Source organism: Neolamprologus brichardi, chromosome 1, assembly GCF_056152115.1.
Source record: "Neolamprologus brichardi isolate AB-2024 chromosome 1, ASM5615211v1, whole genome shotgun sequence".
Taxonomy (NCBI): domain Eukaryota; kingdom Metazoa; phylum Chordata; class Actinopteri; order Cichliformes; family Cichlidae; genus Neolamprologus; species Neolamprologus brichardi.
The window spans coordinates 1,198,123-1,340,000 of record NC_142104.1 but is presented as its reverse complement, the minus strand read 5'-3'; the positions used below and the strand labels follow the sequence as shown (position 1 = coordinate 1,340,000).

Genomic DNA, 141,878 nt, shown 5'->3' with positions numbered 1-141,878 from the left:
AAACATTTTTTTATTTTACCCCAACATGCCTCATGTTCTGCATCATTATTCACAAAATCTGTGCATGACAAAAAATGTCTACAAATGGCAGTTTTTACAATCTGAAGAATTATTTTTAACCCAAACAACAAACAGAAAGAAAGAAATGCAGGTAAAAGCACATTTGAACATTTGAGCCTGTTAGGACTGATCAACATAACCATCATCAGGTGTTAGTTGTTCATATGTGGCTATTTGTGGTTCTTTAACTTTTCAAAAGAAATAAATTTGGGGAAAAAATGTAAAAACTTTAAAGTTTTTAATCATTTTATTACCAACAAAATAAAACATCACTGCTCACAATGAAACAGCTAATAAGGTGCTCGTAAAGCTTTGCAGTCACTTTCAATCCTGTGATCATGCAAACAAATAAAACCAAAAGCACTTTGATTATTTCGTGAAACTCATAGTTGAGTAAAGCTTTAAAAATATTTTTTTAAAAACAAAAAACAAAAAAACACATGGGTCAGTCTGAGTGGACTGAAGTCCAACCAAACATGAAGAACACAGTGATCCAGCTGTGCTGCCAATGAAACCAGAAGCTTTTGAATTCTCTGTTTTCTCTTGACTCTTGTTTTATTCAGGGTTAGCATTAAAGATCGAGTTAGGATAAGGTTAAGGTTAGGGGTGAGGGGTGAGGGAGGACAAAATGAGCCACTTAAGTGTGTGACCACCTGCTATTAAGGGTCAGCTAAATTAAGAGGCTAAGACACCAGGTGATGGATTTTAGTGCACAGACTCCACAGTTTTAGAACGACTGAACGTAAAGAATCATTTAAATAAAATCCTCGCAGCAGCAGAGCTGCACACTGCTCCACAGCTGCATGTTTGAACCAGCTTCCCGCCTGTGTCCTTCCCGCCTGTGTCCTTCCCACCGGTGTCCTTCCCGCCTGCGTCCTTCCCACCTGTGTCCTTCCCACCTGTGTCCTTCCCGCCTGTGTCTTTCCCGCCTGTGTCCTTCCCACCGGTGTCCTTCCCACCGGTGTCCTTCCCGCCTGCGTCCTTCTGTTTTCAGATATTTAAGCACAGTTAACCCAAAGCTTCTGTGAGGATTCTAAATTGGCCAGCTTGCATTTAAAGACTCTGTGGGAGTATCACACAGACACAGATACCTGCTAATCAGCACTCAGTAACATGCAAATTAAATCCTAGAATTTCACTCACCAAAACTGGAGCTCAGACTTCCTGGTTAGTGCAGTACCATCACAGCAGCCATATTATTGGTCAGTCGTGATTGAAAACTATACAGTGATTTGGTGCTGTATGAATAAAATGTAATGGTTTCGAAAAGCTCCAACAGCACAAACACGGTCCAGAGGTCCAGTTCAGGGACTCCTAACATTCATTTGATGCTTCAGCCGCAGCTTAGTGAAGGAAAGTGACTTCTTCTGAGATGCTGCCGTCCCTACAGATACATCAGACATGTGACTGTGACATTAAAACAGGGTTAGATTTGAATTAGTTGCTCAAAAATAACAGTAGAAAATACAAACGACTGTCCTGGTGCTGAGTGATACAAATGTAGTGTGAGTCCGGTTTGTTGGTTCAACCCTTGAAACTTTTACTGATCCAGAGATTTTATTTCATCTTCAAACAGAATCAAACCTCAGTTTTAAAGCCTGCTCTTCTTTGACTATTACCTACTAATGACGTGTTTACTGGTAATGGTTCTGTAAAACAATTCGATCTGACTGATGAAACATAAGAATTAATATGCAGCTAGTAGTAGACAGGGTGTAACACAACACACAGCAGCAGAGGGGAGTGCCAGTCAAACATTATTGGGTTATGGGCCTGCAGTTGTGGAGACATGCACTCTATACGTCAATTAAATATTATCAGATATACGTCTGCCAGACACCTCAGGGGTGACATTTATCACCCAGACATGTGATACTTCCTGTGTGTGTGTGTGTGTGTGTGTGTGTGCAAGCAGAGCAAAGAAAGAAAACAAGAACAATCTGGGAGATAATTCCCAACCAAGGTCCATGCATTTTTTTGCAGATTTAAGCAAAATAACATCTTCTTCCTTGTTTCATGCTCCACCTGATCACCACATGCAGTGTGTCTAAAATGAACACCTCTAAGGACGTGTATAATGAAGTAAAGGTTTCCGAGCCTCGAGGCCTTCCCATGCTTTGACAAATTAAAGTACCTCGTGGGAGTTTTAGGACAGGAGTGTCCAACGTGTGTCCTGGGGACTACGTCTGGCTCGCTAAAGGTTCTAATTAAGCCCAGTTAACTGGAGTGAAATGATTCCTATATTATATGTAAATTAAAAGAATTTCTAAACACTGACAACTTTTTCACAGTGAAGTACCCTGTAAGGTCCAAACCTGGGGTACTTATTTAATCTTCTGCTGAGCGTTTAGCACATTAGCGCTGCCTGTCAAGACACTCACAATCACACCTCTATCTTAAATAAAGTTAAATATATAGGAAATCAAAACTTTTACATTAAAATGATTATTTTATTTAATGTATTTCCTTATTGTCTGAGTACAGATAATGGCCATTAGAAGAACTGGTGAAAGTATGAACCTTTGTGCGGCTCTGAAGCACATTTTTGGACATAAAGGTTACTTTGAGGTTCAATAATTACCTTTATAAGGCTTTAATTTGTGCACCTGCAGGGGCAGAAGTTTACTTTCACTGTATCCACATGTCTGAGTGTGCAGTGGAGGTACAGTGGGGCAAAAAAGTATTTAGTCAGCCACTGATTGTGCAAGTTCCCCCACTTAAAATGATGACAGAGGTCAGTAATTTGCACCAGAGGTACACTTCAACTGTGAGAGACAGAATGTGAAAAAAAAATCCATGAATTCACATGGTAGGATTTGTAAAGAATTTATTCGTAAATTAGGGTGGAAAATAAGTATTTGGTCACCTCAAACAAGGAAAATCCCTGGCTCTCACAGACCTGTAACGTCTTCTGTAAGAAGCTTTTCTGTCCCCCACTCGTTACCTGTATGAATGGCACCTGTTTGACCTCATCATCTGTATAAAAGACACCTGTCCACAGCCTCAACCAGTCAGACTCCAAACTCCGCCATGGCCAAGACCAAAGAGCTTTCGAAGGACACCAGGAAAAGAATTGTAGACCTGCACCAGACTGGGAAGAGTGAATCTACAATAGGCAAGCAGCTTGGTGTGAAAAAATCAACTGTGGGAGCAATCATCAGAAAATGGAAGACATACAAGACCACTGATAATCTCCCTCGATCTGGGGCTCCACGCAAGATCTCATCCCGTGGGGTCAAAATGATCATGAGAACGGTGAGCAAAGATCCCAGAACCACACGGGGGGACCTGGTGAATGACCTGCAGAGAGCTGGGACCAAAGTAACAAAGGTCACCATCAGTAACACACTACAACGGCAGGGAATCAAATCCCGCAGTGCCAGACGTGTTCCGCTGCTGAAGCCAGTGCATGTCCAGGCCCGTCTGAAGTTTGCCAGAGAGCACATGGATGATACAGCAGAGGATTGGGAGAATGTCATGTGGTCAGATGAAACCAAAGTAGAACTTTTTGGTATAAACTCAACTCGTCGTGTTTGGAGGAAGAAGAATACTGAGTTGCATCCCAAGAACACCATACCTACTGTGAAGCATGGGGGTGGAAACATCATGCTATGGGGCTGTTTTTCTGCCAAGGGGACAGGACGACTGATCCATGTTAAGGACAGAATGAATGGGGCCAAGTATCGTGAGATTTTGAGCCAAAACCTCCTTCCATCAGTGAGAACTTTGAAGATGAAATGAGGCTGGGTCTTCCAACATGACAATGATCCAAAACACACCGCCCGGGCAACAAAGGAGTGGCTCCGTAAGAAGCATTTGAAAGTCCTGGAGTGGCCTAGCCAGTCTCCAGACCTCAACCCCACAGAAAATCTGTGGCGGGAGTTGAAAGTCCGTGTTGCTCGGCGACAGCCCCAAAACATCACTGCTCTTGAGAAGATCTGCATGGAGGAATGGGCCAAAATACCAGCTACTGTGTGTGCAAACCTGGTAAAGACCTATGGTAAACGTTTGACCTCTGTTATTGCCAACAAAGGTTATGTTACAAAGTATTGAGTTGTATTTTTGTTATTGACCAAATACTTATTTTCCACCCTGATTTACGAATAAATTCTTTACAAATCCTACCATGTGAATTCATGGATCTTTTTTTCACATTCTGTCTCTCACAGTTGAAGTGTACCTCTGGTGCAAATTACTGACCTCTGTCATCATTTTAAGTGGGGGAACTTGCACAATCGGTGGCTGACTAAATACTTTTTTGCCCCACTGTACATGCAGGTTAAAGAAAGTGAAAATACAAAGTGAGTTATTGTGTTTTTACCCAGAAACCCAGCTGCTTATCAACATGTGGCAGCAGCGGTGGCTGTGACATACGGCTCACAAAGGCAATTTAAGTAGTTTAAAACCCCAAGAGGAAGATCTTCGCTCAGGGTTTTAAAGCTCTTCTGAGTCTTAACACACAGACACACACTTCCCAGTGATATAAAGATCTCTGAGAGAACGCTGGAAGAATATCTTAATGAATCTGTTTAGAGACTCGGCTCTTTGTGAGTGGGCAGTCTTTTACAGAATAGAAGTAGGATTACAAAGTGAAAATAGTAATCAGACCATCAACAGAAAAAATTATGATCATAACAAAACATAGAGAGCTCCACACCCTTAATCCTAACCCTGGATCTCGAGCTGCAGTTCTGCAGATTAAGAAGGTTGGAGACTGTTTGACAAACAGCCAAAGTGCTCGACAAATCATCAAATCATCAAAGATGGACGGGGGGCTAAAAGCAGTGAAGACATACAATGCAGAAGCACATTTAAAACTGCAATCGGTGTAAGGACCACCGGGGGGCGACTCCTCTGGGGTCTAGGAAAAATGAACCTCCCGCTCATTGTCCTGATGAGTTTATGGTCTCAGTCATTAGTGAGCAGTGTTGGTCAAGTTACTTGAAAAAAGTAGTCAGTAACTAATTACCGATTACTTCCCCAAAAAAGTAATCCCGTTACTTTACTGATTACTTATTTTCAAAAGTAATTAATTACTTAGTTACTTTTTAAAAACACGATTTACAACCTGAATAGGTGATAAAGTGATAGATCTTTCAGCCCAATTCTACTTTTTCTGCATAATCATCATACAAAATGTAATCAAATGGAAAAGTCTCTTTTTAAAACTTGTTTTATTAGTTTTAATCTTTTAACTTTATGCATCAAGCAAAAAGTTAATTATCTGCAACATTCTCTGACTGGAAGAAATTAGTTTAACATTTAAACCTATTTTCTGAACATTCCAGCACATAAAATAAAATATTTTGTGTGTTTACACTCAGTCTTTCAAATAGATGCAAGTAAAACACAGCAGAAAATAAATAAAGTCAAAGACTAGCGGTCCTGTTGCTCTATTTTCACCTGTAAAGCAGGAGTGGGGTAGGCGGAGGGTTACCCTGGTGCAGGTGTGCCGCGGTCAGTGGAAGAATCCGCGAGTTTCTCTGTGAGTTTCCCATTACGTCGTAGCTACTCGGTGCTTGTTTGGAAGTTTAGGGGTTTTTTCGGTGTAAAAAGAAGTTTTCTTCCCACGCACAACGGACACTAATGTTTTTGTCACTTTTTATGGAATCAAACTCAAAGTAAGGTCAGTACTTCCACGCTTTAAACGCTGCACGCTCATACTCTCTCTGCACTCGATATATGATCCATTGTTGATCTGCACACAGCTGTTGTCACGAACGTCGCACTCGCTTACGTCACTGTCATGAGACATTCTCGCAAAAAAATCACGGTTTTAGTAACGCAGTAACGCAGCGTTCCTACGGGAAAGTAACGGTAATCTAATTACCGTTTTTGCAATAGTAATCCCTTACTTTACTCGTTACCTGAAAAAAGTAATCAGATTACAGTAACTGCCCATCTCTGTTAGTGAGTTTAGACTCAGTGCTCAAGCACCTCCAAATTTCATCAGATCACCTCTAAAAATAACTTTTTTTATAGTATTAACAATAATATGTTTTGGAATTATCTTCAAATGTTATGTTTTCCTAACTTTTCTATTGATGACAGTACAGACAGAATAAAAACAGGCTTCATGTCCAGTGCTGATGATGTCACGATGTTACATTCGCTCAGACTGGTTTGTCATTAAAAGCCTGACAACTTTATGAAGATGCTCATTTTAGCGAGAGAGGGCAAACAGGAACGGGTGAGCGAGGAGGCGTGGTCTGATGAAGCTGTAGCTTCTGTTTCACATTCACTGAAGATGATTTCACATAACTGAACACGTGCTCAGATGTTTTACTGTGGAAGAAATGACCGAGTCTTTGCCTCGGGTTTGATAACTACAGGCTCCGCCCTAAAACGGTGGATTAGATTGAAATCTCTGATTATTCTTGGACACTACAAGAGGTCATCCAACACATTAGGTTCCTTTTGAAGGTAACACTGTGATGTTTATCCAGAGATTTGCAAATGTGAAATGGGTTGATTACATTTGCAAACAGCAGATTTTATTAATATTAATTACAAGGCGCTGCATGCCTGACATTATGATTGGGAGCGAGCCCCCCGAGGTTGAACTTAGCGCCGCCCCTGGTCTCAGTCGCTGCTTTCAGCTATGATTGAATAAAACATTAAGTCCATTTTGGAGATGATGGTCCTGTTAGTCACAGAGAAACAGGAAGCAGAGGGAGGATTTAGGGCGGGGCTTCAGCCAAATGTTACAGGTGAGGGGAGGGTCTAAAGCAGAGGACGGCAATCTGTTTATGAAGGAGCTGCAAAAACATATCAGTTATAATAAAGACGACTATAAATCAGTAAAAACCATCAAAAATCTGTTAGCTGTGAAAAATCATCATCAGCTTGTTTCATTACAATAAAACCAGATTTTTTTAAAAATATTAGAATGAAAATGATGAAACTTTATTCTTTAACAATTATTTAATTATATTTGGAATTATTTTATGAGCACATTTTGCCAACCTTGAAACAGAGCAGCCACTCTGACCTGTGTTCGCACAAATCAGTGAGCTAAAAGTTCTCAGCTTGATAATTAATGAAACCAACAGCTTCAAAAATATAATAAAAGTAAGAAGTGAACTGTTTCCTTTGGCCTGAACGTTAAACAGCTGCAGGTCACTGAAACTGATCTGTTTGAGCTGCGTGATCTGATCTGATCACCTAAACAAACCTAAACCTTTCTTTTTTATTTAGATACTTGAATATTCATCTAGTCTTATTGTCAAAAAGGAAGCTGCAGGAGATGACCCAGCGTGTCCAGACCCGTCCTAAACTCTCCCTCTTTCCTTCCTGTCATAAAAGCCCATCGTTGTGTGTTTTTGAGGCAGCAGCTTTCAGCCACCTCAGGACTGGGAACACACAGTAGATTGGTTTAATTGAATTTCCAGTGTCCTCCAGTCCAAGTCACCAGAGGAGAGATAATTCCCTTATCCACATCAATGCGGGCCCTCTGCTGGGTGCAGCGAGAGGGGCTGTGGACCTGCTGTTTGCTGGCAGGATCTGCCACAATCAATTACACAAGCTTTGTTAAATAGCCCTGCGATTTCCTGACTCTGCTCACCCCACACCGGCGGAGTTAAAGGAGCCAAACAACAGCCGCTGAGACAAATAACCCAGATCGCTGTCCGGCTGCACTGCAATTTGGTGTCTTAAGCTGGCTGAAGTAATGCCACGCGATGCTGGAGTGGGGCCCGCTGATGTGTAGGGGCTGATGAGGAGGGCAGGACCCCCTCCCCTCCAAAAAACACTAACCACCACATAGCTGCGATGTCCCACCAGCAGGGGGGCTCCTTTTATCCTGTGCGGTCACCCAAGTGTCAGTTCTGGGCCTCACACGGGCGAGACGTAATTCGGCAGACGGTTGGAGAGGAAAAGAACAGTTTGAGGCAAAACCAGTGTCAGTATGTTCGGCTGTTATCTGATCAGATATGCTGCGTTTTTACATTTAAGCTATGAAAGCAATAAACCTGTACGCTTCCTGTCATTTCATTCACTTTCCTTTGGGTTTCATTTTCATATTTCTTAGCATTTCTTAGCTCCGCTTGCCCGTTTCTTTTCAGTCATAGGTTACTTTCACCGACTCACATGTTGTCTTTTTTAATTTAATATCGTTTATGTTTTCTTCTCTTATTACTGCCTGCTTTAGCCTCCAGGGCTGAAAAACGTCATCATCAAAAACTGCAGTTCCTTTGATGTCCAGCAGAGGCAGCAGCGAGTCAGTCCCCTCAGTCCTCCCATGTTAAAACTTTGCAGCAGACATAAACATGTTTACTGATTGTAGTGGCGGCACTCCGTCTCTATTTCACTCTTCTGTACCACCTTTAGGAGTCAGTCCGGCAACATGCATTTGAAACGCGAGCAAGTCCAGGTACTTTTCTTGCAAAAAAAATGTTTATCGAAACTTTTAATTTACATGGGAAGACTCGGTCAAAAAACTGTGTTGCTTCCAGCTTATCCGACTCCCCAACTACGTAATTACAGTGTGCCGGAAGCCCAAAATACTAAAAAGCGCATTAGAATGTCGCACTTCTATATTCTATACCTTTAACAAAACAGTATTTTGAAATTAACTAGAAATTATATTCTTAACATCAAACATGTATATTTCTCCTCTAATCATGTTACCAGTACCAATAAAATTAACCTTTAATTGGCTCTTACACTGATACAGTTAACCTGTTTAAATTAAATTCAAGATTAAAGTTTGCATTTTTAGGGGCGTGGCCTGTTTGACTGATTGGTGGATGGTGACACAGGTGGCTGTAGCTGCTCTAGCTCCACCTGAACTGGACCTCTGGACCTGTTTGTGCTGCTGGAGCCTTTTGGAGCATTTTTATTGACATCATGTAGCCAGTAATATGGCGGCTGTGAGGTTAATTACATGCCATCACAGTGGGCGGTTCTTCTTCTCAAAGATCTCAAAGGACGACTGTTTGTATTAAACGTGTCCAAGGGTTCAAATAATGAGGTCAGTGTCCGACAGATTACTCTGAACACTCAGTTTATCTCAGTCGCTTCTACTCTTGGACCTGAATGATGTCACAGAGCGAGGATATCGTCATGTGGAGAACCGCCCACCTGCTGTGAGCGGCAGCCAATCAGAATAAACCTGTGTCAGTAGGGGATTTTGCAGGCCTGACTGATCTCGATGGTAAGAAGCAGCCATGAAAACTTCCTTTAACAGTTTTTGAGATGGTTATCAGACAGAAGACGGGCTGAGGAGGTTCAGAGCCCCAGGAAGACTTAAAGACGCATTATTTTGAACTGTGACTCATGCAAAGTTGCTCTGCTTGAGTCTAAAAATAAAACCAGGGAGCTGAAGGCAGGTTTCTTTACGCACTGTTTTTTTCTTTGTATCATTCAAGACTTCCTGCTATTTTTAATCATCACAAATCCTCCTTCTCCTCCAGGCTGTTGGGTGCTTCCTCGTGTTGGTTTTTATAATAATCATCTGATAGCAGGATCAGTTTATTTGATCGATTTGAATCTGCCACGGCTTTCTGTTAATAATGACACAGGCTGTGGACAACGAGTCTCTTCCATCAAACCAAGTCTGGCTTTCAAAAACGTATTTTCAGTGTCTTTGTTAAGCTTTCCTTTGATTGTTGGAAACATATAGAAGACATAAAGAAATCTTGGTGTGTGGCTGATAATCCAGTTTGTGGTTTTGTGCACTTTCTCCGCAGCCGCCTTTGCTTTTAACTTCTCCATAAATGGTCCTTTCAGACTAAAACCTGCCTAACAAAGCGAAGTGGCAGTCATCACATCTGTATGAAATTATAAATGAAAGTTTTTGAAGTTTTCTCAGAGTTCACTCTTGAAAGCTAACTGTTCTGCGCCTATTTTACTGTATGTCACACTTCTTTTCATGCTGACAAATGGAGGCTCTTTGTGTGTCCGCCGTCTCTGTGCAGCAGCGTCTCTCATTGGATATGCCATCGTTTCTGATGTGTACGATGATTCCTCGCCTTTGTTGCCGGCTGTATAGAGACAGGTTTAAGTGCCTCGGTGGAACTCCTATTCACCCCCCCGTGTTCAGCACTCTCCCATGGCCTCTTCTCCATTTCCAGCGCCCGGGAAAAAAAACATGTCATTGTGAACCATGACCCCACCCTGATCCACATCCACTCTCCATCAGGAAGCCAAACACATGCCTGAACAATTAACTCCTGCACTGCCATCAATTTAGCCTAGAGGGAAGAAAAGAGTGAGTCACGCAGGTTCAGGCCAAGAAGAAATGGGTAAAAACAGAAGGATAAAAAGGTTTTCTGAAGAAAGAGCCAGAAAAACATGTTTTTCAGTCCCTGCAAAGTAACTGTCACTGGAGTGACAAGGAGACACTATTGAGTGCCTCCGTTCATTCAGCCGGTTTGTCTGAACTGCTCAACAAACAATTACCGGGAGTCATGCGGGTTATGTTTATCTTGAGTCCAGGCCTGCGAGCAGCTGCCTTAAAAGCCACGGCGAAGGAGGCAAGTGCATCTTCTTCATAAACTCGTGGTTATTGGGTCTCAGTATTGATTCCTGTTCAGCACAGCGGTTGCTGGTCAGCAGGCGGCTGATGGCGGCGTGACCCCGCTGTCTGTTCATCTCAGCTCCTCATCTCTGCTTCGCTTAACCTCGTACGGCTCCCGAGTTAAAAATATGACTCGTAATCAGCCTCTTTTACAGAGTACCTGCATTTCACCTCATTTCACTGCGAGATTCATCGTTTCCAAACATTTAATCTCGTGATTCAGTTCACTTTTATTTATAAAGTCTCCTCAAGGTGCTTTACACTGAGGTAAAGACCCTACGATAACACAGAGGAACGCCAACAATGAGACGACCCCCTATCAGCAGCACTTGGCGACAGTGGGAAGGAAAAACTCCCTTTTCACAGGAAGAAACCGCTGGCAGAGCTCAGGGAGGAGCTTGAGTTTTTATTTATATGAAAAACGCAGACGGTTCTCGACTTCCTGGTCCACGTGTTCATGACTATTTCATATTTCATATTTCATAATCATCGCACGGAGCCGGAAAAGCATGCATAAGAGCATGTACGCGGGAAACAAACAGCAGCTTGTCTGTGGTGTTGGAAACCCATCCGTCCACCCCAACCTCCTCCAGCTGTAGATTCCAGATCCTTCTACAGGTAAAAAAAACAGCAGCAGGGAGAGTTTGATGGCAAAAAAATGTGTCGTCTCTTTAGCGTTGACAGGTTTTGACGGTTGGGGTTAAAAGGTGAAGCCGTCGCAAAAGCACCCGAAACATGCACGTTTAATGACAACCACCAGGGGGCGATAGGACTTCCTGGTCCACGTGTTTGTGACTATTTCATATTTTGCTGCTCCACACGGTGGCAGGGTGGGGAACTCCAGGCTTCAGGGGCCGTGTCCTGCAGGTTTTAGATCTCAGCCTGGGTCAACACACCTTAATCTAACGATTAGTTCATTACGAGGCCTCTGGAGAACTTCAAGAAGTCTTGAGGAGTTAATTTAGCCATTTAAATCAGCTGTGTGGGCTGAAGGACACATCTAAAACCTGCAGGACTCCGGCCCTCGAGGCCTGGGTTAAGGCAAAGTCTTTAACAGAGCGGAAACTAACAAAGAACACGCCGAGTCTCTTGGCCGGCGTGGGAACTTCTCAGGAGGACGTGGCCAAGCTTAGGATAAGCGGACGAAAATAAATGGAAATATTCATCTTTTCAGTAGAATATAACTTTTATTTAGATGGTTGTCAGGAATTGTAATGGCTGTGCATTGTTCATATTTGTCGTGTGTTTTTATATCATATCTAACATCTGTTGTTTCTTCTTCGTTGTGTGTTTGGAGTGTAGCACGATGCAGACGCTCTGGGTCTAACCTGAGTCACTAGTTTCTCAGAGATGAAAGCTTCTTCTTCGTCAGACTAACTGTGAGGCTGATTTCAGGTGAATCTTTTGCACCGATTGTGAAACAGAAACGTTATCGCAGGTTTGACAGGTGAGGTTTTCTCTGTTCCACAGCTCCTCTCCCTCCCCCCATCCTCTGTTCCCCTTTGACCCCCCCTCCTCCACTACCTGCCAATTAACGCCAATCAGGGCAGCGGTGGGCTGATGTGGCGATGGTGGGGGCTGGGACTGGGACCACCTGGCTACTGCTTACAGCTGGCCTCTCCTCCGTACCTGTCAGGACCGGCCTCTCTGCGGCACGGAGGAGCTGGAGATCTGCAGCACCAAACGTGTGTCCACCATGGTTTATTAATACCAGGACACACTTGTTCACTCTGTGTGTGTGTTCACTGCTTCACTCTGCAGCGCCGTCTCGTTGCACTTGTTGTGCAACAGAGATTTTCTTCTCCAGAACATATTTGTGAATGCAGAAGGATTTCAGCAAAGAACTGAGAACGAGACAGCCGGCCGACGGCGAAGCAGCAGGTATCTCGGTCCGCTCCCACAGAGTCTGTGGACGCCGTCTGGTAACCAAAGACGGTCACCTCTGGCTCCAAAATCGCCACGGTCCTCATGAAGTGACGACCCTGTGGCATGTTTAATCAAATATCACAGAATTCACATAATATTCATTCAGTAAAAATAAGTAAAAGCTGCACGAACGATGTAACGCTGCAGGCTTCTGTTTATGTAACAAATCTGATGTGAAATCCTTAATTTTTCTATGACTTATGTTTTTTAAAGCGAGTATGTGTGAGCACGCTGCTGTCAGTGCAGAATGCACGGGTGCACCGCGTTCATACAGAAGACGAGCTCGGCTCTGCTTCCTTTGTTTTCACCTGAAGTGCTTTGAAAATTGGTGCATATTAAAATTAATGTCTGTGAGTGAATTAGCCTTTGAATTCATGAACTGTCAGTGTTGCACGGCAGCGTCCCTGACATCCACTGGAAGTTTATTATTACGCTACAGAAAATAGTTCCCAGACAAAGACACTATTGTAAAGAGTTACATCTACGACACAGTCACAGTTAAGGTTAGCAGCACATTCAAAGCGTTACTTAAGTGTGTGTGTGTGTGTGTGTGTGCGTGAGAGAGAAGCTGAAGCAGTCCTGTCACACAGCCGCCTCGCCATCACCCAGGAGTCTTGGCTGCAAGCGTCCGTTTTAGAACTCAGGATCTTCGCAGAAATTGCGCCTGATCTCTGTGTTAAATAATGCATCCACATTTTTTTGTAATGTAAAAAAGCCGGCTTTTAGCTGCGTTCGTGGGACAGTAATGCCACCTGACAATCGTTCCCTGCAGTCTTGACTGTGGCCTGCAGGAAAGGAGTCAGACTCCTCGTGATTGACAAGGACAGAAAGTGGAGTAGTCCCACTCCTGTTTTTGAATTGTCAACCGCAGCCGTGGGATTTAGGAGTGAAGGATGAAAACCGTGACTTTGACTTCAAGAAGGAAAGGACTTAAGCATGACAAGTGTGATTACAGTATCCGGGAAAGTCATTTAGGGCGCCAAGGTAAGAGCCGGTCTCAACAGGACATTCAATTATTTATAACACGGGGGAGCGTGGGTTCTTTCAAGGCCAAACAGCTTACAGCCATTTCGAGGAAGGTGTATTCTCACATACTTTGGCGATACCAGCCACACAACATTTACTTAAACTACTTTAACTCCAGCACAAGTGGCCTTTCGATGACACAGATTTTGTCGCAGATACAAATGAGCGTGTGATTCAGGACTAATCGGTGACCTCGGAGCTCTGATCAATAACTTCTTGTATGGATCCATCACATCACGTGGGTTACATTCAGTAGCCGACGGGGAGGCGAACGCAGACCCCGCCGCTTCCTTTCTCGGCTGAGTCAGTCACAGAGTCAGAAACACAGAAAAATCTCCTGTGGAAGGTGAAAGTGTGAAAACATGGAAGCACTCACCCACACGTTATCATCACACGGAGGCGGAAAAGCATGCATAAGAGCATGTACGCGGGAAACAAACAGCAGCTTGTCTGTGGTGCTGGAAACCCATCCATCCACCCCAACCTCCTCCAGCTGTAGATTCCAGATCCTTCTACAGGTAAAAAACAGCAGCAGGGAGAGTTTGATGGCAAAAAAAGTGTCGTCTCTTTAGCGTTGAAAGGTTTTGATGGTTGGGGTTAAAAGGTGAAGCCGTCGCAAAAGCACCCGAAACATGCACGTTTAATGACCAACCACCAGGGGGCGATAGCTGCAAAGGGCCTTTCACATAGAAGTCTGTGGGCGCAGTCACTGATTTCATGTCATATTGAATAAAATGTTAGTAATTTTGTAAATCGTGGTCATTCTAAGAGCCAGGCAGGACGATTACGCAGCGCCAAGTTCACTCGTAACACCACGGCTCATCGCCGCGTGGTGGTGTCTGCGGTTAAACCACACATGGACAAAATACAGCCCAACATCCTCAAGGATAAATAACATCAACCTCGTACTAAAATATAATAAAGGCATCTTTATGTTAAAGGATGTTTCTCACAGGATAGTGTTGCTATTTCATTCCACTCCATTCTGATTCTGCAATCCCTGATGTCATTTTAATGGCACATGTAATAAATAGAGATGGCACGATACCACTTTTTTATGTCCGATACCGATATCATAAATTTGGATATCTGCCGATACCGATATGAATCCAATATAGTGCTTTTTAATCAATAAAACTGTTTTTTAATATCTAGCTGCTTTTTGTATAAGTTCATACTCAAGTTTAAAAAAAACCCCAAAAACCACTAAATCTATTCTGTTAGCTTTAGTGGTTTTTGTATGCAAAAAACACACTGCACCCAAAATATTTCATAGTTCAGCAAAACTGATCAATCTAATAAACTTAAACCTGCACCATCCTCCCTATTCTGGTGTTTTAAAGAGTAAGCAACCTAACCAATAGGGTTGCAAACTCCCAGCAAAAAAAAAGAAGAAAATAGGGAACCACCCCCCACCCTCCACCTCATGATGCTTAATCAACTTTAATTTGATGCAGGGTGAAAAACAAATGCACAGAAATAAATTATTTTTCAAGAATAATTAAATAGATTCAACATCTTTCTTCAACAGAACTGCAGACTGCACAGATGGTTCCCAAAGGAAACAGTACTATAGCTTACTAGGGTATATTAGACTTAACTTTGGGTGTAATTTTCAGATAATTATTAAATAATTAAAAGCTCGACATTTTAAATGAGAATAAGAAAGAAAAGCATGTCTTTGTGCCCCCTTTTCCCTGTTCATGCCCTATCGGCCCCCCTGGCTACACTTTGCTAGCTCCGCCCCTGCACAGTTACGTCAGCTGTAGAAAAGGATCCTGGTGTAGAAATAATATTAAATAAATTCTAACAACAGCTGATCAAGCTTAAACGTGCTGCTGTTGTTCAGCCGCTGGTTTCCTCTTTCTGGTGCAAAGTGAGACAAAAACTAAGAAGAGAGACGATCAGCTGATCATTGATCAGTTTCATGATTGAAGTAGCAGCAGGAGAGAGAGAGAGAGAGAGAGAGAGAGAGGCAGTCGCTCCATATATCTGTTGTTAAACTTAACGTGAAAATGCTTTACAAACATTCAGAGATGAACTTACACACTTGCTTTACTTCTCTCTGGGAAAACTTCCTCGGAGATGAAATGCTGGTTTGGTAGCGAGGCTACAAATACACACAGCCGCTCTATCACGTGATGCATACTGCTCTCACGTGCTACGTTATGAGGCGAGTTACGCAGTGTCGCAAGTTTTGTGAGCTGCTTTTTTGATATTTAATGGATTGGATTACATTTTTTATTTCTCTCCGATATCCGATTCAGTAATTTACGTCATTATCATCTCTAATAATAAATCTATTTATTATATTCATTTTAATGCGCTGATATAATAGATATTAAAAAATACAAGCAGACTGTTTTACATTAGCCGTCTTTCATACTGCTAATGTGGTTTTTCAAACAATGACTGTAGTTCATTCAGCTGTTGAGAGCGTGGCCCAGTCAGAGGATCAGTAATGAGAATTTATTAAAAACACTGTATAACAACCTTTAGGACATTACTAGTAAAACTTCGGTCTGTTTGCAGGTTTTTATCACTTCCTGTTTTATTTTGGTGTGTCTCTGTTGCTCTGCTTCGTACCTCACCTGTGCTGTCTCACCTGCGTTCAGTCAGCCAGTTTCCCTTCACGGTGCAAACACACTTCCTGTTTTTCCCTCCCGCCAGCTGGATCAGCTTTCTGCTTGTACTCAAGTCTGTTTTCCTTCACTCGATGTATTTCTTTATTCCAGTTTGATTCCATGTTATGCCGAATGATGACATGTGGTGGAGTTTGATGATTATTCCACATATTGTGACTTTCATTCCACATGAATCCTGATTTTGATGCCAAATATTCAAATATTAAAATGTGCTGATCAAAGAGAAAGCCTGTTAGACTAACTGCAAAACTAACACATTAACTGGGGGGGGTTGTGTGTCTTTCTCTCTCTCACACACACACACACACACACACACACACACACACACACACGTATTTATCCTAACTCATGTCCCCTTTGTGCGAGAGATCTGATGCACCATGTTGAGCCTCTTTGTAGACACACGACTCTTCTGTCCCTCACACACACACACACACACGCACACACACACACACACACACACACACACACACACACACACACACTCACACACACACACACACACACACACACACGTATTTATCCTAACTCATGTCCCCTTTGTGCGAGAGATCTGATGCACCATGTTGAGCCTCTTTGTAGACACACGACTCTTCTGTCCCTCACACACACACACACACACGCACACACACACACACACACACACACACACACACACACACACACTCTGAAGCTCAGTGGGCTGCGAATGCGATGTGAGCGGATGTGAAAAGTATCGCTGGTGCAGTCGCACACTTGCAGCGAGCAGCTCGGCGGACAGACACCCGTACCAGATGCTGAGCGTGCCCTGGGCTCAGAGGCATCACTGCGAGGGGGAAAGCCAGTGCGGGGAAATAAGCACCTGTCATGTGCCAACTGAAGTGTTAAGTGCACAAATTGTGGAGGCGAGGGTGATGTTTCCGCAGGGGTGACAGCTCTGGGTCTGGGTGCCATGTCAGGGCCTGGCATATCATGCAGAGCCCCCACCACCACCCTCGCACCCCCTTGCCTCCTCGCCTCCCCTCCAGCCCATCCCCAGCCCCCCTGCTCGCCGAGGGGCACAATGGCAACTATTATTTACTGGATGTCTGCCTCATTTCCACATATTCATCCTGGCCGGCCTTCGCGGGGCCACGGGGTTGCGTCGGCCCCCTCTCCCGCCCCTCGTGTCGTTGCTGAGGGGCGGCAGTGGCAAAACAATCTCTGGCGAGCATTTAGATCATTTATTTAGAGCGCCGGGTGTCAGCCGCAAACCAAATTGCCCACATTTGTGCGGCGGGGTCTTCGGCTCACGCCTCTCCCTTCAGGTTGTGAGCCGTGGAAGGTGCATCAGGCGGGGTGTCAGAGGGCTTCTTCACAAACTAACATTAATGCCACATGAAGGTCTTTCTGTGAACAGTGTGAAAGTGCAAAATGTATGATAAATTGAGCGTGCCGGGGGGGCTGCATGGCTGTGAAGTGCTGTGGCCGGTCGCAGGCATTGTTATGACTGTGGCTATTTAGGATCATGGGAGTTGACAGTGCGCTACTGGCAGCCATAGAAGCCAGATTTATCCGGGTGTTTGTGCACCGACGAGCAGCAGAGAGAAAGTTTCGCAGCATTTCTGAATTAAACACAACTTCAAGGACGCTGTAAAAAGCTGTGACCCCGGCCGCCGAATGCTATTAGTTTTAAAAGCCTAACCCAACAACGTGACAGCACCTTGGAAAGGCTTTTCGTACCACCACCTGTTGTCAAGGTGTCGGCAGTGGGGGCGTGTGCAGAGCAAGTAAGGAGTAAGTGAGTGTGCTTGGAGAACAATAGCTGCAGAGAGGGGGAGAAGGCAGGTAACCACTGCGGCCTAATGGCTTCCTGATGGGGAAACAGCGCTACATGACATCGGCTCAGCACTCCACAAATATCTGCAGGAGACAGATGCGAACCATGTGATGCAAAGCAGGACCGCCGGGTCCGTCGCTTGTCTTTGCCTTTGCTGCCACCTGCAGGTCAGGCTGCAGTCAGAGCGGATACAGAGACGTGATCGACCCCGCCAGGCTTCAGCATCTGTCATCGCTCACATGCAAATACACCATGCACATTTATTATTTTTAACTGTCTCCACACAAAACATGTTACACAAATGAAACCTCAGCTCTTCCTTCTGAAGCAGCTGCTTGCTTCTTGTCGCCATCTGCTGGAAAACTCTGTGAAACACAGGATTTACTGTAACAGTGGCTCACGGACCTCAGAAAATGAAAGTACCAATATGATCAAATGAATTAAAAATGTTCTCTCTGATGTCTCCGGCTGAGCTTCAGGCTGACAGTTACTGCAGAGTAGTTTACAGTCAGGGAGAAAAAGTTATCCCAAATCAGTTTGGAAGAAGGAATTAGGAGCAAAAAGTAAAAACAGGATCCTTGTTCTCACCCTGCAGCTGAGGCGAGTTTTTAGTGAAGATTTGAAGACTGTTGGTGAGGCAGAAGTCCTGATCCAGAGAGCGAGGATCTCCAGAGTCTGCAGCTGTGAAAGCTGTGACAGTCAGTAATCAGCAGCAACCCCATGCAATGAATCACAGGTAGCCTATGCAAAGAAGCCAGCAGGTCAAATGTGTTTGTGTTTCCAGTCACAATAATTGTGTCTTTGCTGCTAAAGTGTTTAAAAAAGTCTGAGTCAGGAGAAGCTGATGCTAGATTTTATCTACAAATTCAGTTTGAAAGACGAATCAAACAACACAGGAGCGAATGAGGTTGAAGCCTGAGCCTGACTATAAACTGGATTTCATCTTTATTTACTCTTGCTGAAGGTGAGAAAAACTGGGGTTATTTTGAGTACTCAGCTACAGTCCTGGCAAGACTTCTATGAGCCAGATGTGGCCTTGAAGTTCCAGCATACCTGACATCTGGCCCCGTGGGCGAGTTTACCAGACTGAGTTAGCGCTGCGAGTTGAAGCCAAACGTGGCCTAACGAAAGCTGCAGATGTGCCACATGCCCATCAGCCTTCACAAATATCCACCAGTCAGATACAACATCTTCAAAAATACTCACATCTCATCACAACACATGAGAGAACGATGCGCACACGCACCACGCATGGTGATTCAATTCAGTTTTATTTAAACGGCACAATTACACAACAACAGTTACCTCAGTGTTAGAGAGGACACCCCAACAATCAAACAACCCCCTATGAGCAGCACTTGGTGACAGTGGAGAGGAAAAACTCCCTTTAACAGGAAGAAACCTCCAATGGAGCCAAGATCAGGGAGGGCCAGTGAGAGATAAGGACAAAACATAAAGTACAGTAGAGACGGACAGCCAAGTGAGACGCTGGGTGAGCTGTAACTGAACACTTTAAGCAGAGAACTGGCCATCAAGGCAGCAGGAGGTACAATAAATACGGCAGATAACAATAAAGAAACATCGTTAATCACACGTCAAACAAAACAGCAGGTCGATTTTCTGCAATCATAAACAAATATCCTTCATGTTTCCGATGCACGTAACTCACGAGCCGATCCAGCTGCACAGATCTGTCTGATATGTTTTGAATGTTGGCTAACACTTAATAATAACCATGAGTAACAAATGGTAAATGCTTATTAACCATCAGTTAACAACAAATAACTCTTAACAGCAAAATATTAATTAAAACTGTTTCCTAACTAGTAGCTGGTGTGTAGCTACCTGCAGCTTTACAATTACCAGTACTCTGATCATCTGAACATATATTGTAACAGGATGATATGTAGAGTTTAGTTTTTCATTGTTAACAGTGAAACCGCTGTTATATCTAGGGATGGGTATCGTTTAGGTTTTATCCGATACCGGTGCCAAACCGGTACTTTTGAAACGGTGCCGGTGCTTAAACGGTGCTCAAACCGGTGCTTAAAGAATGGAGAACACAAAATTGGTCCAAAAACCTCTCATGTTCAGCTGTTTTTTGTAAAAAGATAACAATGTTAGCCTTTTCTGCAGCTATGGGGCATATATGGTATCACTCTTGGCTGGAAGCAGCTTAAACAATGGAAAAAACACAAACTTTGTCCAAAAACCTCTCATGTTTAACTGTTTTCCACTTTTTCTTTGGTCATTTTAGCCTTTTTGTCCAGGGTGAAGGGAGTATCTGCCATCAAACAAGAAGACAGCCACATGTAGCTATGATGATGTTTGCTAGTTCACCTTACATGCATTAATGTAATAACGTGGTTAGCCTACTCAACGTAAATTACACACGAACAACATTAAGCTACTCACGCAGAGAAGAACGGCTGCTGCTGCATCATCATCCTCATCATTTCTGCTACACTGGCAGGGCTAGGGGCCAGGACTCTCCTCTTCGGGTTTTTGGGGGATGTTGCTAACTCCGGGTCAATAACAGGCACCACACCCGCAGTAGATGTGCTCGGTGTGAGGTCTCGCAGCAAGCTATCAAATACGGCGCATTTCTCAGCTTTTAAAAAAACGCTATGCGTCGCCAGGTGTTTCATCAGATTTGAGGTGTTACCTCCTTTGACAGTATCACAGTATCAGCTTAAAGCACTTGTTGCAGCTGCTGAGTTTGCATCTTTTGCTGTGAAGTACAGCCAGACTTTTGACCGCTTCACCTTGGGCATTTTTAATCTGTAGCTCTGCTCTAAAAGAACGTACGTACCTGGACCCGCCTACTATCCTCGGAAACGTAAAATGATTGGCTAGAATCTAAAGTGTATCACAGCTCAGGGAAATAAAGTACCGAAATGTGCGCTGCTTTTCGGTCTGGTTACTACGTTTATGTCAGAACCGGTGCCATCATGGCACCGGATACCGGTACCCATCCCTGGTTATATCATAGCTCTATAAATACAGTGACATGAACGATAACGTTTTCACACTCTGCCGTCACACCGACTGCTTCCATAGGATTAAGAGTCTAAGTAAGGGGCAGGTGCTGCTCATCAGATGGTTGGTTTAGTTTGAGCTATAAAAAAAAGTCATCAGTGGGCATCACATCTAATTCACCCCAAGGTCAAACAGACCCTCCGATACTCAAACACAACCTGTTATAATTAAGTTTTATTTCTTCTCTTGGTTCCTCTGTCATGTGACTGGAAAGTTCTAAGAATCAGGTGTTCTAGAAAGTGATGTCATAAAGGCAGTTCACTGAAAACTGAACCGGCATCATAGAGTAACAGCTGACTGCAGCCACAGCCACCATGGACAAACGCTTCATGGAGAGTCGTGGTTACCAGTATAAGGGCAGACTGGGACAAGGCATGTTTGGTGAAGTTGTGAAAGCATACTCCACCCAGATGAAGAAAATGGTCGCCATAAAAGTTACTGACATAAGTAAATGCACCACTATTTACATTGAAAAGTTCCTGCCTCATGAAAAAGGCGTCCTGGAAACGTTGGATCATCCCAACATCGTTAAGACTCACGAGATCTTTGAGTCGCCCAAAGGAACGGTAAGACATTCGTGCTCTTTGCTGTTTTAGCGTCACGCTGAGCTCTGCTGTCACAAAGACAGCACAAACAAGTAAAGGTCGTGGTTTATTCTACTGACCAGCAGGGGGCGACTCCTCTGGTCAGTAAACACTTAACTTCTTGGGTTTGGGAGCAAGAAATGACCAGATGTGGACGAGTGGGGGGAGTGCTGAGTGTTCAGCTAATTAGAGCTCAGTAAGATCCAAATAAAATCCTCAAATTTCACTCAAACTGGAGCGCAGACTTGCTGGACAGTCTGTTAGTACAATAACCTCACAGAGCCTGCCAGTGTCTGCTCACGGTCACATTCACAGATGCTTTGCATGGATCCGACACGTCTGACTGCTTATTAGTTTGTATTTACTGCAAAAGACACAGGAGTTTAAATATAATCAATCCAAGTCGTGTCTTTAATCCAAAACTATTTTAAGATAATTAACCGTAGCTAACCTAAAGCTTCTCTTACTGCCATTATTTGCTGATTCTTGATTCGCTTGCTGCTAATCAGTGCTCAGCAACATTCAAATAAAATTCTGGATTTTCACAGCAGCCACATTATTGTCAGATGATGTCATTAAAAATCCTCCAATAGCACAAAAGCTGTCCAGAGGGACAGCTAGCAGCTACAGCCTCCTGTGTCGCCATCCACCTGTCTGTCAAAGAGGCCACGCCCCTAAAATGGCAGACAATTTTAAAACAGGAGTTATATAAACCTTCTGCCTGTAGTTGTTATGAAGGTGACGTTATCTACAGAGATCAGAACAGTTTGTGTATCAGGCTGTAAACATGTTTACTTCTGCTGTAAAGTTTTAACATGGGAGTCTATGGGGACTGACTCACTGCTGCCTCTGCTGGACGTTGGAGGAACTGCAGGGATTCCTGCTTGGTTTATCATCTCAGGCATTAGTTTTAATTCTTATTGGATTGCGCATACTTTTGATTATTAAAGCTGGCCACCACTGTTCTATATTTATGATATGGTTACACGAGCTCACTCGATGCATCTGCTACTCGTCTAATAACAAGTAATTTCTAGAAATCCAACACAAACAACACCGATCAACATTTAGACCAACTACTGATGGACAGGTTTCATCAGCTCACCTCGGTTAGTGTTGATGTTACGACCACGAGTGTGGAAGTGGGTCAGGAGCAAAATGTCACTAACTGTGATCTTTGCTGATTAGTTGGGACAAGTGATTCATTAGGAAGCCATTTGTGTTATCTACGTCCATGCCGACCTTCACGCTCTCCATCTAATAACGAATTGTCAGTATAATGGAGGCCTGATGAGGGCGTCTGTCTGTGGAGCGCCGGAGCACGCGTGCACCTCTGACGCATCAGGCTTGTTTGATGATAGCGAGCTGAAATAATACGATTAGGGTCATAAATGAGCGCGCTGGGTCACCTGATAGTCAGCGCTCGTGTTGTTAGGCGAGAATTTTTGGATATATTTCTCTGTATGCTTCCATGTCGCAGGTCTACATGGTGATGGAGCTCTGTGTCAAAGGAGACCTCCTAAATTACATCAACAGCAAACTGGCCTTACCAGAGCGCTTCAGCCACAAGCTCTTCTCCCAGCTGTGCAGGGCAGTGGAGTATCTTCACAGCAGGAACGTGGCCCACAGAGACCTGAAATGTGAAAACCTGTTCCTGGACGCAAAGTACAACCTCAAAGTGGGCGACTTTGGTTTAAGCAAGACGCTGACGTACGTGGACGGTCGGGTCGTGCTGAGCAAAACCTTCTGCGGGACGTCGTTGTACGCAGCCCCAGAGATTCTGCACAGTATTCCTTATGACCCCAAAGTGTCCGATGTGTGGAGCATGGGCGTTGTGCTCTACATGATGCTGTACGGCTCGGTGCCCTTTAACTGCTCCAACGTTAAAAAGCAGGCGCAGCTTCAGAGGAAACGCCGCTTTAACTTTCCGAAGGTTCCTCCAGTTTCCCCAGAGGCTAAAGACCTGATCCGAAGAATTCTGCACCCCATCGTGGAGCAGCGGCTGAAGGTCAGCGACATATTAGAGAGTGCCTGGGTATCAAAGGAACCGGTGGAGGAGTGTGACGGGGCCTCCACGTCTGCTGCAGCGACGCCACCTGTAGGAAGCAGCTGGGATGCAGAGGAAGGACCGTCAGCTCCACGCACAGACAGATAACCTCACAAGAACATCTGGAGTCTGTGAAACACTGAATAAATAAACCTTCTCTAACCAGGTGCAGCTTTTTCTTTCGTTTTGTTTTAAATTTATTGTACATATATACTTCTGTCTCTTAAAAGTTTTCTTTTCATGTGTACTGAACACATTTGCATACAGTTTTCATTGTTCGAAAGCACAATAAAGATTCTGATTCTTCTGAGTTTCCACACATCAGGAAGACCTGCCAGCAAGTATTACATTAAAAAGGACACATTAAAGACATTTATATGAAAGATGGATTTAGCCGGTATTATTTTTAGTGTTTTGGCTGATCAGGACTATCTCGGCTGGTTAACACACAGGCACGGATGCCTGCTAACAGAAGGGTGGACTTCCTGTCAGTTAAGGTAGTTGAAATAAGTCACAGACTGTATATAGAAGATGGACGTAATCACCATTACGCCAGCAGAGCTGAAATTAAATACCAAAACTGCAGTTCCTCTAACGTCCACCTGAGTCTGATCACTCTGAGGGAATGAAAGACATCATCAATAAAGCAGAGTGGAGCCTGCATTTGAATCCAGAGAAGCAGAGCATCAGATTTATCTTAAACTAGCAAGAAGCGAACATCTCGTCTTCACCGAAGCTCCTGAGCTAATGCACCAAAACCATGTCAAACAGGAAGTTACAGTGTGGAGCTGTGAGAGTTTGCAACACTCCTCAAAACTGCACAAAAGCCAAAAGATTAAACCTGAAGCAAAAAGCTGCAGAGGTTAAAGCTAGAATGTTAGATTGCACTTTCATGAGGAACTTTCGTTTATGTATGTGTGCCACTGCAAAGCCAGATCTTCGTCTTTACATGGAAAGAAGAATCCAGTTGCAGTGTTTGGAGGAAAGCTGGATGATGATTCTCCCACTGAAAACATCCAGATGAACAGAATCAACTTTTGGGAATTTACTTACCTGGATTATTGAGCATGAATCAAGACATTTTAAAAAAAAAATAATTTACTTATCTTTTTTATATTCACAAACATAAGGTTCTTAACACAAAACTACATTTCCTCAATTTCTTGATGGAGTTCGACAATTATACTGACACTATCAAACATTCTTCTAATCACAAAGCAATTACGACGTTATTAGTCTGCTTAAATTAAATATTCAGAGCCGTAATTGATGCGAGGCTCTGTTTTTTGTCTGTTTTTGTCTGTTTTTGTTCGCTCTCCCTGCAACATCCATATTTTTTCTTCTGTGTTAAGCTTCTGAAATTATTTTGTAGAGTACATATTTTATTTAATCTTTGTGGTACTGAGGTAGCTACTGCTCTTGTACTTTGTTCCTTTATCAAATAAAGTTGATTTAAAAAACAATAAAAACATTTCCAGCCACCGGTCAGATGACGGATATTTAACCGGAAGTGTTTGCTGGGGACGTTCGAGCAGCAGTGCCGATTTTATTCTGAAGGCCGGAAGTCGAGTCTTTCCCCCGCTGTGGCTCTCCGCGCTTCTTACGCTTCCTACGCTTCTTACGTAGGCCATTCCCGCCGCGTTTACGGCCGCCTCCGAGGGTAGCGGCAGCCCCGTCAGTCAGGCCCGTTTTCCGCCTTTCTTTAATTATTTCTGTCGGTGTGACTGCGGCGGGTAAACACTCCGATGGTCGTCGAGCCCGCGCGGCACTGAAGGACTGCACAGGCTCGGAGCTCCACCGCAGACATGGCTCGCCCTCGGCCGCGGGACTACAAGGCAGGAGATTTGGTTTTCGCGAAGATGAAGGGATACCCGCACTGGCCGGCCAGGGTGAGTCTGGGATGGGAGCGCGGGAGGCGGGGTCGGTGCGCGCGGTCCTGCCGCTGCTGCGGGAGCGGAGCCGCATTCTCTGCGCATTTGCGGCCCCGGGCAACGTCCGTGTGCGGGCATCTTACACCGAGTTCAGGGCCCTTAGCAGGGCTCCATTTTCTGCGAAACTGCGCTTCTGTCCGCTCCCAGCTTCGCACTGCATGCGTGCGTGCGTGTGTGTGTTTTTATGTGGTTGTGATGTTAAACATGCACATGACCTCAGGTAACCCCGCTCACGCGCCGTGTTTCTGTCGGCTTCTCGCTGCTGTCCCACATCACTAAAACGAGCCCGTGCTTCAAACAGCTCGGCTCGTGTATACCTGTATACCTGCCACTCACGCAGCACGAGTGACCCACGGCTCCTGCAAGTCCTCACATGACTGCATTCACATAATGCATGAATGCACATTTATTTTCCTGCAGTCAGGAGTGACTGTGCACACCTGTGCTCACCTGGTGATGCTCAGGGACCGTGTGCAGGATGCTGATCCAAGTCTAAGAGAGAAAGTTTGGACCCTGTCAGGATGGTTTTGCTGTTTGAGGTTTTATCAAAGGTTCTTTTATAAAATGTGAGATAAAATCCTGACAGCAGGTTCAGGATGTTACCGAGTGATGGGCTCCTACAGTGCTTCAGCTTCCACCCTGCAGAAGCTGCAGCGAAGCACAGCGATATTTGTTATGTCCTCTAAAGTTTAGGAATATTTGACTGTAAAAGTGGATGAACGGGACACGCTCCACCCAAACTCCTGTCATTTCACAACAGAAGCTCTGATTCATGTCAGACTCGGGGCGTCAGTGGGCAGGAAGTTCCTCCATGCACAAGCAAAGTTTAAACACAAATGATTCATATATGAGAGCGTGTATGGATTCATCTACTCTTAGAGAGGTTTGACTAGGATTGCCAGAGGAACACCGACCCATTGGGAAGCTCTGACTGTACTGAAGGGTGGCTGTGGCTCAGGTGATGCAGCAGGGCAATACTAATCAGAAGGCTGCTGGTTCAGTCCCAGTCTGCTCAGGTTGACATGCTTCCCTCTGGTGCATCCATCAGAGTATGGATGCTAGAGCATGGAAAATGTGCTTTAAGTGCTCTGAGTGCAGAAGTACTCGCTATACAAGAATCAGACCACATAGAACATGTGGCTGTATCAGGTGGTTGAGTAGTGATCAGCTGATGGATAATGGCACAGAGAAAAACATTTCACTGTAACTTCTATTGGGCTGTTTCTCTAAAGCACGGGTGTCAAACATACGGCCCGGGGGCCTGTGAAAGTGTCGGCCTCATACCTTTGAATGGTTCTAGTTGGATCAGTTCTTGGTCCTGGGTGGAGGACTTCTCCATCAGTGTACTTTACTCACAGCATGTTTTCAGGAAGCTCATCTGTTTCTAATCTGACAGCACTCACATATAATTTATTGTATTTTTTTTATCCTCCCTACTTGTCTCCTGCTGTTTGTCTGAGTCGTTGCAGTCTAAGCAGCAGCGCTTCAAGCTCCCCGCCCACCTCCTCCACCTCACTGAGGCATTCCCCACCCGGCAGATTTTATTTACACAGCACCAAATCACAACAACAGTCTCCTCGCTTTATACTGTAAGGTAGATCCTACAATAATAGATACAGAGAAAAATCCAACAATCATATGACCCCCTATGAGCAGCACTTTGGTGACAGTGGGAAGGAAAAACTCCCTTTTAACAGGAAGAAACCTCCAGCAGAACCAGGCTCAGGGAGGGGCGGGGCCATCTGCTGTGATTGGTTGGGGTGAGAGAAGGAAGACAGGATAAAGACATGCTGTGGAAGAGAGACAGAGATTAATAACAAGCATGAATCAGTGCAGAGAGGTCCACACTCTGAATCACCTCCCCGTCGTGGTGGAAGAGTTTGTGTGCCTTAGTCCCAGGTGAAGAGTTCACCTTCGGGTGGCTGTAGCTCAGGAGGTAGAGCTGGTCACCCACTGATTGGAAGGTTGGTGGTTCGATCCCTGGCTCCTCCAGCCTGCAAGTATCCTTGGGCAAGATACTAACCCGAACTTGCTCTCCGATGCATCCACAACAGAAGCTCTGATGTGTGGATGTGTATGGATGTTGTTAGAAAGCACTAAGTGTAGATGAAGTGAATGAGGCATGTTGTATGCCTGTGAAGCATCAACATCATGACTACTCTGCTCGGGGAGGGTATGGCACTCTGTGGGGACAGCCTAAAGAAGCATCATCACCGCCCACAGGAGGCGCTGTGGGGACCGGGGGTTGGATCTACATGTATTTAATTATTTAATTTTAGCTGCTGAAAATTGTTTAAAACTATCATTTAAAGTAGTATGAAACTCCTCTAATGAAACATGAGTAGTTTCAGCGCCTTGCTTCATTCGTCCAACCAAATGTTCGTTTTGTTTTTATCTCTGTTTCGTGTCTGTTGTGTTTCCTGAAAGAGAAATTTCTTCATTGAAACTCATGAATGTGTTAAAAATCCTCAAAGATAGAAACGATGCTTCTGTAACTGTTACGCTGCTTTATAAATAAAGTTTGTTGTTTTCATCCTACCTCCTCCAACACGCTGACCTCGCTCCAGGCTTCTGTGACCTCGGTTGGTTATCGCTCTGATAAATATTCACTTTCTCTCTCTGCTTCAGATTGATGAGCTTCCTGAAGGAGCCGTCAAGCCACCTGCCAACAAATACCCCATCTTCTTCTTCGGGACCCATGAAACGTACGCACCTTTTTATTTTTCAACTTGTGTTTACGAGGCGAGCAGCAGCTGCAGCGCTCGGGTCCACGGGCCGGGAATCACGATATTTGATCCGAAATAAATCCAGAGCATAAACTCAAACTCGCGTTTGGTCATATCCATGATATTAGCAGATTTATCGATTCATTGGCGTTTGTCTCGCTTTAACGTTCCAGTTGTAGATGATTTGAATTATTTACATGCTGGGGGGTTTTCTGCATACAGGAATTTTGACCTTTCCTCAAAACAAAACCACCAGAACTTTAATAAAACTCCAGCTGAGAAAGTTTTTAAAGTCTGTGTTTATTTACTGCAGCATACAATAAAAATAATACCAGAATATAATTATATAGAGCATGAAAACATATGAACATGATGCACAGACCTTACAGGTAACACAGACTGGATTTATAGCTTCATCTGTAAACACATATACAGATGTTTTTGTTTATTTTCAATATTTTGTTGTTCTTGTTACAAGGGCAATAAAAATATTCTGATTTGTGGATCCGTTGTGTTCACCTGAAAGATTCCTGGTTTCAACCAGATTCCTGGGATTTAGAACCTCTGGAAGAGCCGTTCCATCCCTGATGAGTCATCTTTGTATATCAGGAGATTTATGCTTAATAGCCACACAGTGAAGGAACTGAAAGAGTTAAAAGATCAACATTTAAACACAGAAACAAAAAGTACTCAAGTACATGTACTTAGTTACTTTCAGTCTGGTGCTATCCATGCTCTCATCCAGTAAGATCAGCCCTGCTCATCACACATGATCACACACACTGTATATAAAAGATGGACATAGCATTGTCTCTGGTGTCCAGCAGGGGGCGCCTCCTCAGAAGTCTGAGAAATAAAGAATGAATCTTGATGTTTGTTTTGTAAATAACGGTCCGGCTGGAGTCGGGAAGGAGACGAGGATCAAAAGAGGGAGCAGGCTCCACCGTGTGGTCATATTCCTCCGTCACACTTTACAAGTCAAATATTGAGCTTTGTTTTCACTAAATTATCAAAAATATCACCAACCGGCGATGGAGCCGTCCAGATCGTCTCCTCAGAGCCTCGTGAAAACGCCGCATGTTCATCAATGAACTTCAGATGATTCAGTAAAGCCGCTCTGGGTGTTTTTTAATTATGATAACTGAAGTAAACCTGTCCGCTTCTTCTTCTGCGTCTTTTTCAGTGCATTCTTGGGTCCAAAGGATCTTCTTCCCTACAAGGAGTACAAAGACAAATTTGGCAAATCCAACAAGAGGAAAGGATTCAACGAGGGCCTGTGGGAGATTGAGAACAACCCCGGAGTGAAGTTCACCGGCTATCAGGTCAGTGGGCGCATCGTCACATCAGAGAGAAGGAAGCTTAAAGAAAAGCCTTTCACAATAAACATCCTCCTTTCAGCTTTTCTAATCAAACGCCGCGTTGTCTGCTCGCAGGCCATCCAGCAGCAGAGCTCGTCGGAGATGGAGGAGGGCGGGAACGCCGCCGATGGCAGCAGCGAGGGCGAAGAGGGCGACTCCGTCGAGGAGGAAGACGACAAGGAGAAACTGAAAGGAGACAAGACTGGGTCCAAACGGAAAAAGACGGCCAGCTCCAAGGTACCGTCCTGCAGACAGAGGTCATCAGCTGTGCCGCAGTAATCTGACCTGCTGGGGTCAAATGTTCCCACGGGCTCCGACAGCAGGCTGGAAACACGTTTTTAAATGAGAGTGACTCATTGTGGAGCCTCTGCTGGACATTAGTGGAACTGCAGGTTTCAGCTAAAAATCTGAGATGAATCGTCCAGATTTAAAGTCTGAGGCATTATTCTCGCGTTCTCCTGCTCTCCACAAACCCAACAATAAAGCTTTGGTCAGATATTTAAATGGATTTTAAAAGAACATCGGGGGGCTCGGTCTCCCTTCATCGCCGTGAACACACACGCGGTGATGTGGCGAGAGTGTTGACTCACATTACTCACTCGGGACCTAACAGATGATCGGTTTTGTGCTGTTTGAGGAACATTTCATGAAGCAGGGCGACGTGAATGTTTGATTTGTTGATGGTAACAAACGTCTGAAATAAAATCAGCTGATATCTGATGGATGCTGCAGAGAAATGTGAAAGCTGCGTCGCAGACATCGTTTGAATCTCACGGCTAAATATTTTTTTAATTGCTCAATATGAGTCTAAACCTTCATCTTTTGCCCGTCATTCACCCAGATGTTTGCCGCCCTCGCGGCAGCGTCTTCTCCCGACGACCTTCCCCGTGTTTTTCACGTCCTCCGTCTTTTGTTTGACCTTTATTCTGGAGGAAAGCTCTCCCTCCCTCTCTCTGTGTTACTGTAGTCATGTTTAAGCTGCTGTAAATGGAGGCAGGTTGAAAAAGTCACTCGCATCCTGCTCCTCACTTAGCAACCACAGTTGCCTAGCAACTGGTCTCCATTACACACGGCACATGTGGTGCATCCGAAGGAATGTGCTGCACTCCTGGGAGCAGCGTGTGTGTGTGGTGTACATGTTTAGACATCTATGTGAGGACAACACATTGGAATGCTAGTCCAGGTCCCCACAAGTGTCAGGGTTACAGTTAAGTTTAGGGTAAAGGTTTGGATTAGGCGTTCATCTTTGATGGTTCGGGTAAGGAGCTCGAGAAGGCATTATGTCAATGAGATGTCCTCATTCAGATATGAAAACGAGTGTGTGTGTGTGTGTTAATCAGATGGGGACAAAGAAACAGAAACAAGCTCATATTAAAGCTAAAATCATGTTTTCAGGTCTGGACTTTGACTCATATGTAACTTTATCTATTTTATATAACGCAGTTACATAGTTGCAGAATTAGAGATGATTCCCTGTGAGCAGCACTTGGTGACAGTGGGAAAGAAGACGAACAGGAAGTGACCTCTATCAGAACCAGGGAGGGGCTGTCACTGAGTTTTGTATTTGCTTTGCTGCCTGTTGTATCTGTTATGTCACACATAAGATTTCATTCATTTCTCGTCATAACCTGATTCATCACTTCTGTTAAAATGAGTTATTTGAGCAGACCTGCTGCAGGCTGCAGGAAGTCTTTGTGCAGCATACAGCCTAAGTGTTGGATGCTCCACAACACAACCAACAAAGATGTCCCTCAAGTCTTTCCACTTCTTTGAGCATTTCCTCACATTCATTCTTCCTCCAGAAATTGGCCTTTGTGGAATTTGTCTTTACATATTGCATGTCCGTTTCTGGCGTAGGGTTTCAAAGGGGTTTGCAGTGAGTTGGGTTTTTTTAACCTTCCTGATCCGAGGCTTTTAAAGATATTTGCACTGATGTTTGGTTGTCTGGTTGAACTATGAGCTAAATGTCTGTAACTATGTGTAGTTTGTCTGCTGATGCTCGTTTTCACGCCTCAGAAATCCTCAAAGCTGTCGAGGATCTCGTCTGGAGAGGACGACCTGGGGAAAGACGGGAAGGATGATGACCAGAAGAGCGGCTCGGAGGGAGGGGACCCTGACAACGACCTCATGCAGAACACCACCGACAGTAAGGTGGGAATAAAAGATGTTAGCACTCAGAGGCGAGAAAGGGGTTCGAGTTCATCCAAACTGATAAACAGGGTTTCAGTTGGAAGTGTGCGTTTCAACCCAAACCAAGTTGTTTTTAACCCCTGATTTAAGTTACTGGGAAACTGTACACGAATAGAAAAGAACAACAAAGATTTGTTCATCCTTGGTACAAATTCAAGAAACCTTCAAATATAAATGCAGACGATGCATTGACCTCTGCTGCTGTGTTTAATGACCGTTCCTCCCTGCTCCACATCAAACAGCTTTTTGATGACTGGGTCAGTTATAAGAGAACTTCTCTGCCACCGTTTGTGGCACATGAATATTTTTTACTATTCGTGGACCGTACCTCAGGGAATCCTAAGAAGATATTGAGGAAAAAGGCTGTAGGGCTCATTCAGGAGCAGACGAGCCTGGACGAGCCTCCAGGTCGGAGATCCACCAATTGGACTGGAGCCGTCCCTGGTTTTTGTTGCCAGTTACTCTTCAGTTTGTGGTTGGAAATGCGCCCTCGCAGCCACTGCAGCGTCAGTTTTTCTCACTGGATGCTCTGGATTCTTACCGCTGTGCCCTCGCCGCTTGCATCGCCAAACCAGTGGCTGATCCCACGGTGCAACCAGCTCGCGCTGACATGTTTTTGTTGGATTGGCCTTCTGAACATTCGCTCCTTTGCCCATAAATCTCGCCCTTAATGAACTTTTAGCCTGAGGTCATCGAATCCAAACCTTTCAGTGGTCCCTCACACTTGTTTCAGTGTTGCACCCGGACTGTGGAGTGCTCTGCAGAGTTTGGACTCTGTGGAGACTTTTAAGAAGCAGCTAAAGCTTTATTTCAGAAGCTTTTAATTAGACCAAGGCTTAAATGCTTTTATGAGACATTTATGACTGTGTTGTGTTTTGCAACCAACAATCCAATGTGGTAGCCAACATAGCTGTTCAGCTTTCTTTGTACACTCCATGTGTAGCTGGCTATTGGTCTGACTGCACTGTGCCAAGTGTAAAGTTTGGTGTAGGGTCAGAGTTCAGGAGCTGCGCTCGGCCTTCTACTTCTAATGAAAGGAAGTCTTCATGCTTCAGCAATCAGAGACACTTTGGACAATTTCATGCTCCCAACTATGTGTAGACGGTTTGGGGATGGCCACTTCCTGTTCCAGCACCAGTGCAAAAAGCAGGTCCATAAAGACTTGGACTGGTGTGGTTGACTGGCCTGCACAGAGTCCTCACAAATGGTCAAAAAGCCGATGGATTACACATGAAATGTGCTGAATGTGCCTGAGACGAGTCTGCTTCAGCTTTTCTGAACACGCTGTCTTTTCCTCCCTCAGAACCAGCTGCTCTTAGAGGAACACTAGAGGGGAAATCGTCGTGTGTAGCTGCGACGTTGGGACGGTGACCCCACGACATGATTTCTCATCAGCACCACCTGCTGGCTGCCATCGACACCTCCACTTCCTGTTCTTCAGTGTGTGTTTGTATGAAAGATGCACCCTTACTGATGCTGGTATCAGCCTCCACGTTGGTACCAGGCTTGAGACTGGGCATTACGTCACACGGGTTATTTCTCAGCACTCTCACTTAATCCCAGGAGAAGCCTCGAAAATCAACGGCTGAAGGTTGTAATTAGTTTCACGCGATGATTTGAAGGATATTTTAAGTGGCATTAAGTACATGTAAACCTTTAGGAGCTTCGATACCATAACGTGTGTTTTTAATGGAGCTTTATTTTTGATTTGATTTGTTTCTACTCGGCCTGAGGCGACAGCGATGTGTTTTAATCTACTGTGTTTAAGCTTCGCGTCTCATAAAGTTTTAGCTTTAGTCCGAACCGTGAATCTCAGACGGACACGCAGATCTGAGCAACAGCTGCGTTAGCCAATCGGTGTTTGTGATGTCATCACAGAGCGCTCTCCTGCCAACATCGACAACATTTAAAAACCACCGAATATAAATAAATATTTTTTGTGATTCAGCGTGTTAATAATAAAAACTTGGATTAGTTACAAAGTAACAAATTATTCTTTCGACTATGCAAAAATTAAAAAGTCAAACTAAGCACATTTTTTTCAGCATGTTTAAAGATATTTATCAATCAAACCTATGAAGTTAAAGATTTCCTCTATAAATGTGTCTGTTTGAGGGGAAACAGCAGATAAACAGCTGCTTTAGACAAACAAGAACAAATATGCCGTATTAACAGAAGACGTAGGTATCAGGTAACAGCAGCAAGAAAAATATTACTTTTAAACTGTGACAGGAAGTGTGAGCGTGTTTGCACACGTGTACAGATCAGGCAGTGACCGTGTGCACAGTAAGCTGCCTGTAGTTGCTCAGGTGAGCTGGCCAGCTGCTGTGAATGCTTATTGGTTGTGTTAGCATTTTTTCAGTGTTGCCGTCCGACTCGTCGAACCGCTCACGTTGATCTCCGCACGTCTTTTTTCCCCTCGTTTTGATGACATCAGCAGCAGGGCTCTCTAAATCCTAAATGCTGATTGGCTGAAGCAGATGTTGTTCCAGAGGTGTGATCCAGATGTTGACCACAGTTAAAGGTGTTATTGTTGAGGTAGCTAACAGCCCAGCAGAATGAACCTGCTGAAAATTCACAAAAGCACAGAAAAACTCAAAGATTTCGCCCAGCTCGCTTCGATCCGACTGCACCTTCCGAACAATCAGCAAACAGAGTCAGCTGTTCGTACTGACCCGACCGTCCGAGCTCGCTTTATTCAAAGGAAACCCCGGTGCAGTCTGACGACAGAGCTGAAGCCGTCTGGATTTATTTATAGCTCTGCTGTAGCTAACCAGCTGTAACCGCAGCGTGTTTTTAGTGGAATTGAATCCATTTTAAAGGATGAATGTAAACAATGGTTAATGAAAGCTAGGCTGACTAAAGCAAACCCAGTATAAGCATTTCTGTCGCGCTGTGCCGGTAACGGTAACTGTTTCGGCACATTCAGCGTTAGTTCATGTTTTTCTTATATCAACAAAAAGCTGCAGGCGTCACTGAAACGTCTGTGACTGAAATCAGTGAGAGCTCAGAGGAAACACAACAACATGAGTGTGTGTTTCTGTGGGTGTCATTCAGGCTCCAGAGTGAACAAACACAATGTGAAACGCCCAGTTTTATCTCCTCACACGCTGACGCAGTGCTGTTTATGTTTGTACGCTCAGGCCTGTAAGTTATTGGATCATTGTGCTTCTGCACATCACAGACTGAGCAGTCTGGAATAAGCTCCTCCCTTTTTAACAACAGCTTTTGTCTGATTGGCTGCAGACTGTATGAGTGAGGGACTCATGAGACCACAATCTCCAAATTAAACGATAAGACCCGAGACGCCGACTGACACCATAAGTGTTACTGACCTCCCATTTTCTCATAGACGTCTATCAGATTGGAGAGATGTCGCCCCCTGGTGATCGTTGGAGAGAATGCAAGTTTAATTTAAGCTGGCGTCCACTGTGGTGTGTGTGAAACTGCAGAGCTTGTGTCCACAAACTTACGGTCCTGACCTGCCTCCTCACTAACTGCTGAAAAACGACTTTTTACATGTACTACTTCCTGTAGTTTGTCGCACACAGTAGAAATACAGTAGAAATACAGTAGAAATACAGTATTGGTGCATCTGTGCTTGCTCTGCGACTTGGATGTGATCACAAGGTTCTGAGAACTCGTCCAGAAACGTCACCCGATATAAATTCGGTGATATCCTGATACCTGCTCAGTTTAAACCAGGTGAACTTTTTTGTCGTATCGACCTGTTTCTGGTCCACGCGTCTCCTGCGATGCACGAGGCTCTGTTTAACGTGCTGCAGACCTTTGACCTTTGACACGCTGTCCCGGACACCAAATATCTGAACGCTCGGCGCTTGTTCGCAGCGAGTAGTCCAAACCACAGAGGAGCAGATTAACGACTGGCCTCGTGCTGTGGGCGTTTTGTCCATCGTCAGCGTCTTCTTCCAGCCACGTGATGGCGTTTGCTTCCGCCCAGCAGGGACACAACCTTTTACAGAGACCTGGACATTCTAGCTCATGAGGTATCCAACCAATCTTACCTCCATCTCTGAAACTGCAGCCTGCCACTTAAAGAACATCTCCAGACTCGAGCCAGACTCTCAGACTTTCAGCCTCTGCAGCTGAAACCTCTATTCACGCCTTTCATCGCCTCCCACCCCGACTACTGTAACGATGCCTCGTTCGGTCGGCCAATCACAGCCCTAGATGAGTTCTGCAGTACGTTCAAAACTTCTCAGCCCCACCCATATGAGCCTCCACTGGCTCACAGTCAGTTCTGCATCTCCTTTAAACCCCTCCCCTCGCCGACACCCCAGCCTGGACACCGCGGCGTGTCTGCGAGAACAGCCACGCTGATCCCTCGACTGAGTTGGACCTTCTTCACCGTCTTCCTCAGAGTTTGGACCTGGAAACGTTGATGACTAAGCAGACAGGTGGACCCGCTCTCAGAACCTTTGAGTCACACCTTGTGCGACAGGTCAGGTGTGTTCCTCCAGGTGTACGTCATACTCACACAGTGTAGATAACCATCAGACAGTACTTATACTGACTGCACAGACCTGCCTGTACACATCACTCATGATCACCTGTCACTGTGTACAAATGCATTTGATGAGACCCATATATATCTATATATATATATATATCTATCTATATATATATATATATATTTATATATAAATGTATATATTTATATATAAATGTATATATTTATATATAAATGTATATATTTATATATAAATATATATATTTATATATATATAAATATATATATATATATATATATATATAAATATATTTATATAAATATATATATTTATATATATTTATATAAATATATATATTTATATAAATATAAATATATATATATATATTATATAAATATATATATATATATATATATATTATATAAATATATATATATATATATATATATATATATTATATAAATATATATATATATATATATATATATATATATATATTATATAAATATATATATATATATATATATATTATATAAATATATATATATATATATATATATATATATATATATATATATATATATATATATATATATATATATATATATATATTATACACTCTCCTAGCGTCTATGATGTATGTGGGGTTTTGCGGTGTACTGATCACTCTAGTTGTAGCTTGAAATAGGTTTCTGTTTTTTCACCTGGATAATTATGGGAGTGGTTTATGAAATATTCAGTGTCAAACATTATCCATCCACACTATATGTTACTCTTTTATGTAACCAGAAAAAGATGAATGGAAATACATAGATAAATGTATGGAGTGTTGTGCACAACCGGGTTACACATTGTAACTCCGTATTAACTCTTATCTGTATATTTGACTTTGGTTGTAGAGTGTAGGAGCGCTATTCTACTCAGACCGCTCTAGAAAACATCTTTTTATGGAGAAGTGACACATCCGTTCCTCTGTGTACCTGTGAAATAGATCACTGTATAATTCAAAGCTTTTTATAGTGGCATGCTCTGCTGTTGTACTCGCCATCCATCCAAGTGTCGGCTGGTTCTTCTGTTTAACCTCTGAGCATCCATCAGACCGGCAGAGGTGACCCTCGCGTCACATCCACCTAACGCGGTGTGGAAACTGGGAAACCCGACAACAGACGACGTCTGGGAGACCCGAGCTGGTTTCTTCATTCTGACGAGCCGTTCGAACGTTTTCCCTTTCAGATTGTTTTGTTTCTTCACAAGCTGTGAAATGTGTTCTGAGTAGGTGAAGATTCTTTAAAAACCCCATCCCTGCAAACCCACCTCTGAAAACTACCACACAAAGAAAGTAACTGGGATTATCCTCTCCACACCAGTAGACTTTGTTCTTCTTCCAGTCCTCTCCACCTCCTCCTGTCCCAGCTTCCTCCTCTGCATGTCCTCCTTCACTACATCCATGAATCTCCTCTGAGGTCTTCCTCTTCTCCTGCCTGGCAGCTCCAACTTCATCCTCCACCCTCCCTTCTCTGCACACGCTCAGACCATCTCAGCCTCTCTGACTCTGAGCTGTCCCTCTGATGGACTCATTTCTGATTTAGGACTTCCACCTCTCCAGACTACTTCCTGTTTAAAAAAAAAGGTGGAGGAAGATCAGGCTGACAAACTCATTAAGTTAAGCCCGTGTTACCCCTAACAACTCGGCCATCCTCCCTGCTGTGAGTTTGAGGCCAAGCGGCGCCGGTTGGCGTCGGGACTTTGACCCTGCTTTAAAAAATATGGGAGTGTTTTTGTCTCTGCCAATCAGGAGGCTAAAATGAATCATTCTGACATCAAAAACTTTTTCTTGTTTTCGCTTTTTTTCAAAACACATTAGATGATGATGATGATGACCTCATGGGTTAACTCACAGAGACTGAGGTAACTCTGCAGATGACCTGGTGGATGCTCAGAGGTCAGCGTCGTGTTGCTGTTAGCGAGTGAACCTGAAGGAAACGGACGCCTCTGTTTCTGTTGGCTTGTCTGTATTCCCGAAGGTGACCTGGACCGCGTCCACCCTCAGAGGAGACGGGCGATGTCATCTTTTATTTTGAAGTTGCCAAATCCTCCTTCGACCGAATCATAGACGACGCCTGACCGCTCGGTCTTTTAACTCCCGTTGCCTTTGCTTTTCTCCCACTCCTGTTGTCATCAGATACAGACTGTTTATTTCCCACGGCGGGTCGAGACGTCCTCTCTCTTCCTCTGTCGGTGTTTCTTTCCGATCTTTGTTAATGCTCGTATTTGGAACATGTTTTGCATTTTAAAGGTTTGTAATTTACTGTAAACTGTTTTTGCTGTTTATGGACAAAACTTTTACAAAATAAACTCATTGGAATGCAGAGCCCGTCTGTTTCCTGTTCACACTCACCAAAATAAAAGCACCTTTCTGACCTCCTTGGCTTACTGAGGTCTCACACTTCTGCCTCTGATTTCAGTCTTTTCTTTTTTCAGTTTGCTTCCAGTGTACGTTTACTTGCTTCAGTTTAGTTTTTTGGTTTCAGCCAATCTGTATGAGACATCCAATCAAAATTACAATAAATCCTAAAATTACACAAATTAAAAGAAAATAAAAATATTTAAGCTCTGTTTAAACCGGCATTTTTAAATTCATTTTTGTGTGTATGGAATGATCTTTTAATAGCAGGATCTGTAAGTCTGCTGTAGTTTGTTCACAGGTGTGTTAAATGTGCATCAGTCACACCTCAGAGCTGCTTCTCTGTGAAGTTTAACTTGGCTTCAAGGTTCAAATTTATATTGTCACATTCATCAGAGCTGCAGAGAGCTCAGCTGCTTCTTCCTCTGGATCATAAAACCTTTTACTGATGAACATCACAGCGTCTTACTGCTGTTTTTTCGTCCTTCATCTGTTGGATTAAAGAACATGAAAAGCAGCCACAGGTGTGATCTCAACCTGTATTCAGGTTTACTTAAACTACACCTTTATTATCTGAATATCTAATAACGGTTCACCTTTTGGAGCAAAATTTGGTTGATTTTAGGCGAGATGCTGAGTACTTATACTGTGAGACATTAAGACCTCCAGTCAGAGGCAAACTGCTCACTCTGTTTTGTAGGGCACAGAATTGGGGCCACATTAAGAAAATAAAAAAGTACATTTTTCCTTGTACATTTTCTGTTCCTTCCTGTTAAAAAATACTGTTTTTTTTAATGAATTTGCCAAACAGTTTCTTGTAAATCTTAAAGTGTAAATTTGATATTCGACCCCGCCCCCACGTGACCCCGCCCACTGTACTGTTGCCTTTGGTCTTGTGCCCATCAATGTGGTCCTGGTACTCCGCTGTTTCTGTTTTCTTTGTTTTCGATGCGCATGCCCTGTCTGCGCAGTCTGTGCACAGCCCTGATCCCCTGTAGTATGCGCGCGCTCACGCATGCGCAGCGCTCCTCCGTAATCCGGCGCTGAGAGGGAAGGACCCTGGGTTTAGCAGCGGCTCCCCCGAGCAGCAGTTTTAACAGAACTCCCGCCTTCCTGGATCCTCTGCCGTCCGGCTCCGAGTCGCGGGCAGAGTTTGGACAATGGCCGATAAAGAGGGTACGTTTAACGGCCGCTGCTCGGCGCCGAAAAACTGCTTTGGCCTGTTTTCCGAGCGCGCCGCTTTGTGCGCGCAGACTCTGTTAGGGTCTCATGTTAGCATCACATGCTAATATCAGAGCTGTCAGCGCGAGCTTTCCCGGGTTTAAAGCCTCCGTTTTTAAACACGAGCGCGTTTGAACGCCCAGTCTTTTAGTTCGGTATGACGTCAGATCTCCAAAGTGACCCGGTTTGACGTTAATGAGCTGTTGCCTCACCACGAACAGCAGCTCTGTTAGTCAGCACGCACACAGCTGGAGTCTGTTTGCTGCACGTGAGGCTGGTCAGGACTCCTTGAGCAAGGCACTTTGACTGAACCCCAAACTGCTCCAGTCCAGGTCCACTCTGGTTCCCCGGTGACGTTTCATACATGAAAGTGCTGTGAAGGCGGCATCACGTGATTATTAATCAGATAATCAATCAATCAGATTTTATTGTCAGCACCTTTCAATCCGGACAATAAATCAGAGTAAAATAATTATGCAGTAATAAGCGATTTATAATAACTTAAAAGAACACAAAAGCAACACTTTCAATGTTTAAATAGTTTATGAGCAGATTAAGACTACATTTAGAAACTAATTCAGTAAAAACTAATGTGTTAATAAACGAGGCAGATGCATAATAAAAATAGAGTAAAATATACAGTAATTTGACTACTGTAATGAGTAAATAATGGGTGGCTGTAGCTCAGGAGGTGGAGCAGGTCACCTACTGATCGGAAGGTTGGAGGTTCTGCATGCCAAGTATCCTTGGGCAAGATACTAACCCCAAGTTGCTCTCCGATGCGTCTATCGGAGTATGAATGTGTGTGAGTGTAGTTAGAAAGCACTCAGTATAGAGGTAGTGCTTGTGAGAATAGGTGTGACGTGTTGTATAGAGCGCTTTGAGTACTCCGGGAGAGTAGAAAAGCGCTATATAAGAATCAGTCCATTTACCATTTAAATAATAATAAAATAACTGAGGTAAAAATGGAAACTGCTTATTGAATCAAAATTTAAAATACAGTAAAAGTAAACAGTAATCCACAGGCTGACTGAAGCCTGAAGATGTTTAAGCTCAAAGATTTCAGGTATCAAAGTCTCCCAAGGTGTTAGCCGTGCAGGTCGGAGCTTCGTACCTCTCCTCCTGGTCACAATGACGAGTCGGGCAGCAGAGTTTCGGTCAGCTGGTGCAAAGCCTCATTACGTTGAGCCAACAGCGGTCAGTGAAAGCATCAGTTCCTCAGAGCGTGTCCCAGTCCTGCCGGCTCTTCTCCCAGATCACGAAACACCTCACCACATCTCTAAAGCTGGGACGCCGTTCAGAGGAAGCTCATTTCTGTTGTTTGCGTCCTCGTTGGTGTTGTTTCAGTTGCTGCCTGCAGCTCGTGGTCACAGGTGATCAGGTGATGGTAGAAACCTTCACAGATCTCTCCTCCTCACAGCAGGCTGATCCATCACTGGGCAGTAACGCTCGGGAGCGATGCACCATTTTCTTGTCGCCGAAGTGCTTGCTCATAGGGAGTCATATGATTGTTGGCTTTTTCTCTGTATCTATGAAGCGCCTTGAGGCGACTGTTGTTGTGATTTGGCGCTATATAAATAAAATTGAATTGAATTCACCTTTTCTGCGGGAAATTCTGCAGAAAAAGGGGAAAACTCCAAAACATCAGCAGGATGGCATCATGACATAGACACAGACTTTATTTCATCCCACACTGGGGAAATTCATTTTTCACATCAGCAGAAGGGAAGAAAAGGTGAATTAAAGAAGTGTTTGAAACATTAATAAGAACAATACTATACAATGTACAGATGATTACTGCACACAGTAAAATACATATAAGAAAAATCGTAAGCAAAGTGGGAGTGATGATAATACTAATGTGAGATTTAACAGAAATTCTGAACAGCTGATTTATGTAAACATTGTGTGTTGGACGATCTGATTGGACCAAAACATCCTCATCTTCTCTTTACATACCGTTATTTCTTTTTAAAGAGTTTCTCTTATTAATGTCTTTTTAAGGCAGTTGTAAAAATATGGTCAAAGACGGAGCAGATGTCTGCAGCTCACAGACAGTCAGGATGAGACGTACCTGTGTCTCACCTTGTTGTCTCTCTGAAGTGTACGACGATGCGGTGGAGGAGCGGGTCATCAACGAGGAGTACAAGATCTGGAAGAAGAACACGCCCTTCCTGTACGACCTGGTGATGACGCACGCGCTGGAGTGGCCCAGCCTGACGGTGCAGTGGCTCCCGGATGTCAACAGGTAAAAGAAGGCTGCTCAGGTGTGTGCGAAGCTGCTGCTTTATTGGCTGGTTATGGTGACGGTTCAACTCTGCGCCTTCCACAGGCCGGAGGGAAAGGACTACGCGGTCCACAGGCTGGTTTTAGGGACGCACACGTCAGACGAGCAGAACCACCTCGTTATTGCGAGCGTCCAGGTTCCAAACGACGACGCCCAGTTTGACGCGTCGCACTACGACAGCGAAAAAGGAGGTAAGCAAGGGCGTGTTTATGTGCTGGTTACAGTTACTTCCTGTCTGAAAGGGAGGGGGAGGGGTTTAGCAGATCTGTGCACTCACACTGTGTTGTTGTGTCTCCCAGCAGGTACGTTGATGCTGTGTTCAGGTGTGCTGAAGGTGCGCCACGCCCACAGGTAGCATTAGTGTTTTAGCGTGCCGCTGAGCAGCTTTCGGGTACAGTAGGTCAGGACACGGCGGTCATGCCGCCGTCGCCTGTTCCTCTCCATCTGAGCGTTGTTGATCTTTCAGAGTTCGGCGGCTTCGGTTCCGTCAGCGGGAAGATCGAGATCGAGATAAAGATCAACCACGAAGGCGAAGTGAACCGAGCACGCTACATGCCCCAGAACCCCTGCATCATCGCCACCAAGACTCCCACCTCTGACGTGCTGGTCTTCGACTACACTAAACACCCGTCCAAGCCAGGTGAGGGCGCCGCCCGGCTGCTTGCTACATGCTCAAACGCCCTCACGCATCATGACGAGGCATGTATGTGTTTCAGATCCCAGCGGGGAGTGTAATCCCGACCTAAGACTGAAAGGTCACCAGAAAGAAGGATATGGCCTTTCCTGGAATCCAAACCTCAGCGGCAACCTGCTCAGCGCCTCCGACGACCACGTACGTGACATCATCGTTTAGCTTCAGTACACGAACTGAAGAAGGGTCCCTGTGAGGGTCAAGTTTAAGGGTTTAGAAGTCACACAGGCCGACAGCAGGACATTATCAGGATGCTCAATGTCAGATTTCAAACTAAAATACCTTAAAAAAATTTTTTTAAAAGGCCAGCTTTTCAAAATAAAAGCTTCCAGTTTCTTATTAGATGCTGTCAAGACTTTTGGGACTTTCAGAATAAAGGCCCTTTTAATTTTAAAAAGTTGATAAGATCAAAAATATTTCTGTCTTTTATCAATTTTCCAAGGAAAAGTAGAAAGTAGCAGGTGCTTCTTCCGGTGAGCCAAACATTTTGGTCACGCGGTGACGTACAGAAGTCGTCTCGTTATTGCTGCTCAGTCCCGTTAACGAGTGGATTTTCCCTGATGGTCACAGTTGACACTAAACTCTACATGTGGTCATTCAGAGGAATAAGATCGTCTTTGCTTTTATCTTCTGAAGACGAACGCAGTTACGGAACAATTAAATATTTCATGTTTGTTTGCTCGTAAAACTTCCTCACGCCCCGCCTCCTCTTCCTCTCAGACCATCTGCCTGTGGGACATCGGGGGCGGTCCAAAAGAAGGGAAGATCTTGGACGCAAAGACCATCTTCACGGGCCACACGGCGGTCGTGGAGGACGTCTCCTGGCATCTCCTCCACGAGTCACTTTTTGGCTCCGTCGCCGACGACCAGAAGCTGATGATGTAAGTGATCGTTAAAGGCGGTGGTCGTTTTTAACTGTGCGATCAAACCTGCTGGCTCTGACCCGCCTCCATCCATCCTCAGATGGGACACGCGCTCTAACAACACGTCCAAAGCGAGCCACTCGGTGGACGCTCACACCGCCGAGGTCAACTGTCTGAGCTTTAATCCCTACAGCGAGTTCATCCTGGCCACCGGCTCTGCCGATAAGGTAGAGGACACACCCACCTGCTGCTGTCATCGTACGAATAAAGTTTTTTCTGTTACTCGTATATGTTAAGGTGTGTGTGCTTTTCTTCCTGTCAGACTGTTGCATTGTGGGATCTGAGAAACCTCAAACTGAAGCTTCACTCCTTTGAGTCACACAAAGATGAAATTTTCCAGGTGAGACCTGAAAGTGTTTGTGAGGCGTCGTCTGTGACTCGCACGTGATCGGAAAAATGATGGCGAGGCCTTTTGTCCTTTTTATTAGGTACAGTGGTCTCCTCACAACGAGACGATCCTGGCGTCCAGCGGCACCGACCGGCGTCTCAATGTCTGGGATCTCAGGTAACGCCTCGCTGTCAGGCGGAGCTTCAGATCAGGGCGGGGCTTGAGACAATGACACTAATGTATTTTTATTAAAAATACTGATATCGATTTGTGTCGTTTTAGCAAAATCGGGGAGGAGCAGTCTGCAGAGGACGCTGAAGACGGCCCGCCAGAGCTCCTGGTAGGTGATGATGTCAGCGTCACGTCTTTAAGTGACACTCACATGTCTTTATTCTGATCACATGATCATGGCTGACCTAAAAAACATGTTTTAGTTAATTTGACCTTTCGATGACACAAGTGCGCTTACTCAGATACCGTGACGTGAGCAGAGAGTGTTCGAGTGTTTCAGGCGTGATCAGCAGGTGCATCATTTTCCTGTCAGAACAAAGCCCCGCCTCTCTAACCTGCCATTGCTGATCTCCATCAGTTCATCCACGGCGGCCACACGGCAAAGATCTCAGACTTCTCCTGGAACCCCAACGAGCCCTGGATCATCTGCTCGGTGTCTGAGGACAACATCATGCAAGTGTGGCAGATGGTGAGCGCGCACGCACACAGACGCACACAGACACACAGTACGTGACAGTAACAGATCAGATGAAGTGGTGGGTGGTGCGACAGCAGCAGCTCTGAGTTCTGACATGGAAATGTCATGTGACTTGTGAAAGCCGACTTCAGGAAAACAGAATATCGTTTCACTCGCGCCGAAGACCAAACCATCTGGAAGCTCATTTGGAGATGTTTCAGAAACAGTGTCACGAGCTCGTTTTGATTTCAAGAACATCGGCCGTCTGATCCTCCAAACAAAGATTTATTTATTTAAACGTGCTCGAGGTGCGGTGATGGTTTCCGAGGCTGAGCGTGATGCAGGATCCGTGCTGAAAACTAACAGAGAACTGGGAATGTTGTCTCACTGGAGCCGTCTCGGTTGTAGCGTTCAAGGCCTCGATCGGCTCATCAGCTCCGTGGTCACGGCGCTGTAGCTACTGTGCATTCTGGGCTGAGCTGTGCAGCGTCACAAAGCTTTGCCTCAGTCGCAGCTTGTGGGTCCTCCAACAGGACAAAGACCCAGGAATGGCTGACAACACAGCAGTGGACCGCTCTGAGGCGGCCGTACGAGCCCTGATCCAAATTCCGATTTTATTTGTCGCATACACAGTACGACAGACCAGGTACATGAATAAAACTAAAATTAAAGTTAAAAATCCAAAATAAAAAGGTGCAAATCAGCAGACAGTGATATGAGATATGCAGAGTCTCCAGTCCTACACCTGGAGTAGCCTGGAGGAAGCTCCTCCTCTTTCTCTCTGTGTTGGCCTTATTGGAGCGGAAGCGCTTCTCTGACCTCAACAGTGAGAGAGTCCATTGGTCGGGTGGGAGGAGTCTTTCAGCATCTTCCTGGCTTTGGTGCTGCGTCACTTGGTGTAAATAGACCCTGTGCACAAGAAAATACTAACTTCCTGTTTTAAGAGCGAATGTAAAGTTGTACATTTCCAGTAACTTTATTTTGCGGTCAATCGCTACTGCGAAGATGGACTCCCAAACCATGTCCAAAACACAAAAACGCAAAGATCGCGTTAAGTTACAAAGAGCAGAAGGTGGGAACGTCATAAAAAAATCGAATGATAAATTTTGACGTTTGAAGAGTGTAGATCGATCGATTGTTTACGTCACTCAACACAAGCAGAACTGCATTACAAAATCAGAAGCACATCTCTGCGTAGTGACAGTTCTTATGATTCAAACAGGCAAACGTGGAGCATTCAATCTACAACAACAACAGTGAAAGCCAGATGTTTCCCCGTTATGTCGATGTCAGTACACGCCTACACAGCATGTCAACAAACCGTGAAAAAAGCCACAGTAAAAAATGATCAGGGTTTCTATACGTTAGTATTTACGAAGGGTATGTTGTGACGTACCTTCAAAATTACAGCGGTCCCTCGCTATAACGCAGCTGTGCTGTTTCACTCATTTTTTTAGTGCAATTTTGCATGCCTTTTTTTTTTTTTTATACAGCGCATTGTTTCTGCGTTCTGATCGTTTGCAGACCATTGTCGATCTCCTCCGTGCCGTCTCTCCTGTACAGTACAGTGTGCCTCTAAAGATGCTAACCATCGCACAAAGTTGGACTTCTGATTCATAAATGTTGAATCCTCTGGCAGCGGCTCTACTCCATGTTCTGGACCTGAAAACAGGGTTTGATCTGTGGTTTCTATAATACTGGACTTATTTTTCTACAAAGGTTTGAACTTTGAGAGTTTAAATAAGAGAGAAAAGTGTGAAAATGTTCGTGCCTGCCTGAGAAAAGTGTACAAAGTGTACAGTGAGGGGTTTTTACAACCTTAAAACATCTGTAATAATTGTAAAAAATAAAGTTGGCTACTTTGTTGAACAAGGAGTGAATAGTAGCAAATGCTAAGGCGCACAGAGTCAGGTGAGGGAGCTCTGAGTGAATGATGCGTTCGGCAGAGCGCACTGCTGCTCGGCGAGCTCGTCTGTCCTGCTTGGTGCAGATATTACCCATCAGGATGCTCTGGATGGTGCATGAGCAGCACAAATCCCACCTTTACCTGTGGAAAGAGCTGAAATATCCAGTCTGGAGAAACAACCCTTCAAACCCGAGAGTGTTTGCACATGGAAAAGAACATCTGTGGACAGCTGGAGAAAGCGCTGGATTGCAGCGAGAGCCTCAAAATGTTAATATGCATGTAAACATGAATGATGAAGGTAGAAGAAGGTCCATCATTGTGTCAGAGTACAATCTTTTTAATATCGGGGGGGAGAGGACTGTTCGTCTGACGTTCATCAGATTCCTGATCTCTCACGCCGCCCGTGTTGAGGTAGGAACTGCAGCGCTGCTTCTAACGGTTCCTTCCTTTCTTGCAGGCGGAGAACATCTACAATGACGAGGAGCCCGACAACACACCTGCGTCAGAGCTGGAGGCTCAGGGATCATAACCCCGCACAGGCTCCACCCCCCCAACCTCTGACCCCCACCCGTCCTCTCCCTCCCTCTGATTCATCTCAGTGCGAAAAAGAGCAGCGCGGAGCGTTGGAGGCGTCTCGCACTCCGGCGCCGTCTCGCTTTGCTTCACCACTGCCCGGTACCCAAAAGCACCGACGCACCTGGAAAAGAACTGAAGTCCCTCTCGGGTGGGCGGAGCTCGATGGATTGGCTCTGTGTGCACGCTGTCGCTGTGAATTCATTTTAAAAGGGCTGACGGAAGGACACGCAGCGTTACAGCATAGCTTGCTCCGTTCCTCCACCTGCAGCTCCTGTTAGATGTTCCCGAGTTGACGACGCGTCCTCCAAACAAACATTCCCGCTGCGTTCGCCTCCCGCTCCTTCGGTACTTCCTCACCCCTGCATTTGGCTAAATTCCTACACCCGAGGGAAACAGACGTTTGTTCTGTTACATGATGTGAAACTTTAGTTTTTGGTTCCTGCACCTCTGATCGCAATAAAGCTTTTGTAACTTTTCCAAAAATGCGTCTCAGCACTTCTTTAAGATTCCTCATGGAAGAGTCTCCAGCTTTTAAACGTTCCTAAAGTAAATCCTACTTGTATTTCCCTGAATCCGGCCTCTAACCATCAGCTCCTGTATCATTTGTGCCGTTATGATCAACATGAGGAACAAACAGAGGAATCAAAGAACAGAAGCCAGCAGCGCTGCAAATTCTACAAAACGTTTATTGAAAAGCGAGACAGACTGTAGGAACACGGTAACGAGGGGTCGTGGGCTCGTTAGTCAAACAGGAAGCTCTCCAAAGCTGTGACGCCTCGTTGTTCACAGTCTCACCTGCAGAGGTAGATTCCGACATTACCTGAGAGTCAGAAAGAAGAAACGAGCCGCAACCTTTGTCCAGCGTCACCACCTCCATCCTCCATGTACAGTCTTTTAAAGAAGTCACAGGTGAAATCATGTCGAACACAATCCGTTACCTGACAGGTCCAAACACTGATCATGTGACTTCCTCTGGTCCCTTCATTATGTGTGTGTGTGCGGGGAACAAGTTCAATAATCTGACGAGTCCAAACGCTCCTTCAAACTTTCAGCGTTGCTGTTCTCGCAGCTGTTTCAATAAAGTTTAACGTTCTCGATAAAAGGTCGTGCTGAGGTTTTGTGGTGGGCGGAGACAGACACCATCACCTGACATGAAAAAGATGAAAACGGATCAAACTGCCTCAGCCATTCGGGCGCCGCTGCTGTGTGGTTTGAATTACAGATGTGCGGCAGGAGAACGGCGCTGAAAGCAGCTGGAGCGTTTTTTAAATGGCAGCACATCAAAAAGCCGAGAGCCTCATCCGACGCCGGAGACACTCTGAAACACGGTCGACACGTCGGCGGGACCATCGAGGGTGACCCCGAGTTAAAGTGGACCTATCCTGCTTCTGCTCACTTCCTGTTGTGTGTTTCCTGTTCCTGCGTTGTGTCTATCATGTTAATGCTCAGCTGCTCTAAACACAGTTTCAGTTTTTTCTACTCTTGAATCTGGATGATGTCACAGAGAGGTGGTGCCCTGTTTTTCAAGAAGCAGCCAATCAGAATGCTGTCTTAAAGTGGGAGGAGCTAAACCAGCCTATTTCAGCAGCAGTGAGGCCAGCTGTGATATACAGAAGGATTATTTTGAATCATGCAAAGCTGGTCTGGTAGAGTCCAAGAATAGAAACAAAATAGATCCACTTTAACGACCTGGTCAAAGAAAACTGATATATGATGAAGAGAGAGGAATGTTTGAGACAATTTCCTGCCTTTGATGACTTCGTCCCCACAGAATGACCCGGAGCGGGATTTGACCCGGAGCGGGATTTGACCCCTGCTCAGGACACAGACCCAGGTGTTCCTAATAATATGCATCATTGACAGAAACCAACATTTTTTTTTATTCAGATTCATTAAAAAAAGAAAAATCACATTCAGCTTCTTCCAGTATAAAGATCACAGAGCCCATCATCATTTCCAAACATAATTTACATGAAATCACTTTTCAGAGGACGAAGGCCTTCGACTCTTCCTCACACGCTCCTCAACACAAAACACATGCATGATCCCCAGAAACGTGTTGAACGGCTTCAAAGGAGAGGAAATGACACTGGTTGACCACAGGGGGGCAGCAAACAACGCCCCAAACTCATGGTTTGTATTTGTTTTTTTAAAAACTTGACAGAGGCTGTCGCCATGCCGACTCAGCGCCTATCAGCAAGTTCAAAAGCGATCCCGCTGCGTCCCGATGGCAGCCGCGTGACATTAACGACGTGACGTTAAACTACAGTCACTTCCTGTTATTGCCAGTTGTTAATGAAAACCAAAAAACATTTATGTGACCAGACTGAAGCTGCTACATTTCACTAAAGTTCAAATTGAATCATTTTGATTATTTTTCTAAACATTCGTTTAAACGTGATGAAAGTTTCCTCTCACCTGAACGTGCAGCAGGTGGAGGAAACATCCACAGACTTATTCATCATTAATAAAATCAATCAAGACTCAATCTGCTGGAAACACTTCGAACCAACTACACTGCGAGGTTCTGCCATTTCCCGCCCCTGTGGTCGGTCAGATGACCTCTGACCCCAGTCCCGTTTTCTCAGACACTCGACAGCGTGTCCGACTCAAATCAAAGTCATACTCGGGCGTGTGAGGAGAGAAATCGAAGGCCCGCCTGGAGGTTCCCTATGAAAATAAAGATCGAGTAGAAACGGGGAGTATGAAGAAGTGCGCTCGTTACCGTGGGCCACGATTTAGAGAATCTGATACAATCATTTATCACACAAAGAGACACGGCTTCAGCTTCTGTGTAGAAATCTGAGGTCTATGTTAAAAAAAAGAGCTCTATCTCCACTGAAGATGGTTTTCTGGCTAGTTGTGGAACTAGGCTGGAGCTGCGTGAAGCCCCTCCCACCACGCCCCCTCACCTCCACGCAGGCTGCGAGGTGAGCTCAGTCCTGCGGCGTGATCGCCGTCTCTGCAGGCTCACTGTCACCAGGAGACGCCGTCGGGTCCGTTTCAGGTGGTCTGGGAGCTTCCTGAACGTCCGCCGTCTCCGGCCCGTCACCCTGCGCCGAATCCTCCGAATCCTCTCCATCCTCGGCCGAAGGCTCTCGCGGCTCGGCCTGAGGAGATGCGGCGCTCCCTTTGTCTCCCTGCTCCTGGAGGAGGCTGAGTCGGTTATTCAGGTCGTTCCTCTCCTTCTGCAGAGCTCTGCACAGCCTCTCCAGCAGCTCCAGCTTCCCCTGCAGAGCCTTGAAGTGACCGTCACGCAGCGTTTTCTGCAAAACAACGACATTCAGTCAGGTCCAGTTTCATGTAGGAGGAAGAATCAGATGGACGAAGCTCCTGTGACATCACTGCCACCATCATGCTGGTTTTCAGAGGCCAGAGATCAGAGCCTGGTCAGAATCAGGGTGTTCAACTAAAGGATGTCCAATTACAGAAAACTCCCCTAAACAAGAGAGCCAATAAAATTCACTACGAGTAGCCAAACAGTTAGCAGAGTGTGTGGGATCAACAACTGGCCACGCCCCTAATAAAACAAACTTTAATCCAGGCGTGTTTTAGGAACATCCTCCACCGCACAGGTGTAATAAAGGAGGAAATGATTTACAGAGACCAAACAGTTTGTGTATCAGGATGTAAACGTGTTTATTTCTGCTGGAAAGTTCTAACATGGGAGTCTATGGGGACTGACTCACTGCTGCCTCTGCTGGACGTCAGAGGAACTGCAGCTTCTGGCACTTCAGCATGGCTGCTTCTTTCAGCCCCCGAGCGTTGGACCTTTACGTTTTAAAGGCTGTGACGGTGCTGAACACTCGATTTGCGAGACACTAATCAGTCTGGCTCCTACGTCTGCTCCTGCATTTCTAAAGTGTGTCTGAAACATCTGAGGCCAAAAACGTGCCTCTATCTTCATTTTACATCGACATCGGTCACTTTAAACGTTTCGAGGAAAACAAAACAGCCCATGAAGAAGAATCACCTCCTCTGCCATCTGCAGCAGCGCCTGGTTGTTACTCTCCCATTTGGTCCTCCACTGGGTCGTTTCCTTCTCCAGCTTCTTGATCTTCTTGGTCATCTGCAGGCACACAGAGAGTTTAGAAACACAGACAGGTGAGCAGGTAACCGCACGCTGACACGCAGGTGACTCACCTTCTCCATCTCTTGTCTGAAGGTGGTGAAGACCTCGTTGCTTTTAGCCAGAGTGCTCTGGAACTCCTCGAACTTGTCCATGTACAGAGAGAGCTGAGAGACGAGAGCAGTGAGTAATGGAGACGATCCAGCCGACCTGTGTGTGTGTGTGTGTGTGTGTGTGTGTGTGTGCGTACCTGCTGCTTCAGCTGGGTTTCCTGCTCCTTCATCAGCTCACACTTGCGTCTGGACTCGGTGGCGTCCTTCAGCAGCTGCAGCGGCACAGACACAGTCTCTCAGACACTTGAGCTCATTTACAGCTGCGATAAAAACCAGAACAAACTGAGATCCTCACAAAGTCTCTCTCACGCTGCTGCTTCTCCTCCACTTCCTTCATCATCTCGGTGATTCTCTGCAGCTTGGCGTCCATCAGCTGCTGCTGCAGCTCCTTGTGCTTGAACACTTTGTCGATGTGCTGCAGAGAAACAACAGAAATCACGTTTTCAGACCTGAGTGACTCTAAAGATTTGTTTCTCCTCGGTGTGCAGGACGCTGTCACAGCGAGGGATCTGAATGTGCCGAGGCGATGAACTCTTCAGTCACTGCGACATGACTAGAAGAGTAGATTTAAGACTGTAATTGGCTGTAAGACCTTTAAATGTGTATCTAAGACGTCTTAGGACCTTCGTGGAGGCAACGTATTTTCTATCTTTGGGAGATGAAGCGACTGCCTTGTTTTTAAGTTTAAAACATCTTCCACAATCAATTTATTTGACCATGTGTGTTGTGGCCAGAGTCTGGAGCTGGCAATGAGGGTCCTGGAGGGTTACTCCAACCAGAACCTGCTGCAGACGTCAGTGTGTCACAACCAGGCCGAGTCTGTGTCGTGACACCCAGAATGCATTTCTGCCTTTTTAACGGCAGCATTAATCCTCTTCATAACAACCAGCGCTGACTTCATGAGCAGGAACAGACTGCTCTGATTGGACGGCAGGCTAAACTCACCTCCTCTCGGAGCTCGTACTGCTCGATGAGCTTCTTGAGCTTCTCGGCCAGCTCCATGTTCTCCTGCCTCAGCTTGGTGTTGTGGGCGCTGTGCTGCTCCATCTGCACCTCGATGTCGCTCAGGGTCATCTGGAAGTGCAGCATGGCCTCCTTCCGCTGCTCGTCGTACTCCCTGGACCGCTGGGCGTTCTCCTCCTGCGGGGTTAAGGGGAGGAGTGACACCTGCACAGATGTAAAACGGTCCTCGTCGGGTGTTTGTGGCGGCTGAACTACCTTCAGGGTCTTGTTGTGTCTCTGCAGCTCCCGGCAGAGACTCTCCAGCTTGCTGCGGGCCAGGATGGCCTTGCTGTGCTCCCCCTGCAGGTGCACCTTCTCCTTCACGATTTGAGACTGCTTCTTCTGCAGGGCCTTCAGCTGCTTCTGCATGCAGCGGCTCTCCTCCAGCTGAAAGACAGCAACAACACAACAAACTGGGTCATTTTTATGTTTATGGACACAAACAGGAAGCTGACAGCGGCGTGGTGTGTGTGTGGAGGCTGATCTGAAAGGGGACGTCTCTAAGTTCAAGTATCACTCAGAAACGTCTCACCAGTCGTATCCAAGTCACAGTCAAACTTCCTCGTGCTTTCTTCTTCTTTACGTCCAAATCTGTGAGAGCTTCCTGAGGTCAAAGGTCACCTTTGTGTGAGATGGTGACGTGAAATCTGGAGTGCGAAACAACAAGTGCCCAGCTTGTTGGATTCATTTACTTCTGTGGCTCCAAAAATACAAACTGAAGCTTCTGCTGATCATTACTCTGTGGGTGGATCAGTGGACGCCCACAGAGCTCTGTGGGCGTCCACTGATCCACCCACAGAGCTCTGTGGGCGTCCACTGATCCACAGAGCTCTGTGGGCGTCCACTGATCCACCCACAGAGCTCTGCTGAAATCCAACCAAACGACCACGATCACTGCTGTCAGAGCGGGAAATGATCGACCACGACTCACGGAGGAGCTGAGAGCGTGTTCACCGTGTCGCTAAATCTGAATCTATCTGCTGCTCGTGATGTCTCTGAAGCGGAGCGACTGAGCACGTGCTCCAGATCACACTGAGAAGCCCAGACCAACACCACACCAGTGCTTCCTGTCACCTGCTCCCAGGTGGCGGGAGTATCTGCTCAGTGTCGGTGTGTCGGATTTGCGGCTCACCAGGTCGGCGTATTTCTTGCACAGAGCGGCCAGCTTCTCCTCAGGAGTGGCGAGAGCGTTCAGCGCCTGCATCAGAAGAACCACCTCCTTCCCTGAAACCACACGGAAGATCAAAACTGAACAAAGCAACGAGGAAGAAACTGACATCAGGTGACATAAGAATAGAAAAGCTTCAACACAGAAATGTCCTGTTTGGTAAAACTTCCATTTCTCTGGTCTAAACAAAGAGCAGCTGAATGATTCTTATTCAAGTCTAAATATGTGTAACAGTATCTGTGTGAGTCTGTCAGACACGTGAAGCTTCACACACGACGTGTTTTCATTTTTGTATATAAATATTTAAATGTGATTCCTGAGGTGAGAAATGCATCCCGGCTGTTCAGTGCTTCTAAAGTTCTGCTCGTACCAAAAGCTTTGTCCTCTCTGTTCTTTGCATCTCCGCCGGCATCGAGCTCCGCCTCCACCAGGTCGCTGGGACTGTCCTCTCGGCCTGGAGTCTCCCCCCTCTCCTCATCGGTGCAGGAGAGCCCCAAACCAAACTCAGACACCTCCTCCTAACAAAAGTCACATCCATCTATTAGACAGTTATCCTTTAAACAGGTTCTCTCACAGAGATCTCGCTCTGTGCAGACTCCGCCCCTCTGTGCTGGACTGCAGCTGGTGGTAATCTTTGTTCTGGTCTGAACTCAGAATCTGCAGCAGGAGAACAAGGACTACCAGCTGCAGGACAACGTGGAGGAGATGAATTTCGTCCACTGAGTGTAGAATCAGCTGATTATACTGTCACCAAGAACACGTGGGATTATTTATCTGACAGTCCAACTCTGAGGGAAACACAGAAACCTCCCACAGGTCACTGAACAGACATGAACAAGCAGCAGCACAAACGACGAGCCGTCCACGCTCACCTGAGACGGGCTGTCCAGGTCGGGCGGGGAATCGTTGCCACCTACGATTCGTCTCGTCCCCACATCGAGCTCGCAAACTCCCGAAGTCTCCATCAGTGTCGGTCACGAGCTGAAGGTCAGAGAAACACGAGATTACCACATGATGGAAGTCAAAGCACGGAGACATAAAACCAATGATCTGACCCTCAAATCTGCAGTTGGGTTTACTGAAGAGGTCAGAGTGGTGGGTGGACACAGTGGAGTTGTTCTCATGTAATTCTGGCCAAGTCTGACATGTATTTCCGTTCAGGTCTGCTTCAGATTAGCAAATATAGCTTCATCTTATTCACAATATCAAACAGATGAGAAAGATTTAACACTGACGAAGAATAAACACTAAATCCACGTCGACATCACTCTGGGCGGTGAGCGTCGCCTTCCTGCTGACAATGACTGACAGTGACCTCAAACCCCTCAGTTCACCTGCCTCAGGTGGACAACAGCAGGTTGTGATTTATTCTCAGACAGGGCTGATCCTCTCTGACTGTGTGATTAAACCCACTGCTGTTGTTCCACGCGGGTAAACACACATCACTTACCACACACTCACACACTCTGTTTGAGCATCAACTGGTGTTCCAGGTGTTTATAGACCTCTGTTGGTGCTCTGTCCTAAACCCTTCTCCTCATTTAAAGTGTTTTTATAACAGAGATCAGCCACAGCTGCTGTCAATGTCAACAATACAACTTTTACAGTAAGTCTTTCTCGTGGAATAAACCCTAACTGCGTGAAATAAGCTCAGACTTTCAGCTCGGCTGCAGCCTGATAGCTTGAACGGGATGAAGAGGATGAGGAGCTCGTGCTTCTCCACAAAGACACCAGGACTGTGTTCACAGTGAAACACGCGTGTCCAGCAGCAGCAGGCTGACCCTGTGCGCACGATGGTAACAGTCTGAGTTCAGTGCACACACGCGCTGAATAAAACGTACACTCAGGCCTACAAACAGACCAGTTCGTTAGCATCTTTCCACTAATAGTAGCAGCTGATAGTTTAGACGCCCTGAAAACGTTCGGTGGAATACTTTAAGAAGCTTAAAAATCTCTCAAATGGACTTTATAACGTGTTTCAGCTGCGCAGCGACGCAAACTCACGGAAGTTTACCCCAGGCTAGCAGGCTAGCCTAACCAGCTAACTGCGTTACAGCAGAAATGAGCAGTTAGCTTCCGACTGCCCGAGTCACAGAGTGCGAGCTGACCGCGTGAATGTGCAGGTGAACCTGTGAGCCTGTGTGTGACACCTTCAGCCTCTCTCCTACCATCGGAGCGGACTTTCCTGCGCAAACATGCTGCAGCCGCTCAGCTAGAGCTGAAACACTGGCAGCTACAGCGTTAGCTGTTCTGCTAAAGCCGACGATAAGAAACTTTGAGAGTCCCGCTAAAGAACCACAGAGCATCACCTCACCAGCCTACCCGCCGGGTTTGATGTCCGGTGTGTAGGGATAGCTCCCGTTTCTCTCCGCTCGGCTAACGTGTTTACAGTAAACACTGTAAGCTAACCAACTTCACCAAAGTCTAGAAAACAAGACATTAACGGGTTAATTCAAGTATAACACTACAGCCGGATTAAAGGAGGCACCCTTGGGCATTAAGAACCACCTAAAAAGATTTATTATCAGCTGCATGTCGGTCCGGATCAGGACGGTAACCGTAACCCGGACCGAATTTAAGGCGAGTCTTGTGTGACGTCCATCGGCGCGGACGGCATCCTGCTCAGGCTAGCTGCTCTGCTAAACTAGCATCTGATTCTGTCTTCCTGTGAATAAGTGTATCCCTCACGTGTCAGGTGTCACCTTTTGGATTAAAGAGCGCAAGTGACAAACTAACACCGCGCGGAAATGTAACGCGCCTTTGGAAATTAAAGCCAACATTAGTTTACTTCTGTTAGCACGGCTAACCTGAGCTAGCAGCCAGACTGTAGCTAACCCTGCCTGCTAACAGCACTGTACAAACTTTACTTCGCCAAATACTATTGTTTTCCCGGTTCTCGTCAAAGCTTCGCATTCAAGCTAATAACCATACCCCACCTAATCAGTTTGAATCCACCCGGAGCGTTAACAGTGGGGTAGCCGTCGCTTAAACACCTGGAGCGGTTACCTGTGTGTCCTCACCGGAGATGAAAGCAGGAGTCAAGCTGCCATCAACCGACGATAGCAACATCCGGTTACGTATTTTTCAAAATAAAATCTCTTCAAGCTTAAAAAAGAAGCCATTGCCTCTGTGGGGAAACTCGGCATACTTTCGAGTTACATACTGACCGTGGAGTGGGAAAACTTGATTTAGAGTTACTTCAGGGTCCTTGTGCTTGTGAGACTGGTGACAGCGCACATCTCTCAAGTTTTCTGTTACGCCCCTAGTCTAGGCGTGTAGAGACACACATAAGGTTGGAGGAGAGAGAGGCAGGTACCCGCCCTGGTTCCCAAGCCAAACATCCGAAACCAGTTTTGAGTAAAAATGTGATTTTATTGAAGGTCAGGAAGCATAGCTCCAGGGTGAACCCAGGCCAAAATAATAAACAAAACCAACTAAGTCCAGTCAGAGGAAACTAACTAAACCCTAAGAAAGAAACATCGCAAATTTTGTAATTTTTAAATTATAAATAACAATATTTCCAAGTAATCATCATCTGCCAGTCTATACGTTTTTTCTGGGGGTATTGTTCTCATGTAGTTTTACAGTTTTTGAATTATGTGCATAAAAGGCAACTCTCTCATTTGAATGTGGTGTCCACCGCTCCTATTTCCGGTGTTAATCTGAGCAGCTTGATGAATCTAAAGTCGAAACGAAAAGCAAAAAAGCCCCGAGAGATTTTCGTTTTTCAGGGAGGGAGGAAGATGAAACTTAGCTTCTTTACAAAGATCCGTACATCCAAATAACATAACGGACCTCTCTTCTTGTTTATTAAAAAAACAATCTTTATGTTGGAGTTTTTCCCTGATGTTAACTTATTTTTTCCTGAACATCCTGAATAAATCTTTAATTATAAAAAATATTGGCATTTACATTTATAACAACATCAACAATACTAATGCTAACAATAATACTAATAACGATGATAATATATAAAAATGTCCCAAATGTGGGATAAAGTGCATTTTCCCTTCTGTGTTTGTATAATAGTTTTTGGTCTTCCTCCTCTGCCTCTGAGACTGTGACCCTGCCGGTGTGGAGTGAGTGGGAACATTTAGGAGCTGCTGTGTTAAAAGGAGTTAGTGGCATGAGAACCCTGACTGAGCATGCGCAGAGGAAGTTTCACGTGTGTAGTTTGTTTCTGATTGACCTTATCACTGTTTCATTGAGTTGGAGGAATGCTGGGGGGCTGGGGGGCGCTATTAGTCCCCCCACCCAAAGGTTAAACCAGCTGTTTACGTAGAGGACTCTGAAACAGTTGATGTGCTCGCCACCAGAGGGCGCAAACCGCGGTCTCTGTTTACTCCTCATAGTTCACACAGTCTCATGACACTTGTTTAGGCTGATTAAGTAAAACATCCTTTTAGTCCAGGAGATAAGTTCCTGTTTTATTCAGGAGATAAGTTCCTGTTTTGTGCCCTTTATCTGCGGCTCTGTCAGTGAAACAAACTCAATGAGTGAAAATGTGAAAGGACGTGCAGACACCACTAAATGCTGCCCTCTGAATCCTCACCCTCAGCGTCCTCAGACAGTTTACAGACAGTTAGTCAGGCAGTGATTTCAGGTTAGATTCCAGCAGTAGTGACACTCTGTGTTTAGCTCCAACAGACCTCCTCCCAGCTGAAGGAGGAGGTCTGTTGTGGTGACACGTCCTCCTCCTTCGTCTCCATGGTTATATCTGATGCCTGAATTCACAGAGCAGAGGAGACACTGACCATCAGATCAGTCAGAGCTGATCACATAATTCATGATCATAATGTGGACATACACCAAAACACACCATAACTGTCAGCTTCTAAAGGTTTATTTTTTCTACTCTTTGCTCTATGTCATGTCACAGAGAGATGATATCCTGATACGGTGATGTGACACACTCAGATGCTCTGCATGGAGTGGAAGCAGTAAAGGTGAATCAGCAGGTGATGACTCCTGCTGTCCAGTTAGAATGAGACCATGAGGCAGACCCGGGAAAGGCTGGAGGGAAGATGTGCTTCAGCCGGAGGCGGTGCTGTCCACATGACCGCAGTGGACTGAGTAGATGCTAGAAAATGGATGAGATTTTAAAAAAGCGAGAGTAATATTAGTATGCATTTGTATTGTTTCAGTCGTTTTAGTGCAAAGACAAATGCATTTGACTCTAAATAAAATCTACATAAAATCACACAGTTGGTCTCAGTTACATATTAACTGAGATCAACAAAAATCAGTAGCGACCCTCAGATACAGCATCCTGCTGTGTTTGTGTTCCTCCTGATTACATCTCATAATTCCACTAATTATAATCTTTTCTGTGTGTTTGCCGAGCTCTCTGATCTTCCTCTGCTTTGTTGTGCAGATCTCAGTGAACTGAGCTCCTCTGCTTTCAACCAGGGGAGCGTTCAGCTCAGACAGCCAATGAGCTAACGGCTCGAAGCTGGGCGCCTGACCCGATTGGCTCAGCGCTGTGCATTGTTGTCATCCCGACGGGCGATTGGCCGGCCGGTGAAGCCCCGCCCCTTCTCTCCCCTCGCTGCTTTCCATCCAGAGCGGAGAAGAAAAACGGGAGAAGAGACGGAAAGCTGCTCGGGGCTTCGGCTGGAGTCAAAGCGGCACCGCGGAGCTGCTTCAGCGGGATTTCGAGACTGGTTCCGCGGGAATAACGGCGACGCTCACCGGCCCACCTTCACGGTACGTCCTCCCGCTCCGCTGCTCTTCCTCGGGCTGAGTTTGAGTGCCAGCCGCTGCTGGTGTCAGATATCAGGGAAGCTGCTCCTCCCGTCTGCTTCCACCGTGGAGCCACTTTCAGGGTGTTGATGTGCAGATACGAGCGCTGTGCACACACTTTGTTCTCTGCGAGACCCTCACGTCTCCAGGCTGTCTCCTCTGGGTGTGAGTCCTGCACGGCACGGGCTGCAGGGTGGTGACCCCTGAACCCCGCAGGGCACAGCTGGGTTTTCTGGAGGTTCACTGTGACCCTGACCGAGCTCTGCAGAAATTTAAAAGGGTATCCACGAGTGAGGGCTTTACTCCGAGCTGCAGGGGTGGTCTTAGCGGAAAACCCCAGGAGCTGGGACACGAGTGTAAACCCGAGGATCAGTGCACCACCTGTGAGCTTCAATATGTTTATGAAAAGACTGTTCAGGTGTAGTTTGAATCAGCTTCAGGTCAGACACATGCCTGCACATTCATGTCACAGAGTTATTTCCGGTCATGTGTCTGCTGCTGCTTCATTTTCATGTTAAACAGTAATGTAAAAATCCCTGAGCCCAGAGCTCAGGCTGCTCCAAACACTCTGTCTGTCCCACGTTTTTCTACTCCTGGATCTGCGTGATGTCACAGAGAGTGAATAGAAGCTCCACCCACCTGCTGTTTAGTGAAGGTTGTGTTAAAGTGGGAGGAGCTAAATCATACTAGCTGTATTATTGAATCATAACACCTGAGAGCCAGAAACCTGTAAAATTATACCTGCGATTAATCAAACTTCAGTGTCTGTTAGCATAAAACCGTTACAGTTACGTTCAATGTTACTACAGTTTAATTGTGTTTTAAATGTAGCCTTTGCAGTGGTGCGTTTACAGCCCTCTGGTAAAACCCAGACTCGCTCACTGCTTAGTTCAGTTCAAGCCAAGATGGCAGAAGGATGGACTTTTGTTTACAGGGTCTATGTGAAGAATTAAAACTCAAAGTTTCAGTAGGTGTAGGTGTATCTGTGTGTCACCTGGTCCACCTGTGGCTTCAGCTCTCCATCCTCAGGATGATTGGTGGTCTCCCTTTTGAGACGAGCTGTACTGAACATTCGAGCAGCTTTTATTTATCTTTGGGTCTCTCTTTAGAAATCCTTTATTCAGACCAGCGTACTGTTGCTGTCCTCGTCTGTCTGTGACGGCGTTCAGGTATCGAGGGTTGTCATTGAGGCGGAACCTCGCCGGTGACCGATCCCTGCTCGTGCTTGTGATGTGATGACAGCTGATTGTAGCTGTTAACAGGTTCTCTGGATGTTCACAGTTCTTCTTGGAAGTAATGAGTCAGTGCAAAGCTGTAAAGCTGTGGGAGGTGTAAAAGCTGCCGTCGGCTGTGTTACTATGTGTGACCGAGTTGGACTGCTGGGGTGACTTTTTTAGAAAAAATGAGCCTCACCCAGACAGGAAGCCAACACGCTCAGATGCCTCAGGAGGGGGTTATTGTTATTAGTTTGTACTGTCTGATGACGTGTGCAGCACTTGATCTGACTGGATTCTGCTCTGAAGGAGGATCACAGATGCAGATTCAGGTTATTTGAAAGAGAATATTAGATCTGAGGGTGTGAAGCATCATGGGATGTCCCTGCCATTCTCCCCCCGAGTGTCATCAGGAGGCGTTTGGAGGTTTCACACAGCAGACGGCGCCATCTGTTCGGCTGCTTCCACCCTCTGCGTTTCTACCTCAGGTGTCGCCTCAGAAGCACTCCTGCGTCTCCGACCTTCCATCCTCCCTTTCAGGCGCTTCGGCTCGTCTCCGGCTCCGAACATGGACTCTGATCCATCCGTCTGTCTCTCCCGTAAACACCGTCTCAGAGATCAGACACAGTGTCTGAACCAGCGGCACATGGCCCTTGTTCTTCCCTTTTGCCTTTTTGTTTCCATGACAACCACACACAGAAATCACCCTCAGATTGCTCTGGCAGTGTGTGTGTGTGTGTGTGTGTGTGTGTGTGTGTGTGTGTGTGTGTGTTTTAGCTCTTGATGGCTGGCTCTCTGTCGTGCCTTACGGGGACACTTAGCTGTAATAGAGCCATGATTACAGTTGTTAGAAACATCTGCGTGTTTCCTCGGGAGAAGAAAAAGTCCGACTGACACAAAATAGTTTTTTTCAGAGATCAGATATCCCCCAAATAATATTTTTTATGCTTGATGACCAAAAGCATAAAGCATAAAACACCCTGGGCTGGAAGGCCCAGATACCTGCAGTTCCTCTGATGCCCAGCAGAGGCAGCGGTGAGTCAGTCCCCATAGACTCCCACGTTAAAACAGCAGAAGTAAACATGTTTACAGCCTGATACAGCAAATCACCTCTTTAAAGTTTGCATTATTAGGGGCGTGGCCTCTCTGACTGACAGGTGGATGGTGACACAGCTGTAGCTGCTAGCTGTCTGCTAGCTAGAGCAGGGCAATATGACCAAAAATATTTATCACAATATATATTTGAAAATTTGCGATAACGATATAACTGATGATAAAATTGACGCGAGACATAATACTTTACAACTCCACAACTTTATTAGTGCAAAAAAAAAAAATCATTGTATTTTCACTTAAACAAGCAGCTGTTTTATCTGCATTAAAGTTATATAAAAATGTAACAGTGCAAATGCAAATTCCTCGCTGACAGTTTAACCAAAAGGCATTTCCAGTGGAAACTGGCCGACATATCCTCAGCATAACCATGTATCCACAAAACTTAAAAAGAGGTTATACACACACAATACGGTAACATTATGTTGAAGCACAGTACGTATCACTCCGCGAGGCTCCGCCTACGATTGCCGTAATGCTCCGACAATCCATCAAGCGGTGCGGCTTCGTAGCTTAGCAAAGTCGTACTGAAACATTTGACAGATTTTCGAGCGCCGTGCACATAAAATCGTCTCGAGGTCAGTAAACACAACCAGAGTTCATACATAAGACACACGGAATTATAAGGGGCTCTGTCGACTTTCAGAAAATCAAAGGATTGATTTTAAGTGCGCCGTATTTTCCAAACAACACGGTAATAACGACGGCCCGCTAGCATGCTCTACCAAAAATAGTGCTTTGCTGTGTATCTGAGGGACCAAAGCTAAACCAGTTCCTCACCAGTGAAGTTGCAGCATTTTTACAAACCAGTTCTGGTTCATTGGTGTCATTCAATGATCCGCTTTCGCCCTTCTCGTTCTCCGTCGCCGCCATGTGTGTATGAAAACAAAGGCACTGCGCATGCGCGTTTTACCCATATTCTATCACCATATTTCATTTTCTTATCGTTGCCCAACTGCTAGCTTCACCTGAACTGGACCTCTGGGCTGTGTTTGTGCTGTTGGAGCCTTTTGGAGCATTTTAATGACGTCATGTGACCAGTAGTATGGCTGCTGTGAGGTCACTGTACTAACAGACCGTTAAAGAAGGTGGAGATGTGACTTAATGAAATTTGAGGATTTAGATGGATGTTACCAAGTACTGATTAGCTGCTGTCTGTGTGTGTGACTAGACCGGCTGGTTTACAGTAAATATGGTTGCTTGGCTCCTAAAAACAACATGATTGTGGCCAAAATGCTAAAGTTGAGGCATCAGAATCAGATTCTGGGTCCTTATTGATTTATCAGTTGATCAGCTGTTAATATAAAACACTGTCACGTTTAAGTGCAGATACCTAAAAACAGAATTTACAGGACTGAGTGCTGGGGAACAGTTTCACAGTTTCTGCCTTTGATGTTTTTCCAGCCTGTGTGCGTGTGTGTGTGCGTGTGTGTGTGTGTGTGTGTGTGTGTGTGTGCGTGTGTTTGGGGGGTAAACAGTGCAGAGCTTCATGTGGAATCTGGCCTGGTTGTTTCTCTCCAGTGTGGCCTCGCTCCATCCTGCAGACCTTTTGTTTGTCCGTCTTCCTGTGTGGAATGTCAACATCCTCTCATTTGTCGCTCCACCCGCCGCCCGTCAGGCCAAACCAGAGGAGCCAAGCTCCGTCTGCCCCAGCGCACCTCCGTCTGCTCGCTCGTCTTCCTCTGCGAGATAACTGCTCAGTTGGCAGCTCGGTGCTAATAACGCTGCTGTTTGCTCTCGTCGGTTTGTGTGCCGGCCGCCGGCGTGCCTTCTCCCTCTGAACGCATTCCAGCCTCACACTGTTTACTCTCGTCTCTGCCTCCTCCTGACCGCGGCCTTCTTTCTTTTTCCTTTTCTAAACTCTCTCACTTCATTCTGCCCTGTCTGTCATTATTTTATCATCAGTCTGCTCTGTTCCTTCAGATTTCCTCCCTCTTTGCGACTGTTCGTCTCCTACAACTCATTGTAGTTTCACAACAAGCCTGGTTCATTTGATTTGCACAGCGTGTCACCAGTGAAGGTTTAAAGTGAACATACAAATAATATCAAGGACAGAGAGGAGAGGAAGCACATTTGGAAACGATAGAAGCCGAAGCAGACGTGCATCAGCTCTGTGTGCTCCATTAGAGCGCGGCCTAAAGCCGGGACGTCATTTACTGATTCATTATTAAATAAGAGTTTATGGCAGATTAAAGAGCGACGTCTGTAAAGTTTGCCTGCTCCAAAGTTTTGGGGCATAAACAGCAAAAAGCTGCATCCTAACGATCTGTGAGGACGTCGGCCTGCAGTGGGGGAGGATCTGAGCGCGAGCTGGGACGAGAGCGTCGGCCTGACTGAGACTTCAAGGCTTTAAATAAAACAGAAGCTTTTCATGATTCAGCGAAGCACGCATGTGCATGTGTCACTTCCTGCTGCATGCTTGCTGACCACTCACCGATGTGTTTTTGGATATGAAGTGATTCCCAGTAAAGCTCCAGTTTCTGATTTTTAGCACCAATAGTTTCCAGGTGTGCGGCTCCAAACAGCTGCTTGTTTACGAGGCCGGGCTGTGGCACAGCTTCTTCTTCTGCAGGAGGAGTTCAATATGATTGTGTACTGCAACGACACAAGTAGCAACAAACAAAACCAGCTGTTCATGTCAGCGACAGTTTCTGCATGAAGCTTTAACTTTATCAAAGTGGCCTGTGATTGGTCTGACAGTGACGTGGCTGGTTCTGAGCCGAAGTCATGAACGAGTTTCTCAGACTCGCGGCGAGTCAGAAACTGTGAGCTGCTGGGGGGTCAGTCCCGGGACGGGTCATCACTCTGAGTGCAGATTATTACACGTGCACTGTTTTCACACGTGCACGACAGCCGTGAACATCTGTATCTGACAGAGCTGCGTGTGAGAGTCGACCTGCTGCAGGTCATTCAGTCCATTTTAAAGAAATAGCTGTATATAAAAGATGGCCGCTGTGACGCAGACGCTGCGTTTATCTCTCGTGCTCTCGAGCTGCGTGCACCGTGGTGATGTTTGAGTGCAGCAGAGACAGCGAAGAACCTTTAAATCCACACCCAGAGTTTCCTTCCTGCAGGGCGGCGGCGTCAGAACCGCCAACTCACCTCAACACGCCGTCAGCAGCGACTCATTAATCGCTGTGCACGAAGGCTTATCAGAGTCTGCACAGCAGCAGAGCAGAGCCGCGGTTGTAGCTGTGTTTTATTCTTGGAGGGAGTGTTTCCATCACTGTGTGTGTGTGTGTGTGTGTGTCTATGTTTAGCTGTGTTTGTTTAGGACTCAGTAATTATGGCTGGCAGCAGAGCTTCAGCTCCAGCGGGAGGAGGAGGAATGCCTTTGGGCTGCTTCTGTCACTGGAACTGACTCCAGACGACTCAACCTGCACTTTGTGATTTTATATCTGTGTTTGTTTTTGTTCACATCCCACGATCAGTCCACTCAGGGTGGGGCGCTCCGGGGCCTGAATGTAGGTCAGCGTAGCTTCATTTATGTGATGTTTTTGCCAAAGGAAGTTTTGACCTCTGAATTCTTCTCTTTCCTGGCTCGTTACACACACACACACACACACACACACACACACACACACACACGCCTTCCTGTCTGGGTGGAACCTCAGCATGATGTCAGTGACCGCCTCTGGTGGCCTTTAGGTGATCTGTCTTCCAGATGTGCTGAGTTGGAGGAGGAGCATGTGCAGAGGTGGGTGGAGTCTGGGGACCCCTCTGATTCCTGTCGCTGACAGTCGGGGTCACACTGATCCTGTTCATGTATATATGGTACTGTGCAAAAGTCTTGAGCCACGTCTCGTGTCTGTATATATTGCAGGACAGTGGGACCAACAGTCATGAAAACATATAAGTAGGGATGCAACGATACCAATTTTTTCAAACCGATACTTGGATCTGAGTACTTGCCGATACAGAGTACAAAAAACGATACTTCTACCACACACACACAATTAATTGGAAGACAGGTTTTATTTTATTCTCTGCCGATAAAAAATAAAATCTTAATAAAAATGACCACAAAAAAATTTCAAGTGAAAAATAAGCACTTCTGTTAAATTATTGCAGAGTCTCCACATTGTAATTTAACAAAATATCACTGAACTATTGGCACTGTCTCGAGCTTTCAGAACAATAAATAAACACTTCTGTTTGGAATCAAATAAACTTTTAAATTATTGCAGAGTGTCCATATTGTAAACAAACAAACAAAATAATTATTATTAAATAAATAATAAAATATAAAAAATTATAAAATAAATAATAAATAAAATAATAATTGGCCCCCTAGTGGCCAATCTAAAAAACTACAACAGAAATGACAAGCCACCCTCTGATTAATGAAATAAGTTGGTATCGGTTAACTTTTACGAGTATGAGTACACACACATTTTACAGTATCGGCCCCGATACTCGATACCAGTATCGGTATCGGTGCATCCCTACATATAAGACAGAAAGTCTGTTTCTGAAAGGTGAATGTTTGGTGTGAGCAGCTCTGTGAGGATCTTCAGGCTTGATGAAGGACACTTCTCTGACAAGATCTTCATCAGCACCGGCTCACATGCACAGAGTCATAGATTCAACCGATGATGTGTTAGTGTGCCAGCTGCTGGGAACAAAGAACCCAACACGAATGAGTCAAAGGTCAGAGTTCAGAGGTTAACAAACAAAACATTCCTGAGTTTGATCACGTTGTGCCTGTCGTGTCGCTCCAGCGTTCTCAGAGGTAATAAAGCGTCTCCTTAGAGATCCCGGCTCATGAGGTGCAAACACGGCGAGTTCCCCCGACGCTTCCCGGTGCTCGCTGGTGAAGGTTGGCGTGGTGGATCTGTGGCGTTAAACGCTCGAGCGGCTGCGATCGGGCAGTTTTATCGTTAGTTTCACGTCCGTCGACTCGTACAGAAACGTTCTGCAGCCTGTGCTGCGTTTATATGAATTTATTTCTGGACCATTTATTGGATCCGCTCGCCGTCAGCAGCCGGCTCTCAACCAGATCGTAATATTTGGCGCCGGCACGGCTGATCCTGATGTTAAAACCAAGCCTATAAAACCGCTGCTTCCTTTCTGCAGTATTCACGTGTTTAATGTGTGAAGAGGTTTGTTCCAGACTTTTCCCTTTAATCTTACAGTAAAGTGCAGCAGCTGATGTGTTCCTGTAGCGTCTTTGCTCTGTGGAGCTCCTGGTTTGGCGTTGTGATGATGCAGCTTCCTCTGAGCTCCATCCAGCATCCAGCTGTTTCAAACGTCTCCCCATCACAGCTTTGCCTGTTGTTGGGTTTGCAGTACAGGTGTCTGTACTCTGCATGATGTCACAGAGGCGTCGCTGCCAGGATGCTGTTGTACGATCAGTGCATCAGAGCGTGAAGGCGACGCCGCTGATTTACCTGTCGGTCTGTTCCCGCGTGTGTGTGTGTGTCTGAGATATCTGCGGTGCGTTTGCAGACAGATTTGCTCAGCTTTGCTGCTCGGCTTCCTGCTGCTGCTGCTCCAGCTCATGTTTGCAGAGTATCTGCCTCAGAAATCAAACACAGTCTTATCAGCTTCTACTTGAACATGTTTCCATGCTTATCTGAGTCTGTGTGGCTTTAATGCGCCAACAACCACACTCTTTACACCTGTCTGCCCTTTATCCACGTACCTGTCTGGATTTCAAGGACCTGCTCTGGGATCCTGGATCAACAGTGTGACTTTAGATTATCTGTGTCTGCTCAGGATTTTATTTTTCTCACCACTTTTATGACCTGCTGTTTGAGAAAATGAGCGCAGGACTAGACTGTAACGATGCGATGGCGACTGACCTGATGAATTATTAACTTTCTGCTGCAGCTTTTGAATGATAATAATCTGTGATTTATTTCACTGACTCTTGCACAAAGTGTTTCTTTGCCCGGCAGCTGAGATCTACTCAGGTTTCTCTGCGGTTGATTAAATGAATTATAAATGTTCTCAGCTGAGCATTAGTGGATCTCTTCAGGCCTCTCCTGTCACACCGAGCACATTCATTGTTTCGTCAACAGATCATCTCCAAGTCGAGGGGTTCATCTCCCAAAATGTTATTCCTTGTTTGCAGAGTGGCCTCGTTATCCTCAGACTTTAACTAACTCAGACTTGCCACCAGTGTACGGCATCTTTAGCTAATTTACCGGACAGTCCCGGTCGTTGTGTCCTTGGGCGAGACACTTCACCCGTTGCCTACTGGTGGTGGTCAGAGGGCCCGGTGGCGCCAGTGTCTGGCAGCCTCGCCTCTGTCAGAGCGCCCCAGGGTGGCTGTGGCTACAATGTAGCTGCCATCACCAGTGTGTGAATGTGTGGATGACTGAACGTGTAAAGCGCTTTACAAATACAGGCCATTCACCATTTGATTGGTTTTCACCATCCCAGAATCTGGAAGAACAGTTTGCCGCTAAACATTTTCACTGATGTCAGAGTTCGCTGTCGAGTACAACTTAGCTGCGGAGACTACAAGTCCATCCAGCCACCAACTCATCACTGCAGCGTTCCTGAACAGTCCCAGAGACCTAATCTCTGCAGGGTGTCCTGGATCTGCTCCAGTGTCCCTTCTTTGTAGGACACGTCCGAAACACCTCACCTGGGAGGTGACTAGGAGGCATCTCTATCAGATCCTGGAGCCCTTCAGCTGGCTTGTGTTGATATGGAGAAGTAGCGGCTGCACTCTGAGTCCCTCCACAGCCAGTGTGGTCACAGCTGAAGGCAGGAAACACAAGGTCTTCCTTATGAATGTTTCTGTCTCCTCGAGCTGAACATTTCAGACAAATAAAGACCTTTGAGACCTTAAAATGCTTTGATTTTTCTCAATCTGGGCTGAGATGAGTGGACGGCTGTTTATGAGGAGATGTCTCAGGCGTTCATTCCTGTTAAATGAGCTCAGGAGAAACGGGCAAAAAGGAGTTTATCTGTAGTAAAGCTCATCTCTGCACAGCGTAGCTACACTGGATAAGCAGCTGAACTCATGAGCTCCTGAAACAGACGTGCACCTGTGCTACAGAAGCCACCGCGAGCATCGCTTTGTTTCACGTTGGAGACGAACCAATCAGAGAGAAGTCAGAGCAGGAACCAGCAGAGGCTCCTGTCATGATCTCACATGTTAAAATAAAAACGTGGAGCAAACGTTAGTCGGATTTTCCTGTCAGAGTTAATATTCAGAGGACACGGCCGCGATGTTACCAGAGACGCCGTGTTTCCTGCGAGGTGCAGGTCCTGCGACCTTTCTGCCCCACCCACTCGAACGCTTAATTAACCCTGAGGCAGAGTGTAATTCATGGCTCCTCAGAGGGCCTTTACCCACTCAGCGTGACAGCAGTGTTTACAGCTCAGGCCTCTGCGCTCCTCATGGTTTTGTCTTTAGTTCCCTCCACACAGCATGAAAGTCTTCAGACTGACACCACGTCTGCTACCTTTGTATATCAACCCTCACAGCAGAACACGTGACCTTTGAACTATAAATGAATGAGCCCACGTTCATCTACAGTCACTGGACAGGTCTCTTGGATGGCTCAGGATGGACTGGTAGTCTCCACAGCTGCCCAGTAAGACTAGGGGTGGGGAAAAATGGATACTGTGTAGCATGGTGATATTTTGTTTGCTAATAATGTATCGATACAGGGACAGCAGAAATCGATATTTTGTTACAAAAAAGGTTTTTGTGGACTGGAACATGCTTTGACTCCACAGCTGCCCAGTAAGACGGGACCAGCTGCTGTGTTCAGCATGTCCACTGTTATAACTTTATAGTTTAGCTCCATCCCACAGATGCTCGTCGCTGACATCATCTCTTGATTTGTCCTCCTTTCAGTTTCAAGGTGAAGCTGACTGTGCTCCTAAAAACCTGCTCGTCTTTCTGTGGGTTTGTGTCCTTATCAAACACTTTGGGGTCATTTATGTCGCCCCAGCCGGGCCGTACAGTCGATCATTTACAAAGAAATGTCTTCAGTTCAGCATCAAATACGATTTCTCCCTCTGTAATCGGGCTGATCGTCTGATCCTGGATCAGTCTGAGGGACGCCCCCTCGTGTCCTGCAGTGACCCCCGCTTGTATCTGCAAGTTTAACACTCGCTTTACCCACGAAGCATCCTGCAGTCGGCTTTACGGCGGCGTTACGACCCCGCGTGCAGGTTTGTTACCAGACCGCGTCCCTGTTTGTGAGTTAATGCTGAGCCATTCTCTAAATGTTGGTTTAACGCTGGAGAGTTTGGAGCTCTAAACCGTCGGAGGAAGCAGGAAGTGTTACGTAGACCTGTTGATGTGTCAGATCCACACAGCGAGGGCTCTGACGCATCAACAGGCAGCTTGGATGTCGAGCATTCTTCAGATTTTTACCCTTAAACACAAACTTCACTGCGTTTCCCTGTGTCTGAGTTCCAGGTTTTTCCTGAACGTCCCTCTGAAGCCACGCCTCCACATGCTCACGTACAGCTAATAGGAAGCGTAGTAGCGAAGGACCTACCCGAGCTTTAAAGAAAGTTCTCTTCTGTGTGTGAGAGGATGGTTTCCTGTCCCCGGGTCGGTGGAGTGCAGGCGCTCGGACAGACCTGCTGATAGTGTGTTGCAGTGTAAGCTCGTTGGGCTGATTTGCTCCCATTTAAAAGAGGCTTTGATCCCCTCTAGGGCGCGTTAACCCCTTCTCGCCTGCCGAGCTTCGTGTCACACGGGCCGTGAACTCTGCCTCAGTGTGGGAAAAGATTAGAGGCAGACAAATTCCTGGTCATCTGAGGTGGTGCAGATGGTATTAGAGCGCGGCCGCAGCGCCGCGACTCCAGCCGAGCTTATCCCGCCCACCCGCCGTCGCGTTGTTCGCCTGTAAAATCAGAATTCAGGCCCAGAGGTGTTAAAAGGAGGATTTCCATTTAGGCAGATGTGGAGTGTAACCCACTCCTCCTCTTCCTTCTCCTGTCTTTTTATCTGCTTGGCCTCTGTATTGGCGATTTCATCATCTTCCTCGCAGATTAGGAAACTCAGGCTCTATTTGCATAAATATGCAAACGGCTCTCAGCTCTTTGGTGTGGAGAAGCTTTGAAGCTGCTTGGCCCTGCAGCGGTGCACCTTGTTTTGGCTCTCCGGAGCAGCGGCATGCTCAGAACGCTTCAGTAACCTTACGTAATGAGGAGGAGGAGGACGAAGATGATAGTGAGGTGAAACAGGACGATCTACGAGTGTTTGTGGTGAATTTCAGCTGTGCTCCAGTGACACAGAGACTGATCCGTGCTCAGCCTGGTCGGCTGCAGCTGCTGCCAGATCAGCACACATCATCTTCTTCCTGATTTAAGATGGTTTTATGAAGCACGCTCCCTCTGCCTCGTGCTCTCGGCGGCATTTTCAGTCATCTTTGGGTCACTGCAGTCAGACAGAGGACCTGGCAGCAGGTCAAAAAGCTGATATCAAAGCAACGCTGAAGCACCAGAAGCTGCAGTTCCTCTAATCTGCACTCGAGACCGGCTCCAAAAGTTGGACGAGGACCAACAGAGCAGCCAAAAAAAGGCTAACGTTGAAGCTAGTTCATGCATTTATTACTTGCAGGCTGGACTGTAATTCATTATTATCAGGAAGTCCTAAAAACTCCCTGAAAAGCCTTCAGCTGATCCAAAATGCTGCAGCAAGAGTCCTGACAGGGACTAGAAAGAGAGAGCAGATTTCTCCTGTTTTGGCTTCCTGTTAAATCCAGAATTCAAAATCCTGCTCCTCACATACAAGGTCTTAAATAATCAGGCCCCATCTTATCTTAACGACCTTGTAGGACCATATCACCCTACTGATGATCACCCGACTCTGAAAGGTCAGTAAAGCCTCAAAGCTTCATGTTTAGTGTTTTATAAACGATTGAATGATTAAATCTGTTAAATCTGTCTCCAGGGTAACGTCCTGGACTGTTTCCAGCCTTTTACTTTATGAACGTTATTAATTGTTCAGCTGAGCTGAAGCGTGTCGGTACGATTGTCCGCGCGAGCCTCCGATCCAGGTGAGGCTGACAGCACCGATGAATCCTGAAGCTCCTGAACTGTGAAGCGAGCAGAGTGAAAGTGTCTCCCTGTTGCTGTGCTTGCATCCATCACGCCGTCCTCCGTCGTCGGCCCGCCCCCTCCCGCTCCTCTCCGTCCTGCTGAATAAATGATGGGAATGTGATACGGCTGCAGCTCCGAGCTGGACATCGATCCCCGAGCTCAGGGACGCCGACTCTGGACTCTGTCCTTGACTTCGCTCGCTCCTGTTTGCTGATTTGAACTCTTTGTAGCGTCAGCGAGACGAGCGTGTGCGTGTTTGTGTTGGCATGCGGGGCGTGTGCTGCATGGGACCGCAGTGTGTGTGTGTGTGTGTGTGTGTCATGCTTCAGGAATGTGCTGTATAATTTACTACAGTGGAAAGCTCTCCTTGCAGTAACACCTGGGGCCCTGTGGGACATGAAGTTCTGCTGTTTGATGGTTTAGCAGAGACGAGCGGAGGCGGAGCAACGTTTTTATCCAGATCGTTTCTGTTTTTAACCCCTTCCACCCCCAAAGGTTCCTCTGGGTTTGGCCTTAAAGTTTAGCAGCTCTTACTAAAGACTTGTATTGTGTTGAGTCTTAAACACTGTTAACAACTTTTCCCAGTAAGAAATGTTTGACTGTAGTTTTGAATAAAAAGATTTAAGCTTTTCTCAGTTTGAGCTGCATCGTCATTCAGACCTCAAGTAATAGACGCAGAACAACTCTGATTTCGTGTCCTCGATTATTTCTGTTCATTAGTCTGTAAGGAACGTCTTGATGCATCTCAATCATCCAGGAAAGTAAATCTCCAAAAGTTGATTCTGTTCATCTGGACGTAGCGTTTTGTGGGGGAAACGTTTCGTCACTCATCAGGTGACGTCTTCAGTCTCAGCTGCAGGTTTCAATCTTATAAACAGGACATTTGCATAATGACTGAAACCAGCCCACTGAAGGAACAATGGGCTGTGAGGTCAGTTCCTTAATCATAATTATGCAAATTCTCATGACCATTGATCAACAACCACTGATCAATAACCATGAGTCCCATTCACAGAGAGTTGGGGAATGGCTGCAATCACAGCATGTAAGATGGCGAAAGATGTACCCTTAAGCCCCTCCTCCATTCAGAGATGGTCTTTCCCTTTTCACGTAAATGGCCTCCTTGACTCCGCCCTCAAACCAGCGTTCCTCCCTGTCCAGGATGTTACATCCTCATCCTTGAAAGAGTGTCCACTGACCAAAGGTGTAAATAGACTGCAGAGTCTATTTACACCTTTGATCAGTGGTTGTTGATCAATGGTCATGAGAATTTGCATAATTATGATTAAGGAACTGACCTCACAGCCCATTGTTCCTTCAGTGGGCTGGTTTCAGTATTTATGCAAATGTCCTGTTGATAAGATTGAAACCTGCAGTCAGCTGAGACTGAAGACGTCACCTGATGATGACGAAACGTTTCCCCCAGAAAACGCTACGTCCAGATGAACACAATCAACTTTTGGAGAGTCTGTAAGGAAGCTCAGGGGAAAAGAAAAATGTCAAGTTTTAAGTATTGTTCATTAAGATCTCGACATGAAAACATTTCTTCGACTTCCCAGATATTCAGTTAGTTTGGAAGTGTCCAGCAGGGCTGCGCTGTATCATGTCATCCATGATAACACGGGTATGAATTTTTACGAGATTAAAAACAACATCGCTGCAAGAGCAACACCACGTTTAGGTTTCCAGGACATGTCTGAGAGCGAGAGCAGGAATCTGATGACGAGTCGGCATCCTCCAGGAAACTGCAGGAAACCTCAAACCTGTTTCAGACCAGGCCAGGAGCAGCTGGTGATGTGTGAAGCAAAAGTAATCAGAGTACTCAACCAAGCCTCGCTGGATAGAATCCATGTGACAGGAAGAGGAAACGCAGGGCTTTAAGCTGCTGGTTAAAAAGCTCGAGCCAGCTTCAGCTGGAGTTACCAGCTTCTGTTAAACTGAAGCTTCTCACAAAGTTACAAACAGTTTCTTCTACACGTTAACGGCAGCGAGCCCGGTGTTTAGAGGACTCAGAGGCACTTTGGCCTCACAGCTCTTCTGTTTTGGACAAAAGGCTTTAACAGACGTTTATTGAGCCAACAGGAAAGCTGTGGTGGGTAAACAGCAGCTCGTGATTGATAGCTGTGATGTTGGCAGTGCTGACCACACCAGCTGTTGAATCCTCACGCTCACCATTGTGCTGCTGCTTCTTCAGCGCCGCTCGGCTCACTGAGTTTTCTTTAAAGCAGGTTTTTATTGGCTCCGTTCGGCTGCTCAGCTGCTCCCACAGGAGGCGGAGTCACGTCTGACATTATTGGATGATCAGTAAATACATTAAATGTGCGCGCAGTGATGCAACAAGGAAGACAACGGCCTGTTTGAGTTGTGGAAGCTCTTTGATTTAAACAAATATGCCGTTAACTACAAATGAAGACATTTTTAGCCAAATAGAAACGATCTGAGAGGATAAATGACGCCCGCGCTGGACCCAGGTATCTATCAGCGTTCCCACGCTTTAACCACAGTGACTCACGGCAAAGCCACGAGAGGCGGCGGAGGCTCGTTACTCAGGTCTCTGCGTTTACGGTAAAATGTTGAATCAGATCAGGCCTGACGTGACTGTAACGAGATCCTCGCTGTTACAAACTTTATGACTTTCAGACAAAAGGAGACGCGTTTGGCTGATGTGCGTGGAGCCGTGCAGTTTCACAGCTGCCGTGTGCATCCACAGAGCTGCGGCTTCAACAAAGCAGCGGCTTCAACAAGCGTGGTCGCAGAGGAAACGGCCACATCAGCGCCGGCCTGTAAAAAATGATGTTTTACCGCCGAACCATTACCTCATCTGTTAAAGAGACGAAAGCTCGTGAGTGAGCAGAAGAACAAAGCAGCTAAATATCTGACACACACACACACACACACACACACACACACACACACACACACACACACACACACACACACACACACACACACACACACACACACACACACACACACACACACACCGGCTTCATCAGCCATCGTTACACTGCAGCTGCACTGATTCATCAGTAACCTGAGCAGGTCAGAAACCTTCAGTTTGCATGAATTTTGTTTCGTAGAACAGGTGAACTGCTCACCTGATGATCCATTACAATAAAACTTAGACTGGCATCTCTCGTGTGCCCACCACAAAAGAACAGATAATAAAACATTCATAAATAGACGATAATAAATCAGGAGATAATAGATTTTTATGATAGTCCTGATGGGGTCTTTGTGCAGGGTGAAAGCTGTCCCTCTGTCTGCATCGTTTGCTCGATGGGGGAAGTTTGAGTAGAGGGTGGCGGGGTGCAGTTCTGCAGCTTCTGACCCACCCGTGATGGCGTTCGTGACGAAGTGGTGATCCTGTAGAAGTTCACGGGGAGCCAGCGTGCTTCAGCCTTTGTTTTTTTGACCAGGCTGGAGGTGTTGGAGGTTCAGCCCCAACAGACGGACGGCGTTCCTCCACACAGCTGCTGGGTTGTACTTCCTGTTCTGCTCGAGTCTGTGACTAACTCTTTGCCACCTTAAGCTTGTAAGTTTGACGACCGATCTGCAGATTTTATTATAGTGGTGGATGGGGGTGTGTCTGTGGGCGGAGACTCGGACACAGCCGTGTGGGGTTGGATGATGGTTTAAGAGGGGCATCTCCGCTCTCTGTGTGAAGGTCCAGTACGCATGAACGCAGCGAGGAACCTCGGCCATGTTTGTAGTTCGTTGTAGTTTTATGGTGTTGAATGCGTTTCACAGAAAGCACGACTGTGGTTTCTTCTCCGTGTCGCGCTGTGGTGGACGAGGCGGCAAACGTGGTAATAAAATGAGAATAAATTCAGCACTTTGGGGATTTTCATCTTTGGACAAAGCCACAAACTTCCAGATGTTTCTTTGGGCTCTGACTGGTTCTTTTTTTAAAACCCAGCGTTTGTCAGACTGTGGCAGCCCTTTGGGTGGAGCGTGGCCCCCGGCCTCCAGTCAGACTTGAATATTAAAGGTTTATCAGCGTTAAAGCTCAGATTTATCGTCTCTTTTGCTTTGATGGCGTATGTTAGCTGATGAGTGAAGACTGTGAAGTGATCTGTTATTTCAGTTGGAGAGAAAAATCTGAATCTCTGCTTTGAAGTTTGGAAATCTCCCTCTGGCTCCGTTTCAGGAAACTTGCGACTCGGAGCGGGAAGAGGTTTGATGCAGGAGTCCGGAGCCAAAGCTGCAGCAGCGTTGCGTTAGAGCCAGAGAATCACGCCGTCAGCCATTTGAAATACGATGGGAAAGCTTCGAGGCTTCGTTCTGTTTATCCGCAGGAACGTCAGGACGGCGTCGCTCTCTGCGACGCTTTGTGACGAGACAGGAAACAGTGGGCTCATCTCTGTGCTCCGTTCAAACGCACAGATGTTTCTGTGATTCAACACCGAGAAATGTTTCCTCAGGCTGATTCAGGACTTTTACCCAGAATGCACTTTGTTTTCTCCAGTGAATGACCAGAAAACCAATCAAACATCCCGGGGTACGGAGGACCAGGAGGACCAAATGAAGTAACTAAGTGTTGCTAAATGATTCATTAAATGTGTCATTAAACCCTTTAAAACCAGTCAGAGCAGCACGCTCTGTTTTGCATAACTATTTTTAAATCCCGGTAGCTCTGCAACCACGTGAGCTAGCACAATAATTTTTTTGCATATGAAACCGGAGGAGTTGTACTTACATCTTATGCCATCAGCTTGTCCTCGGTCACAGTTTCCTTCCACATATAGCTTTGCAAAAACTGCATAAAAAGCACTTGCAGCAACAAAAACATAATATTCCAGAAACACGCTTTGCTGATCCGATCAGCTGTTTGTAACACTTCCTACGTCCATCAGCGCGAACTATCGCATGTCCGCCATGACCTGCCCGAAACCGGAAGTGACATCATTTTGCGGAAATGTAGTTTTTTACCATCAGGGCCTCATGAGCCTATACTGGTGTTTTTAAAAGTTATCTTTGACTTTATGACTTTCTGTGTGGTTTCTGGGATGCTTAGGACTCATATTGCACTGCTGGAAATAGTTTATTTTGATGCATATGCTGCTTTTTTGCAAATTTGCATTATAATATTTATTTTTGTTTTTCCTGCAGTGTATAAAAATTGGTGTATTTCAAAAATAAAACTATGAAGACACTCAAAATAAATTTCCTGTGGTGGGAAACTATTTTGTGCAACTTTTTTGTATTTACAGTTTTGAGGGATAAGCCTCTTAAATTTCTCTAACTAGAAATATATGTTAAAAAACAAAAACGATTTTCAATTTTTTTGTAGTTTATTGCACTTTTTTGCAATTTATGTAATTACTATGCACTTAATGCAGACATATTATTAAAATTTAGGCTGTAATGGTTGTATTGATGTATAGCAACTTGAAATGCTCCCAAAAATGGCTCCACAGCATGTAAACATATAATATAAGCTCTGGCGGACTTGGTTCTATGGTAGGTCTTAAAGGGTTAATTAATTACAGTTTGAAAAAATAAATTTTAAATCAATGAATCACCAACTCATAATACGAGAACGTGGTTCTCAGCCGGAAACGGTGCGGGGCCTCCTTCAGGTCGAGTGACCACCCCAGGTCACGTCAGCTGTATCTAACACAAACAGGCGAAGGTTTACCTGCTGCTTGGCGTATGGCGTTTTGTCAGACTCGTAGGTAAAAGTAGCTGGTACCAGGTGCTACCACCGAATGGTTGAGTCCAGCTGAGGAGTGGAAAGAGGCTACAAGTGTCTCTGGGTTGTGTTCATGATGGAGGGGAGAGTGGAGCGTGAGAGTGGGCATAAAAGTGAAGCTGTGGATTTACTGGCCCATCTGTGTTCCCGCCCTCGCCCACGGTCGCGGATAAAACGTGTTTCTTTTGAGAGGGGGCGGGGCTCTTCCTTAGAGATGGGGTGGAGCAGTCCCGTCATTCGAGAGGGACTCGGAGTAGAGCTGCTGCTCCTCCACGTCCACGTGTCCTACTGGGAGGAGGCCCTGTGGCAGACCCAGGACTCACTGGAGAGATGGCATCTGTCATCTGACTGGATAAACTGGGAGAGGTGGGCGGGGTGAGGGAAGTGTGGGCTTCTGTGCTCAGACCCAAACTGGGAGAAGTGGTAGGAAATAGATCTGTGAATAATTAAGTGTGACATGAATTTATTGAAACTTGGAAGTTAATAAAAAAACATTGAATTGATTATTTAATGATTTAGTTGTTTGTTTATTTTGGCACTCCTGGTCCTCCATACTGGGACCAGTACTGGATCTGCTCCTGTCACAGATACTAAACTGGTGCAGGGTTTATTCAAACTGTGACTCTGAGGACTAAACCTGGTTTTGCAGCAGCATCAGACTGTGGGTCCGGCTCAGTTTGAAGCTCAAACATAAGAAGAGTCAAATCTGGAGCCACGTCGGAGACTCGTGGCTCTATACATGAAGAACAGCTGACTGTGGGTCAGGTGGGAGGCGCTGATTGGCTGTTCTTACGTGGATTTCCTTGTCTCATCCACACTGATGCAGCTCAGCAGCTTTCAGAAACACGAGGGAGGAGCAGGAGGAGGAAGAGGGCATCCTCACTCTACATGTGCAGCGCGGCGCCACGCTCGATGTGGAGCTCGTATTTCAGAGTCACAGCTGAGATTTCAGCCATTGTAGAGAAATTGTGATGGGAGAGGACCAGTGTGAGTACGATCCCAGCGTGCTGCTGCTGCTCCTCCAGTTTCAGGTTTCAGGCCCACAGGGCTGGTTCTCATTAGAGGAGAGAGCACGCGCTGACTCACTGCAGAAAGTTTGGCGAGCGCGGGGGGAAATCCTTTGTAGCGGCGTGCTGTATCTTTCTTACGTCCACATTCACATAAATCAGCTCGGCGACGCCTCCCTCCGTTCCTCTGTCGTCTCGGGCTCGTTCGAGCTCCTCAGCTCGCTTCACGGAGATGAGCAGACGTCAGTGCCGACGCAAACTGAAGAAGATCGGCCCGATCGTTTCGTTTGCAGCCTTGAGGTTTACATCAGTCAAAGCTGGAGCTGTGCAGCCAGCGAGGACAGATGCTCTGTCAAAGGCTTTATTACCCCGCGGTCTCGCCCTCTGGCCGGCTGCGTGTTTTATGGGCCCTGTGATGACAGAGGGCGAGGTTCACGTGGAGGTTGGGCAAAGAAAGGAGGCAAATACAGCCGACGGTCAGGACGGTGGAGGAAGACAGGAAGTAAAGCGAGGATGGTTTGGAGTGCTGGTAGTGAGAGTGTTTGCATGTTCTCATGTGCAAACTGTAGCCTCCACTCTTGTGGGTAAAGTCATTTAAAGTGCACAAGTGACGCTTTTCTGATCCTCTGACTGCACCTTCTCACCTGCAGCCTGCAGCTCACCTGTGCTGGCTGAGACCAGCTTAAGCTCATCGTTTTTTCAGCGGTCACGCTTGCCCAGGTACAGGTGTAGCCTAAAATCGAATAAATCTAAAAACAAACGCGCTGAGGCGTTCCCAAACCGCTCGAGAGACGTAATCTCTCCTCCCAGTAGAGCGTACCCAAAACACGCCATCCAGGAGGCATGCTGGGTGACACTGGACCACTTCCTCTGCTTCCTGTTGATGTGGATCAGTTAGATATGTAACAGACGGCGTGTCGGTGACTTAACAGGTTTGATTCTTATCCATCCAGGAGAATGGATCCCATCTTAGTCTTATTTTGAAAGTTCATTTGCCGCCACGCTTTCCTGACCGAGTTGCCATCATTTGGTAAACTGAGAAGTTTAACCCGCCCAGTTTGCACTTCTACACTTTCCCAGGATTCACACTGATTAATTAACTCCACCCTCAGATGATCCCAGAGAGCTGCAGCAGGTGGAGAAACTGGTTCATCTGCTGGTGTTGTCCGAAGTGTTGGTGGAGCTTCAGCGTCTTCAGTTTAGAGATTAACGTCAGGCTGCAACACACAAGGGTTAGTTGGGCGTGTTGAGGCCTCAGCTTTAGAGTTTGGGATCCAGACGTGCTTCTACAGGCTCCTGGAGGTTGGGATGGATTTTGGGATCTCGCCTGGCTTTAGGAAGGATCTCAGCAGAGCTCAGGAACTCCTCACACACCGACTCTGGTGTTAAACAGGCGTGGGAACGTGTGGTCTCATTTACCGCTGTAATCTTTGGGGACTCGTGAGAGACGCTCTGGCTCTGGCTGTACTCGTGCAGCGTCGTCGCTGAGCGTCGTCGCTGAGCTTCGTGCACCGCGGCCTCATCCATCAGTTTAACGATCAGCTGATCCAAAATAAATGAAGGCTTGATTACTCGCTCAGAGACATCCGTCACCGTGCTGGCTGGAGAAGCTGACGGTGACACAGGAAGCGCTTTATTTACAGCGTTGATGCTGCTAAACAGCGCTCCTGAAAGACGTCTTTCCTCACTGAACGTGGTGTAATCTGATAGGTTAGTGTGGATTTGCAGCTCAGGAGCCACAACACTTGAGCCCGCCAACGAATTAGATGGGAATGCATGTGCGCTAATAAGCAATGTCAGCTGTTTGCAGTATCGTAAGTAATAATTACTGCTGGGAGTATTTGTTGTATGTAAATCTACAGCCTGACTGTCCACAGTTTACTCTCTGTATCGCCGTTCATTGTGTCTCTATTGACAGAACAGAAATAAGAGTTTGTTTTTCTAACCCTAAACAAGGAGGATTTACTGTTCGCTGTATTTGTGGAGTAAACATATTAAACAGGTTTATTAAAAAACACGAGAGAATTGATGGATGAATAGGCCTCGGCCTCAGCTGTTTTTATTTTCCATCCACAGACAATATGGCAGTATCCAATTAAATCCTCAAATTTCACAAACTAAATTAGATCTCAGGCTTCGTGGTCGGTCTGTTAGTGCAGTGACCTCACAGCAGCCATGTTATTGGTCACATGATGTCATTAAAAGGCTCCAACAGCACAAACACAGCTCAGAGGTCCAGTTCAGGTGAAGCTAGTAGACAGCTAGAAGCTACAGCCGCCTGTGTCACCGTCCACCTGTCAGTCAGAGAGGCCACGCCCCTAATGCATGTTATTATGAAGGAGGGATCCACAGAGACCAATTTCTGCTGTAAAGTTTGGACATGGGGACGGGGACTGACTCACTGCTGCCTCTGCTGGACGTTGGAGGAACTGCAGCTTTTAGAGCTTCATGTTTCTGAGCTGCTTTTCTCTGCTTCTAACACAGAGATTACATCTTCTGTGATGTCACTGTGGGGAGTTATTATTCAGTCTTTATTCACGTTTTAATATTTAATGAGGAGCTCTGAACCCGGAGGGCTGAAATCATGTTTTCAACGCTGGGGCTGAAATATGGCGGACAGAAGGGCTACGTTCACTCTGCAGGTCGGATTTTTTTGATCAAATCCGATTTTTTTGTCTGCTCGTTCACACTACAAATAAAATGCGACAGCAAACGCGCTCTAGTGTGAACGCTCAAAGCGGCAAAAGAAGACGTCACACACAACGCGCTCTGTTTAGACCCAGACCAACAGTATGTTTGACTGATGGACCTTAATATAAAGACTTCAGACTTCACGTTTCCCAATTTTTGCTTTAAGTTATTTTGTTATTTACATAATAATGTAAATAACCTAATAATGATCCTTATTGCTGTTTTAGAGGAGCGCTGCTTCAAAGGATAGTTGCAGATTTCTGTCAGAATCTGCAGATTATACAGAACAAATAAAATGTTCACGTTTCTCCAACGTTGTCTTCCCAACAGTCTCACTGACATCGGGATGGACAGGAAGTGTTCACGATGTCTTCTCCGGCGCTGATAATTGGCGTCTGTCTTGTGTCAGTGACATAAAAGACGGATTTAATGCGACGTGACCATCAAACATGTATCTGATTCAGCACCACATACGAAAGTGACCCAGATCGGATTTGAAAATATCTGATTTGTGCCGTTCACACTGTCACACCATGATCGGATATGAGTCGCATAGGGTCAAAAAAGTCGGATTTGATGCGCTTTTGCCTGCAGTGTGAACGTAGCCTTGGTGTTGGTTGAGCAGATAAACAACTTGACAGCACACAGGGGTGGAGAGAAGCTGTTGCAGGCTGGTGAAAGGATGCAGCTGCAAGTCCGTGCAGGCTGCTGGTGAGCAGCACTGACACGTTCCTGCGAGGATGGAAACAGATCGATGTGCTCGTTCCTGTCAGCTGTACACACAAAGGTACACTCCTCCTCCTCCTCCTCCTTCCTCATCCAGGAGCAGAGTATAAATCAGGTGTGTGTGTGTGTGTGTGCGTGCGCACAGGGCTTTTCCTGCATGGAGGAATGTTTGCACCCCCACCCACAGAGGTTTTAGCCAGCTCCAAGTCCAAAGGAAAAGTTTCCAGCACCAAATAGTCCCAGGTGATATTTACCAAAAAAATCGAGCCCCGTGTGCCTTATGTATGAACTCTGGTTGTGTTTACTGACCTCGAAACGATTTTATGTACATGGCGCTTGAAAATGTGTGGTGACCTCACTGTCTGAGCAGTGTGAGGTGCTGATCCCGGCTGCTGCTCCGAGTCCTCCTCACCGTCTCTGTCCTCGCTGTCCTGCTGCTGCTTCATCCCGGCGGTGTCTCATTACTGATGACTGACGCGGAATTTGGTTGGAGCCAGTTTAACCGTCGGGATGCGTCGATTCTCCGTTCAGCAGCACAAACACACTCAGTCACCTCTGCTGTCCTAAGCTTTGCACAGTGCTGGTCCGTCAGCTGTCTCACACTGACACTCGGCCCTGAACCTTTCAGGGACCCTTCAGGGATTACTTGACAGACAGCTGAACTTTAACCTTACAAACTGCTGCCAGAGATGATTTATGGTTGTATGTGATAAGGAGACTGACTCGTGTGTGAGATTTGTGCTCGTTGGTTTGCCCGAGGAGATAATCAGCTTTGTGTTTGTGCCTTTTAAATGTTTGAATGAATTTCTACATTTGTGCATTTTTACTCTGATTATTGTTCAGGATCTTTTATTTTGGTGGTTTTGAGCCGGTGACATCCTGGAATGAATTCAGGGCCCACGAACAGCGCCTCTGATGTTCTGGTTCTGCTGTCGCTCTGTCCAGGTAGCTTCCTCACTTTTAAATAAAACCATTTCCTGGAGTGGGGGGCCTGTTTCCTGCGGTGAGGACACACCGAGGACGTGATTCAGTCGTTGGTTTGTTCAGCTCTCAAACACGAACGCTCGTTTCCTGTTTCTCCCACATGGTCTGTGTGTCACCTTGTATGTGCACCAAATTCCAGGTAAACATTTCTCTTTCCTCTGGAATAAAATCACAACAATTTTCCCTCATTATCGTTTCTGTTCAGTTCACACCAAGCCCGTGACCTCCTGACCTTTAAAGCAGCGTGCAGGACTGCACCGTAGCGTGACGTTTGCACTGACGACCTCTGCTGCTGCTGAATTTCTCACTTCAGATAATCTGATGAATCAAAAATGCCACCGTGTGTTCCTGGCAGCGCAGCAGACTGCAGCGTTTACACGTCTCAGTCGGAGTTTTAGTTTAACTTATCCAGGCTTTGTTAGCTGGCTCGACAAAACCAGAAACCCCAGGCAGAGATATCATGATGGTGGTTATGATGTTAAGCCAGGCTTTGTGCATCAGGTCCTGGGTGTCACATCAAAAATGGTTCCTGTTATCAGGTGATGATGATAAAAATCCAAAGACTGTAAAAATATGAGAGTAAAAAGGAAACGAGCTGAACTCACGAATCTGCTGATGAGTTTCTGACAGATTGACGGCACAGAGAAGACGAAGAGTTTAAATCATTTCTGTCAGCACTGCTGTTTGTTTCTGCACATCAGAGCTCTGCAACTTTAACCTGCAGCCATGGAAACATTAAAGCTTCCCACAGCCTGATGACGACGGAGTGAATGAATGTGATTGGATGAACCAGTAGAACATCATCTTTGGCATGAATGCATGAACATTCAGCGACACTGAAACATTATGACAACTTAATAAAGCTTCACCTGAGCTGGACCTCTGCACCGTGTTTGTGCTGTTGGAGCGTTTTAATGACGTCATGTGACCAATAATATGGCTGCTGTGAGGTCACTGTTCTAACACACCGTCCGAGGAGGCGGAGCTCCAGTTTTGGTGAAACTCTGTGACTTTAATTGGATGTTACTGAGTCTGTATGATGCTCCTGCACAGACTGTGGATACCAAACTGTGCGTGCGTGCGTGCGTGCGTGTGTGTGTGCAGGAGGTTTTCCTCTCGTTCACGTCTCGCGTTCAGCCCGTGCTCGGCGGCCTCGCTCTCTCGTCTGCTTCTCTTTCTGCCGTTTGTTTCCCGACCCTCCTCTTCCTCCTCTCGTTAGTCTTCCTCTCCCACACTTTGACCCAGATTCTGTTTTTTCCTGAGTGCAGTGCTGGGTTTGCTGTTTGACTGGGAGGTGAACTGGGGGATGAGATTTGGGACTGGAGGCGCTGGATGAGTGTCAGCGATGCAGCTTATCGGGGGCAGAGATGGAAACTGCAGCTTTCCTGCTCTTTGTTTATTTTGCAGTGTGGATGTTGGACTCGTGTTTAGCCGGCTGCTCATCTCGTTCATGGCTCATTTTTGGAGGATTGTTAGTGAAAGAGTCAAATGTGCTCAGTTCTCAGTCTTGTGTTTCACTGCTGCTGTGGACGATGGAGATCAATGAGCTCCTTTTTCTTCTTCCACAGAATCAAAACTAAAGTCACGCGTGTTTGCAGTCCATGACGCTGGGAGGTGGAGGTTACTGCAAACATGTCACAGTCCTGAGATCATGTTTGTGTTCGTAGTCAGTCGTGTTCGTCCGCTCGGTGCAAACTTCATGTTCACGTTGCTGCGTTTGAGTCCAAGACCGCGGGCTCCACTTCCCCTGTCCCGCCCTATGACTCCCGCCATGGCTGATTGGGCTGGTCCCTCAGTCCCTGCTCCAATCAGACCGCACCGTCAGTCACAGTCATTAACTGCGCACACCTGTAGTCCACTATGAGGCGTCTGCTGAACCGGATCAAGTCGGTGTTTCTGCTGTTGTCGGTGTACCTGAGGGAGTCGTTTTCTTGCTTGTGTTGTGAGCTGATGTCGTGTTTGAGTCCAGCCTGCTGTGGTCGTCTGTGACATGACAGACACTCGGCGCTGAGGGAGGACGAGGAGACCTCGGGTCGCAGCAGAGCTCCGCCTCGACGCGTCCTCCGGGTTAAACCGTGTCAGACTCGGGTTCGAGGTCCGCTGTCAGGACTGACATGGTTTCACTGAAGCCTTCAAACACTCAGGATGGAAAAGGATTCATTTATATTTGGAGAGAAGTTGAACGTCATGTTTTAATTAAGTGGTAATTGAAGTATAACAAACACAGTGTGAGCTGAACTCAGAGTTTTATAGATGAAAGGAAAGAGAAGCCAAATAATCTCATACCTCACTGATCTTGCTCCAATAATCAGCCGAAGCAGAATCCCAGTTGACACGTGATTAATTGCACAGCCTCAGGCTGAAGGGCGATGAAGAACTCTTCAAGTCTTAGTTCTGATTTGTGACTCACAACATCATCTCAGACATTTTATTTTTGCGTTATTGTGAGAAACAGCCGTGTACTTTTCATAAATCGTCGTTTTTTTAGCGCTCGGTTGTAAAAGGCTGCCGGCGTGAATGAGGTGACAGAGGTCATCTACTGAAATGTTCTCACTAGGGCTGCCACGATTACGTCGACTATCAAAATCGTCGACGGCTGATTTAATAGTCGACGCGTCGTTTGAAGCTTTGTAAGATCCCAAAAGACGCAGGAATAAGTAGTAGGATTTAAGAGTGTAATAACGGACTGAAACAGAAGATGGCAGCACTGCATGTACAAGGATGCCAGCTGCCGTTAAACCCCGAAGAAGAAGAAGCTGTGTCCCAGAATTCATAGCGCAGCTCAGTTTCCAACAATGGCAGCAGCTAGTTAGTTTTAATATTACTCTTATTATTCTTTCTGGGTCACAAAATAAACATTTAACATATTTTCAGGCGAGAATGTAGCTGTGTAAACCTCAAATATCTGCTCAGTTTATCAAGACACCACATATTTTCAAAAGCGCTCCGACGTTTTCGGAGACGTCTGTTACCCACTAGCTCGATAGCTAGCGGGGGCTAGGCTAACTAGAGCCGTGAGAACACCGGACTCCCGGCTAATCGTTTTCAAACCCACCGCTGTCTTTCACTACTCAGGTTAAACATGATATATAAGTCACTTAGATAACTTCAAAATGTTATTGTTTGGCTTTTTCAGTATTTTATTTGTTCCTGAGTAAATCGGTTTGGCTGAGATTAAAGTTATAGTTTTTACACAGCTGAATAAACATCAAGCAGACAGCTGATTATCAGAAGTGTGAGATGCTCCAGAATTTACTCCGGTGTCCTGTTATATTTTAGATAGCAAGGAGTTTATTAAACTTCACTGAAACAATCTGCAGATTTCATTAAAATTTAATAAACTATCATCTTGTCTTTATTTTTAGTTAGCACATACCTTAAACACTTAAAGCTGTAAGCTAATGATAGTTATATAAGAGCAGATGCTGCTGGTGCAATAAGCTGTAGTTTTACGTCCAATGGATGATGATCTGATTAGTCGACTAATCGCAAAAATAATCGGTGACTAGTCGACTATCAAAATAATCGTTTGTGGCAGCTCTAGTTCTCAGTGACCTCGGCCTCAGTTGCTTCTGCTTTTTTCTCCTCACTTTAACTGTTTGTCCTTTTTATTTGTCTGTTACTGAAGGACGAGGTCAGAGGTCAAGTTTTCTGTAAATCACGTGAACAAAGAGGAACCGAGGAAGTCGTTTGATCGATGCTGTGCTGCCTGCAGCCCGTCCGTGTTTCTGATTGGTCAGATGCTGCAAACTCCGCCTCTTGCGTGTGAACACCCTCATGGTCTCACTGGGAAATCTGGAGTTTGTGCTACCCGCAGTGCACGGTGTCGGGAAAGCAACAAATGCGTGCAGGTCGACAGTGATGTCACCACGCGCACGTAGAATGCCGATTGGTTTAAAAGCTGACTTGGACAGGAAGAGGAGCACGAGTGGCGTCATTAACCTGCAGGAGGAGGGGACGGCAGTTTTCAGCGTCCTGTCCTCTCAGGAGTTCAACCAAAGCACAACAACAGACACATGTTTGTGACACTGCCCCCTGCTGACAGCGCAGAGCTACAACATGCTGTGATCGTCCACAAAGCTCCGGCTGCCAGCGTCCTGGCCCGCTAATCAAACCGATGACCATGTGACCCTGTAGCCTGAGTCATGATGTCAGAGTGGGTGGAGCCAAATAAGGGAAGGATATGGTGGACGTGTTGAATCTGCCGGAGCCAGCTGCCATCTTTAATGTGGCTGTTCAGACACGATGAGGTTTCCAGCCCAGCTGGTTATTTTTACACTAACCACACTCAGTGCACGTGATTAACTTCACGCCTGGGCTGATGGCGTGCACGGCCTGAAAGCCGTCAGTTTACCTTTGGAGGTCCAACATGTTACCTGTGCAAACGGGGCAACAGAGGCAAAAGCAGAGGGTGTGTTGGTGGTTTTACCCTCCGCTGAGCCTCCAGCTGCTGAAGCTAAACCTGCTTCATTTCCTCTCCTGCTCTGCTGCCTCGCTGAGACTTGTTCCCACAGTCCCACAGCTCCTCGGGAACTTCCTCTGGAGCGGGGAGGGCGGGGGCTGAGCGAGGGGGCAGGAAGGACCGGAGCTTTTCTTGGCCCGGCGTCTGAGACCAGCTTCGCAGTGTTTTTTCCCAGGATTTCATAACCTGAGCTGGCACTGACAGCCGAGATAACGCTCAGCCGCTACAGCACAAATGTTTCATGTCGACCCTTCAAGACAAATACTGACGGACATCGAATACGAGCGATTATTGGAACGCCAGCAGGAAACGATGTGAGTCCACCAGGTATCCAAGTAACGCCTCGCTCCACCTTTACTGCGCCGGGCTCACAGGAGAACTAGAGCCAGCAGAGACTTTGAAAGGCTGTGAGTGGACGAGCATCACGGCGGTGGTCCGGGCCGCCGTCGTCCCTGTTTGTGTTTGTTTACTTTATGTTTTATTGTTTTTCTTATTTATACAACATGTACAACAATACAAGTTCATCACAGTGGGGGGGGGGGGGGGACATAAAACAAACAAACAAAACAAAAACAAAACAAACGATTTTTATGGTTTTTAATACTTTTTATGTTATTAAATTTGTAATTTTAGGTTTATATTATGTTTTTCTTATAGCGCTCTCTTTCTGTGTTTCTGTCTCCAGGGTGAGGACGATGCTCTCCTGATTCTCGCCGTCCTCGTCCACCCCGTCGCCTCCACCATGAACCACACTCCCAGCCCCCACCTGTCCGACGGCGGCAAGCAGGCCGGCGGCGGCCTGCTGTGCAGCTTGGGTCTGGGATCCGACCGGGGCGTCCGCTCCCCCGACAGCCTCACCCACACCCCCAGCCCCACGGGAGGAACGCCCAGCTCCAGCCCCCCGCTGCTGCTGTCGCCCGGCCTGGGGGGCCTCGGGTTCGGCTCCCTCGGGGCCATGGGCGAGGCAGCCGGAGCCGACTGGGAGAGCAGGGAGGAGCTGAGGCTCAGGGAGCTGGAGGAGGCTCGGGCCAGGGCCGCCCAGATGGAGAAGACCATGAGGTGGTGGTCGGACTGCACCGCCAACTGGAGGGAGAAGTGGAGCAAGGTGGGGGAAATGTAGCTGAGTGGCACGGAGCAGGGTGGAGGCTGGGCTGGGTGGGGATGAAAGAAAGGCTCAGTTATGGAGCTGCAGACGAGCAGCTGTTTGTGAGCAGAAATGATATTTCTATGATATCGATCCACTGTGAGCCTGTACGGAGAAATATTATTATTATTAATAATATTATTAATAATATTATACTATTATTATTAATAATATTATACTATTATTAATAATAATATTATTATTATTATTATTAATAATAATAATAATAATAATATTAATATTATTATTATTATTATTATTATTATTATTTATTATTAATAATAATAATAATATTATTATTATTGTTATTATTATTTATTAATAATAATAATAATAATAATAATAATATTATTATTATTATTATTAATAATAATAATAATATTAATATTATTAATAATAGTATTATAATATAATAATAATAATAATAATAATAATAATGTAATACAGACGCTGAGGTGTTTTTGATGATTTCCTATAAAGAGCTTTGACAACCTGCCTGCTCTGTCGTCGTCTTTGTTTCCAGGTTCGTGCGGAGCGTAACCGAGCGCGCGACGAGGTCCGTCAGCTCAGGCAGCGGCTGGACACCCTCACCAAGGAGCTGACCGGCATCCGGCGCGAGCGGCAGGAGCTCGCCTCGGAGAACGAGACGCTACGGCAGGAGACGCTGCACCTCCACGGCGACCACGCGGCCCCGCCTCCGTCCGCCACGTCCCCCTCCTCCTCACCCGCGCACCCCCGCGGCGCTTCCTCGTCATCCTCGCCGTCCATCCCCCCTTCCTCCCCGGCGTCATCCTCCTCGTCCTCTCAGGTCCACGGCGACGTGAAGCTGGACAGGGCGGCAGAGGGACCGCTGGGATCTCCAGAACCAGAACCGGTGAGGGACGTGGACTTGGACAGGCAGAAGGCGGGTCAGAAGGTGAGCGTGCTCTCAGCTGGCGTTCTTCTTCCTGGTTTTGGTTTCAGATTGAATTTCTTCCACACGAGGTCCTGACCTTTGACCTCTGCAAACTTTAGTTTTGCCTTTGTGCATTTAACCCTTTAAAGCCGGTCAGAGCAGCACGCTCTGTTTTGCGTAACTATTTTTAAATCCCTGTAGCTCTGCAACCACGTGAGCTAGCGCAATAATTTTTTTTTCATATGAAACCGGAGGAGTTGTACTTACATCTTATGCCATCAGCTTGTCCTCGGTCACAGTTTCCTTCCACATATAGCTTTGCAAAAACTGCATAAAAAGCACTTGCAGCAACAAAAACATAATATTCCAGAAACACACTTTGCCGATCCGATCAGCTGTTTGTAACACTTCCTACGTTGGAATAGACGTCAGCGCGAACTATCGCATGTCCCTCATTACCTGGCCCAAATGGCGGAAAATGTAGTTTTTTTTACCATCAGGTTTCCCTGGGTCTTTTCTTTTTACCATCAAGGCCTCATGAGCCTATACTGGTGTTTTTAAAAGTTATGTTTGACTTTATGACTTTCTGTGTGGTTTCTGGGATGCTTAGGACTCATATTGCACTGCTGGAAATAGTTTATTTTGATGCATATGCTGCTTTTTTGCAAATTTGCATTATAATATTTATTTTCGTTTTTCCTGCAGTGTATAAAAATTGGTGTATTTCAAAAATAAAACTATGAAGACACTCAAAATAAATTTCCTGTGGTGGGAAACTATTTTGTGCAACTTTTTTGTATTTACAGTTTTGAGGGATAAGCCTCTTAAATTTCTCTAACTAGAAATATATGTTAAAAAAACAAAAACGATTTTCAATTTTTTTGTAGTTTATTGCACTTTTTTGCAATTTATGTAATTACTATGCACTTAATGCAGACATATTATTAAAATTTGGGGGGGGAAGAGCATTTTAAGGTTGGTGCACATGAAGGATCTGATGATGGTTCATCCATGGACATCAGTGAGTCCCGACCCCGCAGGTAGCAACGTAAACAATAAGTAAACAAATAAAAGTACAAAAGGAATGAAGTGCTGAGTGCGTCTGAACAGGATTCAGCTGGATTTAGTAAAATGTGACGGAAAGTTGAACCTGAGACCAACGTTCAGCTGTTGGAGAGATGAATGAGTGAAGGAGGTTTAACGGCCGGCTCCTTCACATCGCTCGCATCCTCGGCTGCTGCACGTGATCCGTGAATGTAGGCCACTCGGGCTGCTGTCTGCACTATGATAAAATACAGCCCTGTTATAGCACCAGAGGTGTGTGTGTGTGTGTGTGTGTGTGTGTGTGGATGTCCTATTTAGGAGGTACAGCTGCCCTCTGCCTGTGCACGTGAACACTAATCACGCCGTGTCTCCAGAGGACGCCGTCTCTGCCGTCACTCCCATGAGGACAAACTTGATTCAGCCTTTCATTGACTCTGTGGAGCTGCTTTGTTTTTGGAGGCCGATGTGACGCTCAGACTTTATTCTGCCCAATAAAAACAGAAGAATGAAAACGCGACCGCAACAGAAACTGTAACGGGCTAAAAGCGAGTCGGCCACACGTGTAACAGCATCAGCAGCTGCTGCGCTGCAGCGAACGCTGTTTATTGCACCATGAAAACACCACAACTGTTCTGTAGTTCACGTTATTGTACAATTACTTCTGTGGCATTGAAAGCGCTCTCTCCAGGCTCCCGGGGATCGTTCCATGGTCAGGGTGTATTCCCGTCTTTCCCAAAACATTCCCTTTGGGAATTTCTCAGCATGATTTCCTGTTTCAGTTGATTCCTCGGCCTGGAATCGACTGGAGCGGTCTCGCGGGAGTTTTGCATCCACCGGCTGTGAGTTCTTACACTGAAATCCAGAAGCAGAGGAAACAGAAGCTGTCTGAGCTGGTGAATGTAGTGTTTACGTGGAATACAGACTGGAGGGTGACGCCTCGACACACCGTCCGTCCGTCTGTCCCGGGGGATCCCGAGCTGCTTCCAGGGAAGGTTAGAGTAAACATATCATCAGTGAGTTCTACCCTGAGGACTCCTCTCAGCTGGGAATACCTGCAAAACCTCCAGAAATCCTGATCAGATGCCAGAACAACCTCACCTGGCTCCTTTTGGCACTTTACTCTGAGCTAACTCGCATCAGGCACCAAACCAGAGGGATCGGTTAAGTCTCCATCACTCTGACCTCAGCGGACCCTCGGGTCCTCAGGGATGCTGAAAGTGTAACACTGGCTTTAAAGATGGTACCTGGAAGCGCTGCTTCATGCTGACGTGAACCAGTCTCATCGTTCTTTGGAGGCTGGTGTGGACACTTCCTGCTGGGCAGAGGCTGCAGGGTAGACCGGGATCAGTCAGAGACTCCTGGGTGTACGTCTCCTCCTGGCCTGGGATCACCTCGGGATCCCCGACAGGCTGGATGTGTGGAGCCTCTCTCGGGTCAAAAATGGGCGGATGTCCGTTATCGTTGAGAGAGAGCGCCGTCACACTGTAGGATTTAGAGACGGCTTCGTCCAGCGCCACGAGTCTCTTTGGCTTCGGTTGAGTTCTGAAAGTGCTGCTCGGTTTTATCGGTGACCTGCACCTGCAGAGGTGATGAATCATGTGACTAAAATAGGCCCGACACATCCTCTCAGCAGCTGGGGGGACGTCCCCCTGCGGTCACGTTTAAATCATTCTGCTTCTCGTTTTATTCTCGACAGCAACTCTCTGCCGTGGGCAAGGGCCCACTTCCACTGGAGACAGCGGCGACCTTCACCTTCAGTCTGCACTAACATCTGATTGGCTGCTTCAGTAGAAAGTTCTGGTGTTGGGTCTTTAGTTGTTATGTGTGAGAGTCATCAAACCCAGGGACAGGAAGGGAATTTTACTCATGAGCTTCAGCACAGGTGGAGGTCGACGCGGTGCTTCACCTGCACCGTGCCGTCCAGCTTTCTACTGTGAAATCTGGCGGTGCGTGGAAAGCGGCAGACCTGAACGAACTGCAGCGTTACAGAACCCGAAACGATGAGCGGGACAGATTTGGCCTGCAGTGTGCAACACGTTGGGATGTTTCTGGCCGCTTTGGCCTCCGAGCGATCATCAGAGCATCGTTAAAGCGCCGCAGCCTTCCCGAGCGTTGTTGCATCCATCCGTGCAGGTTTGAGTTCATTAAACTTGAATCTGAGCTGACATGAAAAAACCGAAGGCTGCAATCAAACGCAGGATTTCTGCGGTTTGTCTGCTGTTTGCAGCGGCGGTGGGTCCCTGTTTCTCTGCACACATGTTTGGGCTGCATGTAAACGTGATTATGTGTCTGTCAGCAGGCAGCAGAGGTGGTCTTGGAACGGTGGCTCGCTGTTGCTCTCACACAGCTCAGCCTCGTTTCCTGTCTCCTTCCATTGTTCTCCTCTTTGAGTGCTTCCACATGTCAGGCTTTGTCTCACCCACAGCGGCGCAGCGGGGCCCTCTGTTGGCTGTCGCCTGTAATGGCAGCGTGGCAGCTCTGTTTTCCACGTGTTGGGACAGAGCATGCTCCGTGACCTTGTGTCGCTTTTCCTCAGGCGTGAGTCTGGACAACGCAGTCCTGTTGGTGTTACTGCGTCGTCCACACTGGAGGGTTTGCTGTCATCGTACAATGATCCAAACTGGAGCAGTGAAAACAGTGACTGAGTCGTGATCTTTATGCTTTCAGTCAGAAGAGCAGTGGTCAGTGTTGCTAACTTAGCGACTTTGTCGCTATATTTAGCGAGTTTTCAGACCCCCTTAGCGACTTTTTTTCTAAAAAGCGACTAGCGACAAATCTGGCGACTTTTTCTGGTAAATTTGGAGACTTATTTATGACGACTTTTTGACGTGAAAGCGTGTATTGCTCTTACTCTCAACAAGCAGCGGGTGCGTGGGCACCTCGCCCGTGCCAAAGCGTTCACGGGCGGAGGATAGTCCTCCCCCCGCTGCTATCAGGGCAGGAGACGTTCACACCTGTGTGTCCAAACTGCAAATGAATCGCGCATGAGCGAAGCCGCTGCTCCAACACTGACTGTAACGCAGTCAGTTCTTCTTTTACTGTGATGCTGTTTTGTGGATCAGGTTTAAAACTACTTATAAACACACACACACAAACAAAGTAACTCCACCAGAGCGCCTATTTCGGGTCACTTTTGCCGGTCCAGGCCCGGATAAAGGAGCAGGGTTGGAATTGTGACATTAAAAAAACAATAATTGCTAAAATAAATTTAATTTGTAGTTCTAAATAAACTCTAAATGCATTTAGGACGTTTTTTACTCACTTTATGTTTCTTCCACGATGTTATTTCTCTCTCCAACAACGTAGGTTACAATTACATTAGCATGACCAATTATGCAAATTAGGCGATGACGTCATTTAGCGACTTTTAGGACAACCAATAGCGATTTTCCTTACTGAGGAGTTGGCAACACTGGCAGTGGTAGGGCTGGGCGATATGACCCAAAATTCATATCTGTAGCTGGATGGCGATATACGATATAGATCTCGATATTTTTTTAAAGCCATAAAGTAAGAACAAAAAGAGAGTTCTTAGTCACACAGTCCCAGATCTCACACGGGCACTTTTATTAACATACAGCGCAGATGTACTCAGAAATAAATGATCAGCATTTATTAAATAATAATGCTCCATAAATAAAATAAAACAATGTTGTTTTTGTGCATAACGAAAAGCTCATAGTTGTGAAGTCAAAATGTAAACTAACAGACGCTGAGCATAAACAAGCATCTGTGGCCCTTATACACACAGTATGGCAGTGGTTCCCAAACGTTTTCCGCTGGGCCCCCCTTTGTTTTACAGAAAAATGTTCGCGCCCCCTCCCTTGCGCGTACATGCACGCACTAACACATCCTCCAACCACACACGCCCATATTTTGCTCAATTGCGGTTTTTTTCATACCTCAAACATTTAGTAAACAATTTTTCCCTTTTCATGCCCCCTCCTGCAATGGCTCTGCGCCCCCTCTAGGGGGCGGGCCCCACACTTTGGGAAGGTCTGCAGTATGGTAATATTACGTTGAAGCAGAGTAGTATCACTCCGCGAGGCTCCTCAGTAGCTGTAATGCTCCAACAATCCATCAAGCGGTGCAGCTTAGCTTAGCAAAGTCGAACTAAAACATTTGTTGACAGATTGCTGAGCGCCGTGCAGCACATAAAAGCGGTTCGAGGTCAGTAAACACAACCAGAATTCATACATACAGCACACTGTCGATTTTTGAGAAATTCAAAGGATTTTAGGCGTCAACGCGTTAGCCCGGTTAGCTTGTTAGCCTGGTTAGCCCAATTAGCTTGTTAGCCCGGTTAGCTTGTTAGCTCGTTAGCCCGGTTAGCTCGTTAACGTTTTAACGCTGTCCAGCCCCACGCACGGGGCGATCCGCGGTAACTCATTAACGGAGATTTGCCCTGTTAAAGCAGTTATGGCGTGATTTTAACGAGATTACCGCTACCAGCACTAAAACAGTAATCTCCAAATGTTTTCTTTTTACCGAGCAGCTCCTCTTTGATAGCTGCCGAGTCCATCTTGTTGCCTGCAGGTGAAGCAAGGGGGGAGGCAGAGTAACGCAGCCTGGAGACAAAAGTGGAGAAAGAGAGGCAAACCTGCGGCTCCACAAGTATAATTATAACGTAACATAGACTATATCGATAAAAATGATATTGTCACATCTCGTATAAAAATATCGATATATTTAAAAACTCGATATATCGCCCAGTCCTAAGCAGTGGCGTCAAATGTGTGGTCCTGGGGCCACGACTGGTTCTAAACAGGGTCTCATTGAACCCTCTGGTGGGTCTCCACAGACTGAAACTTGCAGTGAGGTTGGTCACTGCTGTCTTTGTGCTCGTGCTACATTCCTGCACAGAAAGTTTAAATCATTGATACTTGATGAGATAAAATAAACAGTTTGGTATTTTTAAAGGTTCTGCAAACTTTATTATGACAGCAACACAACAGCAGCACCTCAGAGACCCTACAATAATACAGAGAAACCCCAACAATCATATGACCCCCTATGAGCAGCACTTTGGCGACAGTAGGAAGGAAAAACTCCCTTTTAACAGGAAGAAACCTCCAGCAGAACCAGGCTCAGGGAGGGGCGGGGCCATCTGCTGTGATTGGTTGGGGTGAGAGAAGGAAGACAGGATAAAGACATGCTGTGGAAACACCCGGGGGTGTAAGTCAGCTTACAGGGGGAAGGAAATGTGTTGGCGTTCCAGCTGATTTAGAGTCTGTTTTGTCCACATTTAATTTACTTCAGTAAATCTCAGCTGCTTTAGTTGATCTCCGAACACCTGCGATGGTCTCAGCTTTAATGCCAGGATGTCCTTACTTTTGAGGGAGCACTTGAAGGCAGCGCGCTGGATGTCTTAGAAACAGCAGCTCTGGATCGTGCGGGAGGCGAGAGATTGTTCTGTGGAGGAAATAAGGACGAGGTCTTTGCTGTCCGCCTGCCAGAGGTGACAGATTTACTGCATGCAGCAGGACGAGCGCTACGCTTAGTTTTATTTCTGTTAAGGTCATTAAAACACGCAACGTGAAAATGATGTGAGAGTTCGCTGGCAGCAACCTCAGAAATTCCAGTTTGGTGCTTTTTTTTTCATGTTATTTTCCATCATAACTTCATGAGGAAACTTCCACATGTTCAGGGCTGAAAAAACTCATTTGAGCTAAAAGTCAAAGTTTACAGCAGGTTGCAGAAACTTTGATCTGTTCTCTGAGTAAAACACAGCATGTCTGTCACATCGTCCCTCCCTCTCTTTACCTGCCAGCGTGCGTCCGTCTCTCCCACCTGTGTGCGGTTTAGCCTTCATGTCACTGTCTGACCTCCTGGTCTCTTTGTCTCCTTCTCCATCAGGACCTGGAGCTGCTCGATTCAGTGCTGCGCTCCCGAGCTCCGGGCGCCGACGCTCAGGAGGCCTGGGATGGCCGCGGCGGCATCAACCCGGCCGGCTCGCGCCGGCAGGAGCGCAGCCGGCAGCTGTGGGAGGACGCGGGGACGGCGGAGGAGGACTCGAGCAAACTGAACGCTCTGCAGCTTCGCCTGGACGAGTCCCAGAAAGTCCTGCTGAAGGAGAGAGAGTAAGAGAAGCGTGAAAAACACGACTTCTGTCAGCAGGGACGGTCCGAGGTCGAACCATCAGAGGAACATAATCTAGTCATAAATCAGCACCACAGAAATCCTTCTTGTCTATGTTATCGTTTCCACACCATCAGAAATCTGTAAAGACAGAAACCTGTCGGCTCGACTCTGAAACTGTAAGAACGTGAAGATCACAGAGAAATGCGTCGTTGTCCTGTCGTTAAAAACAGGAAGTCTTTTTTTGGATCCGCTGTAAACAAGAAAGCAAACAAATCACAAACACACGACTGATCGTACAGAAACAGGAAGTTATTTTATTACTCTGTTCTAGCACGAACGGGAGTGGCGGCGAGTGTGGCGGCGAGTGTGGCGTGACTCATTCGTGCTGTCTGTGTTTCCCTGCAGAGACAAGCTGGCTCTGAGTAAGAGCATCGAGAGACTCGAGGCTGAGCTCAGTCAGTGGAAACTGAAGTACGAGGAGCTGAGCAAGAGCAAGCAGGAGGCTCTCAAACAGGTGAGGCACAGGGTCACCTGAGCACAGGGTCACCTGAGCACAGCGGACGCTGCTTCGCGGGACGGTCCGTCTTCTTTAAACGCGCTCTGACTGTTTCTCTGCTAACAGACGAGCGCTCGTGTCTCTGAGCTCCGTGGTTCATCGATCACTGACCTGCTGTCGCGCAACAAGAAGACAAAGACAGAGCAGCCAAACCAAAAGAAACCAGAAGGAGAAAACGTGACAAATACATCAAAAGTGCAACGAAGGAAGCCGGAGTGCGTGATTCTCAGGGACTTCCTGTTAGACACGTGCTCGACTTACAGCTTGAATTTCATAGAAAATGTTCCTCACTTCAGATTTTCACAGTTTGGTCCACATGACGCGTTCATAACATTTAGTTAACGAGCTGAATGTGAGAGCTGCTGACGGCGTTTCATTTCATTTCTAACTGCAGCGATCACGAAACGACAAAAGGACGATAAACACAGGTCGTGATTGTTTCAGCTCATTAAACTCGGTGTGCAGCAGCTGCACAGCATCGTGTGTCTGACGTGTTCAGTTTTCTGTTTTTGCTTCTTTATACAACAGGATGTCCTGTCCTAATGTGCACAGCTGACCTTCAATTCAGCAATAATAACAACAATAACAACAACAATAACAACAACAACAGCAGCAGCTGTTACAAATAAATAGAAACATGTAAGAAGAGCAGGAGTTCTTAAACATTTCAGTGATCACAGTTTTGCTTTTGTGTCAACATTTTCAGGTCTTTGAATGTTTTTATTTCTGGTGTTCAAACCTGTGACCTCTGTGCTGCAGTGATCGTCGGTCATCACGAGTCCTAAACTTTCCAAAAAGCTCTTAAAATGACTTTACTAAGAAGTCTGATCGCTTCAAATGTCCCGGCAGGTCTTCAGCTGCAGGAGGCCTGCTGTGCTCAGCAGCGTCCAAATCCTAAAGCCGAGTGTGACGATCTGTCTTTGTCGAACCACTAGGGGGCAGCACCGCTCCGCAGACGGCAGGTCTGATGAACATGAGTTAGATAAAAGCAGCAAAGTGGGGGTGGGGGGGCAGAAGATGTGAGAGATGTGTAGATGATGATGAAGGTGACGGAGTTTGTAGATAAGCGTGTTAGAAGATGCAGATGAAAGCGGGATCGCACTGCAGGTTGGAGGAGGCGGATGAGACAGAGGCAGAGATAAGGAGATGTGAGGGGGGGTCACGCTTATCTCCACGCGTGTTGTTTCAGATCCTCCAACATCACAGGAGGCGTCTCACAGTGTCTGCTTTAAAGAAACAGCCACCTCCCCCGAAAAATGTCCAGATAAGATTAAATGTCAGGCGGCTTAAACGTGGATTTATTTCTAACATCAGCCTGAAAGATTCAACGTCTTCATCCTGCAGCTGAACCTGCTGAAGGAGATGCACCAGGACGAGCTGGGACGCATCTCTGAGGACTTGGAGGACGAACTGGGAGCTCGAACCAGCATGGACAAGAAGCTGGCCGAACTACGAGCTGAGGTGAGGGAAACCTGACAGCAGCGCGAGAATCACGACCCCGAGAAAAGACGTGAACGGACGTCTCCAACATTTATCAACAATTTCATACAGAATAGATTAAAAATGTCAGACTGCTACAAACAGTCTGAGTTTGTAGGTGCAGAAGCACTCAAAACTGAAATCTGAGGCATGTCGTGTGTTTCCTACAGATGGAGCGGCTGCAGGTGGAGAACGCCGCAGAGTGGGGGCGTCGAGAGCGCCTGGAGACCGAGAAGCTGGGCCTGGAGAGGGACAACAAGAAACTGCGAGCTCAGGTTGAAGACCTGGAGGAGCAATTGGCCAAGCAGCGCCGGCAGGCCGCCTCCGCGCTCGACAGCGACCTGAAGGCCATCCAGACCGAGCTGTTCGAGAGGAACAAGGTGGGCGGGGCTTTCTGCGTGCTTACTTCCCTCTCTTCTTTCCTTTTCCTCGCGTGTTCCTCCACGGTCTCATCCCTCACGCGGCACAGCTGTCAGGTGGAAATCCCTCCACAGATGTAGAGACGGGCGGCGCTTGGTCCGAGGCGTCTAATCAAAACCTCATGACAGTCTGAGCTCCTGCTGAAGGGGGGAGACAACGCCGGGTCACGGGGCGTCCACGTCGTCATGGTTACATGCAGGTTAACTGACATCCAATAATACAGATGGAGAAACTCGTACACGGGCAGAGACGGTGAAAGGTGAGGTGTCTCGAGCTGAGACGAGCAGCTTCATCAGCTTTAACGTTTCAAAGGGTTGCAGATAAAAACTCGAAGATTAACAAACTTCAGCTTTTATTTAAGTGGAAGATGAGAAAGTTTCAGGTGAAACAGCACCTGTAACCTTAGGTCAGGGGTCGTTAAGGTCAGACGCCCTCCGAGCGCCCGACGTCATCCTGCTTCTCCCACAGCTCGTTAAATAAAGCGAGGAGTTAAAAAGAGAGTTAACCTGAGTCTCATCAGGTGCTTCCACCTGTGACGATTACACATTACTTACTGTCCCTGCAGCTGACGCAGGTCGCGTGCTGCACATGAGCAGCTGCAGGCTTCATGCCGTGTTTGTGTGACACAGACGAGATGTTTCCACCAGCAGCTGCTGCCTCTCACATTTCCACTGATTCACAAACGTGCAGGAAGTTTGGTTTCCTGCACAGCGACGAACTCGCGCTACGTGTTTGTGCCCCGACCTCGTCTTTCAGGAACAGCGTGCGTGTGTGTGTGTGTGTGTGTGTGTGTGTTTAAAAACAGAAAGATTGATTGTGTTTTGTGTTTAGTGTTAAAACCACAGTATTGATCCGCACAGCGAACAACAAACAGGGCGAGTGATTGAAACACGCACACACACACACACACGCGCGCACAGATTGATTGATAGCAGAATCATCTTCATCCACAGCCTCGACTGTGGATGCTACAGCAGATTGATGTTCACTGTCACACACACACACATGGACAGTGTGTGTGTGTCAGATAAGTCACCTGATCACAGTGAGGCGTGATGAGGAGGCGAGGTAAGAAACAGCGTTTAAAGGAAGTGCCGTGGTCACGAGGTTTAAGTAACGACTTTGACGCCGGTTAACCAAAGTGGGCGGGGTTAAACTTTTGAACTGTTCCCAAATATTCGAAGCGAGTTATTGAAGCGACCTCCAGCGGGACGAGTGATTCACCAGACTGAATCACTTCCTGTGTGGACATCCCCACCGTCCAATCAGCTGACAGTTGTAACCAAATGAATTCATAACAAACTCAAGAACAGCAACTGCTGATAAAAACAAGCAGAAAACACCAAAGATAATAAAAACTCATCATTTAAATTCCTGAGAGAAGAAGAAATCCAGCAAAAACTAATCACAGGTCTTTGAAAACGATAAAACCAACACAAGGATAAATGCAATTAACTGATAATAAAAAGCTAATTATTAAACGCCCAAACACAAATCAGCAGCAGGTCGCAGCATTAAGAAGTGAAAGCCTGATCCAGGTGATCACCTGTCCATGCAAAGGTGGCCTGATCCAGGTGACCCGAGGGCTCAGGTGGGTTCATAGCTCACCTGAGATGTGCTGAGGTCTGTAGGCACCTTCGCACGGAGCTGATTTTTTTCAGCTTCCTGTGAAAGTGTGTGATATGCTGCTGCAGTTCACAGGTCAGACTCAATTGCACCAATGATCGGGCAACATCTGAACCTTCCCAGGTCAGGAAACACTCCTGCTTCACCAACACGTTTACGTTTTGGCTGACAGGCTGAAAAAAGTCCAAATCTGATCCTGGCAGCACAAACGCAGGACGCTCGAGGAAAAAGGCGTGAACATCCAAACACAGAGGTCAGAGTTCAACAGCTTCAGAGCTCCAAGAATGAAGACAGCACAAACACGAACAGGCTCCTAGACGGGCTGCAAACACACAGAGTAAGAGACTATCAAAATAAAACAGGAAGTAACATCGACAAGACGAGAGAGGATTCTGGGAATGAACTGAATAACCAGGAATCACACATAAGTCTAAACCGTCCATCACAGGTAAAGATCCAGGATAAAAAGACAAAGAATACAAAACTCTGAGTATCAAAGAACGACAAACACAAGATGAACCAAACACGTCAGAGTAACCACACAGAGAGCAGAGCTTTACATCAGGAATGATGCAGCCTTGCATTTTCTCTTTCATTACTGCCAACAAGCACGGCGTCACACGGCGAGCCTCCCCGTGCTGTCGGCGGTTCGATCGGTGGAGTCGTTTGAGGTCAGGTCAGGCCGTACGGTGTGCATCCCAGAGTTCAGCAGGGCTGCATCAAAGAAACATCTGGAAGAAGATCAGTGAGTGGATCAACGGTTATTTAGGTTTTTTCTCAAAATGTCACAAATAAACAAGTCTGCAAGGAGGATAACCAGTCAGTGAAACATCAGGAATAAATGATTCCAAGGCAAACAGAGAGACGGCTTCATGCTTCACATACAGGTCAAAAAGCAAAGAGCTCAGTGTGAGGCCGTCTGCCCCACAGCTCGCACCAAACAGGACGACGATCCCAGCACAGCAGCAAACAACAGAGCTGCCGCAGTGGTCCAAGGTCCAGACTGTGTGTGTCTGTGTGTGTGTGTGTGTGTGTGTGTGTGTGTGTGTGTGATGATCTCTGGTCCTTTTAAATGGCCTCATTAAGCAGCAGGGTGGGTGGCAGAAGTGTGTGTGTTTGTCAGTGTAAGTGGCCTCCATTACCGCCCATCCCACAGGGTTATTTATGAAGATGTCAGGCTGATTTAATGCTGCATTTAACACACACACACACACACACAGAGTAAAGATTCAGCGTAATGAATCAAAGGAAGTCAGACAGAATAATAATCAGACAGTTTGAGCTGAAGAGTGTAGTCTGTGAGGAAGACTCTGATGAAGAGGAGGAAAAGATGGCCGAAGGATAAAGAAGTTTGTCCTGGCGGACTTTTGTCAAGGACCTGTTCAACGAGCTATTTAATTAAAAAAAACGTGGGACAGGAAACGGCAGAGTTTGCTGGTTAATTGTGATTAGACCTTCAAAATAAGAGCGAGGCATCTGATTGGTGAGCTGCTCTATTTTTGTTCCCAACCTTTCATTTTACTTCTGCTCCATCTTTTCTTTGTGTGTCTTTACATTTTCTTCCTCTTTGTGTTTCATTGAGCCCATATCGCCAAACCGCTCCGAGAAGCGCGCACAAGCCCCTCCCCCACTGTACGACTCCCGGGCAGCCCTCGTTAGAAAACCAATCCTCCTCTTCATCGTCTGTGGGACTGCTGTCTAAATTAATGCTAAATTCTGCATGACAGAGGGGGAAGGGAGTGTGTGTGTCTGTGTGTGTCTGTGTGAGTGTGTGTGTGTGTGTGTCTTTGTTTTCTGTGAGCAGATGTAGCAGCAGACTTCAGGGTCTTTGCAGTCAAGGAGAAACATTTAACAGGCAGCGCAGCGTAACACACACACACTCACACACACGCATGCACATGCACGAACACACACACGCACTCACACACGCACACACACGCACACACACATTTGTAGGAAGGCAAGCATTCCTGCTCATACACCGTCCTGTAATCCATGTTTAATGGAGTCAGGGACTTCCCGCCCCTCCCCCCTTGCCTCCCCCGTCCTCTCCTCTTCTTCCACCCTCTCAGACAGCCATCGTCTGGAAACGATAAGACTGGGGGGATATTGAGGTCTCTGACCTGCTAAAGATAAAAGCAGGAAGTCCTCAAACTTCTCTGGCCGCAGATATTAAAATTAAATCACCTGCAGTAAATTAACGGAGTTCACACTGAAATAAGGACGGGCAAGATTACAGAGCAGTGTTTATGAGGAAAGATGGAGGCGGCGAGGGACGGCTCGCCATGTGTGAAAGCATGTTTGTTCTGCAGTGTCAGAAAGTCATCATTGAGGAAACAGTTCAGTTTTATTTATTTAGCAGCAAATGAGCACAAACCAACAATCAGACGGTCCTCTGAACCCGGGTCGGCCTCGATTGTGTTTTCTGCCCCGAACGTGTCAGAGTGGGAAATGCTGCAGCATCACTGAGGCAGAGAATCACCGACGAGCTTCATCGAGCTTTGTCACACGAAGTGTAATTATCTCCTGAGTTTAGCCATATTTTATTAAATAAATCATTTTCATTAAACTTGGAAATATGATTATATTTTTTTCCTGGATATGAAACCGTACGGGCAGCACGGTGGTCCTGGGTCGACTCTGTGGAGTGTGCGTGGGTTCTCTCGGGTACTCCGGCTCCCACAGTCCAAAGACAGTTAGTGTTAGTGACAGACTGTCCAGGCTGTAGCCTGTTGTGAGATGATCAGGACCCACACAGCGTGCGACTGTTGGTTACAGCACTTTTATTTTGACCCACAGTTTTCCACTGTTTCAGCACTTTGTATGCAACCAGGATGCCAGCTTTCCAGCACCTTCCCACACCACACAAACCAGAACGAGTTCATTAGTGGCAGTCCCTCTCACCCGTCCCCTCCGACCGCCCCTGCCACACCCATCTCATGTCTGCGTGACCCTGATAAGGATAAGCCAAAGATGCACAGCTGGGGTTACATGACATTAAATGTTACAGTGAAAGCTGTAGCTGATCGAGCGGACCTGTTCCTGTGTTGGATGATAACACGTCCAACCTTTCTAATAATCGCTGTACGTGCAGTAATCTCTGCGAGCCAAAAACTCAGATTAATCTAAATACGCAGCTTATCGTTTTTTTCTACCCTTGGATCCAGATGATGGCGCCGAGAGGGGGTAGAGACCCCACCCACCAACTGCTCAAACATGTTTATGAGGGGCAACCAATCAAAAGAAAGTTGTCTTAAAAGGGGAGGGGCTAAAACAGCTGGTTTCAGATGGAGGATGAACTGAGGGGCTGCACAGAGGATCAGGTACAGAAGGATTATTTTGGACTGTGACTCATGCAAAGCTGCTCTGGGAGGGTCAGTTAGCATTGCCGTGGTTCCTGTGATACAGATCCACCGGGATTATCCCAGATAATCACCTGGATTATCCCACAGGTGTTTATAATCTCCGTTGGAGGTAAAAGTTTATGATAATCCATAAACAGGCGCTACTGTTTTTTAGGCTAATAGATGAAGCATCGTCACGACTCGAGCGTGGCTGAGCTCCTGTGTTGATGACTCTCCCTGACTGGGACGTGTTCACAGATCTGACGTATTTTATGTTGGAGGACTCCAGACGTCCAACCTTCTGACTTTGAGAGGATGGAAAAGATCATTTCTGGGTTTAAACACTTCCAGAGTTGTTTTTGCTGGTAAAATAATCCAAGAAAATATGCAGCGTGTCATCTAAGCAAGTCCTGCGTTGCCCCTTTTTAAAGACGTTAGCAGTGAGGAGCTCGCCAAAGCAGAGCAGTCATGTCAGACATGTTTCTGACCTCCTGGACTTCTGCCTCGTCCCACTGTCTCGCAGACAGGCTGCACTTGTCTTTGTTCTAATGCTTCACCTGTGAAACACCACCTCTCCAGTCTCCACTCTTCATCTTCCTCATTCCCTCATCTCCAGACCCCGCCCCCTCTTTTAATCATCCGTTCTCTTTGTTTGATCTGGCTCTGAGCTCGCTCTTGTATTTGTGCACCATTCATCATTTAAATACTGACTGCAGGGGGAGGGGAGGAGGTGTGTGTGCAGAGGTATTTGAACAACAGATTGGACCTGAATTCCTCCTCCAGTCAAACTGCTGTCTCACTGAGGACACAGAGGAGATCGAAGTTAGTAATAAGATAAAAATTTAACACCTAATAACGCTGAGAGATGGATCAGAAGGACAGATGTAGATAAATAAGGATGTTCCCACTCCCCGGCTTTTATTATCACTGTATGCGTCTCATTTCTGTCCATCGTAAGTTCAGAAAAGCTTCCTGCTGTCTGGGGAGCCATTAGGCTGCGGGGGGGCACACAGTGGTGCATTATTAATCCTGCCATTAGCTCCAAGTGCAAACCAGTCAAATGGAGCTTTTGTTGTGCTAAACCCGACTGTGACCACAACTACCTGTAATTACACCCTCATAAAGACACGATTTCACGTCCCGATGCTCCTCAGAGAGGCTGCGGTCGCTTCTGCCTGCAGCTGCTTTAGAAAGCTCTGCGGCGTGCAGCACACGATAAGGAAGTGCACGCTTTAAAGTCCTGCATCTGTCAGTTTCATATAATCCTCCTGCAAGAGCACAAGGCTCCTGACGTGTTCATGTAAAAGTGCGTCTGTTATTCAAACACTCAGAACTCGCAGATTGTTTTTAAACGTTGAAGCATTTAACGTTAGCATTTAGCCAGAGATCATCTGACCGTCATGAAATATGCCAACAACCACAAAACAAGACAAAAATCAATCTAATGTCACTTTTCCATGAACAAAAACGCATGTCAGCCGTTTCCTGGGTGATAAATGAGTGACGTCGTTCCTGATCGTGGTTAATCAGCTGTAAGAATCTGAGGTGGAAACGCCAGCGTCTGAACTCTTTCTCTGTCCTCAGGAGCTGGCCGACCTTCGCCACATTCACGCTAAGCTAAAGAAGCAGTTCCAGGAGAAGACGGCAGAGCTCGCCCACGCCAACCGGAGGGTCGAGAGCCACGAGGCCGAAGTTAAAAAGTTACGACTGAGGGTCGAGGAGCTTAAGAAAGAACTGGGACAGGCTGAGGATGAGGTAGGAACACGGCTACGCAGGTATACGGCTGGGTCACAGATTATGGTTGATCTCATCTGCTTATCCAGCTTCTGACCCCGCCCACATCTCCATCACTCATTCCAAACAACCAACCGACTGACCAGATCAGATCTGAACCAGTCATTCCTGAAAAAACAACCAACACACAAACAAACCAGCCAGTCATGTGACCAACTAACCAAAATCATGCAGTTAACCCTTTAAAGCCGGTCAGAGCAGCACGCTCCGTTTTGTGTAACTATTTTTAAATCCCGGTAGCTCTGCAACCACGTGAGCTAGCGCAATAATTGTTTTTGCATATGAAACCGGAGGAGTTGTACTTACATCTTATGCCATCAGCTTGTCCTCGGTCACAGTTTCCTTCCACATATAGCTTTGCAAAAACTGCATAAAAAGCACTTGCAGCAACAAAAACATAATATTCCAGAAACACGCTTTGCCGATCCGATCAGCTGTTCATAACACTTCCTACGTCCATCAGCGTGAACTATCGCATGTCCGCCATGACCTGCCCGAAACCGGAAGTGACGTCATTTTTTGGTGAAATGTAGTTTTTTACCATCAGGGCCTCATGAGCCTATACTGGTGTTTTTAAAAGTTATCTTTGACTTTATGACTTTCTGTGTGGTTTCTGGGATGCTTAGGACTCATATTGCACTGCTGGAAATAGTTTATTTTGATGCATATGCTGCTTTTTTGCAAATTTGCATTATAATATTTATTTTTGTTTTTCCTGCAGTGTATAAAAATTGGTGTATTTCAAAAATAAAACTATGAAGACACTCAAAATAAATTTCCTGTGGTGGGAAACTATTTTGTGCAACTTTTTTGTATTTACAGTTTTGAGGGATAAGCCTCTTAAATTTCTCTAACTAGAAATATATGTTAAAAAACAAAAACGATTTTCAATTTTTTGTAGTTTATTGCACTTTTTTGCAATTTATGTAATTACTATGCACTTAATGCAGACATATTATTAAAATCTGGGCTATAATGGTTGTATTGATGTATATCAACTTGAAATGCTCCCAAAAATGGCTCCACAGCATGTAAACATATAATATAAGCTCTGGCGGACTTGGTTCTATGGTAGGTCTTAAAGGGTTAAAAACTGCCCCTCCTTCCACCAAACCAACCGACCTGCCAGCCAATGACAAACAAGCAGCAGACTAACAATACAAACGACCAGACAACTGGCCAAACCAATCAGCTACCATCAGATCTGACACCTACAAACAGATTTTCTTAGTTATTCCAGCGTCAGACAAACCAACCAGCAGCCAGTTCAAAACTTTATGAACCTCGATTCTGACCGACTGAATCAATCGAACAGCTGACCGATAAATACTTGACTAGGTGGAGTGTTTCTCTTAATACTTTCAGGACAGTTTGAGGTGATAAAGAGGTCTAAAGGTGTATTTAAAGTGTTAAATATTCATTTGAAGCTGTCTGTGTGGAGAATATTCCTTGGCTCTGGATGGAAGCATGCTAGCTGCCACAGCGTCGGGTTTTGTGCCTTATGACATGTTTTGCACATCGACCGCTTTGTTTCGGCGCCACAGCAGTGTCTCGTGTTTGAGCTGTGCCGTCTGGCTGATTTATGGGATTTATGCGTCTGCATTTTTTGCGTTTCCAGCTGGATGAGTCTCAAAATCAGACCCGGAAGCTGCAGAGGTCTCTGGATGAGCAGGTGGAGCAGACGGAGAACCTGCAGGTGCAGCTGGAACACTTACAGTCGAGGTAAGATACGCGTAAATCTCTTTGCACCCGGTGTCCTACACCTTTGTCTCATTTCCTGTTGCGATACGAACTCAGTTGCTATTTGCTGAAGCAGACTTGACAAGCGTGATGGCCGACGGCGGCGCGACATTTATGACTCATATCGCTAAAATGTTAGAAACATTTCTTAAAACATTTGATTTACAAGTTTTGATGAAAAACATTGTAGCAAATTTGGTTCTTGTAAACGTGATGCTGGGCTTGTAAACAGCTTGTTAACATTGCCCTGTGGCAGCAGGGGAGTTGTAGTTTTTAGGACTTGTAGTTTTATCCAAGCAACAACATCTGGGTCTAAGCCAGCGCTGAAAGCTGCTAATGTTGGAATGCCGGGATGGAGAAATCAGCAGGAAGCATCTCCATGGACAACGTCCATCTTTGAGATACAGTCTGTTGATTTTGTACTTCTTCTGTTCCTTCCCTGCCAACCCACAGCTCCCACAGCTCCCACAGCTCCACGTGCAGCTCAGTCTGTCCCGTTTCTGATACAAACACTTAGCTCAGCTAGAGTGTCGGCATGTTTAGTAACACTTCTCACACTCCTGAAAAGCTCTACAGGCTCTTACTCAAAACACACCTTCAGGAGTGTGTGTGTGTGTGTGTGTGTGTGTTTGTTAAGCTGACAGCCTACTTGTAGCTGCCAGGCTCAATGTGAGTCTTGGCACTGCCTTCATTTATTGTTCAGAGATTAGCTTTGCTGTGTGTGTGTGTCTGTGTGTGTGTGTGTGTGTGTGTGTGTCTGTCACTCAGCTCTATCAGCTTTGCACAGTCCTCCGCTCCTCTCTTCCTCTCCTCTATGCTCTCTCTCCCATTTTCTCCACGCTGTTGCTCCAGCACCCAGCAGCCAATCGCTGAGCTACCGGTCACAGGTTGCCGTAGTAACAGGGAGCTCACTCTCTCTCATGCCTCTGCTGATGTCGCGGAATGACAGGCATGTCGGCATGGCAACAGCTTGAGGAGACTGACACAATCTTTGTGTTTTGGGGTTTTGTCGAGGGCGCCGCTTCTCTTCGTGCTTTCATTCAGTTTGTCGGCGGCTGCTCGACTGTCTGTGCTGCTCACGGCGTGCCGTGTCGTCGTACAACGGGTCTGCAGAGCATCTGAAGCCTGCGGCCTGTCTGCCGTCCAGCAGGGGGCGGTGCCTCTGAAGTCTGATTGGATAGAAGTCTGTGAGCTCAGGAACTGTGTCGACTTAATACAGCTCCAACATCCTCGTCTCTGCAGGTGTTATGAAGGATGTTATCTGTAGAGGCCAATCAGTTTGTGTATCAGGCTGTAAACATGGTTATTTCTGCTGGAAAGCTTTAACATGGGAGTCTATGGGGACTGACTCATTGCTGCCCCTGCTGGGCTTCAGAGGAACTGCAGGTTTTTAGCACTTTAGCATGTTAAGTCTGTTTTTTTTGGTGAATCGCCCGCCGACTGATTTCAGGCAGTGTCTGGAAACACACTTTTCCCGAGGTCGCTGAGCCCATGTGACTGACGTGACGTTATTTTAACCCTCTCTCTGTCTTCCTGTCAGACTGCGGCGGCAGCAGCAGAGTCCCGGTCTCTTCGGGAAGATGCGATCGACTCGCTTTGGTCCTGAAAACCCCGACGGTCCCAGCAGCGATGTGGACGAGGAGGACGAGGAACTGCAGCTCCAGATCCCATGACACACACACACACACCTGCACGCACACACACCCACACACACACACACACACCAACATCAGCAGTCGCGTGATGATGGTGAAGATTGTCGCTCTCGGCTGAAAGCTGATGTTTGGCAACACAAAGCAAATCAGTCCCAACCAGCGAGCAACATTTCAGCGCACCTGTGCATGCGCCTGCAGCGACAGGTGACGGTGTCTTCGACCAATCATCATTTAGCAGAACAAAGACGTTTCAACAACAGACCTTATCCTTGCAAACACACACACACACACACACACGCAGCAGGATGAAGCCCAGCCGGAGTGTGACAGGCGTGAACAGGAAGTCCGGATCGTCTGATCCTCATTAAAAGAACTGAACTGCAGGACAAGCCAACATGTTTTTATCCGTTCCACGTACTCGCTCATTCTTACCTCACACCATCGTCGCGAGCAGCACAGCTGCTCCAGCTGTGCTGCTGTTTTCACATCTGCAGTATTAGAACGCCGCCCAGAGGGAGGAAAGGCTTTCGCGCCGTCTGAGGTTTGAAGAGTTCAAAAAAATTATTTTATCCAGTGTTTCTGAATTTGAGTTTTTCTGCCAAATACCAAAGTGTTTGAAGTTCACGCTGAGATCACTCGAACGCAGCATTCACACGCAGGAAACAGGCGGCTGAGGAGTGTGACGCCGCTCCACGCGACGATGTCACGACATGACGCTGTGCACCTGCAGGAATCACAGGCTTACAGGTGTAAGACGTCCGCTTTCCTCTGCTCCCCTTCTGAGGCCACGCGGAGCGATTTAAGTCTCTGTAAGTGAGTGGGCGGGGCCAGGCTGCAGGAAGTCCCGCCAACAGCAGATATTCAGAACACCCGCTGAGCTGTGTAATGTTTACTATGATGTGTTCTCAGCAGGACTGAAGCTGAGTGGAGCTTAAAGTGTGTGAGGAAAAGAAAGCTTCACATCTATGAGGGAGGAGTCAGCGAGAGAGGCGGGGCAGGGCGGAGTCAGAGTGTTTGGAGCAGGAGCACCCGTAGCTCTGGCTGTGTGTCTGCTTTTATTTAACCTGAGCTGCTTTCTGCTCGCTTCCAGGGAGATAATCACTAACGCTAGCATTAGCCCAGGGTACACCTGGGATCCGCCTCTCACCTGGAGTTCAGGTGTTCCCCAAATCACATGCACACGTGTCTCCTGTTGATCCACCCGTGTAGGCTTCCTGTGAGTTTCATGCTAGAAAACATCCACAAACCAAATCCTCTGAGCGGTTTCGTGGAGGAGCCTCCATCCTAACCACCAAACTGCCTCCACCAACCATGTCAGTGTGCATCCACCTGAGCCTTCTTACCTCAGAGCGTCACATCCTGCTGCAGCTGCATCGCTGACGGCACAATTTGACGCCCTGGAGTGCAAACACGTCGGCCGAGCTGTGACGTCAGCTCGCTGTGCGCTTCTTTGCTTTAGCGGATGTAGACGGTGGGAAGAAAGTAGTCCCTAAATGAAACTGCAGGGTGTGTTTTTCTTTGTTTTTAAGTAAGTGGGTGAGATACCTACGGTGGCCCTGAGAGACGCTGCAAAAGCACACAAAACACAACAGAAATAGGAAAAAACAGCACAAGGGAAGTGTTTCTGGGGAGACAATAACCCGACGGACCAGTTGCAGGAACCAAAATATGCTAAGAATCGCGCTGGGAGACACTTCAAAGGTCTATTGGTTTTGTGAGGAAAGAAAAGATGAGAGCTAAGTGTGTTAGCCTAACTGTTAGCCTAAGAATCTGTCATCAGTGTTATATGAATCCATCCGCTTATCCTTTTCAGGGTCGTGGGGCGCTGGAGCCAATCGCAGCTGTCATAGGGCGAGAGGCGGGGTACACCCTGGACAGGTCGCCAGTCTGTCGCAGGGCCAACACACAGGGACAGACATTCACTCCTGCATTCACACCTATCTTCACAAACTGCATGTCTTTGGACGGTGGGAGGAAGCCGGAGTACCAGAGGGAACCCACTCAAACACAGAAAGACCCCGGCCTGATGGTGGAATTGAACTCAGGCAACAGTGCTAACCACCGTGCCATCGTGCGTATGAGTCATGAGATTAAAACACACTTACCGAGCATGTTTTGGTTCCCGCAACTGGTCCGTCGGGTTATTGTCTCCCCAGAAACACTTCCCTTGTTTTTTTCCGTTGTGTTTTGTGTGCTTTTGCAGCGTTGTTCTTATTGCTGGTGTTTTCTTAAGTTGCAGTCCGTTTGGCCTTTCAGGGCCACCGTAGGTAGCTGCAAAAAAAGTGTTTCTGACACTGCACTAACAACAGGAAGGGGTGCTCTGGATTTCGAGGTGAAACGTCCCTGAGACAAAGACGATTTAGACCCAAATGATCGTCACAGTCTGGGAGCTGAAGCTTCCTGTAATGACTCAGTATTTAATTTTCATGAGGAGTGTCCAGATGTTGTGAGGGAGGATGGGAAGCTCTGAGAACCAAACACTTCAGAAAGATCCACTCATGAAACAGTCACACGATGCCGCTGTGACAGCAATAAAGCATTCATCCGTTCATTCGTTCATCTTCCACCAGCCTCGCCTTCACTCAACTCTGATGCTGGAAGGGGACCAAGACATTTGTACTGACCAGGATTCTGTATTCCTGCTATTTATGTTGTTCTGGTTTAGTTTTTATAAATGATCTGTACCACGTGTTTTCTATTAGCTCTATAAATGTCAGCTGTACATACGAACACGAGTCCCCGTGTGTTTTTCCTCTGTGTGCGCTGTGATTTATTCATGAGTGGGTCACAGGTAGGCCAATTATGGATCTTCAGATCCTCATTATGTCAGCAGCTCCACCGTGAACTATGTTAAAAATATGGGCAGAAATCTGTGCCATCAGAAACTGAATTTGAATAAGTTAAATTTGAATTTGAAATGCTCAGATTGAATCTGAATTGTAACTTGAATAAATGCTTTTACAAACTGAATTTGAATTAGCCTAAATTGAAATTGAATTTTATATTTTGAAAATGTATTGATTTGCTTTGAAGCTGTATTTTATCCTTTAAAAATTTAGCTCTCGAATAATTTCAGTTTCACTTCTAACCGTTCAGTTTCAGTTCCAAAATTCAGTTTTTTGGGACTTACATCCGGTTCCGGTTCAAGCGCAGATTAATAGAACTACGGTCGCGTCCAAATTCATGGCTGCTTCCTCCTGAGGCCGCATTTGTAGACCGATTACGTCACAGCGACGCGCCGAAGGCTGTCCAATTTGTAGACTCCTCCGAATGCAGCCGACAAATGCGTCCTCCTTTTCCCCGAATTTGAAGGATGGGTCGGGTATGTCCTTCATGGCCCACCATATCCCAGAATTCATAGCGCGGCCCAGCCAAACTCCAGTTTCCAACAATGGCGGCCGCTACTAAGTTTTAAAATTACTCTTACTAATCTTTCTGGGTCACAAAATAAACTTTTAACATATTTTCAGGCGAGAAAGTAGCTGTGTAAACATCAAATATCTGCTCGGTTTATCATGATATCGCATATTTGCAAAAGCGCTTCGACGTTTTCGGAGACGTCTGCTACCCACCAGCTCGATAGCTAGCAGAGAGCTCGAGGGTCACTGATGCGGCCGAGAACGGCACAACTCCCGGCACATCATTTTCAGATCACCGCGGAGTTTCGCTGCTCGGGTTAAACGTAATATATAAGTCACTTAGACAACCTAAAATGTTATTGTTGGGCTTTTTTCAGTGTTTTGTTTGTTCGTGAGTAAATCGGTTTGGCTGAGATTAAAGTTATTAGATTAGATAAAATAAAACTTTATTAATCCCTCGGGTGGGTTCCTCCTTGGTTTTTACTCAGCTGACTAAACGTCAAACAGAAAACTGATTAAACAGAAGTGTGAGACGGTCGAGAGTTTACTCCAGTGTGCTGTTATATTTTAGATAGCAAGGAGCAGACGGCCGAGTTTATTAAACTCCACCGAGACAGCGGTGACGCTAATCAGAAGGCTAAACCGTCCAATTTCACAGCCGTTTACTTCCGGCCTACCCGACCTTCTGAGGACCCGGCCCACGTAGACTGTGAAGGCCGGGTCCTCAGGAGGATGCAGCCCATGAATTACTAGCGGACCGAAAGTGTTACTGACGGGAATCTACAGCATCTTGAGCTGAATTAAGACTTCAGAAGTCATTCGTCATGTCGAATGAGCAGCGGATAAACTCTCAGGTTGGTAATAAATGTTTTACATGTATAAGAACAAGCGTCATGTTAACAAATGATAGCCGTACAGTAACTTTTATGCTTATTGTAGCTGCTAGCTAAAAACGCTAATTTAGCGTAGTTTGCCCTGGATTCAGCTTTGACAAACAAATATGATCGACTGTTTCTAGTAGAATCCCAAAGTTGTCATCTTGGACCCTCTCAGAGCTCTGTATGCTTGCAGAGACCCCTACAGTAGGGAAACATGCAAAACGGTGTCCAAACCTTTGTGTTTTAGCTTTATTTATGTCTTACACAGCATCCCAACTCTTTAGCTAACTTAATAACTTTAGCTAAAGTGAATAGTCTAATTCATTAGTGCAGCATTACTGGATCACCTCTGTTTGAAGTGACATAATATGATATACTATCACTGAAACAGCAAACTTTGTAAATAAACAAACAACACTTCTCATTCTCTAAGCGTTTGGCCACAGCTGTAGATTACACTATCAGTGCTTGACGGATAAGCAGCAGGAAACGGACGGATGTGTGAAAACGCTTGCACTTCCTGTCATGGAGCTGTTTCTTGTTGTGTTGGAGGAGCACCAGCTTTGCTCCAGAGTCAGTCTGGCGGAGAGTCTTCGGCTCTCTACCCACAGTTGACGGTCACAGGTGAGGAATCGCGGACCTGATCTGCGGGTTCAGGCCAGGCGGTGTGATGTGCTCAGTGAGTGCAGAGTAAGAAGTAAACAGGAAGTAAGTAAAAAGGAAAAGCACTGCAGACAGACTTTCTGAACACCAGCAGAAAGCTTCTGCGGTGGAGACGCAGAGGGAGCATCTCGGTGCTGCGCAGTAATGAGACTGAAGCTCATCCCCACACAGCACGCCGCCGCCGCTCCTCTGACATCACATCCATTACTGAGCGTTTGCATCTCACAGAGGAGACAGATAATGAGTGTTTTACCGTCCTGCAGGAAAACATGCAAATCTCACTGCACACTGTGTGTGTGTGTGTGTGTGTGTGTGTGCGCTCAGCTACTGTGCATAAAACACACAGCTGTATATGAACATTATAGACATATAAACTTGTTCACATCTTCACTGTGGAGCCCCAGGATGATACCAAACCCACAGAGCGCCCACACAATCAAGCAACGTGTGTGTGAGTCTGTGCGTGTGTGTTTAGCCTGATCCCATAAGTACAGTAGAGAGGCGATAATGCTGAAAACTGTCAGCTAAGCATAACACACACTGTACTGCACTCTGTGTGTGTGTGTGTGTGTGTGTGTGTGTGTGTGTGGTTCATTATGTTAATTCTCTCCCTGTCTTTCTCATTAGGGCAGTAATGGCTGACAGCAGGATGGCACAACATTACACTGAGGTCTCTTATTATTCTACAGCTTGCAGGATCTCCATGTTTGCATGCAGTAATCGGTGTGTGTGTGCGTGTGTGTGTGTGCAGGTTATTCTTTGTGTTGTGAGGAATAACTGTATGGAGCCCGTCTGATGTCGTTGGCTGTTTTCTCGTCACTCTGGTTCTAAACTGCTGTCGTCTCTGTAATGAACCTATTTAAGTGTGACTGCACGTGAACAAGGCTGGCTGGTCTTTAATCAGTGCAGGCCTTGTGTTTGCATGCTCACAGATATTAAAATGTGCTTATTTGTTTAAAAAGCTGTTTAAAACCTTCCAGAATGGAACGAAGCATTAACAGACTGAAGAAATGCTGAGCTTGTGCTGGGCTGTAATACCAGTTTGTACCACATGGTGGTGCAGTGAGTTAGCCAGGGCAGTCGTTCGTCTTCATAAAGTCTGGCTGGAAAAATCCGAAACCTCGTAATGGAGCTAAAAAGAAAAAAGCTAAAAACAAACAAGCAAACATCTAAACACAGCAGTATCTAGAACAGCGCCTCCTGGTGGTGAAATTGAAAACGTCTACAGTTTGATTACAAAAAGTACCTTTAAAAAGACTTTTTTGTTTTGTTTTGTTTCTGTTTTTTTGCATGTGTGAAAGTGACACTTACTGCCACATAACCACCGTTCCACACTCTGTGGGTCCAAAAAATAAAATGAAGATTAGAGGTTTTCCTGACCCGGTTCATTCAGTCTGTGGAAGCAGCTCGCCCAGCGCTTCAGCGTGAAGCAGACACCAACGTGTGAACCCTCTGATGGTCTACTAGAAAATGTGAACGCAGCATTACAGACAATCCCAACTGTGACCATCACCAAAACCAGCCAGCCGATCTGCACCGTGGCAGCAGTGGTTATTGAGATGCTCGGCTACAAGATGAACAGCCACCAGGACCAGTATCCTCCATGGAGATGGAGACTAGAGGCCAGGATGAAGGCTGGAGGAAGGAATTCAACCAACTGTTGGAGCTGCAGAAAGGTGTGATGAAGAAAGGGATACCTGAGAAGCTCACACCTGAGGCCTTAAAAACTGCCAAAGACTCTCAGCCCTGGCCAGCTGCTTGAAGAGGTATACCTAAGAGACAGAAGGCAAGAGAATAAACCAGCTGTTCTCCACTGAACCATCCAAGGTGTACTCTCAGTGGCACGGGAACAATATGAGAACGAATATGGTGGAGATAAAGATGGAGGCTTGAATGCTGCCTGAGTGACGAGAGAGGCGGTGATGGGGAGGAGGTGGGTTGCACGAAGGCGTCTGCAAGGGAGAGTCACAGAGCTTCCTTACCGAACTCACACATTGGCTTCATTTCATGAGCAGCTAAAATGAACCAGCTGCTAACAGATGAGACACAGACAGTCCTGATCGCCTGATCATCCAAATACCGTCCAATAACCTGCCTCAGCACCACAGGCACGCTCCTGTCAGGCATCATAGGAGCTATGAATAACAGGCACATGGCTCAATACATGAGAAGGGAACTGAAAGGAATTTGATGGGGATGTGGAGAACGACACTACAGGCCAACTTTATGCCAATAGTGCAAGTCACCATCAAGTGCAGGAGACGTTCTGTCCCCACTGCTATTCTGCACAGGCCTAAACCCCCCGACTGAGATCACTGACGAGACTGACTACGGATACCGACTACAGGACGGAGCAAAGCAGCCACCTTCTCCACGAGACTTGAAGATCTACAGCAACAACAGTCATTTGGTCTGGAGACGTGTAGTCCGATGGTAACAAAGCGAGGGAAGGTAGAAATTAGGGAATCGCACTACCAGAAGGCAACACTGCAGACAATGAGGGCAGCTACAAGTACCTGGGAAACCTTCGGGCAAGTGGGGACCACGAAGAGGCTGCTAGGAAAAATGCAACCACCATCGGTTGAATGGGAAAAACAAGATCCGGGCTATCAAGACCTACGCCCTGCTGATAATCAGGTACTCTGCTGGGATGATCAGCTGGCCAGAGGAGGAGATAGAAGCTGGTGACATCAAGGCAAGAAACGTCCTTACCATGCGAGGAAGGTTTCGCCCAAGTCCAGCCCCCCGAGACTGTACGGTAAGCAAAAGAAAGCTGGCCGAGGATTGGAGAGTGTCAAAACCATGATCCAGGATGAGACAACAAGCACACATGTTGACATGATCACATGCTTAGTGGATACGTCAGGCAGGAGAAACCCGAGAAAGAAGAGCAAGAGGACGGCCAATCATGGAAGGACTGGCCCCTGCACGGCGTGCACCATCGACATGTGCAGATCCTGTCCTGAGACGGCAGAGGGAGCTCGCAGTCTCACTGAGAGGAGGGGAGAGCGGTCGAGGTGCTGCCCAGGTTGGACATCTCTGCACCTCTTCTGGCCAGGTGTTCCACCCACGATGATCTTGCTGTAACTGTTTAGGAATGTTATGGAACGTCATGCATAAAATCGAAACTGCAGCCACATTAAACAAAAAGGTAAGAATGTCCTGACACAGGTGCAAATGACATTGGCACTGACAGAAGTCACTTAAACCCAAACTGTGCAGAGCTGTCGGGTTTAATATGCACAGGCTTGATCTGCTGTTGCTAACGGCCATCGCCAGAGGCTGAGTGCCTTCAATATGGCTGCCAGAGGCCGTCACTTGAGAGCGTTTTAGAAACTAAAGATTTGTATACAGCGGCGTGCATGGAGCCACTCACACACACACTGCAGCACCGACAGAAAATATGATCATAAATCATCTTTATAAGCACAGCTCGGGGGGAATAATGAGTCGAGACAATACACAGAGGGCGGAGAATCCTATTTTCAGTGGCTCTTATTTCTCAGAGCGTATGCTGGGATTTCTGCACAGACACCGAGAACGATGAAGACGCAAGTGAGGCCAATAAAATAATTGTTCCCTTCAGGGCTGTCAGAGTCGAGAGGACCGAGCCTCGGCGCCAACGGTCTGATGGGTGGATGAAAACAGCAGAGATGAAGACGATGGCAGCTTCGCACTGCAGGTGACAGCAGTGTTTCCACGGGTAACCTCAGCGAGCACGCGCAGGTTACTTCAAACGTCTGCACGCGCTTTCAGATGCTTTGATCGCCTTCAGACCTGTTCTTGCTGATGAAGAGGAGGAGGAGGTTGTGCATCAGCAACAAAAAGTTTAATTTGAGCCTGAGAGGGTTAACCTCTGTCTCTCTTCCACAGCATGTCTTTATCCTGTCTTCCTTCTCTCACCCAACCAATCACAGCAGATGGCCCCGCCCCTCCCTGAGCCTGGTTCTGCTGGAGGTTTCTTCCTGTTAAAAGGGAGTTTTTCCTTCCCACTGTCGCCAGCTTACATGCATCTTGTTCAGCATGTTGTGCAGTTCATCAGTATTTTTGTATGTGCTTTAAAGGTTTGTATCTTCGATGGATCTGCACTGTGTGGTCATTTTGTGGGCTCTGTTATACCGAGTGCATGTAAAGGGGTTCATCATTTATCCTGTCGTCAGAGACGTATGGCTGTGTCTGAACTTCCACAGGTGAGCTTGTGTGACAGATATCGGTGCTTCTAATGAAACTGTTGGTGAGAAGACGGAGCGGAGCAAACGCTGAGGAAGCAGCGACTCGCCGTTGGAGTAACATTTCATTTGGACTAAAAGGCTGAAGCGATGAAGAAAGGTTGGTGTCGTGAAAACTGTCAGAGAACAGCAGATGTTGAACATTTATCAGCATCATTACGTCCTTTCTATCTTTCTACAACCACCCAAAGGCAAACGCCGTCTCTGCTTCCAGCACAGTTCACGATACAGTCTCTTTCACTACACGGACCAAACTTTATTCCAGCTGATTTTAATCATGTCTCACTTAAAAAGACACTTCAGACTTGTATCAGCGTGCTTCCTGCCCAAGCAGGAAAGATAAGATATTAGATGTATGGATCAGTAAAGGATGCCTATAAATCACTCGTGGCCCTGCGCATCATAAACGTGTGCACTTCAGGCCCACAGATGAAGGACAAAGACCTGGACAGGAGCGCAGTGACTGAATGTGTCTTTCTGTGATCATTCTTTAGTTGCACGTTTAAATTTAGCCAGGAACACTTTATCATTCAGGCCATGATTAAACATGTAATTTCTCAGTAATTAAATAGAATTTCAATGTATTTTTGTTTAAAATTACAGTGTAATTATATTTACCTACAAATACTTAAAGATAGGTGCACTAAATATGTGTTTTTAAAGGAAACAAATGATACTGTAAGTAAATGTAAGTAATTGATGCAATGCATGCCACCCCCACCCCTCATTATTAAACACACAGTGCGTTTGCAGCACTGCTCGTATTATGGGCTGGACTATCCGTGCCTTTTTACATTTTTAGCTGATGTAAACAAAAATACACAGAAGTCAAACACCACCTGAAATTACTTCTGCAGTACTTACAGCTACTTGTAAACTACTTACATAAACTTACAGAATAATTTATTCTTTGTTTCCTGACTTGTTACCATTTTTCTACTAACTCTAAGTATTACGTTGTAATTTCCATTTAATTGCAGTGTAATTACGCCCTTCGCTGTGGGCCGTGTCACAGTGTTTCCATTCAGCAAACAAAGTTCATCTTTAGTGTGTTTAGTTGTCTAGAAGCAGATCACCCAGTGAAAGCTTCTCCGCTTCCATCAGACGTGTAGTTGAAGAACGCTGAGCCGCTGACCTCCATGTTTAACCGTGCGAAGGCTGCGGCCGCATCTGAAAGTTCCAGTGGCTGATTTTATGTTTCAGTTTAAACTGAGCGACTCACGTCCACGTCAGTGGGTGTGAAAGCGTCTCCTCTTTTTTACTTTGTAGAAGACAAGCTGTCTGGTGTCACTGGCTGTGATTACAGGCGCTGTCACCTGGCTGCACTGGCCTACTATTACACACACACACACACACACACACAGACTCACACACACCGTGCAGTTCGTGCTTGAATGAATTGTGTGGGTGTATTTACGACATGTAAAGCAGCTGTTTATGTGGGAAACAAACACGTGGCTGTGCAGAGCTGCAGAGCTTTATTTTTAAATCATTACGACAACATGAAACTTTAACGAGGTCCGTGGGGAAAACGTGTGCAGCTACGCAGTGGAAACACACATGTGATTAAGTCCAAAGGTGCAATAAAAAAACACAACAGCTAACAAACAGCGTGAGCATGATGACCAGCTGGAAGCACGTTCAGTGTTAGCCTGCGTGGATCAGAGATGGTAGGACACGGAGGAACCGCGAGCAAACAGAACAAGTGATGCTGACCAGCAAATTCACATAAAACAAAACAGGAAGTGAGAACAAAGAGCAAGCTCTGAACCGGTGAAGACAAGGAGGGATGACAGAGACAGGAAGTAAAACACAGACTGGTTCTTACCGTCACTGGAAAACTGAGAGTGAAACAGGAAATGAGTCTAACACAAACACGAAACAGTGGGAGAGCTGAGAAAATCACAACATCAGAAATAAAATGATGAACAACAAAGTCAAACAGCACAGAAAGCGAACAGCAGGACATTCAAACTTCTATAAGGACTCGTTCATCAACAGGTCCTTAAAGCTGCAGTTCCTCTGACGTCCAGCAGAGGCAGCAGTGAGTCAGTCCCCATAGACTCCCATGTTAAAACTTCACAGCAGAAATAACCATGTTTACAGCCTGATACACAAACGGACTGGTCTGTGGATCTTTCCCTCCTTATTAACACCTGTACAGAGGAGGATGTTTTTATAACTCACCTGTTTTATAAGTTTGCATTATTAGGGGCGTGGCCTCTTTGACTGACAGGTGGGTGGTGACACAGGCGGCTGTAGCTGCTAGCTTCACCTGAGCTGGACCTCTGCACCATGTTGGAGCGTTTGGGAGCATTTTAATGACATCATGTGACCAATAATATGGCTGCTGTGAGGTCACTGCACTAACAGACCGTCCAAGAAGGCGGAGCTCCAGTTTTAGTGAGATTCAAGGATTTTGATTGGATGTCATGAGCACTGATTTGCTGCTATCTGTGTCTGGGTGATGCTCCCAGACATCAGCACTGCGGTCACACTGGGCCGCTCAGTCTAAATGTTTGTGTGAGGCAGGAGGATGAGGAGCACGCAGAGATGCCGCAGCGAGTCCTCCGAGGCTCAAAGCTGCTTTTAGGGTTCCTTCTTGATCTCCTGGTTGCAGTCGCTCGTCCATCTGTTCACCGCGGCGAGGACGTGATACGACTCCCATCAGCACCTCTGCGTTTGCTCTGCCAGAGAGCGTTTAATGGCAGCTTTAATGCCATTCTGTTATGCCTGCTAATGTTCCTGTTGGTGTGCATGTGTGCATGCACGTTTCATTGTCTGCAATAAAGCCCCATGCATCTCAGCACTCTGAGTCTGCGAAAGCTCTTTATGATTACAGATTCATTTTTTATGACTTCTACATTATGATACTAATTACCTTGTTCACTGGTTCACACTGAAAAGCGTGGGCTTCAGAGCGAGCCGTGGGCAAAAAAAATGCTTATTTAACAAACCCTTTAGTCCCGAATCCAACATTAAAATTACATCTAAAAGAAGTAAAAACTGTCAGTGACATAATTCAACTTAATTACAACACAGAAATCTTATTAGAAACCATATTTTATGAAAGCGAGAGTCATGAAAACAGAGCTCAGGATGGAGCTACAGCAGAGGCCCGCAGCGTGATCCGAGTCAGAGTGAACGCAACTCTTTTTGCTCCTTTAGGGTCAAACTGTGCAAATATGGTCCCAAACATGTGCACTTATAACATAACACAGTTATTATTGCAGTGCTGTAAACACAAACACATCTTTCTCTGATTGTGTTTACAGTAAAGTTTAAATTGCAATAGTCTGCTGTTACACTATGAGCCTATTACAATAGCTTACATTAGATATTATAGTGTAATACTGTTCAAATTACAGAAACGGTGAACGTTTACAGTAATAATGTAATAACACAGTTATTATCCTACAGTCAGACTGTATGTAGGTCGCACAGTGATTGGTTGGAAAGTTTCTTTTGATGTTCAAAAGCATAAACATCATTAAAAATGCACAGAAGAGAAGCACAGACACCAGCGTCAGTGGACGCTCCGCGTTAGTCGTCCACTCAGGTTCACTGCAGTATAAGCTGCAGGTCTGCAGGACCCACATCCACTCTGTCTCTCTTCCACAGCATGTCTTTATCCTGTCTTCCTTCTCTCACTCCAACCAATCACAGCAGATGGCCCCGCCCCTCCCTGAGCCTGGTTCTGCTGGAGGTTTCTTCCTGTTAAAAGGGAGTTTTTCCTTCCCACTGTCGCCAAAGTGCTGCTCATAGGGGGTCATATGATTGTTGGGTTTTTCTCTGTGTGTTATTGTAGGGTCGACCTTACAGTATAAAGCACCTTGAGGTGACTGTTGTTGTGATTTGGTGCTTTATAAATGAAACTGAATTGAGATATCTCGTGCGGCAGCAAGCTGTTATTGTGAGGTAACGACACCATCATCTCTAAACAGCTTTGCACTGTAACTGTGTCGGAGAAACAAGAATAAAGCTGTAGTCACGGCTGCTCTGAAAGCGCTGAGCTAACCTCTCCGTGGCTGCTGCTCACCGGTAGGGATGGGTACCGGTATCCGGTGCCATGATGAGTAACCACACTGAAAAGCAGCGCACATTTCGCTGCTTTATTTCAGGTGCTTTTTTTCCAGATTCTAGCCAATCATTTTACGTTTCCGAGGATAGTAGGCGGGTCCAGGTACGTACGTTCTTTTAGAGCAGAGCTACAGATTAAAAATGCCCAAGGTGAAGCGGTCAAAGTCTGGCTGTACTTCACAGCAAAAGATGCAAACTCAGCAGCTGCAACAAGTGCTTTAAGCTGATACTGTGATGCTGTCAAAGGAGGTAACACCTCAAATCTGATGAAACACCTGGCGACGCATAGCGTTTTTTTAAAAGCCGAGAAATGCGTCGTATTTGATAGCTTGCTGCGAGACCTCACACCGAGCACATCAACTGCGGGTGTGGTGCCTGTTATCGACCCGGAGTTAGCAACATCCCCCAAAAACCCGAAGAGGAGAGTCCTGGCCCCTAGCCCTGCCAGTGTAGCAGAAATGATGAGGATGATGATGCAGCAGCAGCCGTTCTTCTCTGCGTGAGTAGCTTCATGTTGTTCGTGTGTAATTTACGTTGAGTAGGCTAACCACGTTATTACATTAATGCATGTAAGGTGAACTAGCAAACACCATCATAGCTACATGCGGCTGTCTTCTTGTTTGATGGCAGATACTCCCTTCACCCTGGACAAAAAGGCTAAAATGACCAAAGAAAAAGTGGAAAACAGTTAAACATGAGAGGTTTTTGGACAAAGTTTGTGTTTTTTCCATTGTTTAAGCTTCAATTCAATTCAATTCAATTCAGTTTTATTTATATAGCGCCAAATCACGACAAATGTCGCCTCAAGGCGCTTCATAGATACAGAGAAAAGCCCAACAATCATATGACCCCCTATGAGCAAGCACTTTGGCGACAGTGGGAAGGAAAAACTCCCTTTTAACAGGAAGAAACCTCCGGCAGAACCAGGCTCAGGGAGGGGCGGGGACATCTGCTGCGACCGGTTGGGGTGAGAGAAGGAAGACAGGATAAAAGACATGCTTCCAGCCAAGAGTGATACCATATATGCCCCATAGCTGCAGAAAAGGCTAACATTGTTATCTTTTTACAAAAAAACAGCTGAACATGAGAGGTTTTTGGACCAATTTTGTGTTCTAGATTCTTTAAGCACCGGTTTGAGCACTGTTTAAGCACCGGCACCGTTTCAAAAGTACTGGTTTGGTACTGGTATCGGATAAAACCTAAACGATACCCATCCCTACTCACCGGTGAGGCTGCTGCAGCTTTAAACTCACTGAGCAGTCGTCTGGAGCTGCTGCTGCTGACACTTGTTCCCTCTGTGTAATGTTCCCAGACCAGCTGCAAACCTTCCTCGCTCGCCACGTCACATTCAGCCTCGTTGGATGACGATGATGTGCCGCTGTGCCACAGCTGTGACACCATCAGCTCCACCTTTAAAGCTCTTTTCTCATAAGCTCCATTGAGCCTCACCAACTGCAGCTCTGATTTCAGTTTGGCTCTGGTATTCACCGCGATGTTTGGCCTTGAGCTTTCCTTCTGCTGCGTCTCATGATGTGCTAACAATAAAGTCTTTATTTCATGCAGTAGGTCTTTAACAGCAGAAGCTCTGGTCCAGCTGATTCTCCACTGTGTGGTCATAAAGTGCAGCAGAAGATCTAGATTTGTCCCTGTCCCGTCTGATCAGTTGATGCTCATCTGTGGCGGCCGTGGGACCTCCTCCGCTGTGCCAGAGTGGTGATCCTTCATCTTTAGCTTCATCGTGAGGCAGAAGGCGGGTGGTGACTGTGAATTTTAAGAGTTTAACATGATGGTGAAGAGACTGACATCAGAAGAAAATGTGGGACATCAAGGTGTTCCCAAACCAACAGAGAGACCCGATCCCTGCAGCGTGTCCTCTGCCCCGGGGACATGAAACACCTCGGCGAGGAGGCCGTGGTCTCCCGCCTGACAAACCTCTGACTTATGACTGATGTGACGACCTTAACGAGCTGAACCACAGACTCCAGTAAGCAGTTCTAAGTCGTTCGTCATTCCCGTTGCTTGACAGTCCTTCAAACTTAATATCTAATAAAACTTTTTAAAGATCAGCTTTTGATTTTTTATTCCTCAGTTTCCACACATAGAAAGCACAAATCCAGATAAAGTAAAGCTACGATCACAGCGTGTTAGGGATCAGTCGTTTAGGTTTCTAGGAAGTAAATCCAGTGAAATATGTTGCAGATAAAACGACAAACATTACGTCCCCACCAAGGAGGAAAGCCAGTTTTGGTTAGATGACAGCGAAGGTTTCAGAGGAGACGTCCATCAGTTCAGACTTTAAACGTTATCACAGCAGAGAGCTGAGGCGGCTCCTCCTCCTGCAGGATCATTTTACTTCAGCAGATTTAAGAGAAGACATCAAACCACACTATAAGAATCATTTTACAGACAGCTCAGCTTAAAGATGCAACGTCCAACACTTTAAATCCTACATATTCCCACAGCTCAGTGCTGATGCTTCACAGCTGCAATCAGTCAGTGTCTACGTATGGACAGGAAATGATACTGCACACAAGAGGAATGGGTAAACCCTCAGAAACATTCAAGGAACACTTTTGTGGCTCAGTTAAACCTCTGATCAGATCAGTGAAGCAGCAGAGGGGCTGGGTGATCAGTGTCAGCTGCTTTGGTGTTAATGAAGCTAAAGGTGCACGAGAGGGGCAACAATGGGACGAACAGAAGCAGGAACGATTTATGACATTTTCCCCTCTTCATCTTTTCTGGCTGGTTTTCATGAGCTACAAGAGGACGTCCAGCAGCCACAGTGTCAATGTCTCTGACCAAAACATCAGAAACAGATGAGGGGGGCCGGAGGGCCCGGCGTCCTCCAGTGGACCCTGTGAGAGCAGGTTCAACCTGAGCACAGTTGACAGACGTGAAAGGGTCTGGAGAAACCATGGAGGACATCATGCTGCCTGTAACAAGTTCAGCATCGTTAGGTGGTTGTCAGTGATGGTCTGGGTGGCGTATCCATGGAGGGACACACGACCTCTGCGGGGAACGACACCCTGACTGCCACGAGTATCAGGATGGGCTCAGTGTCAGACGCTGGTGCAGTCGCTCCTGGCTTCCATCGGGCGTGACGATGCCCGGCCTCGTGTGGAGAGACAGACTATCGAGTACTACAGATACTGTAACGATCTGATAAAGGGCAAAGGATCTCAGTGTGGAACATACGCCTAAATGTTAAACCCCACCCACGAAAAGCGATGGAGTCCAAACCAGGGGCGGAGTAAGACGACCGAACGGTTTCCGTTCACGGACGTAACCGTTTCCACAGGACGTTTAAGCACATGTGAGAAAGTGGGCATGTGTTACTATGGCAACAAAGAAGCCAAAGCTTCGACAGATGTGCCAGCTGTTGACTTTTAACCCAAACTGCGAGTTTTATGTAAACCTCACTCACGAAATATTAATTATTAAATCAAACCAGATAACTCAAGTTGTTTCCCAAAGCAACATTTTCATTTAATTCGTGACACATTTAAAAACTGAATAATTAACGCATTAAAATCTGCGACTGGAATTTTGGCCTCTGAAGAGAAACTCCATGTGGATTTATTTTCTCTGGTTTTCTCTGGTTGGTGATATTAAAGTATTAAATCTGAAGACTCTTAAAGCACGGACAAAGGTTAAAACCTTTTGTGTTACTATTTATGGGGTAAAACTGTGGAACAGTTTTACTGTGGACCTACAGCAATGTTCAAGCATTAGTCAGTTTATAAAGATGTTTCGAAAACTGATTTTGGAAGAATATGAAACTGATAAAGTTGATCACCCATTGTATATATAACTATGCTAAATTGTATCTAAATTATATCTATCACTGTAGCGATGTTTATACATGTTCTCCTTGTTTATTGTGTGGGGTAAGTGATGATGGGAATTAGGAGAATAGTGGGATTCAATAGAATGTTGAGCATGGGGTAGGGATTAATAAGTATGTTATACTTCTTCCTCCATTTCAGACCTAATAATTGCCATTTCATGCCATTTAGACTCTGTTTTATTTATTTATTTATTTATTATTTTGTTTTATCTGAGCACATACATGTGTGTATTTACATATATATTCATATTTGTAAATGCAAGTATGTGTACTTGTGTATATATTGTTTTTTTCTGTATATGTCTGAAATAAATAAAGATACAATACAATACAAAAAAAAAAGTCCTGTTTGTGGCACATTAGTATATGTGAGGGGGCAAACTCCTCCAGATGGGTGGTGACCATGGTGGCCATTTAGAAGTCGGCCATCTTGGATACAACTTCTGTTTTTTCAGTAGGAAGAGGGTCATGTGACACATCAAACCTATTGGTAATGTCACAAGAAAAACAATGGTGTGCTTGGTTTCAACGTAACTTGTATCCAAGATGGCCGACTTCTAAATGGCCACCATGGTCACCACCCATCTTGAGGAGTTTGCCCCCTCACATATACTAATGTGCCACAAACAGGACTTTAATATCACCAACCATTCCCATGTTATTACGGTGTATCCATATAAATGGCCCACCCTGTATGAACGTCTAAAGCTAACGCTAAAACCAAGCAGGGACGTTGTTCACACGTGTTCCCGAGTCCAGCAGCTCTGCAGCGTCCCTCATTCCTGTGATGATCTGTTCAGATGCAGTCGTGTCACAAATGAATGATGAGCTTCCCCACCAGCTGATTCTGATCTTTTCCAATGAATGGTGAAGTTAACAAACAAAACCACCGCTATTGGTCTGACACTAACCCACATTGGATGGATCCTCCAAGACTGTTGGAACAACAAAAGTGATGGTTTGGTGTGGTATATGGGGTACAACGATAGTGGGTCCATTCTTCATCAATGGAAACCTCAAGGCCACTGGATATTTGAAATTGCTACATGATGATGTGTTTCCATCTTCATGCACTGAAGCTGGCACGTTCCCTGAGTTTTTACAGCAAGATGGTGCACCACCACATTATGGGTGCCAGGTCCGAGCATTCCTAGATGAACAGTTTCCTGGAAAGTGGATTGGTCGTCGTGGGCCAGTTGAATGGCCCCCAAGGTCTCCCGATCTGACCCCCTTAGACTTTTATCCTTGGGGTCATCTGAAGGCAATTGTCTATGGTGTGAAGATACGAGATGTGCAGCACCTGAAACTACGGATACTGGATGCCTGTGCTGGCATTTCTCCTGCGGTGCTGCTATCAGTGTGTGAAGAGTGGGAGAAGAGGGTTGCATTGACAATCCAACACAATGGGCAGCACATTGAACACATTTTATAAGTGGTCAGAAACTTGTAAATAACTCATGAAAGAATAAAGTTACGTTGAAACCAAGCACACAAGTGTTTTTCTTGTGACATTACCAATAAGTTTGATGTGTCACATGACCCTCTTCCTATTGAAAAAACAAAAGTTGTATCCAAGATGGCCGACTTCTAAATGGCCACCATGGTCACCACCCATCTTGAGGAGGTTGCCCCCTCACATATACTAATGTGCCACAAACAGGACTTTAATATCACCAACCATTCCCATGTTATTACGCTGTATCCATATAAATGGCCCACCCTGTATAAACGTCTAAAGCTAACGCTAAAACCAAACATCTTTAACAAAACGAGCAAACACACGATAGAAACTGAAAGGAAACAAAAGAACTGAAATTAAATCTGATAATAAAAAATACATAACTCTGGGGGTTTGGCACATTTTCAGATGACAGCTGAGCAGACGGCCTTTTTCTGTGGCTGAACACATTTTTATGGTGATGTGGGTGCTGCTGTGGGTGGTGTCAGACTGATGTACTTCTTTGCCTCAGGCCCCCCCACAGTCGAGGCCGACCGGTCGCCCCCGATGGGACCACACCTGTCAGGCTTACAGTAACCACATCGCCTCGCTGCCCCCCTCCAAATAAAAGCTGCTGCATGAATCTCTGTTTGGCAGCCAATCACAGCCTCTGTCCCACTTCCAACGCTCGCTGTTCCTGCTGCAGCTCGCTAAAAACACATTTCTGTTTGAGAGAATCAATTTGGGCGTACACTCCTGCTCTGTGAAAGTCATTTCTACCATTTGTCATCTACGCAGCTACGCATGAGAGCGTGCAATAAGAAAAACTGATAAGGCGAAGGCGGGTGCAGGGTTTAGATAACCACACAGAGCGAGAGAGCAGATTTGCAGCTGTAATATTATCACAGACAATGTTCTTGTAGTGTTCCTGTGGGAGTCGCGTCAGACTGCAAACTGCGAGGCCTGAGAAGACACCAGGATGGCAGCTTGTGTTGCTCCTACACCTGGAGATGTGGTTCAGCATTAATGCCCCCCCCCGAGCAGGGACATTGTTCACACGTGTCCAGCAGCTCTGCAGCCGTCCTTCATTCCTGTGACGATCTCTTCAGATGCAGTCATGTCACAAATGAATGATGAGCTTCCCCACCAGCTGATTCTGATCTTTTCCAGTGCTTTGTTGGTTCTGTGCCAATCAGATTCTGACTGACCAGTTATTTTAAAAAATGACTGAATATGTTTTCAGTAAAATTCCTCTGACACGTGCAGTTACACAGCGAGCCTTTAAAGGTTCCTCAGCTGCAGGAAGTGTCTATAAAGGTTGTTGAGGAGCGTCCCATTCTGGGTCAGCCCGGCCAGCTCTCCCTCTTCCTGCCTCATCAGCTGCATCTCATCTCAGCTCTCCTGCTCCGCTGTGCCAGCTCGCTGTCCGGCCCCTCTCCTGCTCTTTGTGGATCCGCTCGTCTCTGCTGCCAGCCAGCTTGCCTCGCTCATCCTCTGGGCCTCCATCCATCCAGCTCAGCCTCACCCTCACGCTCTCCACCTGCCAGCCAGCCTCGCCTCCCTCTGCTTTGGCATAGTCGACAGCCCAGCCGCCGCCTCTGGCTCTCCGCTGCTCAGCCCTCCTCCCACATCCTCCTGCACTTTCTAATAAATGAGTTTGGCCTCTCATCACCTGTTCTCTAGTCTGCCGTATGAAGAGTAGAGAGAAACTTAAAGCCTTCTTAAAGTGATCTGCAGATGTCATCAGTTTGGGGACGGAGGTGGAGTGAAACAGACATCTGTAACTGCTTCTCATGTCTGCAGCTAATTGAAGACCTTTATTCTGACTCGAAGCGATGAATCTCTGCGGCTCTGATTCTGTGCTCTTATTCAGCTGACAGCACTGACTTTTAAATCAATTCCAGTGAAAGCAAGAAATATTGATGCATTATTTTATCCATCGTGTTGGAGTTATGAATCACTCGCAGCCTGTTAATAGAGTTTTTTAAAGCCTGTGAATGAAGCCTCTCTGTATATTAGAGGTCACGAAAGGTCAGGCTGAGTGTTTCTGTAATGGAGCAGCGAAGTCGCTGCGGCGATCTCGGTTGGTTTGATTTACAGTGAAGTTATGAGACGACTGTGAGCCCTCACATGTGTGCTGCTGTCGGCACAGCTGCTTGTTGTGTCTCACAGTGAAACTGATCAGATGTAACGGCGAGCTGCCATCACCTCCACTCAATAAATACTTCATGCTTATACTGCATTAAAGTAAACAGGCAGTAACTGGACGTCTATTCATTATCAGGATATCAGAGTTAAATAAGTGGTTGTTATCCGTGCGTGTTTGTGGGCGCGCTCGGCGTCGGCGTCTGTAGGCGTGCACCTCATGGCTACGCCTACAGAATACAAGCACAGATCTATTTTAACATACAACAAGTTCTTTTGGTTAAATGACATGCATGTTAACAAGTATGAATGACAGCTGTCAGCCAAACGTCACAGAGAGACTCTTCTTACTTTCACCTCTGCTGCTTCCTGGCTGTAGATGGTGATGTGAAGGTTTCTGGATCGCGCGGTGCATGAATCCACTTCTGAAAGGTCATCCTGACTCGTTGGTTCTTGTGTTGGGTGTCTGCCTCCATAAAGAGGATATGACCCGTGGTGGAAAGACGACAGAGCAACACGAGGAGCCAGGTCCAAAGCAGCAGTGGAGTCCTCCCACCAAGAACATCTATGTTACATCTGTGTGGACTCGCTGCTGGAGCCCCTGCTGGACGTTAGAGGAACTGCAGGTTTGAAGACTTTAAAACTTGGTTCAAAATAAAAGTTAACACTCGATCAAATCATTCTTACTTTTTGGCAAAATGTATTATTTTAAACTAATTAAACATACTTAACTGAGCATCATCGGCATAGCTGTGATATCTCCTGCTGAGTTTCCTGCTGTTGCATGTAGAGCAGTGGGCAGAGAGCCTTCTGATGTTTAGAGTCTTATCTCTAAGCACTGCCGTTAGGAAGGCGTTTGATCCATCCCAAATGTGTTCATAATGAACTCGAACAGCCACGAGAACAGATGGCGCGGCCCAGCAGAGTCCAGATCTCAGCATCATGAGTCTGAAATAACATAAAGACATCGAGACAAAGTCCACACGACTGTGGCTGCCGACCAGCCAACAAGCTTCAAACTCTCCCCTGATGCTTCACAGATTCACAGGGTTTGTGAAGTTCATTGTTTAAACTGTTTGTGGCTCACTTTGAGTTTAATGCTTAACCGTTTGCACTGTCCCAATTCTTCAGGGTTTCGATTGCTTAGAGTTCTTGTTTAAAGTCTTGAAGGACACATTTTTGCTCATTCGTCTTTTTGGACTTTGGGATCAAAACGTTGTGCTGCGTTCAGAGATCGTTAAATGTTCTCTTGGTGGTTCATGTGCTGAAAGCTGTGTCTGAAAGCGGGGCTGGTCACTTTTGATCTCGATGTTTCCTGACTGAGTGAGGGGACCCTGAAGTGTCCTAAACCTGCTTCACAGTGATTCACCATCAAATCTCATGGAAACAAAGCACCATCATTTAAAAACATATAAATGTTACTCTGTTCAGATCTTAATCTTCTAAAGTGCTTCCTGCCAGCGTTTAGGAAGCTGCTCTATAAATGCAGAGAATTAGAATAAAATGATGAAAGTTTGTCTTTACTGGTTCTGAGCAGCTTTCAGAGTTTAATTTGCGTTCAGAGGTTCAATGAAGGAAGAGTCAACGTGGTTATTTTCTTCAGCGGGAAAAAGAAACGTGTTCCTAGCAGGAAGCTATAGTCTTGTTTTTAAACCGCAGTAACGACATTTTCACTGGTTTCCTCTTTCATGCATCTGCACGAAGCAACATGGTTGAGCTCATGTTTTAAAGGAAGCATGATGGCGTTTTTCATTATTGACTGTTCGACTGCAGCCCAGGTGTTTCTGATCTTTGATCATCGCCTCACTCAGGAGATCCAACCAGCTCCTGGTTTTTCACTCTGCAGGTGTTCGTGTCACTCTTCTTTACTCAAGAAGCTCCAGGGCTCAGTGAGACCGGCCTCGCTCGGTGCTTTCAACTCAGACCAAACGCACGAGAGCAAAGTTACCAAAATAAAACAGGAAACAGCTAAACAGTGAACATCCTGTGACTGCACACGAGGAGGCGGCAGGATAACCTGAGAGAAGGAAAATCATAAACTTCATTGTGGAACAAAACGTAACATAATGTGGAACCAAAGCAGAAAAACAAGATACCTGCTACAATCCAGCCATCTGTAAACTGTTACATGAATCTAACCAAGTAGCTTTAGTGCTAAACGCTAACCTTGGTGCAGTGAAAACAGCTGTCATCAGTGTGATGGAGGAAACTCTGTCGATGACCCGGGAAAATGTTTTTGTGGTAAACGTGGAAAGAAGTTATCGTGTGTGAGACTGAACTGTGAAACAATCATGTTCACATAGACAAAAAAATCACAGGAGGAGGTGAGTGTCCAAGGACATGGATCAGGAGATTAAACTTCCTGGTTTCCATGAACTCCCCTCAGACTGTGTGGTTCCTCTGATGAAGAGCAGTCAACAAACAGCTTTGTGAGCTTTTTTAATGCAAGGATGCAAAGATGCAAAGATGCAAGCATGAGGGAGAAAATGAGACGAAACCAAACTCTTACACGTGAAAATCAATAGACGAGATATGAAGGAAGGAACTTATCAGCAGTTATGTTACCAATAAAGACCGTCGGATGTTGTTTGTGCTTCATTAACACTATGGATTTTACATTTACGACTGACAAGAGTGTGTGTGTGTGTGTGTGTGTGTGTGTGTGTGTGTGTGTGTGTGAGCAGAATGGACCTCAGTCCCAGCCCATTAGAGCAGCTATCAGCCTCAGCAGTAACAGATGGCGCCGGCTGCCCCGTTCAGCCGTTTGTTACTGTGAGAAATAAACAGATAAATAAAAGAAACATCACCACTCTGAAGCCTGTGAGACCGAAACGATGTTTAAAGGTGCTCAGAGGCCGTGTGTGTGTGTGTGTGTGTGTGTGTGTGTGTGTGTGTGTGTGTGTGTGTGTGTGTGTGTGTGTGTGTGTGTGTGTGTGTGTGTGTGTGTGTGTGTGGGCGGCAGGATAATGGGCAGAAAGCTCAGAGCAGTCATCCAAACCGTAGCCCGGTGATTACAGTGAAGCGGCCGCAGAGAAGCTGTAATGGAGGCCGTCAGATATGAAATTTATCTCTTCATGTTTGAAGTGAAAACAGCGTTTTTTGTTTCTTTGGTCTTTTAGCTTGTTTTTAATGTCAGCGTGTGGGAAACGTAGCGTACACGTGCTCTCTGCGGTGAGCGCCTAAAAGCCCGCCGCGGCTCTCGGTGACAGTTTCACTTTGTGCCGACGGGTCGATGTTTTAGATCAAGAGACTCTCACACCATCATTTAAAGGCCTCAGCTGAACCTCCACCCTCAGCCTCACGCTGAAGAGGTCACTCATTTTGGCACCAGCAGGTCAACAGCTTCATGTTTGGTGCAACATTTAGTAGATGGACCGGCGCTGTCTGAGTCTTCCTCTTGCATCATCTCGAGTCTTTCATTTGTTACGACCGATGCTAGAACATCACGTTTTATGCAACTGTAAAACGCATGTTGACTCTGCCGTCCTGTGAAGATTTAACTAAACCATCCGTGCTTCCATTTGAATTGAGCAGTCAGGAAGCAGCCAGGTGCTGCTGATCAAATGAATAAATGCTCGTCAGCAGGTGAGAGCACCTGTTTGCTGCTCTGGAGCATTCAGGTGTGTTAGCACAGAGCAGCAAACTCATCGTGAGGTCAGAGTGTGGAGATGAACCCAAGAGCTCTATCTCAGACTCTGCTGGCCTCAGTCAGCACGTTAAAGGTCAAAGTTCATAAGAGCAGAATTAGAAACAGACTGAAGTATGGCTTGTTTGGTCTGCAGGAGAAAGCCTCTTCTCCATGAAGGACCAGAGCAGCACAGTTTGGGTTTGCGACGCTGAATCAGAACAAAACAAAGACTTCTGGAACCAAAAAGCAAAGTGAGGTGTTTTCCCATAATGCACAGCAGCACGTCGGGAGGAAACAAACAACCTCTGAGCTCCTCTGTTTACCAAAGTGCTCTAGAGTCCGTGTGAGGCCCACAGCTGAAGCTTGGACCTACCAGCACAGCAGCAAAGAATGGAGCTGCTGCAGTGGTCCAAGGTCCAGACTGAGAGCTGTGCATGAACCAGTGCTGCAAACCTGAGCTGAAGCATCACTGAGAAGAAGAGAGGACCAAAGTTCCTCCACAGAGACTCACAGAAACATCGGTGCAGGTCACTGCTCTCAGGGAGCAGCTGCTTAAATGCGACAAAGGTTACGTGTTGTTAGCAAACGAACGCTGAATGAAGAACCTGCGGCTCAAACATAAAGACACAAATGTGAAAACTTGTCCTCACCTGCAGCAATGTCTCAAACAAAATGGCAGCAAGGTTAAACAAAGCAGCAGCGCGGCAACAAGTTTGTTTATTCTGCAGCGCCGCCAACTCTGAAGGTTAATTACAGCTCTGACCTTTCCACCTTCCTCTTCCACTCCCCTAATTTCTCGCTCTTCTTCCTCCCCCGCTCACTTCTCTTCATCCTGCTGACTCTGAAGCCACGCAGGAATCAAACCTGGCAGGACGCCGCCCTCCTCCACACGTCCGCTGTCAGAGGCTGCACTTCTTTCCATCTTCACCTCCTCCTCCTCCTCCAGTCTGGTCATTATCAATCCCTCCATCACTCTGTCATTTATTTGTTTACGTCCCTGCTTTTCTCTCCTGACCAGACTGACTCATTCTCCCAGAGAGCAATAAAATCTGTGTGTGTGTGTGTGTGTAGCATGAATTAACCACAATGCTCTTTATTGCTGCATCTCAGCGCAGCTCTAAAGTGCTGCAATTACAGCACTCTCCCAAAGAAATCTCAGCCTCCTTCGCTCTCACCGTCCTCAGTAACACAAAGTTTTGACATCAGTGTGTGAAAAGGGTTTTTTTTAAATATAGAAACTAAAGAAACTGATGATTCATACAACAAAGAGGCTTTATCACCCTGACGCCGAGAAAGAAATGGTAAAAAAGACTGATGTCAGGAGCTGATGTGAATTGTTCACAACAACAACAGTGCAGAGTCATAAATCCATCAAGTCTGTGTGGTTCAGGCTGCTCGAGGACTTTGGTGGATTTAAGAAAAACTTTAATGTCGTTGGTCTGAAAACAGTTTCACTTTTAACACCCTCAGAAATGTGATGAGAGATAGAAGGAGAGCTAGCAGCACCCTGTTGTCACCATCCACCTGTCAGTCAAAGAGGCCACGCCCCTAATAATGCAAACATACTGTTAGTGAGGTGTATGTGAGGCTGGGCTACAAGGAAGGAGAGAAGGACTTGACAGGGTGGTGCTGGAAAGGATGTGCAGCAGGTTTGGGTTATAAAGGATGAAGGAGAAGATGTATTTATTTAATCTTGCTTTTCCACCGAGCTAATATTTGGTGTGCATTGATACATTTTTATCCGTTAAGCTTTGTTAACTACTTTTATGTATTATGATTGTCATTGTTTTATAATTGATACGTGTCAGGTCCTTTCTCTTTTCCCTCCCATAGCACCTTGGTATACCCTTGGTTTTTTTAGTGTGCTTTATAAATAAAGTTTATTATTATTATTATTATTATTATTATTATTATTAAGGATGGAGATGGTGTTGATATTATTTTTACAGCACCAAATCACAACAACAGCCGCCTCAAGGCGCTTTATATTGTAAGGTAGATGTCTGTGAAGGTTCTCAGTCATCCAGGTCATCGTAGTCAAAGGAGCTTGCAAAGAAAAGCGTCTGGACTTCTTTAAGTTACTTGAAGACGTTTCACCTTCATCCGAGAAGCTTCTTCAGTTCTAAGGTCAAATGGTGGAGAGTCCCAGATATAACCCTAGTGGGAGTTTCCCCCCACAGAGGGACAAAAGGACCCCCTGATGATCCTCTAATCGCCTGAGCCAAGGTGTGGAACTGGGTGTGGGTCCCAATCAGCCAGAGTTTCGGGTGAGTTCATTGTGAAACCTGGCCCCACCTTATCATGCGAATTCCTGAGGTCAGATGGCCCAGGATGTGAGTGGGCGTTAAGGCGTCTGGGAAGGGATCTCAAAACTGGATTATAGATGGCAGACAGTTGGTGTCGTAAACCACCGCCTCTGTTCAAAGATGGTCGCTCACAGTGGACATAGATGCTTCTTTCACTCCTCTTTCAAACCATCTGTCCTCTCTGTCCAAAATGTGAACATTAGCATCCTCGAAAGAGTGACCTTTGACCTTTAGATGCAGATGGACAGCTGAGTCTTGTCCTGTGGAGGTGGCTCTTCTGTGTTGTGCCATGCGCTTGTGAAGTGGCTGTTTGGTCTCTCCAATGTAGAGGTCTGGGCATTCCTCGCTGCTGTACAGCAAACACCACATTGTTAAGTCTGTGTTTTGGCGTTTTGTCTTTCGGGTGAACCAGTTTTTGTCTGAGTGTGTTGCTGGGTCTGAAGTACACCGGGATGTCATGCTTGGAGAAAACTCTCCTGAGTTTCTCTGATACACCGGCTACATAGGGGATGACAATGTTGTTGCGTCTGTCCTTCTTATCCTCCCTCGCTGGTGTCTGATCTTCTTTTCTGTGCCTCTTTGCTGACTTTAAGAACGCCCATTTAGGATAGCCACACGTTTTGAGTGCTTCCTTTACATGTGTGTGTTCCTTCTTTTTCCCTTCAGGCTTAGAGGGAACATGTTCTGCCCGGTGGTGTAGAGTCCTGATTACTCCAAGTTTGTGTTCCAGAGGGTGATGGGAGTCAAACAGGAGGTACTGGTCCGTGTGTGTGGGCTTCCGGTAAACTTCGATGTTGAAGTTTACCGGGTCCTTTTGTCCCTCTGTGGGGGGAAACTCCCACCAGGTTTATATCTGGGACTCTCCACCATTTGACCTTAGAACTGAAGAAGCCTCTCGGATGAGAGGTGAAACGTCTTCAAGTAACTTAAAGAAGTCCAGACGCTTTTCTTTGCAAGCTCCTTTGACTTGTAAGGTAGATCTTTTTAACAGGAAGAAACGTGTGGCAGAGCCAGGCTCAGGGAGGGGCGGGGCCAGAGAGAAACCTAAAGGAAGTAATTACAAAGGGGGGGTTACCTCTCGACAGACAGTTTGTGTATCAGGCTGTAAACACGTTTATTTCTGCTGGAAAATTTTAACATGGGAGTCTATGGGGACTGACTCACTGCTGCCCCTGCTGGACGTTAGAGGAACTGCAGGTTTTATGTATTAAACGGGTTCTTGGCTGCAGAGCAGCATCCACTCACTGGCACCGACTTGCTCGCGCTCACGTCTTCGCTTCAGCTCTCACTTTCTCACGTCTGTGTCTCCTTCTCTCTTTTTAATACATTTAAATCCACTGTCACAACTTCACGGTTCATTAGCATCAAGTAGATATTTGTGTGGCAGAATGGTGTTTGCTGCAGTCCCCCTCCAAATCTGCTAACACTGGCTGCATGAAATCACACACTTGTATTTATCTCAATGTAATTTAATTATCAAGATAAGAAATGTTGCCTTGTGAATTTGCAGCTATTTATTTGTGTAAGTACTTTATCCAAATCCTTGATCCTGCAGAAGTGTGATAACCTTGATCAGATCTAGATTTATGCAGGTAAATGAAGCCCAGCTGATGACTGTTCACACAGCAGAGGACACGTTTGTAGCTCCTCACCCCACTGACGCCTTCTGACTGGTATCAGCATGTAGCAGCTGGGAGAACAGCCACCTGATTATTTTATCTCTTGGTGTTAAAGCTGGTCTGATGAACACATTCAGTCCACAAAAGCCCGTCTCATAGTCTTCTTCTCCGGCAGCTCACTCACATGTGTAATGTTCCTGTTGGCATGTGTGTTATATGTCATGAATCTGGATTATCTTATTTTTGTCATGCGTTGAATCTTCTGCAACTTTGATCGCTGTCGTGAGACTCTCATCTTTTAAATGCGAGTCGTCTGTGTTGAGCAGAGAGCTGATGTTAGGATGTGATTAGCTTGATTTTGTGCACTCAGACTTACTTTTACCTGGTGCCTCCACCTTTTATGCTAAGCGAAGCAGATCTCCTCCCAGCTGCAGGGCCTCAGCACACGGGACAGATTTCATCTCCGTGTCAGTGAGGCTGTTTCGTGGGATGTGTAGGTATTGCTCTAAGGGAGAGATCAGATAATGAAAATGTCAGTGCTGCCACCATATGACGCTTTCAGAGCCATCCGTCACATTACACTGCATCAAACGAACATCTTGCAGCAGCAGCACCGTCAGCAGTTTCCATTAATGTCTGAGCGACACAGACACAAATATCTGACGTTCCCACCTCGGATTTTACTCTGTGCAACGAAAGACAGGACGTCTGTGTGATCTTGTTCCTTGTTGTGTCCCATTATTTGCTGCTGCAATGACCCAGTTTCTGTAAATGGCCTATTAAACTTTCATCCTCAGTTAAACCGTTTCAGAGACAAAGGAGGAAACCTTTGTCTTTATAGTGAAACGAGGCAGAGAGACAACATCAGTGAACAGTGAGAGACAACCAGACGTTTTATTATAAAGGTTCAATAAATCACAGGTTCCTTTGGCTTCATCAGTGTTTTTATTTTCGCTGGTGACCCTTTAAAATTAAAAAAGAAGAAGAAGAAGTATTTCCTTGTTTCCTGTAAAAACCTGATTTGTTGCCCATCATTCTGGTCTGCCTACGTCTACATATGTGTGGGTGAATATAATTACTGTAATTACTGTATTATAAAGTGTTACCAGCTCATCTACAGCCTCTACACACACAGTTTGCCCCGCCCCCTGTTTATTAGCATGTTTTGCTTCATAAAGACCGTGCGGAGGGAGGAGCCCCCAGTTTATTAAGCTTATTTTCATTGATCAGTGATTGAAAAGCTTCACTTTCTGTTTATTTTGCCAATGCCTGCATTTTGCATTTGGCTCTAAAATCGGAGCCAGTTTAATGGACGTAAATTACTCCAGTGTTCTCGTCACTGTGACGGGGATTACGGTTAGGTTAAATCAGGCCTCCGTTATTCAGGGAATCGGTATTAAAACCGTCCACTCTTGTTTTGGGGTTGCTCTGTCTGCATCCGTTTGTTTTAAGAGCTTTATCGTCCCCTCGTTCAAACATAGCAGCCAGTGTCTCCACGTCTTCTACTTATTTTAAAGGAGATGTAACGTCATTCGTTAGATTCAGAAATGAGCAACGGAGCCTGCAAGTCCCAAAAGCTGCGGTTCCTCTGCCGTCCAGCAGAGGCAGCAGTGAGCCATAGACCCCCATGTTAAAACCTTCCAGCGGAATAAACACGTTTACATCCTGATACACAAACTGATTGTTCTCTGTGGCTCATGTTTCGCTTCATAAAGACCATGCGGGGGGAGGAGCCCCCAGTTTAAACTGTATTAATCTTAAAGTTTGTTACGTGGCTTCGACCTTCATAAATGACACTAACGTGGTCATTAAACCATGACACCACGGGGTGCTCTCCAGTCTAATGGATGATAAACCTGATAACAAAATAATGTTTGTTTTGTGTCATTTGTTCAGCGTGTCACTGAGTCGGGGAGACTTCCTTCTTAACAAACTCCTGGAGCAGCTGAATCTGGAGAGGAAACAAAAGGTTTTCGTCTCCACGCTGCCGCTCAGCTGAGTGACTGCTCGGTGTGCCGATCTGTTTATCTGTCTCCGCTCTGCATTTATTCACTTTCAATCTCACGGCTCAGCAAACACAGTAAATACAGCCAGCGTGTCGGAGAGAAGGGAAACGAAACGAGAAGCGACTATATTTAATATTGCCTTTATATTAAATCCCCAGATGAAGACAGTATAGACGCATTAAAGACTTCAGCGTGGGGCACTCGGCACATCTTTCACTGGATTATAAACTGATCAAAACTAACGGTTGCTTTTGGTTGTGACATCATCATAAAAGTTTTCCAACAACAGTTTAAATAAAAACAGATGTGAAGTAAAATACAGTCCAATGAGACACCTGTAAAGGTGTGTTTGGTCATGTGACTTTGGGCCAGTGTCTGTCTGTTGTGTGGAGTTCCCACAACTCTGCCAGGAGTCCTGGGTTGATCGACATGTTTCTGTGAGGTTCATGTGTTCTCATTTCACTGGTGTGTCAGAAGCTTCGTGTCAAGCTTGGCCAAGTTAAAGAGGAAGCGAACCCAATGACTGAGGGCTGAGCACGTCCTTCGTGTTACCTGTAAGTCGCTGGTCAGATGTCAAAGACAATAACGGGTCTGAAGAACAAGTCCAGCCCATCCTTGCAGGTGTCTCACTGGATGATGTCTGAACAAGGACAGGGAGAGACAAGCCAGCAAATCCCGTCTCACTGGATCTACTTAAAATGCTGTCTGTGATGTCACCCATGATGACCTTAAACCTTTACAGAAGGCTGGAGGCTTCAGGAAGCTGAAGCTGGATCCAGATTCAGGCCTAAAACCACAGTTTTACTGCACAGCAGAGAACTGTGAGATCATAATGAAGGTAACCCAGTGTAGCACCTCAGATCTCATCTTTGGATAGTTTTGAGGTGATTCTGGAGTTTCGTTCAGCGTTGGGAGGGAGAGATGAGAGAATCAGAGGGAGCTGAATCGGTTTCCTGCTCCTGCTGTGTCAGGGACAGGATAATGTGTGGAAGGCTTCACTGTTTTTATCAGCCACGGCTGCTTACACTGCAAAAACTGTCCATTTGAAAAGAAGAGTGCTCCTCAAAATGAAAATGCAGTTATTATCTGCTGCCTCGCGTGTCAACTGGAGCTGCTTTGAGATAGGTAGGACCAATAAAAACAGAGGGCTAATACCCATCAGAATTACCTCCATGTTACTGTACAGCTTCTTCAAAAAGCTTAACAAGTAGCTGCACAGCTTAATCCCAGGTCTGCGAGTCTAAACTATTCCCAAAGTCTTTATTTTCTGAAAAACTCCTTCCTCACTGTCAGCTTTTTCCTGGAGTATTAACTCCTACAGATAGCAGCACGACACCAACTGCCACAAAGATTTGATATTTAAGAAAATATATTTTTATTAGCAGCAGAAGCGTGAAGGAAAGAATACTGTCGAGTATTTCTTAGGAACTATTCAGCAGCAAACATGGTTTTTGTTGTTTTGTTTGGGTTTTTTGGTGGTTCGCAAAACGCTTCTTCAGCTTAGTGTCGACCAGAGATGGGCAGTGATACGTTACTGTAATCTGATTACTTTTCCAAGTAACGAGTAACGTAAGGGATTACTATTGCAAAAACGGTAATTAGATTACCGTTACTTTCCCGTAGGAACGCTGCGTTACTGCGTTACTAAAACCGTGATTTTTTTGCGAGAATGTCTCATGACAGTGACGTAAGCGAGTGCGACGTTTGTGACAACAGCTGTGTGCAGATCAACAATGGATCATATATCGAGTGCAGAGAGAGTATGAGCGTGCAGCGTTTAAAGCGTGGAAGTACTGACCTTACTTTGAGTTTGATTCCATAAAAAGTGACAAAAACATTAGTGTCCGTTGTGCGTGGGAAGAAAACTTCTTTTTACAGCGAAAAAAACCCCTAAACTTCCAAACAAGCACCGAGTAGCTACGACGTAATGGGAAACTCACAGAGAAACTCGCGGATTCTTCCACTGACCGCAGCACACCTGCACCAGGGTAAACCTCCGCCTACCCCACTCCTGCTTTACAGGTGAAAATAGAGCAACAGGACCGCTAGTCTTTGACTTTATTTATTTTCTGCTGTGTTTTACTTGCATCTATTTGAAAGACTGAGTGTAAACACACAAAATATTTTATTTTATGTGCTGGAATGTGCAGAAAATAGGTTTAAATGTTAAACTAATTTCTTCCAGTCAGTGAATGTTGCAGATAATTACATTTTTGCTTGATGCATAAAGTTAAAAGATTAAAACTAATAAAACAAGTTTTAAAAAGAGACTTTTCCATTTGATTACATTTTGTATGATGATTATGCAGAAAAAGTAGAATTGGGCTGAAAGATCTATCACTTTATCACCTATTCAGGTTGTAAATCGTGTTTTAAAAAAGTAACTAAATAACTAAGTAATTAATTACTTTTGAAAATAAGTAATCAGTAAAGTAACAGGATTACTTTTGGGGGGAAGTAATCAGTAATTAGTTACTGATTACTTTTTTCAAGTAACTTGACCAACACTGGTGTCGACTTGAAAAATGAAGCCAACGCTGAAGCTCTT

The 141,878-nt window shown here is 46.0% G+C and overlaps 5 protein-coding genes across 11 annotated transcripts; 4 read left to right on the top strand and 1 right to left on the bottom strand.

Moving 5' to 3' along the window:
* Positions 1-21,295: 21,295 nt before the first annotated feature.
* tssk6 (testis-specific serine kinase 6) lies at positions 21,296-23,801 on the top strand. Its single transcript, XM_006802313.2, has 2 exons — positions 21,296-21,579; positions 23,078-23,801. The coding sequence occupies exons 1-2, from the start codon at positions 21,328-21,330 to the stop codon at positions 23,750-23,752; spliced, it is 927 nt and encodes a 308-aa protein (XP_006802376.2). The 5' UTR covers positions 21,296-21,327; the 3' UTR covers positions 23,753-23,801.
* A 1,454-nt stretch (positions 23,802-25,255) lies between these two features.
* Positions 25,256-36,449, top strand: hdgfl3 (HDGF like 3). Of its 2 annotated transcripts, none has more exons than XM_087852634.1 (6): positions 25,256-25,533; positions 28,204-28,280; positions 29,485-29,623; positions 29,735-29,896; positions 31,676-31,805; positions 33,153-36,449. In XM_087852634.1, exons 1-6 carry the CDS (start codon positions 25,450-25,452, stop codon positions 33,218-33,220), a joined length of 660 nt encoding a protein of 219 aa, XP_087708760.1. In that variant the 5' UTR covers positions 25,256-25,449; the 3' UTR covers positions 33,221-36,449. The 2 variants fall into 2 exon arrangements, with proteins under 2 accessions (XP_087708760.1, XP_087708409.1); XM_087852283.1 differs by having other exon boundaries at positions 25,257-25,533; positions 31,676-31,810.
* Positions 36,450-39,738: 3,289 nt separating this feature from the next.
* rbbp7 (RB binding protein 7, chromatin remodeling factor) lies at positions 39,739-47,828 on the top strand. Of its 4 annotated transcripts, none has more exons than XM_035912739.2 (12): positions 39,739-39,901; positions 41,951-42,194; positions 42,279-42,424; positions 42,700-42,873; positions 42,950-43,065; positions 43,645-43,805; positions 43,888-44,014; positions 44,110-44,187; positions 44,276-44,352; positions 44,458-44,515; positions 44,765-44,875; positions 47,227-47,828. In XM_035912739.2, exons 1-12 carry the CDS (start codon positions 39,886-39,888, stop codon positions 47,296-47,298), a joined length of 1,380 nt encoding a protein of 459 aa, XP_035768632.2. In that variant the 5' UTR covers positions 39,739-39,885; the 3' UTR covers positions 47,299-47,828. The 4 variants fall into 4 exon arrangements, with proteins under 4 accessions (XP_035768632.2, XP_035768631.2, XP_006802378.1 ...); XM_035912738.2 differs by having other exon boundaries at positions 42,697-42,873; XM_006802315.2 differs by having other exon boundaries at positions 39,740-39,901; positions 42,050-42,194.
* Positions 47,829-49,201: 1,373 nt separating this feature from the next.
* Positions 49,202-56,752, bottom strand: txlng (taxilin gamma). Of its 3 annotated transcripts, none has more exons than XM_006802316.3 (11): positions 56,704-56,752; positions 54,570-54,678; positions 54,068-54,215; positions 53,662-53,753; positions 52,746-52,916; positions 52,473-52,667; positions 51,823-51,942; positions 51,665-51,739; positions 51,489-51,581; positions 51,319-51,414; positions 49,202-50,611 (listed from the first exon to the last, which is right to left on the bottom strand). In XM_006802316.3, exons 2-11 carry the CDS (start codon positions 54,660-54,662, stop codon positions 50,282-50,284), a joined length of 1,413 nt encoding a protein of 470 aa, XP_006802379.2. In that variant the 5' UTR covers positions 54,663-54,678; positions 56,704-56,752; the 3' UTR covers positions 49,202-50,281. The 3 variants fall into 3 exon arrangements, with proteins under 3 accessions (XP_006802379.2, XP_035768630.2, XP_035768629.2); XM_035912737.2 differs by having other exon boundaries at positions 56,718-56,746; XM_035912736.2 differs by having other exon boundaries at positions 56,634-56,743.
* A 2,522-nt stretch (positions 56,753-59,274) lies between these two features.
* On the top strand, positions 59,275-111,051 carry ccdc102a (coiled-coil domain containing 102A). The gene is made up of 10 exons (XM_087848930.1): positions 59,275-59,403; positions 88,040-88,459; positions 89,022-89,414; positions 96,294-96,517; positions 96,924-97,032; positions 98,419-98,535; positions 98,724-98,933; positions 105,528-105,698; positions 107,356-107,459; positions 109,018-111,051. Exons 2-10 carry the CDS (start codon positions 88,097-88,099, stop codon positions 109,148-109,150), a joined length of 1,824 nt encoding a protein of 607 aa, XP_087705056.1. The 5' UTR covers positions 59,275-59,403; positions 88,040-88,096; the 3' UTR covers positions 109,151-111,051.
* The last annotated feature ends 30,827 nt before the right edge of the window (positions 111,052-141,878 follow it).

Excerpts from the sequence above, each read along its gene's own strand:
- tssk6 (XM_006802313.2), top strand. The coding sequence starts at position 21,328 with ATGGACAAACGCTTCATGGAGAGTCGTGGTTACCAGTATAAGGGCAGA. Across the intron at positions 21,580-23,077 it reads TTGAGTCGCCCAAAGGAACG|GTCTACATGGTGATGGAGCT; the intron begins GTAAGACATTCG and ends TCCATGTCGCAG.
- hdgfl3 (XM_087852634.1), top strand. The coding sequence starts at position 25,450 with ATGGCTCGCCCTCGGCCGCGGGACTACAAGGCAGGAGATTTGGTTTTC. Across the intron at positions 25,534-28,203 it reads ACCCGCACTGGCCGGCCAGG|ATTGATGAGCTTCCTGAAGG; the intron begins GTGAGTCTGGGA and ends TCTCTGCTTCAG. Across the intron at positions 31,806-33,152 it reads CATGCAGAACACCACCGACA|AACCAGCTGCTCTTAGAGGA; the intron begins GTAAGGTGGGAA and ends TTCCTCCCTCAG.
- rbbp7 (XM_035912738.2), top strand. Across the intron at positions 44,353-44,457 it reads CTCAATGTCTGGGATCTCAG|CAAAATCGGGGAGGAGCAGT; the intron begins GTAACGCCTCGC and ends GTGTCGTTTTAG. Across the intron at positions 44,876-47,226 it reads TCATGCAAGTGTGGCAGATG|GCGGAGAACATCTACAATGA; the intron begins GTGAGCGCGCAC and ends CCTTTCTTGCAG.
- txlng (XM_006802316.3), bottom strand. The coding sequence starts at position 54,662 with ATGGAGACTTCGGGAGTTTGCGAGCTCGATGTGGGGACGAGACGAATC. Across the intron at positions 51,943-52,472 it reads AGTACGAGCTCCGAGAGGAG|CACATCGACAAAGTGTTCAA; the intron begins GTGAGTTTAGCC and ends GTTTCTCTGCAG. Across the intron at positions 50,612-51,318 it reads TGCTGCAGATGGCAGAGGAG|AAAACGCTGCGTGACGGTCA; the intron begins GTGATTCTTCTT and ends GTTGTTTTGCAG.
- ccdc102a (XM_087848930.1), top strand. The coding sequence starts at position 88,097 with ATGAACCACACTCCCAGCCCCCACCTGTCCGACGGCGGCAAGCAGGCC. Across the intron at positions 98,536-98,723 it reads TGGCCGAACTACGAGCTGAG|ATGGAGCGGCTGCAGGTGGA; the intron begins GTGAGGGAAACC and ends TGTTTCCTACAG. Across the intron at positions 107,460-109,017 it reads CTGGAACACTTACAGTCGAG|ACTGCGGCGGCAGCAGCAGA; the intron begins GTAAGATACGCG and ends TCTTCCTGTCAG.